Source organism: Brachyhypopomus gauderio, chromosome 21 (genome assembly GCF_052324685.1).
Source record: "Brachyhypopomus gauderio isolate BG-103 chromosome 21, BGAUD_0.2, whole genome shotgun sequence".
Taxonomy (NCBI): Eukaryota; Metazoa; Chordata; class Actinopteri; order Gymnotiformes; family Hypopomidae; genus Brachyhypopomus; species Brachyhypopomus gauderio.
This window is the reverse complement of record NC_135231.1, coordinates 10,050,754-10,194,932: the sequence shown is the minus strand read 5'-3', so window position 1 is coordinate 10,194,932 and position 144,179 is coordinate 10,050,754. Positions and strand designations below refer to the sequence as shown.

Below are 144,179 nucleotides of genomic sequence, written 5' to 3'. Positions count from 1 at the left end.
TCAGCGGTGCCCCCGGAGTCTTAATGTGGTGAGGAGCTCAACAGCTAAGACAAACGTGAGGCCTGAAAGGCAGCGTGAAGCAGGCTGAACCCCAGGCAGAAGACCCCCGCAGTCACCAGCTCACAGGCAGTCCAGTCCTGCCCATGGATGCAAGTCATGTCTGCACAAGTCATATCGCTGTCGTGCCACAGATGCACAAGCGTTTGCAAAGACACGCGATGGAGCAGCACCCAGGATTTATGGCCAGAAAGCACTCGCGAGCAAAACAAAATGAGGCCATTCACTTGAGGTTCTGTAAAGGAGAAATAATTGAATTTCCACTTGAAACACTTTGCAGTATGCATGGCTCCCTGTGGAGTGCTTCTGCCTATTAACAGTAAGGGGCAAAAACCAAAATAACAAAAAATAAATAAATAAACACACACGCGCTCGCGCGCACACACACAAAAAACACGCCATAAGAGGAGAAGGAACTTCTAGTCTTCATAATAAACTGCAGTGCCTTGAGGAAAAAACAAAGATCATCTCTATACTGCAAACAGGAATATAAATGAACAGTGGTGTGGTTTCAGCTCCATCCGTGGTTTCAGTCATGGTCCGACATTAAATATATATTAGGAACGGCCTAGACATGGTCTAGACAACTTGGGAAAAAAAATAATACATCGATTCATATTTCTTAAACAAAATGAATGTGTCACCAGTGGCTGCAGCAGCTGTGAGAACACGACCATCGAGCAGAAAATGGTGTCAGGGCTCCAAGCAGAATGTGGCGATGAATAAGAAGGCAGGAAGACTTTAGACCGGTCTGATCTTAACTAGAGAGGAAATAACACAAGGGCGGTGAAGGTGAAACTGACTCCGTAATTAATCAAATAGATCAATCGATTGTTTCAGCCTTGTTTTATGGTTAAACACTAATGTGCATAACACAGCATGAGGTAAAATCCGTGTACGCGTGTGCTTTTAGTCCTATTGTTCAGTGGACAGGTATTCCTGACCAAATCCTGACCAGCCAATGTTTGGTTAATAATGAATTTAATCTTGATAGATGTGCACAATATATTCAGACATCTTCCAGGAAATTGATATCTGCAATAATTAAATTTATAGCCGGTGTGCTAACAATAGCTTACTGGTGCTCTCAAAGCAATTAAGAGAAAGTGTAGCGTGGAAGCCTTGAGCCTATGTATTATTCAACCAAGACCTGACATAAAGCAGCAACACCACAACTCAAACTAGTGAGTGAAAACACCACGTAGGTGTGCCGTGCAGGATGAATGTAAAACAGCCCCTAATGCAGCCTCGTGCTTTTTAACCTTTCAAGCAGTTTAAAACATAATATTGGTACAGGACCATATCGGCCAATAAACGCAATTAAGAGATGACCGCCTGGAAGACAACAGGCTAGCAATAAAAGGAAAGCCGTAAACTGAAAGAGCAGAGAGATCCTGCCCCTTGATCAAAGCCCTCGGCAGGAATTCGCCGTAAAACGGCTAAATAAGTCCACCTTCCTGAATGAGGTAATACCAGTTTAGTTTCCTGACTTGGGGGCATGAGCACATGAATGCATGCCAGGTGGGTGTGGCGAACGATTCTCACCGTCCCAGAGAGATAAGAAGAACCTTTGGCGTGTTACCATCCCAGAGGTCAATAATTGTCCGGAAGGGGTTTCTCAGGCTGAAGGGGAGTTGTGTCCAGTCTTTAAGGGCGTACTCACACTAGGCACGGTTTGCTGGTTCCGTGCTGGGGCCCGGTTATCCCCCCTCCCCACTCCCCCTCTGGCCTGCACTCACACTGGCTTCAGCAACCCGGCCCGAGCACGCTTACGTCATCACAACGCCGCTTTATTTGGAAAAAAAGCGCGCTCGCACAACACTATGGAGTTCACGATTCTCTTTTTATTGTATTTTTGGAGTCGTTTTGGGAGTGCAGAAACACGGTGCAAGCACAGATTTATCGATCATTTAACACGATTGTCTGCTAATCGCTTTGCCGCTATGACTGTTTAACGTGAGCGTCGCATCACTGACGTCATGTTTGAGTTCCAGCGAAATGAACCAATCACACGAGGCACCAAGCGGGCCCGGGCACGGATAGCGCTCACACTAGAAGCGAACCGTGCACGAGTCCACATGAATCGTGCCCTGGCCCACCTCTTCAAGCGGGCCCGAGCACGGTTAACTGATCCGGGCCCGGGCACGGTTGGAGCGCTCACACTAGCCAAACGAACCGTGCTTCGGCAGGCAACCGTGCCCGGATCACAGAGCCTAGTGTGAGTACGCCCTTAAAGCTGTAGGGCTATGAGTGTGTTAATTTCATTGAAAGTTCATCCACCCCCACCTCCACTGACCACATGTGCCTCGACACATCACATCTAAATTAGGACATCACGCCAAACAAATATTTTTAAAACGAACGGGTGAAAGGTCTTTTAGATACAGGCAGTGCTGCAGTACTTTGGGATTACTTCAGAATTTGGTTAGAATATGACTTGCAAGTTCATTCTTCCATAGGCTTGTGGTTAGGACTCGAAACACATCAGATACATGAAAGATTACGCCGTTCAAGACTTGATGAGCTAATCGAAATTCCAAATGCTTCCTGCGGTGAATTTTGATACTACACAGATGCCGTCACATTTCTGAAATGCAGAAATGTTCTGTTTTGTTAGTCTACATTTTACATTCATTTCAACCAAACACGGTGTGTTCAGACAACAATCACATACTCCAGTGATGGAGGTCAAAAATCCCACAATGATCACACATCCGGGAATACGAAAACTTACTGCAACATTACATACATGTGTATTAGCCTATGAAAATTTTATGAGGGGTCACAAAGGCAAGTCCATAAGGTTTAACTGTTCGCAAGATATTGGTTTCAAACAGCTCTCTCCCCCTCAGGAACGGCCCGCATTTGGAACTGATCCGGCACTTTGGCACGTACGGCTCTGACCCGAGGCAAGGAGACCTGACTAGAGGACTGTTTTTGCTCAATGTTTGGCCCACATTGCTCAACGCTGCATCAGATAAGCCTGCAGCGGGCAGGGCGGTGAGCGGGACAGGACGGTGGGCGGGGCAGGACGGTGGGCGGGGCATGGCGCCATGGATACGACATAGGAACAAAATATAAAAATCTATGTGATGGTTCAGCAAGGTGCTGCTGGTGTCCATGAGCGGAGAACATCACCTTCAACAGGTGTTCTCAGCCTGCAGGGAGGCGAGGCTTCTAATCCCTGCTATTTGCCGGAGGCGATGGTGGTGACACCATCTCCATGACAACCAAGGTCATTTCTGCCCATACACCCGTGCTCCTCACGTTCTGGTCCAGAGCCTGACGCAAACGTGCTCCAGTTGGAGGCAGCGAGGTAGATGATTACCAAGGGTACGGCGATCCAGCAAGCGTCCAACACGAAGCAGACCTGGAGGTGGCACGGCAACCACGAGAACAATATGGGAGGGGCTTGTGGAACCATCTCAGCAATGCCACGGCAACGCTGGAGGTGTGAACGTGTGCAGAGCGCCGCAGTAAGTCGAGAACCCCCGAGCACGTGCGAGGTGTGACTGACGATGCGGCAACACTACACCAGCGGTCACGGTCACTACGGCTCAGGAGGGGTCTCAGGAGAGCTGGACACGGACATGGACGTCCGCTCGTCCCCGGGGGGACGCAGCGGTGGAGGACATCCCGGAGAAAGCCCAACAGGATGTTCGGTTTGGAAGCAGCGTTAATGGTGTGTTGACTGGCGCGTTCGAGAGCGCGTTAGCAAATAACCGCTTGGCATCTTAAGGAAATCTGATTGCTAGAAGGTAAAACACACGTGTCTTGTTGGGTGTAGAACGTTAGCAGCATGGTAGCCTTTTATCTGAACACTTAATGCTTTCACACAACACCGCTCAAGTCAGTATCGAGTAGCTAAAGCGCATGTTTATGGTTTATTAGGTGACATGCCTGTCAACTGCTGGAGGGCTTTTCATGGACGATATTTATGTGAAATAATAGAGCCTTGAAGTGTGCTATAACAGTGGACAATTTACAGCCACTAATTTACAGCACAGGTTTCAAGTGCGGTGCGACTAAAACTTCACGAGATGAATCATTTATTCGGTCCTAGGCTGAGACTTGCCAGCAGGCACGATAGCGGAGTCAGCGTGGAGAACAGGGATACCGCCAGCCGGATTGAGGCTTGAATTACTTTCAAGTGCCTTTGCTATACATTATCAACATCATCATAAAATATTTAACATTGTGACCGGTACAAAGCTGCACACAGACAATGAAAAGAAAAGAAATCCCATTACCTGTAATGCGGAGATCCGGGAGGGGGCGGGGCCACATGAAAGAGAAGAGAAAAAAAAAGTCTCCATTAGTGAGACGCCCTTTTAAGTGCAATTATATATGGGTCATTTACATCATATTAGCCCTGCTATTCACCGGCCATTGTCTGTTTTATGATGCAACACACTGCAGAATGCTGCTCAGGAATACTTTTGTACTCTTCAAAGCCTGTGCCAATCACTGTGCTTAATTCAAAGGCTGAATGGGTTGCACCGAGGAGGCGTCCGTATCTGCGAGCCGCAAGGTCGTTTCTTTTAGCTCGGGAAAAGCTCCCAGGCAGGCGAGGTTAAATGTTTCCTCGCTCGGGCCCCGAAGGTGGACGACTCGTCCCGGACGAGTTCAGCACACAAATACCGATCGTTCCCAAACAGTGAGCGGAAAGCTAACAGGATGCAGATCATTCATAACCGTGTGCAGAAAGCTAACGGGACGCGGCGCGCTACGCTAAAATTGAGCGGCGCATCCCAGAGTGTGTAAAACACGGGCTAAATGCTGTAATTATAAAACACTATCATGAACACTACTCGGATACTCGGTGTCCATCACCAGTACTACTACATTACCATGGTTGTGTATTACACTGCATTTATATTACTGATGCCAAACGGGGCAAAGCAAAGGTTAACCAGTCTGGAAGCTCACACAAATGATCCATTTACCGCACGGAGTCACTGAAGAAAGGTAGGCGCATGCTAACAGATACTAAAGTTTTCTCTTTCAGGTGGCCTGTGAGCGTTATCGCCGCTCCGGAGACGTTCCTACTTCTGAAAATGGATGACACGCTTGGGATATCGGCAAGGCGCTGGAGATAAGGGTGACTGAGAGATGCACCTTCTCCGCCCGTCTTGTCCAGCTGCACAAACTCTGGCTGCTTCCAGTGAAGGATGAAGAAGCTTCTAATTTACTTCCTTCTAGGTGGATTACGCCAGCGCTTTGAAGGGGTGACGTTTGATGAGGACGTGAGAGGGCCCAGGGCCGTCGATGAGACACGCTACTCTAAATCCCACAGTGCTCTGTGATAAGGTCACTGCTTGTGGTGGGCTATGTCGAGCTTCACATTTATAAGATTGGTGATGTGAGCAACAAGACACCATAACCTTTGTTAGAACCTTTTTTTTGTTGTTTGTTTTGGACAACCAGATATTCATATTTACCCAATATGCACCAAAACATAAAATAATCTTGGGGCCAGTGTATTAAAAATAATAATTTCTGACCTTGTTACATTTAATGGCAGGTAGGTACTAGAACAGCCACAAAGACTTTCACCAGCTGCCCACGATCCTGCCATTACTGCTGGAGCAAGTGCTAATTATCCCAGAGGGAGTGCAAGGCGTCTTCTCCTGGAGCAGTCGTACACTCAGAGGAGGAGCAACCAGCCCAGCCTGCTGCTGTTTCGTTATCCGTACCTAAGACCAGGCCCCTGGGGCTAGTCAGCATGAGCTGATCTGAGTGTGAGAGAGCGAGAAAGTGCACGAGAGAGAGAGAGAGAGAATGAGATCAGGAGAGAGAGCAGGAGTGAGACGTGCGAGATGCACATCAGCGATCTGTGTTAAAATCTCCTTTAACAGAGGGATTAATACCAAAGCCCCTTATGATATTTATAGTAAGGGCATGCGACAGTCCCACTCGGGTGTTCTCATCAAGGGCACTACGTAGCTGCTGGCTGGGAGAAACTGGACACAGCCGCGCTTCAAGGTGCAGCGCCCGCCAGCTGGAGCCAGTTACCCGAGCATTCATTTCCTGCTGCACCCGAGCGGCGACTGAAGGAGCGTCCTCGTTTCTTGTCCCGGTGTTTCTGGCCCCTGGCGCGTCCTGTTAGGAGCACGCAGAGGAGGGCCCGGGCGGCTCGGAGCCCTGGGCCCCTGGGGGATCTCTGATGGGCGCGGCCGCTGGCCGTCTGTCCACCGCTCATTACCGTCGTCCCGGAGTGGCGGGAGCCGAGAGGGGAATGTGGCGATGGATCGGCGCCGCGTCTCAGAGATGCACCTTCCCATTCATCTGCCTGCCAGCACTCATCTCTCTCTCTCACACACACACACACACACACACACACACACACACACACACACAGGTGGGCTTGCCGCACTGCGGGACAAGACCCAAATGGATTGGTGGTGACAAGCCGAGTGCATGTGGCTGGCAGCGTTGGAAGAGTGAGAGAGGCTCGCTAACGTTCGTTCCGGTGCGTGCGCATTCCTGCACACGCACGCGCGTTCCTGCGTGTGCGCTTATCTGCCGCTTGATTTAATTGGCCGTCCATCTTTGTGTTTGCATGCACGAGCGCCGTCCTGCCGTGTGCGTTACACGCCACTTAACTCACGACTTAACCAACCAAACATCCTGTTTGCGTGTATCCCTCTCGTCAGCTAGCTGGGCCTCCAGTAGTCTGCTCTCCCTGACCATGATGGAAGCCTCACCTACAAGACCAGAGGGATGACTGCAAACAGAAGCTCCAGATGAAATCTGATACGCTGTAATGGTGAATATGGTTACTAAAAGGTGAAACAGGCGGAACTGTCCCGCAAAGAGTGTCTCACCGCTTTCACACAACACCACTCAGGTCGGTATCGAACAGCTAAAACATGTTTATGGTTTATTAAGTGCTACGCCTGTCGTTTAGGTTGCTGGAGCTCTTCTGTTGGGTCTGATAATTAATGTGGGAGAAATTTTATGTGGAACAGTGGATAATTTACAGCCACTAATTTACAGTTGAGGTTTTAAGAGCAGAGTGACTACAAGCAGGGAGACCAGCTGGCATGATGGAGGCAGTCAGGCGTTGACCTGCTCACACCAGCCTCTTCTCCTGGCTGGCTCTTCCCAGGGAACTTACTAGACATTATCAACATCATAACACTCTACCACTGTGACCAGTACGCAGCTGTGATTTACCTGTGTTACCTGCAGTGTGAACGGGGTTTGTACGAGTGGTGAAGGAGCATGGAGCTTTGGCAGGTCCGACAGCGCACAAGCACAAGCCTGCTTCGGCCCCGGCGCCGAGCCCATGCCGCTGCCGGTGTCTCAGGGTCAGCGTCCATGACCAGGAACCCAGTTGGCAGGCGGGTCACGCATGGCTGACATTTGACTTGGAGGAAGTCACGCCCAGGAGGGAGTTAGCACACTACGCCATCTCCCGCGCCACTCGCTGGTTCTGCACCGGAGCCCGGGTAAGAGGCCCATTTCACAGCCCACAAAGCCGCACTCTCCTAATCGCCCCCCCCAGGGGCCGACGTCCTCCCAGGATACGGCAATGTCACCTCATCTGGCTCCCAACCCGGTCCCACACAGCTCCCACTTCACCCACCTGCTGTGCGGGCTCATTCTCCACTAATGACACGCCATTCTTTTTCCCTTTTTTATGACCTCTTGCCAATTTGTTAAAACAAAGATCTCCTCCTTTTGGTGTTTTAACAGGCTGCAGGCTTGCCTTGCCCAGCCTCCAGAGGATTACGTCACACTGTTATTACAGAAGATCCCTCACACTAATCCTAGCCATCTGAAACAATGGAGAAGTATGAGGACCAAGCCCAAACAGAGGGAGTCACAAATCAGCCTCCCATCAAGAGAGCTCTTCAAGTCCAAAGCCATTGGCTTCACAGATAAAACTAGCAAAGCCTCAACGCTTAGCGAAAGTAACTCATTGTAACTCCTTGAACAGTTTCACCAAATTTGTGGCCATTATATTAACGGAACAAATCTGCACAGATAAACACAGGAATCAAGACCAGGAATCAGTAGGATCAGTAAAATATTACTACAGTCACTTTAACATCAACTGCTGTTACAGGCATCCAAAGATCCTCATTAAATGTGTTTACAGCCATTCAGATGCAGCAATTAGTGGAGGTCTACATGTGTAAGCAATCAAATCCTCCGCTTGCAACCAAACTGAGGCCTCTTTGTTAAATTCCCTGTGTGTGTGGACCAAGGAGAACGAACTGTCCACTAAATTTCCATCAGTTGTTCTGCTGGATTGCCACTTTTCGCAATGTTCGCAATAAGCATTACCCCAAGAAGCACACTTAAGACTCAAGCCACTGGGGGCAATGTGAACTGAGTCTTTCTCAGGGCAAAATGGCTCGTCAGACAGCCAAACTACCTCTCTTCGCCACAATAAGATCACAGTGCGGCAATCAGCACTTCTAATCTCAAGGCATTAAAAGTAAACTTTTTAGTCTTTCCAACAAAGTCCAAGTACCATCTATGTAGTTGTTGCTGGTACTTGATGGCTACGGTGATACCAGAATACATGCGGACACGGGGATGGGAGTGAGTGGTGTGGAATGAGACCTTGTTCTGAACATTTGAACATTTTTGGTGGATCTTTGGCCCATAGACCTAGATGGGGTCATCCACATGGTTTAGTTCTTCCAGTGATGCTCGATTCATTACTATACAGACATATACAGATCATGGTTTTCACGATTGCTCCAGTTTTTTCTCTAGTAGCTTCCTGCTATGTATATTCTCCCCATAAGCCATGAGAGAGAGCTGTATCTCCTTAAGGGCACAGCCTTGTTGATTACTGCTGACCGTGCTCCATTCTTCTGCTTAACTAGCTTGTGATTGATGATGGGCCGTGTACGTATACCGCTCACCTGCGCCCGCAAATCGCCTGGGGCAAGACACACTAGCAATTACGCACGTGCGAGAAGCGCCGTGTCCCGCGCAGGAAAAGCTGGTGGTGGGAGCAGCTGTCCAGAGAGGCCCGACTGCACTCGACTTACACCCGACCGAGAAAGCCAATGGACCGGTTCCTCAGGTTCCTCAGAAGCATGTGCTGGAATCCAAGGGACTGATGGGGGGGGGGGGGGGGACTGCACCGAAGTGTCTGCGTCTGTGGAACACCTGGTGCTCTGACCCAGTTTGAAGCAGGATGATGATTCCGCAGACTTCAGTAGGACTTAATTAAATTGGTGATGAGATGTCACTGTAGATGCTGAAGGAAAAAAGTTCTGCGCATAATATGGATCACTTCATCCGTAGCTGTGATGGATATTCCACATCTGCTCTCTGTCTACAGGGCGGAGGGTGAAATTGAAGGGTGTCGGGCGACAGGATGATCTAGCACATTCCTGGGTTAAAGCATTACTTGTTGGCCTTATCCGCCTTGCAGCAGAACACGGCCACAAAAACAAAAAATCAGTACATACACAGAACACTTTTGATGGACGCCCTTTTCCAGAGCAACTTACAATTTCAAGCGTTCTGGGAGTCTTGCCCAAGGACTCTTATTAGTGTAGCATAGAGCACTGACCCAGATGGGGTTTGAACCCAGCACATAAGAGGCAGAGTTGGTACCCACTTCACTATACCAGTACACACCTAGCCCCACTCCAGGCTGTCATCACACCGTCCTATTTACCAGATCCCACAGGCAGCCAGAGGAGCCTGCCAACACTGCCATGGTCACCCTCGGTCTGATCTAGCAGTTATTCGGCCATATGGAAGGAACGTCTGCGCCTCCTAACCTCCACGCCACAGGACGCCCAGTTATTCGTTTACTTGTGTCTTTAATAAGCTGTAGCTAGCCATTCCAGGGCATACGAGGCACTGGTTTTATTGGGATCTACAACTAATTATCATCAAGATGCTATTCTGCAGGGGAATAGCTCAGAATTACATGCGCCATTACACGGTGGTTGCCTCCGTTTGGTGGGAGAGTGTGTGGTGGTGGCAGACAGCAGTACGCTGAAGATACAGGCAGAGACGTTCCATGTCGGACAAAGTGCAGACACTTAAGGTTTCCTCCCCAACACACGAACACGCTGTGCTCGACTTCCTGAGGTCTTTGCCTAACGTTTCAAGTTAAAACACAGCACACAAAACTGCTGCGGACAAGATATTCAAAACATCTGGGTTATTGTCAGACGGATTTGTTGAAAAAGCAAAAATTCTGGGATTTGGGCAAGTGGCATTCTTAGCAAGTCATTCAAAGTGGGTGAATCTAAATCCAGAATAGATGTCTTTTTTGTGCCCCAGTAGGCCCGAGTACTTGTAGCATGGCTCCGTGATTAGAGTTCAACACCAGGCATCTTGAGCTTGTGCTGTCACTCTAGTCTCTGCTAACAGAAAGAGATCCGGTCATGGAGAAAAGGGACGAGGCAAACGGTTGATTAATCCCACATCATGTTAAGCCTCTCAACTCAAAACACTTTAAAACTGATTCCCATTTCCCTCAGATTTCTCCTTTTGTGTTTTGCTGCCATGTCCCAATTAATTACCCCAGCTGGAGTCTGGGTCACGCCACAGACAGCTCCTCAGAACACTGTTATTCTCTCTCCAACAGGATATGAAATACCTTCATATTTTTCACTAGACAGCCAACAAACCCCCCCCCCCCCCCTCCATCTCCCCCTGGGACAGAGTGAGCTTGGAAGCCTTATTGAATCCGTTCGTCTCCCGCTGTTCCCATCCTGATCTCATCCAGAATCTCGTTGAGCCCTCACTGCCTATGCCCAGGGGTGTGGGAGGGGCCTGGGAGGCAGGATAGGCCATGATATGAAGAAACGTCCAGTTCCTCTACCACTGTAAGGACAGTGCGCGGACACGGGCCGGCTTTATGGGGACGGGGGTGAAATGAGTGCAAAACAATCTTAGCTTGGAGGAGGCCCAGCCGATCAGGGCCTCGGGATAAAACCACTCACTCAGCTCACTTGCAGAGTTCAGATCAGTGCCAGCTTGCTTTAAAAACAACTAAATGCATTTATGTTTGGGCCCTTTTCAAAATAAGGTTATGTATTTGAAGTTAAAGGCCTGGTTTACCTTGGAGTGAAAGGAGGGATATCTGAGACACCACTTTACTACAGACATTTTATGAAACATATAATCTACCAAGGGCTCAGGAGCTCAGCCATACCCACAACTGTTTTTGTAGGCAGACCCCCCCCCCCTCCCCACTCACTCCCTCCCCCCCCCCACCACCCCATTGCTTTGCTGTCATTTTGCCATGGTCTTTGGGGAAAGGAAAATTCCATAAATGTCTACTCACAGCAGTACAGGAGGTCACATTGAGACACACTGATCCTCCACAGCTCTCATAATGGGAAGTGCCCACAACACACACACACACACACACACACACACACACACACACACACAAACATCATTCCAGGCCCGTGAGTCAGCAGAGTGAATATGCATCAAGGTACTGCGCTTGCGTAGAGGTGGGCATGGCGGACGGGTACTGAGAGCAGCGTGACCCCTAATGCGATTCCCTGACCTCCCCGACCACATCACACATGATCGGGGAGGGGTGCGGTTAACCTGCTCCGACAGCACAACACAGTAGGGCCCGTGACCCTGCTGAAGGAGAAGTCCTTTTGGGCCGTGTTTACAAGGCCCTCCAGGCTACGTCTCCTCCGTGCCTGTGGCACCAATCAGCAGGGGGCTGCAGACGGCTAACGTAGTGGAACAGACGGAAGAGCCGTTGCACGCAGCTGCGCTAATCTGACCTTAAGCGCCTCTAAGCGTTTTCTCACTGTTTCTCTGAACTAGAGGGTGATATCCAGTACCTGATTATGGTAAAAAAAAAATTCAGTTCAAATTCAGTACACTAGTACTAGCAATGAATACTTGTGTTAGCAGTGAATACTAGTACTGGCAATAAATACTTGTGCTAGCAATGAACAGGAGCAGGTTGGCACTCATCTCCTATGAACAGCGTGATGGGATCCAAGCAGAATTTACTGCCTGCAGCCGTAGCTTTTCTGAGGGAGCGACAGCACCATTTCCCAACATCTGAGATGGCTTCAGAGGGCCACAGCGGGAGAGGAGAGGGGAAACTGCCAGGGAGGTGAAGCCCCTGCACAGGTAGAGAAGTCTCCAAGGTAACCGACTACACCCACACAACACACCTTCCGATCGCCATGGCCACAGAGAGCGGCGGTTCCAATAACGGCGAATGTTCCCATTACCGCCAAAACGCACTGTGTATTCTGAGAAACGCGCACAATGAAGAGAGATCTCGGAGGATCCGTTGTTTGTGCTTGTGTTTAGTGACGGGAGTTTGTAATTGCTTTGATGCAGTCTGTCAGCTGCAGTCATTAGCAGACGGGGTGGAGCACACTTACTAAAACACGAGATCGGAACACCTAGCACGCTTGAAATCTCGACTGTACCATTTTACTTACTTAGCAGTATGCAACAATGTTCCTCTCCAGGTGGGGTCACCTTCAACATGTCTGTGTTTGTGGGCGAGCTGTACATAGCTAGCAGCTCAAAGGGGCGTTTAAAACAGATCACACGCTCATTCTTCCAGTTTCACTCAAGCCATGATTGGGGTTTGCTGTTTGGATTCATATCAAAGGAGACCCCAAATTTTCATGAACAGACACATTTATGCACCGTTCCCGAGCAGGGCAACAAAAAATTAAAATAAATAAAATAAGCAAACATATTGAATAAAGGCTAATGGAAATGCGTAGGCCTATAAAGCAATTCATAATGAGCTTTCAGCTTTGTTTAGTCTTTTTGATAGAGTGGTTCAGTGCAGTAAACCCCAGGGACTGCGGTGTTGAAACAATGCTTGGTTTAAAAACGGAGAAGCATGCATTGAAGCAGCCGGCGTCATTCATGCTAGCTGTGTGAGCCCCCCATGTTCCTGTCTGGTTGGGCCCTCCACTGAACGTCTGCAGGGGGGTTTGTTTTGACTGGATGCGGCCTACAAACGCTCGAGACTACGGGCCTGCCCCGTGCACGCACTTTATGCTACGTGCACACGTCGGATTCTGCTCGACAAAACAAGCCATCGGCGGTGGAGGGTAAGGCCAAGGCTCTCGCGTCGGAGACACGTACGCCATGCGGAGCGCATTTTTATGAGCGCCGCTTAGTAGCAGCGTTCCGTGATCCGCGGGGCCGCGCGGCGTCTCACACCAAATACACACACTTTCACGCTGATTACAGGTCAGGTCGTCGGGAAAGAAAGCAGCTTATGCAAGATTTGTGAGCCTGATCACGGAGCGAGTGATTGGGGAAAAGAGCAAAGATGGGAGACTCTGGAGGGAAGGGGGGGGGGGGGGGGGGGCAAGGTTGTGCACAGAGCAGGCAGCACAGTCCCTGAAATGGCAGCACACTGCATTGTGGGTAAAAAGACTCTCTTCTGTGTGTCCATACATATCGATAAAGTTCAGTGCCTTATGTACAGAGGGGTCAGGCCACTTCCTGTCTCACGGGCCCAGGTTGAACACTGCTGAACGTTTACAAAAGCCCAGAGCAAACAACAGTGAAGCTTGGGAGGCCCAGAAACAAAGCTGCCATTGTTTTCAAGGAGCAGGCGGATTTGAGTCACACACACACACACACACACACACACACACACACACACACACACACACACACACACACACACACACACACACACACACACACACACACACACACACACACACACACACACACACACACACACACCCACCCAGTAGCTCCAGTACTAAAGAGACAGATGTAAATTACAGGAGAGATCAGCAGGACCATTTTGAGTCTCACACACACACACACACACACACACACACACACACACACACACACACACACACGGTGTAGCATGTGAATCAGATACATGAGCATGTCCAGGGTAGTTCCCCCACACTAATAATGTGAGGATTATTGGCAAAACAGCATTCAAGACTTACAGTGAGGCCATGACTAATGCAGAGGACTGAAACTGCATGAGGGTGAGTTGTGTGTCAGACATCAGCGCCGACGAGGGCCCGGCGACAGCAGCAAGATCACCCGCTCTTCACAAAGTACATTTCATTTCCGTAACATTTTTTGTTCCAATATTGCTTTTGGCTTTGCTGCTGACAAAACGATGATCTGCACAAGTGCATGAGCAGGAGGGACGCGCTACCTCCGTCGTCCAATTACCCGGAGCGAAGGTCCCATTTAATCATGCATCAGTGTCCCCCTGTGCAAGGTTGGCTCCTTCATACCCTGACAACTCTACATGACTACAATTCCCACCAGTCCCTGGTCCTAAATGGCCTGTCAGAATTGCCTCCAGGATTTGTCTTTTAAAGCTCTCTCAAAAGGGTCTGTATTCTGTAGAACATGGCTGTCCAAACCGATAGCAGAGGAATAACACGGTTTTTCGATGGGGGTCATTTCTCAGGAGTACATATAGATCAGGGGTACTCAACTGGCGGACCGCGGTCCGGATCCGGACCCGAACGCAGTCCTGTCCGGACCCAATCTCATTCCTGATTAACTGGATACGGACCAAAACAAAACCGTAGCATTTATTTCAGGGCTATTGAAAAAACACTCCGTCACGAGTGTTACGTTTGCCACCCCCGCTCAACAACTTACGTTCGCCACCCCCCGCTCAACAACAAGCCTGCCTGGTTGACGCTTCGCAAGCGGCGCGAGGGTCCGCGCGGCAAAAATTACGTAATCGCTGTGGCTCCGCGTGTGCGCGAGTGCCTCGCGCGCTGTCAGTTCGAGAGGTCGTGCACCTCCCGAATTTTGTAACTTCATGCCGCGCTTCAGCGCAATGAACAAAGTCACGTTTTCAGGGTTCATACACCTTTATAAGGTGGAATTAAAGCACTTGTACGTCACTTTCAAGGTCCATTTCAATATTTCCCAGCATGTTAAACATAATTACGTTAAATATTTATACATATACTCGAAATAATTCGCTTTTTATCACATTATTTAATGGTTGTTTATTTAAAAAACGCCCAATCTTCACGTCTTCACGTTCTCTCATGTTTCGTCCTGGAATTACAAGAGGCTCGTATTTGTTAACCTAATACAAGAGAACTATTCAGTCAGACAGCTATTTGTTGTGAAACCAAGTAGTTACAATTTCAAGCGCTTTAACCTAAATTCCAGCACTTTTCAAATCTGAAACATATAGCAACATTAAAATTGGTCAGGTAAATGTTCATTCCCCTGTTTTGAGGGGTGTTTCTACCACATATCGTTTCGGACAAAACGCCTATCGTTTCGGAGAACACTGCAGTAACGCTCGCGAAAGTATAAACGCCTCCACCGTTCGCACCCCCCCCCCCCCCCCCTCAACAACTTACGTTCGCCACCCCCGCCGCACCGGACCTCAGGTCACAGGTATCTGCCAAAATTGGACCGCGGACAAATTTAGTTGAGTACGCCTGATATAGATCATCAGAATGGCACAGGACTCGTCTGGCCAGGGAGGTCAAAGCGGCGTGTTTAGAGCCACTTTGCTCTGCTGGACTGTTTTCCATCAGGGTGAACGCTTTGATCAGTTCCAAGTCTTCTGCGCTCTCCGTCAGGGGCCGTGTTAAATCACCTTATCCCCCCACATCTGGCCCCTGTTGCTGTGGGTGAGCATTGTGGATTTTGCCCCTCGGAAAAGGCACGCCATCACAGGCTCGCCGACAGCTGGGAACAGATTCTTGGGGAAGTTTGGGGGGGGGGTTCAGATTCTCATGGCCGTCCTCCTGCAGAGACTTAAAACGCTGGGGGGGGGGAAAGGAAAACTCTGGTGATGTGAAAACAGAACGAGGTCGATCGAAGAGCGTGTACAGTGGGGGAGAGGGGGCGGGGCCAGACGGATACGCGTGCCCGCTGGAGACGGAGGGGACGCGGCTCCCGCACCTGCCGTCAGCATCATTAATCCGCGTTTCACGCTCAAGGTCTCTGCATTGCTTTCCCATAACCAGCCGTCTGGCACCAGCGCTCCGGTCCCACACTCCGAGCTGCACGGAGCCTTTTCTTGTGTGCCTGAACGCACGCAGAGTGACAAAGTGATGAACCAGTGAATAAATCTAGAAGCAATGCTGAGAAACATGGTGAACGTGAACGTGGGCTGGCAAAAGTGATCCGTCTTAGACAAAAATTACATTCGGGATCTTGTTGGGGAGGTTCTGTGATCTATGAGTGCAATACGTTGAGCAGCTGGGTTTTACACCAGAATGACATTGCGCTTTCTTGAGATATGAACTTGCACTTTGTACGTGCCGTTCGACCTCAGACAGAGCAGAGCGGTGGACTTTTGCCAGCGAGGATCCAGCACACTTCTGCTATCTGTAAATATTGAAAGAAGCAAGCGGAAGGTTTGAAACAGTGTCGTTTGTGCTGCTTCGACACACAGGCACACCACGCTCACCCGTGCCATGTGTGTGCAGACCCTATCCATCATGAAGATGCATTCTGGGAATTATTCAAGGCCAACATCCCACAGCATTGAATGACATGAATGAGGGCACACCGACCCGTCCCGAGAGGGCTTGCTCTATCTTTGCTGGGAGCATTGTGAGATAAAGGTCCAGGAACAGGACGAGAGCTGCTAGCTGGTCCCAGTGGCCACATCAGCTGCAGCGTAGAGGTGTGCAAATAAACCATGTGGCTGCTGGGAGCTGAAATAACCAGAGAGAAAGACATGCTCACACTGCATCTGTGTTGGTAGCGCTCAGAAAGGAGGCGCCCTTATGAATCAAGCACCGGTCCGGTCCCGGGAGGAGGAAGTAGCAGTCCCGGGTGTAGGAAGCTCAGGTCCCTCGGCAAATCAGCACCGGTCCAGGCTGCACTGGCCTTAGTCGAAACATAGACCAGATCAGCACTACCTCTCTGAGCGCATGGTTTATTCCGGGCAGAAACAGCCTCGGGTTACGGAGGCACACCTGGGTGCGACAAGGGTGGGAAGTGAAGGGGTGGGGGGGGGGGGTATTCTGTGTGAATCCTCCTGTGTCTCTTGGGATTGTGGTAAATAACAGCCAGCGTGTCAGGGCCCGTGCTGCTCCAGACAGACGCCTGGGATGCTCGACCAACCGCAGATCAGGGAGAAGGGCGACTGAATCCCAGAGACCATTCTGATCATGGCCTGCTACCTGAAGACCCAGAGGGACATCATTCTGAAGTATCCGTCGAAGAATTATTAGCCATTTATAGGCCTGATGATAAGAGTGTAAGCCATTAAGGCCACAGAGAAGATATTAAGTGTCAAAACCACTATCTTAATAGCCTGAAGTGAAGAGGTGGGTGTGGATAAAATAGTTTTTGACTGTAAACGCAACAATTCTGGACTGGATATCCAAAGCCCTGTTAGAAGCAGGCCTGGGTAATCATGTACATATAAATCATCTTCAGAATTGTAGTGATGAATGATATTAACATGATACATGACTTTACTGCGTTATTACAGTGTACTGTGTTATTACCACTGTTGGGAACGTTACTTTAAAAAAGTAATTAGTTATAGTTACTCACTACTTGTTCAAAAAAGTAACTGAGTTAGTAACTGAATGACTCTATAATAAAAGTAACTCATTACCAGGGAAAGTAACTATTTGCATTACAGTTAAAAAAATAGTTATATGCCAATGAATAAGGATTTTTTTGAAAAAGCAGTTTTCACAGTCAGTTGAAATGAGAAGATCAGAAAGCTGTTTAACTTAAGTTAAACAGGTGTTACACCGAGAACTGTGACCTATCGAGATCTGTTACTCCTCACTAGCCTGGGCAGGGGTCCGCTCGCATTACTGTTAGTATATCAATATATAGTAACGCACCGCATTTAATGACCAGTAACATCAACGCCGTTGTAACGACAGGAAAAGTAATTAATTATATTATCCCGTTACTGACAAAATTACGTCGTTACCTAACGCCGTTATTTTTAATGCCGTTATTCGCAACACTGGTTATTACTGTGTACTGTGTTACTATGTACTAACCCTAGTCAATGAAGAAGTATCTCGTGTGAGTGTTACAGGGCTGTTCATGGCTAAAGTCCTGCAACACTTTTCTTCTAAATGATCTGCTGCATCTCAGGGAGAGTGTGAAGGAGATGCTGGAAAAATACAACGCTATATTAAAGATTACGCTAGTTCTGATTCACGTATAATTTCCCAGTACTTTGACAATTTTTTTTTATACATGCAGACATAAGCTGCTATAATTATCATCCGTTTAACTTCTCAGACGTTCATGCCAAAGAGCATTCACTTGAACTCATGACAGCAATTTAAATACATCAGAGTACTAGTGTTGAAATTTGATGTCTATTTTATGTGAGGCTGTTAATATCTAAACACGTTCTCCGCATTTGTTTGGTCTGAAACTAAAATCCTGCAAAACCGACCTTTTGACCTTTCTTCTGCCAAACCGACCTTTTGACCTTTTTCCTGGACAAGCGCATTTTCATCTGCATGTTTTTTTTTTACCAGATTATTAGGTTTTCAAAAGGAATTCTGAAAAAAAGCTAGCATGTGCTAGTATGACCAAATATTAAATGCAGTACCTTATACACTGTATAATTTTTTTTATCTAAACACAGACTAGTTTATATAAAGTGAATGGTTAAATAAAGGCGGGCCTTTTTTATGTGACGAGGTAATGGTATATTCTGACAAAGCAGCAGAACATTCTGCATCACTGATTTAAATGATCGGATCCTGTTCATCGACTCAAGGTTACGTCGAGACAGATATGGCATGAATTTCTCTCTGTACAAAGCCGCTGTAGAGTGGTTCACAAAGGACATGCCACTTCTATTTAGGATCTAGACTACACTTCAAAAGAAGAGGAGATCAATAGAGCTTCCGCAAAGGACATCTGAAGGTGTCTGACGGATCAGGGGTTTTATGTAAATTTGGAGTATGACGATAACTTTGCCATGAGGGCAAGATTCCCGATATTGTAATGGCGAAATGTTTTTCGAGGGTATGCACATTCATTAGTGATTGTCAATGCCGTCTCCAGGGGTCAGGGCCCAAAGCTGATCAAGCCCACTTCAAAAGCAGCCACTCGTTAGCGGTTCATTTCCACAAGTGAAGCTGAAAGCAAACAGTCCTTTCATTTAATCTTCAGAGAAACACCAACAAAGAAAACAAGAAGTGTACACTCCTTCACAACAAGAGGAGACCCTGAGGAGAAGGGGCTATTTTTCTGAAAGAGAACCTACAGGGGCCGACCAACAATGCCAGGAAGGAAAAGGTTTCAGAAGAATACGGAACGCTCCATCTTAAACAATAATCGCACAATAGCTGTGCAACGCCTAGAAATGAAATGAAGTCTTCCAACGGCTGGTTTGTCAGAGTCAAACTGAATGCAAGGTTCAAGTGTTGTTATCAAGCTATCGACAGCAGCTTTTCTTTCTAGTCAGCACAGTAGCGAACCATTTTGAAATCACACAGAACTTTATAGTAATCGCTGAAGCCGAGAGCGGAGCTCGTCTGGCAGGCTTTAAAACACAACGTGTCAGCATTTCCCAGGTTTCCTTTCATGCGCAGGGAGTAGCGGTTGCACAGAGCGATTGATTAGAGCCAAATCTACTAATTGAAGAAATGCAGTTGCTGGCAGACACTCATGCCAGCGCGGGACGGGACGACGGTGGTCTAAACCTCTCACTCACAGGGCCCAACACACAAACACCAGACCCAGGTCGATGAACACACACATACCCACGCAGAAATCGCGGTGATAGAGACGCGCAGAAATATAAACACACTGAGAAACACAGATACGAACCCCAATCCGATTTCAAATTAACGAGGGTGGTCCAGAGACACATCTGCTAATGAGACTATTAACGCCCTCTGAATTTTACCCTCTGAAATGTTTTGAAAGCAACAGACCACAGCAGACCACAAAGCTTGCAGGGAAAAAGCAACAGGCCTCGTCAAAATCTTCCCACAACACACCCACCCACGGCGCTTCACCTCAGACCTAGAAGCAGCTTGAAGGTAAACAGCTCAGGTTCAGAGGTGTTGGCCGGTGGTGAGGAGATGGAGGAGAGAGACGTGAGCGGCGCAGTCTTATTAGAAACATCAGGAGATTAGGAAACTCAATATCGTTCCCTTATAACTCACTATAACTCTCTTAAAACGTATTATTGTTAAATACTGACTGGGACGGACGGCATTTAACAAAGAAATGTTCGTTTTCGATGATTATTCTTTTGCTCTCTTCATTGTGGTTAATATTTCGAATGAATGCTGTTTCTGACACGTGTGTCACTGGAGTTCATAAAAGTTTCCTCGCTGAAGTGTTTAAAGTGACTCTGCCCGTCCCCCGTGCAGTAACCCAGTCACAGCCATTACAGATGTGTCAGAATAATCACGGCGTGTAACGGGATTAAAGACGGGGTAGATCTGCCCCTTTCGAAAATGTATCGGCGAATGGAAAAAGGTTAACACTATTATAGGAATAACAGTATATAATCATGTCTGCATTCATGTACCATCGATCAGAAGCCCTAGGCTTTCCTAGTAGCAGAGAGAAAAATCAATGTACCTGTCCCAGGCTGCAATGTGATTGAGTTTGCATGAATGTGTGTCAAGGGTATGGAAAGAGAAGTGCTTTGCGGACACTGGTAAGTGAAAAAACTCTGGCAGAGGAGATGCAGGTGGAGATGTGGGGGGTTTAGGGAAGGGTCTGACCAATATGGTGGCCGGGGTACCGATCTGCTGGGTGGGCAGGAGAGATTAGTGTGGTGAGTCACGTTCACAAAGCTGATGGAAAACAGACAGCAGCCAGCTTACCGGGCACAGCGATCAAACGGGTGTCAGACACGAAGGTTGTAAGGGAAGCAAATCAATTGGAGGTTTTGGCTAACTGCATGAGCTGTTGGCTGGACACTGCCAAATTGAAATGAAGACGAGGCAGCAGGTTGGAGACAGTGGTGGCTCTATTAATACTGGCTCAGTCTGAATGTGAACGCCGTCGGTGGGCCGAGTTGGACTAAAGTTAAACCTCTTATCTAGAGCCCTCACCGTGGCGATGAGCCAAAAGATTACGGCCTCGGTTTTAACGGACAGCGGCAGGAGCAGAAAACCAACTGGCCCAACCAACAGTTCCCAGAAACCTGAGGAGAAGCTGATTTTGTTCAGATGCAGGAAAGTGCTCGTATCTCCGAAGCATCATGTGCTGCCACCTCTGAACTTCCCTGGTTTTCCTTGGGCTTAAAACTGTGTTGTGTGGGATTAGGGAAATCCTGTTGAAAATTGGCCTAATCCCAAACAAATCCTGTGCAACTTCGCGCAACTCATTGCTTGTGAGCAACGAAGCCAGCGTCGCTACGCTAGGGCTTGAAAGGGTGAGGCTCTGCTACACGCTAATCCTACACGTGCGATAATAGCCTAATGAGCCGCGCGAGAAGGCTACGGGGTTCAGAGATACCACGGTTGCTTTCCCAGCAACCCCCTCTCCAAAGCCCCTTCAATCAGCAGTTTGGGGCATGTGCCGCGGCCTTCCCGATGCCGGGTTACTAGGTGGCGGGTAGGGAAACAAGGGGGTGGAGGAAGGGGAGGAAGCACGGGGGCGTTCGTCCAATCGGGTTCCTCGCCCTGCACACGACTGGCGGGTCACCCACAGGACTGCTCATTTTCCCAGCAGAAATAAAACCTACGAAATGAATTCTTTTCCATGGCCTCCATTTTCCTCAATTACACTTCAGAGCCTCGGCTAAACAAGCCGCCTCCCTGAAAGCGCCACGGGAAGCCTGGCACTGATCCTCCATCCTCCTGTGGGACACGGGGCCCGTGCCAGATCAATAGGTCCAATAATGGGAGAGTCAACAGGCGGGGGGAGTGGGAGGTGCGGGTGGAGGCTTGTGTCCCACTCTCCAGTCCATCAGGGCGATCAGGGCCGGCCCACTCCTCCCCACACTGACCCATACTGCGTGGGTCAGCAGCGCCAGACGGGTAGAGCTCTCCAGGCTCGTAAACAAGAGCAATTGAGAGATGGAGAGGTTCGGGAGTTGGAGGAGGAGAGAGAGAAAACGTGCGGGCGGGCGGTGAAGCCCCTCCTCCTGCCACACAGCCCCCCCACTTCAGCCTCTGAGCCACCACAGAGGGCCTCGGGTCGCAGAGTCAAACCGTGCCGCTGGCCACCTACGGCACGCAAGGGCAGGGACTGCTGTGAAGATACGTGGGGCCGGCAGCCTGGTCCGCAGGTTGAGGCCACACCCTGCGGACCAGGGGTTGCCATGGTAACTGAACACCTGCTGGCACAAATTCCTCCCCCGCCCCTCCCTCTCGGACAAACAGTCGCCAGCCACAGGAGGAGTCCCAATCACCGCCACATGTAATCCCGGCACCGCAGAGGGGGAGGAGCATCACCAACCGTCAGCCCACCTTGCTCCAGTCCAAACGCCGTAGCGAGACACGGGCCGTCCAGGGCCGAGCCGGTTCCGATCCATTCAGAGCCGAGCTGGACCTGATCTGCCAAGCAACGCCTCCCGGCAGCCCCGGGTTCCTTCCGCCAAATTACACGCGGACAAAGAACGCCGGAGTTACAGATGGCACCCGGGAAACAGAGCGTGGCCCGCTTGGCTTCTGAAGGTCACGAGAAGGAAACGGAGTTGGAGATTGTGGAAGACACCACCATTCTTTTATCGATTTCTGCCCCGTCTGTGAAAGGAAATTCATCTATGCTCCGTATAACACATAAGATGAATCACGCTAACGGGCTTCAGAATTCAAGAGTAGGCATTAGTTACAGCAGCTCAGGCAGAGTGCTGTGGGCTTCAGACAGCCATGACGGATGTAAACATTTTTAGCACCACCAGATGAAATGATTCATTTGTTCATTAATCCACCCACCATCCTCAGATCTAGAGTGCTGACCCTGTCAAATGTACATGAGCAACACCGATTTGGAGTTAATCGTTAAAATTTCAATTGATGATTTCAATTTCTGTTTTGGTCGAGGAATTTTGGCGTCAGCCGTCTGCCAACTGAAGAATGTTGTGCTGCACCGACTGTAATGTCGGTGAGGCTAAGAACAAATGTTAAAAAAAACTAAACGACATTCCAATTACCGTTCACACATCAGAGTACTGAGCATTGATCACCGTAGCAACTCTCAGACACAATTACTCGCAACGAATGCAATGCTATATTTGTCCAGGGTCACACAGACAGTTGGTGTCGGTATTTCAGTGTGCTCCGAGAGGTCGGGGTTAGCGTGGAAACCAACCGGCTCTGCCTGCCAGATCTCCTGGGGCCGCTCCAGGCTCTGGGAGCGGGGCGGAGGTAGAGCAAACCGTGCAGGCATACTGGGACATGGAAAAACACAGCACAACACAACCCAGCAGAGCCTCTGGAGACTCCTCATCACAGGTGAATCGCGCACGCCTGCGTTTACGGGAAGGGCTCTTAGTGAGAGCGAGAGAGAGAGAGAGAGACGCACAGAGCAGCAAGGACCCTTGTCAGATGAAAAATTGCGATGACAACTACGGCAGCTTGCAGGGGTTTATGCAAAAGCCCTTCACTAGCATTCCAACGGGGAAGATCATTACAAAGGCAGCTCTCCCACCAACATTCCATAAGCCATCATAAAAAAACCCTGCAAAAACCTGCAATATTGATCCCAAAGGGACACGTCTCTAAGACACCATTTATCACAGCTTGTTTGAGCCTAAATATAGCCCATTAAAAAAATAAAATAAACAAAACAAGCAAAAAATAAAAAACACACCTTTGCTTTTCTCCATCAAGAAAATTACACTATGGTGGGGTTTGGAGCAATATTCTTAAGTGCACTTGCAAATCTATTTACACTAGAATTTCCAAATCAATCAGAGCACTAATGGCTCAGGGGATACCTGCGACAGCCAAGCCGTGGCCTCCTCCACTGGCATGCGGCTCACGTGAGCCCGCGTGGCCGTGAACCTCGGCCAGCACTACAGATTAGTCGGAAATCCTGGGAAACGAACGTGGGATGGAGGGCAGTGGGGGGTGTAATCTCCTGTCAGCGTGCATGTGAGCGTCCATGTGAGCGTCCATGTGAGCGTCCATGTGAGCACGCCGACTGCTGCCGGGTGCAGATATTCTGCGAGCATCTGTGATGATGGACGTCGACCGTACTGGCCGCTCTCCCATGGCCTCGGACTTCCTGTTTACGCTCGCGAGGCGCCGGACTCGGCCTGTACGGACGCAAGACTTCCATTGTCCTCCAGGCCGGCCGAGGAAATGACCGCGATTCGGCTGTTGTTTCCGTGGGGACGTTGGTCACACAGGCTAATGCCCTGCTAGCATGAAGAAGTGGCAGAAAGCTGAGAAAGAAACAGAAGCTAAAGAGAAGGAGGAGAGAAGATGACAAAGACGAATAAGACGGTAAAAACATCCTGCCTGCTCCACCTCCCGCTGAACTCCACACAGATAACTGCAGTCCAGATCGTCATTATCCCCACAGGCCAAATCAACACCTCATGACAAGCCCTGACTTCAGTGCTCTCTTCACAGCCAGTTTTAATTGCAGCCTGATTTTACGAGCTCCCCTCATCCCGCCTTTGACGCAGGACGTCTCGTCAGGGCCAAACCAGCCAGGAATCTGGGGAACTTCAACCCAGCCGGAGTGTGTCTGTGCCTTTACAGGCCTTCTGGAGTGACGGGCTCCTGACAGGTTGCAATTACCGTCGTGGCGGGTCGCTTGTCAGACGGCCCACCGGGGAGTCCGGCCTGGCCGTGGTGCTGCGGCCGACGGACATGTCAGCTACCGCCCAGCACGGCAAGCGGGGATCAATACTCACAAAGGCCAGAGAGACGCACACACGTTCACACGCAGGTAGCCGTCTGTAGCATCTGTGACCACACAAGGGTGGGGTTGGTGGGGGGTGGGGGGTATGGTCTCATCAGCAGACGAACGCTTGTGCTGGCACATGAACGGGAGAGGAGTCGGGCACAGTCTACGCAGGTCAATGGGACCCAAAACACCACGCCTGTATGCCACGCAGCACCCACAGGAAAGCACACAGAGACATGAAGGCGTGGATAAAATGTCTGGAATTCAGGCTGAATTGGAATGGCCTGTTCATAGCACCTGCAGCACACTAAACCAAAGGGGTGTGGAGGAAAAAGTTTGTTTATAATGGCCAGAAATATGTGCAAACACACACACACACACTCACACACTCACACACTCACACTGCATTTCTGAGTGCCACTGTGTATGGTCCACCTGTCAGAGTCTGGCAGAGGAGACTGCAGGGGGTGTCTGCAGGAACTTCATGCCTGAACTGTGAGAGTCATTAGCGGGGAGGGTAATACGCTGGGATACACACACACACACACAAGCGGGGAGGGTAATACGCTGGGACACACACACACACACACACACACACACACACACACACACACACACACACACACACAAGCGGGGAGACTAATACGCTGGGACACACACACACACACACACACACACACACACACACACAAGCGAGGAGGGTAATACGCTGGGATGAGCAAACCAGGCGGAAAACCCAGTTTGTACTCTGTGACTTTGCATGGGCGGTTAAACAAGGCATGACATGGAATGCTGGGATGAAAAGCAGGATGTGCTTAAGAGAGGGTAAGGGGGGGTAAAAGAGGGTAAGAGGGGGGGTATGAGAGAGGGCAAGAGAGGGCAACAGAGAGTGTACCCTTCAGAGAGGGTAATGGAGAGGTCAGGTTGTCTTTAGCTCAGGCATTGTGTGAAGCACACACAACTCTGCCAAAATAAAAAATAAACCCTGTGGCTCATACAAGTCCATTTTTCAACATCTGCTGAATTATGGTAGTCCTTGAATAAAGAGAATGACTTACAGGCCAAATAGATGTGACTCCTTGTTGCTCAGCAACAGTATTGGCCATTTTATGAATCAGGCCAGCAACTTTTCAAATCGTTTTGTTTATTTAGGGTGTGCGCATGTTTTTCTGACGCCCCAGGTGACGTCCTGAGACTCTAAACACTAAACCCAAATGGCCACTCTGATGAGCAAACTAAGACTTTGCCATAAACGTGCACCCCGAATACCAGACAGGGCTTCTCCACGTGAACAGTCCTGTATACAAAATTCTGGATTCATCTTCGCTGCGCTATTCTGTGAAGGCAGCAAAAAGATCCGTTAAGCCAATATCATCACAACCGCCACTGTCTTACCCTCATGCTAATTATGTTCTGAGGTAAACTAGCAGCGCTGACCAGGAAACAGCATTTAGGTTACGTCACTTTCAGTTCCAGGGCACTCTGGGAAATCCCCCAGCTTTATAACCAATTTATTACTTTGAAAACTATTGAGTGTGAGATCAGCAGGGAATAGGCGGAAGGTAACAGGCTGGCCCTGCCATCTGTGACGTTTATGATGCTCACAGAAGCCTGGCTTCATTAAAAAGACCTCTGCTGCTTCTTCTTGGTTGGCTGCTCTGTGGGTTTTCTCAGTTATTTAGGCAGAAATTAAGTTCTGCTGCTCATGTCTGGTATTGGCACCAAACACACAACTTTGGTCCACTATTTTTTTTGCTAGTCTCACTCACACACTAACACACACACACACACACAGAATCCTTTCTTGGGGGGTGTTTTCATGTTTTGGGGTCTTAACATTCATTCATGTCATTAGAGCAGAGTGCTTGTGGTGGTCTGAGGGCTGGTCGGGTACAGGAATGGCCCATTTCTGGCCCGACTGGTGTGGTCCAGTGAAGGCTGATCTTCCATACGACTCCCCCAGTTCATCCATAGGAACTATTGTTTACTTGCCTGACCAAGGCCTTTCTTCCCGGATCACTCGGTCCGGCCGGGTGGCCCGATCCAGCAGTCCCGATGTCGCTGCCAAACATGGTTCATTTGAGAATTCTTGGGCACGTTCAGCTCAGATGAAACTTTCGTGTCCTTGCCCAGATGTGTGGGGACACCATCCGGCTTCACGGGTATGGACAGTCCTCTCATACGCTCATGTTCACAGACACAACATAAACAGTCTGAATGTTTATTCTGCTTATTCTAACTCAAAATGATGTTTGTTTTATACTAAGCTAAGCAATAAAAGGGGCAAAGTACTTTTTGAATGGAGTGCGTAATTTCAGGGCTTATCAGATTCAAGGCTTTGGTATCCACATTTTCAAGCAAGCCCTAGCCGAGGGCTACCTTTAACCTTTCTGTCAGATGAACAAAGAACAATAAGACGTGTAGAGCACAGAGAAACAACTCTCTCTCTTCACCCAAACACACACACACACACACACACCATAAATCTCAGTGTGTACCCAAATATTACAACAGAATGTAGTTAGGCAAAGTCTCCAAACACTTGTTGGCTATATCGAGAGGCTCTTTGATTGCCAGTACAATGACGTGAATGTATAAAGTAAATCTGGTGTAGGTAACACAGATAATGTACCTACAATACAGATGCACAGAATCTATACAAGTAATTAAAAAAATCTAAATTATCACTTCGCCATGAAACATTCTCTCTCGCCATCTCATTCATGGATAGGCATGTGCATGTACGTACACACACACACACAAACATCTTGTGGGCCTAATAAGAATCTCAACAGCATGAATGTGAGGAGAAATACTTCCTGCCAACTGAAAACACTGCACTTGCAGACCAACACAGAAGCCCTGATGTTGCTTCGTTCCCACTGGGATTAAATCAAAACCAACACGATCCCCTCTCGCTACACACCACCATTTGTTCCTTCATCCTCGGTCCTCTTTAATTCGCTCAGTTTAAAGCTGTGCCGTACACAGATCTTACAACCTTCAGAGAGCTAACAACTGTGTAGGGAGGTGTAGCGCTGAGGTGCACGGGACACACACTCGAGTTTTCCTGCATGTGTGCACTCAAGCAGAACCCAACCTGGGCCCTCCCTGTCAGTAAACAGCCCCTGGTGGCGTTGCTCAGAGACGCAGGGCTAGAACGTCAGTCCCCCTCCACCCACACCCGCCCCTCAGGGCTCCGCCCGGTGCGCTGGGCGCCGGCACTCGCGGTCTGAAAGGTTCAAGAACCAGGACGATTCCACAATGCTTTCAGAAGAGGTAAATATAGACATGGCAGCCGTCCCTGATGGCTCCTTCTGCCGCTGGGTGCACCTGGTGGAGGTGGTGGTGGTGGAGAGGGGGGGGGATCCAGACGAGATAAGGCAGGAGCGCTGCTTCTTGGTGCCTCTCTAGGGACAAAGGGAGCGGCCAATAAACAGGCAGGCCCATTCAGTCAGGGCCTCTTCTCATTGGCCTGATCCGCATGGGCGGGACAGAAAGCCGATACGTATGTGGGGCCCCGAAACGAGAGGCCAGCCGGACGTCTCCGTATGGAATGAGACACAACGAGGTGTTCCGGTTACACACACGACAGGTACAGTAGGCCAGGTGGAGAAATATCCACCTAGCAAAAAAACGCTGAATACCGGGATTGAAGCGGACCGTGACCGGGTTTCTATGTGCTGATTAGTAGGAAATATTCACGTTTGGCAGGTGTTAAAAGGAGTACACTTCAGCACTGACTCATCAGACGGGCAGGACGACGTCTCGTCAGGGAGCAAAGACCCATAGATTCTCATGTTGTTATCTCTCTCTCTGACTCACTATCTTTTGTGCCAAATGAGGCAAATGACGGTCTGTCTCTGCAAAGGTGTTCGGTACGATGACCTACCGTGTCCCCAGCTGAGCACGGGGGTCTCTCATCGCACACTCTCTGATCCTGCCTGGGCTTTCACCCCGAGACCAAATAAAGGTTTGTGCTGACCGGACCACTACAGCAGAAAAAGACTATGGCCATGTGTCTACCCCTTCACTAACACGAGCACCTCTTGAGACAGAGGCTCGAAGTGGGTTGGGAGAGGAGAGGTCTATTTGAGAGGACAGTACAAACAGAAGTGTTCTGATCAAACAGAGCAAACTAAGACTTTCATAAACACGGTAAATAAGCCAGGCTGTTGGCACTGGCCTAGTTCATACTTCCGTTCTGAAGTTTGGAGAAGAGTCAGGGAATAATGAATTCTAGATGCCAAGAATGAAAACAAAGGGCTTTCAGATATCATTATCTCCTTGTTCGTCAGATGGTAGCATGGCAGTCTGAGAAAGGCCAGAGAGGGAGAGAGAGAGAGAGAGGGAGAGAGAGAGAGAGAGAGAGAGAGAGGGAGATAGAGAGAGAGAGATTGTTCTGGAAAGACCGGCTTGGTCTAGCAACACAATACAAGCAGTAACTCCCCGAAACCTGCAAACTAGCAAAGCTTGTTTGTCGATTGCGGGCACTTCTAAACCCCCCCCCCCCCCCCCCCCCCCCCCCCCCAGGGAGGACTGGCACCTCTTGTCTACTGGCCACGGACTACGTGAGGCCACCGGGGTGGAAAAAGACAGAGTACGGTAGAGGGCAGCCATGATGTGAGGAGTTCACGGAGCAGGGGGCCTGGGGCAGGGTGTGTGGGATGTGTGGGGTGCGTGGGGTGTGTGGGGTGTGTGTGTGGCGGAGGGGTGCTTCCCTCTCCAGCCACAGTGAGACTCCGCTGGCATGGTTCTTGTCAGACCCCCCAAATTCCCACCCCTCCTCTACTCCGCTGACCAGGCAGAGACAATAGGTGAGTTCATCAGACGCACCGGCGCTCCTGCCTTTACGTTTCACAGCCCAATAATCAAGGGACAGAGAGAAAGAAGGGAAGAAAGAGTAAGAGAGAGAGAGAGAGACAGGCATACAGAGGACAGACAGCTGGGGCCACTTACATGCTCCGTCACCCCACATATGGAAGCAGTAGATGACGAGGCAGGGGGAGAATACCCCAGTAACAGAAGAGCGGGCTGGGCCACGGCAGTGGGGGGTGGAGGAGGTGGTGGAGGTGGTGGTGGTGGTGGTGGTGGTGGTGGAGGAGGTGGTGGTGGAGGTGGTGGTGGTGGTGGTGGTGGTGGTGGTGGTGATGGAGCACGGACACTGCGCCCTGACAGCCTCGTGCTCTCTGTGACCTCATTTAAGCCCGCCACGGCCGCACGATTTCCACCACGACGGTCGGTGTGACCGTTCGGAGAAATATTTGCCAGTGTAATTATTAACTGCAAAAGATGATGTGTGAAGCCTTCTTGGAGAATTTTCAGCCAGTGGAGACAGCTGTGATTAGTCAGTGGGAACACAACAGGAAGTGGTCAGTGCACTCTTACACAAAACCGCCAAACCAATCACCCCGTGAATCAACAATTTGAAGCTATTTATAACCGGATACATATAACGCTGCAGTGCACACGCTGCTAACCAAACAGCACGAAGTTCCATAAAAACGCTGGAGACCGCGAGCATTCAGCCGAACGTGGAGGTAATGAAATAAGCCCAAACGATGATGTGAATTAATATGTGATCAGCTGTGCGCCTCTGCAAACGTGCAAGCACTGTGCAATCGTCTGTGGTGGCAGAAATTCATTAGCGCCAGAAGCTCCACTCTAGATAAGGCGACCGGCGGAGACGCGGGGGGAGGGGAGGGGGGCGGGGCGCGGATCATCATAACCAATCACGGCGGTAAACTCCCGACGCCCAAATGAACTGCGCGGTGCGCGGAGGCGAGCCGGAGAGGGAGCGAGGGGTTCATTAGTTCAGGCAAGCGCTCCTCCCCGGCTGCCAACTCCGAACGCAATAACGCCGGCCGTGTATTTGCATTTCACACAGCTGGCTGGAGCCGAGCGATAGCAGAGCAGAGCAAAGAGAGAAACAGCAAAGGAAAAAGAAATAAATAAAAATGGCCACGACCTGGATAAACAATCAGAGGGCTGGCATGACCGGGCACGGGCCAGAGGGCTCGAGCAGGTTTGTGAGGCTGAAAGGGCCCCGTGGCCCAGTGCACTCGTCTATGGGCCCAAAGGAGCGGTCAGCAGGGCGAACACTGTGGCACTGCCAACATGCCGCGGTGAGCCACCATCTCATGTAGACCGTGGATGAGCTGCTTGATTTGCAAAAGTCTCAGGTTGGTACCATTTGCCTTGATGTGTGTAGGGCGCAAACTGAATCTGCTTGTGGAGCAAAGAGTGGGTTACTGTTATGGCGCCCATCAGCGGCCCTTCTGCAGAAATGCACCATGGGAGAAGAGGAGCAACAGACGCCCTGTCCGACCAGGCTGTGTCAACCGTTTAAAGTCGCACCGTCTGGAGTTTCTCCGAGTCACAATCAGGAAACGTGAGCCACACGTGTTCATTTACACCCCTGACCTACAAACGCAGTGATGCTCTAGTTCTTCAGCTCACAGACCCTAAATGTTCCTACAGACAGACGCTCTATACGCGCAGCAGGTGCACCACAGGCAGAGAAGGCAAACGACCCGAGGAAACGTTGGGAACACCTCCCACAGACAGCAGGCAACCAATCAGAGCTAGCAAAGGCGGGGTGCAGTCAGGGTGGGAGGTGCCTACAGGCGAGTGACGGGTTCTGGGCTCGGGGCACCTTTTAAACGGGCCACGCGGCCATCGGCCAGCCCTCCCGGACGTGTCCGTCAATCTCTCACACCTTGTTGGCATGGGCAGGGGCTCGGCAAGAGGGTGGGATGGGGTCACGTCTTCGGGTCACGCGGATGGCGCGTGGCTGTCGAGGAGAATCTCGACTTGATCCATCACGCGTGGCTGGTCGCGGCGCGGCGCTGAGCCTGTCAGTGGCGGGTCTGGATCAGACCGAGAGCCCCAATGGATCTCATTTGTAGTCCTGGCAGAGAGCCCCGCTCCCCTGATACTGCCTGCCCGAGCGCGACAGCTCCGAGAGTCCTGCTTATTCTGAGGTGTTCGTGGTTGGGATCGGCGAGATGGCTAACCCAACCCACACTGGGTCTGTGCCCCCTCCTTCCTTTCCCCCAGTCCAGGAGGTTCGGAACCGAGCTCCAGGTCCGGTGTAGAGGGGGCTGCCGGGACTCGGGGAGATGGAGCTGAAATGTGGCCAGAGGTTTTACTGAGTTTAGGTAAACAGACAGACAACTTGGACATCAATGTCCCGATCAAAGGACTATGACCCGCAGGGCTACAGCCCTTACACGCCAGCGGTCCGGGACACGGAGAGGGGCTCCCTGGGGCTGCCCCATACCAATGCTAGCACATGGGTCGTCTCCAGGAGCTGTGGGACTGGGCGGTGGAGACGGGCGGTGCGGGTGGAGAGCTGTTGTTTCTGCAGTGCTCTTTCAACCTAGCGAGGTCTAAAGAACGGATTTTTCAAGGTTCGTCACAAACCTTGTCCAATATGACACAACCAATTCAGACATGTGATCTCAACATTTCAGCTACAAAAGCCTCGGTTTCCTAAAGATTAAGAGCGCTGGTGAGATCAGAAACCCATTTCTCAGCAAAAGAAATTTCTAAGCCTATTCCTTCCGCCTAATCCCCAAACAAAAGGAGTGACTTGCAACAGATTAACACCTGTTAACAATACCCAGTAGTGACCGCGACCTCTCACCAGAACACCACGCACTGAACGGACATTCCACGAATTCCTGCGTTATCTCAAGTTCTGTGCTCACACAAACACAGGGCAGGGACTCAAGGGCTTATTCAGTTTTCATTTGTCCATGAAATACCTTGATTCATTTACTCCTGTATTACAGAGAGCACTGAACAGAGCGGTCAGCCCGCTACACTGTGGATACTCACTACCCTGTGACCTATGGCCACGGCCTTTCAATTCCACAATAAGATACACACAGATACATTTATTAACACTTTTTGCAGTAAAAAAAAAAAAATCATGAATCTTAAAAAGTAAAAACATAAAAAATAGACTTTAAATCTACTTTGCTTGATTTGATACATCTTGCTGTCCTCTTTAGCATATGCCAGTGTGTAAACACCACAGGTCAGAGGGCAGCCAGACAGCCTTATGTGACTAAATATTTCAGACTCCTCTGCATATGTCAGTGTTGACACACACACACACACGTCCTTAGCGCAACAATAGCGTGATGTGGCAGACCCTATCCTCAGAGTTAACTCTGAAGATGGCGAGAAACCGTCTCTGTTCTGATCCGTTCCGCCCCCGTATCACTGTCCAAGTCCCAGTGACGTCCGCGGTGTCTCCAGCGAGAGAGAAACGCCGAAGCTTTTGAGCCACTGTACACGAGATCGTTCTTAAGTGGGCGTCAAAAAAATAAATAAAAACGACCTCCGAGTGCAAAGCCTCGGGTGTAGAGGCACCATGTTGTCAGAACTCCGTAACTGCTGCGTGAACGCGTGTAACGCGCTTGAGGCTTTAGAACCGCCGCTCGAGTCGGCCATCGTGGCGGCTGCGTGCCATGACCTGCGTGACACGCTCCGTTCAGCGCTACACGCAACCAGTGGCCTTCACCGCACACGGCTAAGAGCAGAGAGCACCAATAATGCACATGGACACAGTATTGGGAGGCTGAGACTTTGTTCTCACACACACACACACACACACACACACACACACACACACATACTAAGAACAACTGAGCTAAAAAAGGGATACAATCAATCGTTCAGAGCAGGGAGAACGCTAGGTACCTTCTTGTGGAAAATCACTATGAGCGGATCTGCGGACAGTAGTGGCACGCCCCCCCCCCCCCCCCCCCGAGCTGCTTCTTACAGGCCAGGGCCGCCTAAAGCCCGCGGGCCAGCCGGCCCGGACCCAGATGGCTACGGGATAAAAACGCACACGGCTGCATGCCTAATCCCGAGGAGCGGGAGTCATTGTTTAAAATGGGAGGAGATGACAGGTGGCGTGACCCACGGAGGCTGCTCAACGCCGTCGCAGCAAACAGTCTAATTCTAGAAGCCGCTCGGGCCTGCTGAATAAGTAACCTTGGTCGCTACTAAAGGCGTCATGTATCAAGTCACCCACTACAATAGGCCAGAAATGATCGGGTCACATGTGGTGTGCACACAGCACCGGGCATGTCTTCCCAACCCAAACCTCCTCGGTTCCTACGCGACAAACACAACAGCATGTCTGGGGCCGGGTAGGAGGCGGTCCCTCAGGGGGGGGCGGTCCCTCAGGGAGGGCGGAGCCAACACCTCTGGGGCACGGCTGCCGTGTTAGTAAATCGATCGCGGTCGGTCAAAGCCTGCGGCTCCCGAGCTGGGAACGAACCGTTAGCTGTGGGGGAAGCCGGCTTGACGCACCATGAGAAAGTGGTGTGCGCATCTTTAATGGTTAACCGAATATCCTCGTGGGAACGGGGGGGGTTTTGGGCTCTGCTGGTGACGAATGGCGTTGGTTGATTCAGAGATCAGCCAGGAGCGACAGCCTGAACACAGATATCGCAGACCGGAGACAATTCAATTAAACGCAATATGAAGTATCACATATGTAATTAATGAAATAGGAGTCACGAGCATGTCCTTGCCTGCTTTAATACAAACAAACCCAAGAGGGAACACGAGGGAGAAAAAACAGAGCATGTGTGTGTGTGCGAGAGAGAGACAGAGCGCGAGAGAGAGAGAGAGCAAGCATCAGAGGAACTCAGCAGTTGCTTAAAATAACAGAGGAAAGGCAAGATGAGAAAGACATTCCAACAAAACTATGCCAAGCACCTGTGATCCAGCACTAAAGACTAGCACAGAACATCTGTGGACACGTGAATAATTACAGAGGGGGGGAGACATGGATAAATAGAGTGAGGGGCAGAGAGGGAGATCAGGGGGGGGGGGACAGCCCTCGGGAACATACGAATCCCATTCTCGTGATTACATCTCATCTCAAAAGGGCACTAGAGGAGGAGAACAATCCATATTCCTGTCCTAATTTCTCATTCTTATGCATGCGCACGAACACATGCATGCATGCACACAGACACACACACACACACACACAAGCATGCGTACGCATACATGCAGCATGTGCTTATGCGCACGCACACACACATACACACACACACACACACAGTTGGAAAGGAGGGCAGAGGGAGCAGCTACAAATCAGAGAGACGGGCTCTGCTCAGCACAGCGAGGTGGCAGATGAATAGCAGCTCCTCTGAGGAGCATCAGAACCTCAGCACCTCACAGACAGAAGGTCAAGAAGCTTGACCAGAACCAAGCCGGCCAAAGAGGTTCTCCCATTATGCTACACATCAACGTCCATTTCTGGTGGAAATGGGCAGCAATGCAGGAGCTGATACATCTGATCTGAATCAGAAGGATGAATCAGTCCCAGCCATCCTGTAAAACCAAGTATATACGCAAAGGGACTGGCAACAGGCTGCCACCATCTTCATCAGAACACGGTTCCTCTACCTCTCCTCCGCCAGCACGTCAGAACTGCCATTCCGAAGTCCTCTTCACATCCAGCTGAAATCCGCAGGGTGGAAAACGCCGCGTGCCGTCGGGCCGGGCAGACACGCGTGGCGCCGTGGGGCTGAACTCAGACGTGCCGGTCTAAAACTCCAGCGTGCGGAGTGAAAGCAGGCGAGCCAAACAGAACCGCTCCTCTCCAGGGTGGGAGCACCTCACCACGCTCCACCACTCCGGCCTGACTTTAGGCAATTAGACCGCTTATCAGGTGGTAAATACCTTTCTGGAGACAACAGATTGTGTGTGTGTGTGTGTGTGGGTGGGTCACTGATGGGGTGCTGGGCCAGCCCATTGGCTGTCAACACTTCCCACCTGCTTGGCTTGAATGGATCAGCCCAGTGACAGTTTACATTTCAGCAGGGAACTAATGGGAGCTGAACACGGTTCCGGGCTATGTACTGACCCGTGACCTGCTTTGTTAATTCGGGCCAATCTCCGCTTATCTGCATGCTCATAAATGCCATGAACGTCGGCTGAGTTCTGCGCTTCGCAAACAGGAGCGGCGACAGGCTGGTTCTCGGGAGGGGAGCGCTCTGAACGCACGGCTGATGCCTTCTGGGAGAACAGCGAGGGGTTTTATCTGCGGCGGGGAGCCGTGATCTGGTGAAATGAGCTGCGTGTGCAGTAGGGCGGCGATGGTGGAGCATCTGTGGGTGTGCTGGAGCAAGAACCCAGTCGGGTTGGGGGGGCTGGATCTGGGGGAACCATCACGGGCTCATGGCCGCACCTCACCCCTCAATGTGGGCCCTGTCGCCGGGGGGGGCGTGCTGTGGTTGGCACATCACCACCAGTCACCCCCAGCGTTCTGGCGCACCGGAACCGGCACGGTGTCCGTTCGTCCAGCTCTCTGTGGCGAGCGACGAGTGTTAGCTCAGCAGAGGAACCCTCTGTCTCCTCCTCATGCCAGGAGAAGACTGGGAAAGGGGGAGGGGGGAGAAGAGAGAAAAGAAGAACAGATGAAGACAAGAAAAATAGAACAAAAGTGAAAGAAAGAGAGGCCAGGAGGAGGCAGACGTGGTCTCCGTGTGGAGGGGGCGTTGAGGGGTTGTGGACTGGTTCGAGGTGCTCGAGCGCTCAGTTCAGCCGGGTCTGGTGCCCGGCCCAGTGGCAGGCTGCAGGCGTGAAGTGGGGGGAGGACGGCTGTGCTCAGCGGGACTCCCCAAAGGCCTGCCCGTGCCTCCGGGCACAGAGAGAGAGGGAGAGAGAGAGAGAGAAAGAGAGAGAGAGAGAGAGAGAGAGAGAGAGAGAGAGAGAGAGAGAGAGAGAGAGAGAGAGAGAGGGAACCAGTCATTGCTCATCTCCAAAAAATGTTCAGGAGGAAGGCCCAATGGCCAGCACAACATGGCAAGAAGCTATGGCTGAACAGAAAGTGTTCTTCAGGGGAAACTGAGGAGGAAGGGGCGGAGCAGGGGGCGGAGCATGTGGTGGGGTTGCGTTTAAAGCTCAGCTCCTGCACCTTCGCTCACCCCCACGCTTCCACGGGACGACGGCTTGACAGCCTTGGACAACCATGACGTGGGGAGCCAATGAAAACACAGGGGGGTGTGGCTACAATAGAATGATGGGCATGTGGCCGCTCGAATTATACAGTCACCGGCCCAGACCCGGATCGGGGCTTCAGCAGTGTGAGACATGACCCATTAGCCCAGGCTGTTCATAGTCCAGCCCAGCAAACGTAAGCGTGACAGGAGCTTCAACAGGTGAAGGAGCTCCAACAGGTGAAGGAGCTCCTACAGGTGAAGCAGAATCAGCCCCCGTCCTAGAGGAACTAAAGCCTGGCCGCTGTCTGAACCACTTAACACAACTCAACCAAAACAGGCAAAACCGGTTTTAAACGATCCGTAGCCTAAAACCTGCTGGAAAACAGGACTGCAGTCAGACACACAGTCCTTCATCGCCTCTCTCATGAATCAGACCCACCTGATTTAAGTCCACAGCTCATCATTACGGCCTTTCTGACCATGAACAGCACAGATATTGGACCTCGCAGGACTGTGAATAGAGTCGCTGTGCAAAACAACATGAGACCCAAACACCAAGGTTGTTCAGGTAAAGTGGTTTTGTACGTTTGGAGCGTTTGCTTCCACAGAAGGGCCGTTTGTGCGGGAGTGGACCGTAGAGAGTGGCAGGTGTTCGAGGATCTCGATTCTTCAGCTGAAGAACAGAACTGCTGCTCCCGAGAGATAAGCCCAACAGAAGGTGTCGCCATGGTGACGGCACAACAAAAACGACCTCGACGCGAGAGTCGCCGTGGCGTCACCCGGGCTCCCCGACGAATCGCTGTACCAACCGCAGCTCGACACCATCCCCCTACCACGCCCCTAGCCCCGCCTCCAGCCTCGAGCCCCCATAGGAAGCACCGATGCTGACGGAACACGTCGGCCCGATGCCCAGTCCTCCCTCGTGCGCCGTTCTGACTCCGCCCCCCTGTTTACCGCGGACAGAAGCTGATGGTGAGTGACGGAGGATCAGACAGGATGGTGCGACGGTGTTGGTAGGGTGACGATACCAACCTACAGCTGTGTCACGCGTTGTCCAGACTGGCCCGAAGAGGGCAGTAATGAGCCAGGACGTTCATTTACGGATTGTAATTTTTTCCATTTGTGGTTATTTCATTTACATACCCAAACGGTATATCTGCAACGATCTAACAGGAAACATTCATTTACAATGTGTGTCTTTTGGCTCATGTGAGTCTTTGTTAGCTCAAAGCACCAACTCCAATGATATCTCTACACAAGCATACTTATCTGCAATAGCCTAACTTGCAGAAAAAACAAATGTCAATTTCCCATATAAAAAGAAAGCACTCAAAAGGTGGATCTGAAACGTGTTTCTACGCTAATTAACATTTTAACCAGCCTGATAACGTTGAGCGTTCCACTGCACAATGGAATTATTATTAAAGGCAATCGTTCAGTTCTGTGCGTGCTGAGTGTCGGCCGCTTGGCTGGGCCCCGAGGAGACGGGGTTCTCCGTTCACTCGGGAACACCGTGCCCGTGTCCTGAATGCTTCCATGTAAAGGAATTTCAGAAGCAGCCTTCCGCCCTGCCCACAAGGTCATCCTACCCGGCGCGGACAGGGAAGACTCCAGCGGACGGAGCAGATTCAGCAGATTTACACAGCACGCCCGTACGCCCCGCTTCTCCAAACTACACCACGCCAGGATCCAAGTTAGGAACCGTCAGCAACTAAACCACCGCCATCTTCATTAGAGTGACCGTCTGCTGATGAGTGTTTGATCTGAGCATTCAAAGACTTCCAAAACTCCCTTTTGCCCATGAGTTAATCACTAGACCGCATTCATACATCATCGAGTGGTCTTACAGTTACACAGCAAAAATGACGTTTTGAACACTTTGCGATAACAAAAAAAAACTTTAAAGCACAATTGTTATTTTATGTTTGTTACCAAGATCAGCAAGTTTCCCTATGACAAAGTGCCCAGATAAAAGTCTGACTCGGCTATATCTGACTGGCGCACATATGTAGCAGTACCTCGTACAGACACAAAAACAAGCAAAACTACAACAGTAAAAACACCACAACCGTTTGACCATTATGACCATTACGCACTGCAAGTAATTATTTTGGTTGTTAATTAAAACCAATGTTAGATGCTTAAGCAAATGATTTCTCCAGTAAACACAGCGACTGAGCTCATTCCAAACCCCCCCCCGGATAAGTGTGATTTCTGGTGAAGTTAATCCAGCAGGCTCCAGTAACCTCCAGGTCCTGCGAGTTATACCACTTCTAAGAAATGTAGAAGACTCATCAATGATTGAGGCAGCGTGAATTAAACATGGGACTGTGCAACAGGAAGGAGTCGGTGGGCGTATCCCAGCGTGGCCAACCCGGAGGCGGGGAGCGGCACATGGAGCGACTGCAGCTCGTTCCGACCTCCGCAACAAACGGACCGGACCAAGCGGCAGTGGCGGACTGGACCGGGCCATGCTGGAAACGCAAACACCTCTTATGATGACAAGGGTGGTCTAGAGACTTCCAAGAGATTCGGTTTGGAAAGGGCTTTGGAAACACCAAACCTTCCTCCGACACCAGCGAGCACAGCCCAGCGACCCAGGCATTTAGGTGTGCGAGTGAGTCGATAAGATCATTTTTAAACTGCAGGTCTGCCTGCTTTCATAGTAACACACTCTCTTAAAATGACCACAGAACCATCTGACGGGCTCGTTTCCTGGTATGTAGTGAAAATGTGGGCCACTGAATACATATGTAGCATAGGCAAATGCATTTCAAATGCATTCAGTTAATTTATCCCCATCATCGGGAGACTGGAGCCTGAAACATTACTAGGTGAGAAAACTCCATGACTGCACACATGGATAGACAAAGTCATGTTAGGTGAGAGACATTTCAACTGTGCTGAGTGAGGGGGAGAGAGAGAGAGAGAGAGAGAGAGAGAGAGAGAGAGAGAGAGAGAGAGAGAGAGGGGAGAGAAGATTTCAACTGTGCCGAGTGAGGGAGAGAGGGAGGGAGGGAGGGAGGGAGGGAGAGAGAGATTTCAACTGTGCCAAGTGGGGGAGAGAGGGAGAGAGAGAGAGAGAGAGAGAGAGAGAGAGAGAGAGAGAGACACTCTCCAACTGTGCTGAGTGAGAGACAGACAGACATTCCAACTGTGCTGTGTGCATGTGAGAGAGAGAGAGAGAGAGAGAGAGAGAAAGAAAGAGAGGGGGAGACATTCCAAGTGTGCTGAGTGAGAGAGAGATAGACATTTCAACTATGCTGAGTGAGACAGAGACAGAGAGAGAGAGAGAGAGAGAGAGAGAGAGAGAGAGAGAGAGAGAGAGAGAGAGACATTGCAACTGTGCTGAGTGACACACCCCAATACACCAGTTCAATTGCCAATATATGTGTTCTTGGCGTACACTCGAACCACTCTGGGTCAACACCACAAAGTGCCCTTGGAGTGCACAAGTATGCAGAATAAGGGCCAGTGGCTCTGCTACTACAGGAGGAGTAATGCCTTAAGAGGGGTGGAGAACGGAGAGGGGGGAAAGATGGAGGATATAAACAACATCTGTCCTTGTGATCAAATACAGCGAGGGAGGAGCTTAAGGACTTCAGCACATTCCCCAGATGAATGGGTGAGCTCCTTCTGAGCAAGACGGAAGGAAAAACGACGACACGACTAACCTCATACAATCCGAGTCTCACACACACACACACACACACACACACACACACACACACACACACACACACAAACACACACACACAGAGAAAAGCTGGGGCCTCTCATATCCCATGTCAATCAACACGCAAAAAAATCTTGGGGCCATTTCTGACCCAGATATAAAGCTTGTAAAACAAGTAAACGCAGCTGTTATGAACAGCTTTTTCAGCTCAGAGGAGCCAGAATTAAACAATTTCTTAGTCCAGAAGATCTGGAAGTGGTAATTCATGCTTTTATGGCATCCTATCCGCATTACTGTAATACTCAGAAGTTTGGGATCGGCCAGTCATATCTTGTTTGCCTGCAGCACGTTCAAAATACTACACCTCGACTATCGGTGGGTGTCGACGGCTCACGTTACCTCAGTGTTGGCATGCGTGTTTGGTTTTATGTTCAGATTAGTGTCCAATAGCAGATTTTGTTTGTTTTGTGAGCTCTGTACGGACTGGACCCCACACACACACACACACACACACACACACACACACACACACACACACACACACACACACACACACACACACACACACACACACACACACACACACACACACACACACACACACACTGCTGCACGTTCCTCTCCTTGAGCTCCAAGGTCCACCTCTCAGTCACTCCAGAGAGGCCCTGGAGTCTCTCGCCCGTCTGAAGATGAAACGTGACGGTGCCTCTCCATCACAGTACCGCTGCTTCCGAACCGCCTCCCAGCTGAGTTTAGGCAAATCCAGAGCTTTGCTCAAATTCAAACCGAAAATAATTTTATTCAGTAGCCCTTTTTTTTTGGAAATAGCAGGATGTAATGTGAAAGAATGAATGTAAACCGTGTTGGAGCGTTTGACAGTGTGGAGAGACGTATGACAGGAGCATTTGCACAGCACTCTGTCGACACTCATCATTTTAAATGAGCTTTATAAATAAAATTCAATTACTTACACTGACACACACACTCTTTCTATTTCACACACATCTATGACCAGTCCAGACAGTCCCATAATATACACATATACATGTGTACATATACATGTGTACATACAATTCTGCTCAGACACATGTGTACACCACCCCTCCCTACACACACACACACACGCACACACACCTTTAAATGTCCTAAAAGGGACTTCCCTATTACTCACAGAGCATATTTGCATCCTCATTAACTCTATCTGGCAACATAAGCTTTTGTCATAAAAGCGCGAGCACACACACACACACACACACACGTGACGCTCCCTTTGACAGCCAGGCTAGTGACCCAAGTGTTGGCAGCACAGCCAGTGCACAAGACGGACAAAAGCAGGCAGCCATCAGCGTGTAAACTGACTTTGTGCGTAACACGGCGGTCCAGCTACAACGTAAACACAAAAATCCCACAGCAAGTCCCAACATGATGTTTCCTCAACCACGAGGGCTGATCAGACACCATCTAACCTTCTAGTAACAGTCCAGCAGTGAAGTGCCCTTGAGCTCAGTCCCATTTGTACTGGCCATTTAGGGCTGTCAAAACAGACAATGAATGGTTTTGGGTTTCTTTTTCACCCATGAACCATAACTGACACTGATTTAAAAAAAATAATCCAGACAGAGTGGCACAATGAAACATAAGGACATTAAACATTACATGAAGATGTCAGTCTGTAGGTAAGTCACAGTACCGACCTGGTTTCACCGTCTTCAGTCGTAAGGGCGCCCGAAAGTGGCGGATGACGGCGAGGGTGTCTCGGTTCGTCAGGCCGCTCACAGGTGTCCCGTTCACTTCCAGGAGTACGTCCCCGGAACCGGGCAGCCGGCCCACATGACACACCATGGCCTCGGGCAGAACCGGTCCCAGGTAGGGGAACTCCCCCAGCTCCGCTCCCCCTCGGACCTCCAGCACGGAGCTCAGCTCCCCGGTGCCGCCCCAAGAGACGGAACACTCCTGGACCTTACTGGACCAGTGTTTCTTCTTCTTCAGGGTCTTGGACATGGTTATTCGGGCTTTAAACCAGTCTCACAACACTTGGTCCTGTTATGGTTCCTTCTACAGTTTCTCTCTGAGATGTTCCGAGCTCAAACGGGTCGTAGCGCAGCTGCCGAAGCTTTGACCATTTCTCCTAATGGTTTCAAAACTTTGAGGGCGACATTACCTTCTCAAACCCCTGTGTGATACCGGGTATCCGGTTCGGTCCGGCTGCGGTGGCCCGGGTGGGAAGACGGTCCAGCACCGACACCACTCACCGGAGGAGCTTGTGCGGGCGCAGGAAGGCGGTTCTTCAGAGATAAACCTGAAGTCCAAACGTCTCAGCACAAACTGCGCACCACAGAATTATTAATTCCGTCTTAAGTTCGGAAATGGGAGATTTGATGGAGAAAAACTAAACGAACAGGTCCAAATGAGAGAGAAATGTCAAACACACTGCTCCGGGTCCAACCAGCCTGATGTGTAAAAGGAGAAGAAATAAAAGCACACGGCGTAAATCCGGCACATTGATCACACCCCGGCTGGACCTGTCCGTGTTCCGACCGTGATGTGTATTCGGGTCCTCACTCCTGCTCCACCGACACCAGCACCAGTCCCCGTACTGGGACCAACATACCTGGCTCCGCCGCCTCGCCACAACACCGTCCGCTACCGGCCACCTTCCCGTCCGAGTCCGGCACCGAAACGCCCTCTGGTGTCGGTTCGTGCGCGTTCGGGTTCGTCACAGCCGCGGCTGCGTCGTGTGCGCGATATTAACAATGCAACAACTTTGTAGCCCGCCACGCCTCGTCACTTGTAACAGCGCGAGTAAACTATGATTGGCGTCTTCGCCGACCAATAGCGAGAGAGGACTTGGACGGTGGGCGGGTCTTTAGCCACGCCCCTCACAACCACCGGCGCCACAGCGACGTTAACTCGTTGATTGCGGGTCGTGCGCAGGTCAAAAGTACCGTGTGGACGTTTTCTCATTTTTTCCCCATTTTCTCACTTGTTCCACTCCGGTGGCTGCAGGCATATATGAATTTTAACCTGTTTGCTAGAATAAATAGTTTTCACAAGTAAATAACTTTTGTCACCAGAGTAAGCCCAGTCAGTGTGAGTTCTGTTATAGCAGCAGTAACTACACAATATGAAACAAGCTGATATCCATCCTCCTAACGCCGTTTGAAAGAGTCAACAGTGCCCGAGCCGAAAGAACCAATCAGAGCTCGGGGGCGTGTCCGACGGAGTGCCAATCACTGGAAGTGCGCGCGCGTCAGTGAGGAACATCAGCTATGCAGAACAAATGTTGGACAAACACCCCCCCCCCTTTCAAAAACAGCTTAGACAAGTAAACAGAAAATGACAAATGAAGAGAAACAAGCTACAAAGGAAACAATTAGACAGTGTCAAAATTAAACAAAGATAAACAATGCAAGAGAGAGGTAGAGAGCGACCTGCAGGACATAAAACATTCAGAACCTGTGCGAGATAGCCACATTTCTGCTTGACAGGTAGCTAATTACACACCCTGGATTTATAAAAAACCCTCCATAGCGCATTTTGCTGTAATGTTTCAAGTAACAATAGCTGGTTTCAGTGTTTTTGTTTGGATGTGGCACAGTATCTATGTGAAGTGCCCAGTCAGTCGATGCGGTTTGGGTGTTTCTCCTCATATTTATGTGTGCCTGTGTTTTCAAAGCTCAGTATTCTCAGAAGTGGTTTACTGCTTATTTAGTTCTATTCATAACTGGGTTATTTTTCCAAACAAGCACATAACCAGTGAAATACGTGTGTGCTTTTACTGTAGATTACTTCTCATGTCTGAAAGATAATCTGCTTGTTTGTTGACCAGCAACGTTGACGTATCACAACGTGCACGTCAGCCTCCTCTGCGGGGAGGGCTTTGGAGGCGGGGCTACAGCGCGAGGGAGGGGGAGGGGCTTTGGAGGCGGGGCTACAGCGCGGCGGAGAGGGAGGGGGAGGGGTCCGGGAGTTGCACTCAAATTTTCCAAGCTGTACAGTCTCGTTTCAATCTTACCGACAGCAGCTTTAGAAATGACTTTGAATGTTCTCAGATGACAATAAGAAATTAATAATTAGGCTTTTCAAAATTATGTAATTGTCCCATTTATCATATTTGATATAGATGTAAAACTCCTTACCGGAGCACCAGGTGTTTGGACGTAAGAGACCACATACAGAAAAATATGATATATAATAATAGTAATAATAATAATAATAATTACTATTATTATTATTATTATTATTATTATTATTATTATTATTATTATTGATAATAATAACAATAATAATAATAATAATAATAATAATTATTATTATTATTATTATAATTATTATTATAATTATTATTATTATTATTATTATTATTATTATTATTATTATTATTATTTATTATGATAATAATAATAATAATAATAATAATAATAATTTAAAAGCTGTAACACATTTCTGTGTTTAATATTTGCAGCCATCTTTGAGAAAAATTATAAAATGACAGAGCGCTATTTGTAAATGTATGGCGAGCCTCTGCATAACCAAGTACATAAACTGCATTTTACAAGTAAGCTAGTACAACGTAAGTTCTGCCGAGTGCGGGCCATGCTGAATATGGTGAATGGGATTATAACAAGGTGATGTACAATACCGCCATCTACTGGACACATCCTGAATTCCTATACGCCTCTACCATAAGCCTATCCAATTACTGCAGGGAGAAATTAAAAGCAGTCTTCTGGATAATCTTCTCGTTTTCAGTTTCATAAACGGTTCACAACCTGGTATCTGCATGTTTCTGAGAAGCATAAACTTTACAACAGAAATAAATGTAAAGTGCAAGTTGCTGTACAGTGTGTCACTTGGCGTGTGTGTTAACACACACACACCTCTGCTCCTGACCCCTGAGGCCCGGCGAGTGCTTTAGGTAATCATTAACAAAGATAATCTGCCAAACCACCTTTACGGTCGTTGCCTTCAATGTCAGAAGCTCTCCTAGCTCTCCCACCGTTCTCTGCTGTTATTGTTGTTAGACATTCAGCTCCAGGAAACAGCAGAGAACGTCTCTCCACGCAGGTTGAGTGAGGTTGTCCGTGTGGAGGTGCACACCATCCATTTAGATGCAGTGATCCAGCCCGGAGCGTCATATGACAGACACGATCGTGATTAATGTTTGCACCTATTTCTTGCCTTAAACAGGTTTGTATTTTTCATTGCAGAAGGCCTGAGAGATGATTAAGATGTAAGACTCATGGAGCAGGTGGCACACAACACCTCCGGTCTCCACTGTGGTAAGAAAGAAGCACTGTTTGATCTGGGCTGCTGTTGGTGGTCACCACCTACATTAATCACAATAACCACAACCAGAGAGTTTCATGATGAGATCAGCACCATCGTGCATTCGGTGTCTTGTGATTATTGCTGGTGTGCAGGACAGACAGTAAAATGTGAAGCGTTTGGTCGTTGTAGGTTAACTGTTCATGAGTTTTAGGACAAGCATTATATATTTAAACAATCAAAATTTAAAATAGGCAATATTATTCTGACTCATTTAACCTTGAACAAGGAGATAACGAAAACAGGCTAACGCAGTATTAAATACAACTTTAATACAGTAGTTTTTGACTTTATACCCTATGTAGACTTTTTGCTGAATAAAATTGTAGTGAAAATAATAGTGTCTTTAATTGTCTAATATAAATATACAAATAAAGATAAAGTAATATTTTTTAAATTGTTATACACAAGACTGTGATTGTGTTTCTTTACTGTGTGTGTACAGTTGAAGGATCGGGACTGTTGGCCCTCATCATAATCCCTAGCGTCTTGGTTCTGGCCACAGTGACTATCGTCTCTGTGATAATATGGAGGTTCTTAACAAAGACGTGAGCATCTCTGAGGATCGTGACGTGAGGAGACGAGATGTCGCCATTGACGTGGTGCTCGTGACTCTGATAACTGTGGGCAGCGTTGCAAGAACGTACAAGAACGTCTTTGGAGAAGTCCACATTAACAGTCCCCATTAAAAGTGACGGAGTAGAAACTTGGAGGTTTACTGCCCCCTCTGGTCAAATGGGAGTATGTACACAATCATATTTAATCACAGTGTGATCGTTTTTTAAGCACCGAAGAAGACTGTTTGAACTCAATGTTTGAACTCAAGAGGCAGCATTATTAGTGTTATGATGTCATGCATCTGTTATCATTTGAGTGTATAATGTATAGTTTCACAATAAAACAAAGCAAATTTATCAAACTGCTCTCAATTTTAAATTTAAGTAATATCTTAAAATCTTGTCAGATTTGGGACCCTATGATAAAATCAAATCAAATCAAAAATATTTATATAGCGCTTTTCACAACACATGTTGTCACAAAGCGCTTTTTTATGATAAAACACCCCTATGAATTGAAGTTCATGGCTAAATATTGTTGTGGTTTTTATATATTTATTTATAAATATTAAAATATGTTCAGTATTAATTCTGTCAAATATTATCTCTGTATGCATATGCATTACAAATATGTTTTCCAATTGTGGCCTCTTCCTACATTACCCATCTACTCTGGCACAGTTGACGGTGTTGAGTTATCATTCACAAGTGTTAATGGCCCTGCTCCACATGACAGCTGACATACATGACATCACACACTTTTCCCACACTTCACCACGCTCTCCCACGCTCACCCATGCTCCCCCACGCTCCTCCACGCTCTCTCACGCTCCTCCACATACTCCAGGATCCCTGCTGCGCTTCAAGAGTCGTTCCAACTGGCAGATGAACGGATAGATTATTCACAGGACGTATATTGTGGAAGAGACGCTGGGTGTAGTGGCAGGTCGGGTTGGCTGTAGTAGGTCTTCAGCTGCAGTCGTTCTCAGAGAGGTCTGTACATCTAGTGGCCAATCAGGTTCATGTCTGACGAGTCTCTGTCTTACCCAGAATGCACTGCAAGCTCCAGCGCAGAAGTGAGCTCGGCATGGCCTTTCCTGTCTCAGGACTACATGTTGTCAGACAGCAGGCTGGTGCACAGTGGTGGTCACAGGCCGCCGCAAGCTGATTGGCTCGCCGCTCTTTGCGAAGGTGTCGGGATTGGCCGTAACCTTGGGGACGCCGCAGGTGAGGACGGTGGGAAAGGTAGATGAATCTCAAGTGCCTGGGAAAATCACAGGAGTCAAATGGAATCGTGAGGCTTGAACTTTGTCGGGAAATAATGTCTGAGGACATCTAGCTAATGTGCTGAAGAACTTTAGGGCTTTTCAAGAGGGATTTCTTCTGGAATTTCTCTATTTTATTTACGCTATTACTGAAATGTATAAAGAATGACCTTCATTCCAGCCCATTCCACCTCATTCACACTTCCAAAGGTCAACTACGTGGGATATATCTCTTCTGGAGCTGTTCCTCACACTGAACCCATCAGATGCGGCATGTGCAACTTTAAGGAGCGTCGTCGTGCAGCCAGCCGACAGCCACACCTTCCACAGGGGGGCGCCTGTCAGACAGCTTCTCAGCCACAGCCACTCACGATCCAAGGGAGCAAAAGTGGGAGGGACGGAATGTCTGCAGTAGCCAATCGTGAGTGTATACAAATACAAGCTTGCCAAACCCTCCATGACTGCTAGTTGTCATGTATTCTGAGACCAAGAGATTCAAGAGACAAATGAAGCAAAAAAAAACATTTAAAAAACATCTTTATATTTGTCAGTATATTAAAAATGCAACAGATTATGCTCAAATCAGAAGTGGTAAAAATGTTATGTTCAATACACCACTCAGTTTGAAACAAAGGTAAATGCTATCATTCTTTGGGACAGTTCATGGGGGCTCTGGAAAACGAAACCCCTGTACACAGAGTTACTTCACTTAGTAAGCAGAAACCCCTTAAAACAGAGGCCAGAATGCATAACTGCTCCAGCGAGCCTCTTGGCCAAGTGTAATTAGGATAAAAGGTGAACTGAGAAAAAGAAACGTGTACCTTCTGTAGTGACTTTTCCTATGTAGTAACAGATCAGCAGGAACTGGCAGGGCAAACAGGATGCATCCAGTCCCAGTTTGGTCCTCTCTAAATCACACTTAGATCTCACTAAGGACGCCAGGCCTGGAGCATGTGAATTTAGGGCTGTTGATTTCTCTATGTATCTGAATAATATCAATATTACTGAATATTTGCACATTTCTTCACACGTTTCATATTGACTGTTTCCATTTTGATTAAATATCTACCACTATTGGTTATTGTAAATGTTTACATGACATGTTCTACATTTCCTAATCAATAGCTGTGATTTGTACTTCAACAATAACTCAAACGGCAGCGTTAACATACTCATTACACAATATTTTCATCAACTGATTTTTGCTGCAACCTGTTATCAACTGAGCCATCAGCACGCACTCCAGAGACACCAGAATGTTTTCGCCAACATCTGTGAGCATAACCTTCAGTTTCACTGGTGCTCTGATCACTTAGCCGCAAACGTAACAAGACCAATTTTCATCATCATCAGAGAAACGACAGTTATTTCAACAACTGTCCATCGGTGGTCTGGATCAGCCAGACTTCTTCCTGACCTGAAGTCATCACCTCAAAACTAATACAATAAAAAAACAGCAATGTCCAGATGTTCCAAGATGGAGTGAAGTCTTATTCTCCATGGTAAGAAGCAGTAGATGGATCCACCGAGCCAGACAGATCTTCTTTAAACTGGAAGTGCTGAGAGTTTGGGCAAAACTGTGAAGGTCGCTAGACTTTGCAGCTCCACAGGGTTGTTGGAAACAAGATATAGGAGATGGACCAAAGCAAATAGTACACACAGGCAGGAGGAAACGAGGAGTAGAACACCATCACAACACCTGCACAGAGACAAACACATTCAGAACGTGAGCCTGACTGTCACGGCACAGGCCCGGCCACTCCCATCGGGGGCGTGTCTGTGGGGTCTGTGTACGTATATTGGGCGTGGTTTTGTGTACGCGAGTTCATTCGTCACACCCGTCTCGTTATCGTGATGTGTTGCACTTGGTTTTCATTTATTTGTAGGTATTTCATGTATGCAGACGTTGTGCTTGTCACTCGTCCGTTCGAGTCTGCTCCCATGTGTTTGCGTACTTAAATGTTCCTTGTCGATGAAGCACTACCACGCTATCACAATAAAAAATTGGGTTCAGAAAAACAGATACGTCTCTGTGTCTGCAATCTTCCCCGAACCCCTTGTTACACAAAGCTAAGCTAAACAGGATAATGATAAGGTGCAGCTTGAACAGAAGCACTGGTTCATAATTAGTTTAATGACAGGATTTCTTTAGGGCATTAAGGTAGAAATGTGCTATAACAAATGCCATATTAGCTGAACAAATGATTAAACATCAGTATGAAATTGAGATTTTAACACTTAAATTAGTTTAGCTTCTCCAAAAAAGGGGGAAATGTAGAATTTGAGCATGTGTACCTCTAGCAGTGGTCGACTGATTTATCAGTAGTTATTTAATCAATATGGTATAGGTTTTGGCGTTGTTTTGGTATGGGTTTTGGTGTTTTTGTTGGTGGTCTTTACAAAGTTATTTGAAGGACTTGTGGACATTTGATCATTTTTTTATTTAAAACAAAAGTGCAGTTCTACGTAAGCAGTGATAACGCAGACGCTAACAGTGTTGAATATTAATTTGTGTTCAGACTCTCTGGGTCTCATTTGTTATTATTATTTAATTATTGTGTTTTACCCCTAAAGATCATAGCGGCCACTGAGAGACCCGTATGGGCCGTCTACTCACCTCCAGCGTAGACTACCTTCTTCCAGGCTTGTGATTCCAGCACCCGGTCATGAGGGTAGATGGTCTGGCTCACCATGAACAGGATCATGGCCACAGCAGTGATGCGTAGCATGGCCATGTTCCCGCCGGTCAGGAGGGAGGCACAGGACAGGATGGCTGAGGAGTAGATGCAGGGCAGGCCGCGGTACATGAAGGGCATGCCTGCAGACCAGGGAGGGGTCTTTACAGTGGGTCTGAGGTCTGGGGATAGTGGTGGACTCAGAAGTTTTTAATTGAAGCTTATTGTCTTTGGAGCAGTTCGGTAGGGTTCAGGGTCCAGGGTTCAGGGTGTAGGGTTCAGGGTGTAGGGTTGGGGTGCAGGGTTCGGGGTACAGGATTCAGGGTACAGGGTTCTGGGTACAGTGTTCAGTGTGCAGGGTTCGGGGTGCAGGGTTAAGGGTATTGGGTTCGGGGTACAGGGTACATGGTTCAGGGTAGAGTTCAGGGTTTGGGGTACATAGTTCAGGGTACAGGGTTTGGGGTGCAGGGTTTGGGGTACAGGGTTCAGGATTCAGGGTACAGGGTACAGGGGTGCAGGGTTTGGGGTGCAGGGTTCAGGGTATTGGGTTCGGGGTACAGGGTTCGGGTTGCTCACCGCTGGAGAAGAAGCAGAGGCGAACGAACACCGACAGCACGTAGCACACGCAGAGGAGGCTGTCCAGGATGCCAGAGGTCCTTAAGAGCAGCGACGTGGCTATTCCGAACGTTGTGAAGTCAGCAAAGTCGTCCAGCTTGGCGCCTGAAATATGCAACAAGAGCTGAGAACCTGGAGCTGAGAACCTGGAGCTGAGAACCTGGAGCAGAGAACCTGGAGCTGAGAACCTGGAGTCTCGCCTCGCGCCTTTACTCAGTCGCCCGCCATGATAATTCATGGTTGTTTCCATTCTTGTGACAAGCAGCATAAACAGGTGTGTCAGCGATGCTGACCTCTATATGATCTCTACAGAACTGCTCACACCTTTCTATTACAGTCCGTCTGGCCCTACAGAATAGATCTGGCTGCAAAAATAGCTGTAGATTTCACAGCCTTAAAATAACTCACTGCATCCTCCAGCATGTAAAGAGCCCAATGTGGTTCTCTCTCCCCCCTCCCACTGTTTCATGGGGGATTGTGGGTAGGCGTGGGGGATTGTGGGTAGGCATGATTTTGACTGCATGTGTACATGTACAGACTGGGCCACGTGTGCACACTGGAATATCCATCCCAAAGTCAAGCATCCGGGGTATGTCCGATATGCCGGGCACGCGAAGTGCCAGGATAAAGCGGACAATTAGAGCCTGATCCCTCTGCCTAACTGGAGGTTGATCACTGGATTGATAAAGAGAGAGAGCTGTGGGACATTGTTGCGCCGACGCCAAGCTATTCCAGGCGTCCGGGGAGACGTGACTGTGAGCACGTAGTTTCCTGCTCAGAGCTGGGCGCTATTTAGGGCGACAAAGTAAGACAATGAAACGAACATGACAACTCCAACAAAGCATCACATATTGCTGTAGGATCGTGTTTTTCTAAAGGTCCATCTGCTCGAAATTCTGTTTATCGGTGCAAAGCGGGACCGCACACAAAGAGTCCTGTGCTACGGGATTAACGCGGCATGCGTGGGAACGCAGAGTAAAACAACCGAGGTGAGGAGGTGCCAAAGGAGGGAGGAGAGCTCGGTGCCGTTCGGGTTGACATCCCTACGCGTCCAGAACAGGGCCCGAGACCACGGTCCACTCACCAAGAGCCGAGCAGGCGTTCAGCTGCCTAGCAACCGCACCGTCTGCCAAGTCCAGCAAGTAACCAATCAGCACCAGCCAGCAAGCCGCATAATGGTGGCTGTGGGAGAGAAGTGTTTATGGGACCAGTTCAAACTGGTCATAACATTTCATCAGCGTTACTAACCTCTGAATGACAAATACAGACATCACACCACTACGTAGCAGGAAAGATTTACAGCAAAACAGAAAAAAACTCCATTTGAGCTGCGTAGTTTGCGTGAGCGTCGGCCTGTGAGCTACGAGTGCAGCGCTGACCTGTTGAGGCTACTCAGGATGGAGGCCATCCCCACCACCATGTTGGCAACCGACAGAGCGTTGGCCGCATTTTTACGAGCGAACTCCTTGAGCTGGGCGGCCCGCTCCCTCAGGACGAGTTTGTTGGTGTGCTGGACGAAGCCTGCGAGGAAGCAGGCAGAATGGTGTGATGAGACGGGGGCAGGTGCATGGACCACGCCCAGCTGTGGGAGGAGCCTACGGGCCCATCCCAGGCCATCACCGTCAGACACGTTTAAATCTAGAACTGATGAGCAACGTGCACTTACAAACGTCAGGAGAGACGTCTACATTTACCACTATATAGCTATATTTCTCTAAACGTTTGCGGGTCGCTACAGAAGATTCTGCAAAGGTTTCAGAGTCCCATTTAGAGTTCCAAAAAAAGTCTGGCTTATTTATAAAACAAAAGTGCCAGATCTGATTGTTTTTTTCTTCTGAGGTGGATCTGTCATACATACAGCAAAGGGAAAGCAACAAGACTGATGACAACATTCAAAAGGACCAAAAAGCATGACAACGAGCCAGTGCAGACCACGTAGTGCTGCGTAACCTCACCGTACATACAGCCCCCACACCTTATCGCCAACATGCAGGAAGCATAATAACATCACCACATTTAGGACATAGTTGTTACTCAGTAGCTTGTTTCATATTCAAATCATGCTGTAGCAACCTGTCTACAGTGTAAGGTATCAGTAACACAACATTTAAACATTAAAAAGTTTAAAAAGTAGAATAAGAACCAAGAGCAGTTTGACTAAAGTCAATTTGTGAACATACTGCATCCCAAATGGAGTTCTGCATTCACAGATCTGCATTAGATGTGTACAAGTATCATATGACGTCAGTTAGAGCCTTAAAATGCTGAAGTCTTGACATACATGACATATGACATACATGACATATGTGAGCTGTCAGGTTTCTCTGCACAGATATGTAACCTGCTTTTCAATAAATGATTGTAACCAGTGTAATACCGTACATTCAAACTAAAAGTGATTCTTTGATCATGCACTAAAAATGAAAAACAGTATATCAGGTTTCAAGCAATAGGGACTTTTCAAATTTCAGTTTAGCAAGATTTGCAAACACTATTAAATGTCTAACCACAAAGAAAAAGTCAGAATGACAGTACGGCATCGCATAGATATTAACAAATGTAAAGACATTGCTTTGGTGACACAGTTTTCTGTTACTTGGGAGATGTTACAGTTTTCATTATTATTAGAACAACACAATAAGTCTTGTGCATTTATCTAATAAAAGATGGCTACGGTTCTATCTCTGCAAAAAACCCACACAGGGTCCTATTTAGACTGTAGTTGGGCTTCGGTCATCTGGACAAAGATAAAAACTGGTACCCTCAACAGCATGTATCTTCTGATGTGCTTTCTAACAAGATTCCTATCAGTGTTGCTTACTTTACTTTACTTTTATGCAGAGATGATGCATTTTACTCACACATACCATACTGAAGATGATGCAATAGTTATTACATATTCCCTGTTGCTAAAGGAAATAATTTGTGGGGCAAAGTGATTTGTGTGCTCTATTTGCTTTTCACATTCATAAACCTCAGCAGTGGGGATCGTTTAGGTCAGTGGTTCTCATACTTTTTCTATCATTCATTCCCCACCTCAGAAGAAGGGTAAATTCCACGCCCTACGAACGGGTGGCGAACATAATTTGTTGACGGGGGGGGGGGGGGGGGGGGGGGGGGGGGGTTTGGGAGTGCCTGGCGGCGAAAGTAATTTGTTGACCGGGGGGGCCAGTACAAATTCATTAAAGGGCTGAATCTAGCCCTGGTTCACACTGTTCCACAGACATTTTAAACATCCGGGGCTTATGAAAACGGACAGGCTTAAAAAGGTTCATTTCTTCCAATTGCTTGCGCCCCACCTGCAATACCCATGCGCCCCACGCTTTGAGAAACGCTGGTTTAGGTGAAGAAGAGTCCATCTTGCATTGATGTATATAACAGTAACCCTAGTGGCAGCCATGTTTCCTGCACAGCACTCAGGGTACTTGAGGACAGCAGGGGGAGGGGTGTCCTGGCCAGCAGCGCAGTGTGTCAACACTGGACTGTGGACTCACTGCAGTGAAAATAAAGTGGAGTTTGACCTGTAAGTGGCTGGGTAGAGGATGGGGTAGGGTGGGGCGAGGTGGGTGGGGGGGGGGGGGGGGGGTGTCTGGCGGGACTTCTGGAGGGTCTGGGGTTTTTGGAGGGTGAAAAAAAAGTGAGAACACAGAGAAACAAATGGGACTAATCTTGGCGTCCTGTGACTTTGACGAAGGCTGTTGTGCCACTGAAACACTGCAGAGATTTTTAATGAAGATAAACAAAGAGTTCTTTGTCCTGAAGTAAATGAGTGAGCATAAAATGTAAATCGGTTTCTCCTTGGGCTGGACCATAGTGTTTTTGATGTTGTTGCTAAAGGAACACGCGGTGTTATTCAAGTGGCAGGATACGAGGAATCCATGACAGGACGAAGCACAAATATCCATGACAAGACGAAGCACAAATATCCATGCTCATCGTCTGCTCACTTACCATACAACCTAGAACACAGTCAGCTTTATTTAGCATCACATTACCTGAACTCATATGCAGTAGACTTGTCATTGTCCTTTATAACAGTGATAACTAAAGTAAGCACACCTTCATTCCCTGGAGAACTGTCATTTTCAGGTCAGGGGACATGCGATACATACATGCACAATGGGTTTCTTTCAGCAAACCATTTATGTGTGAATATAACAATGTAAGAGTTGTGTATCTAAAAATGTAAGCTATGCGACTTCCATGTATAATTTTATCCTTAAAAGCCTTAAAACTATACAGAGATCAGAAAAGTTTAATGCAAGGTTCCTACTATTGCGTTTTGCAACCTGAACTTGATGTGATTCCAAAGCCAGTCGATTGCAAGCGACTCTTCATCTGAAAGAAAACAGGGAATAAGACACAAGCCAACAGTACAGAGCTGCATGCCTTCATTTACTCTGATCCCACATCACTGGGCACAAGAAAAGGCAACTGGGAGTTATTTGTTATAGGTAATCATTTCAAAGTACTGATAAACATGTTTTCTTTGTGTGGGACTTGGGAATTCTAAATTCACAATGAAAAAATAAGAAAGGTAGGAGTGTGAACGTATCTTATCCTGGTAATTATTGCAACAATATTTGGCTGGTGTGTTCAGTTGCTGAATTCAAATCAGTATTTTAAAATATTCATAATTTTTTATTAATTTTTTTTATAAGTTTTAAAATAATCAGTGAGATTGTGATATACTTAGCTAGTCTTTTTTATATGTACCATTAGGAAAATAGGAAAGTTAACAGTAAAAACTATTGGGTGTGTTGTACTGGTAAATAAAGCAGCAATTTTTTAGTGTTGCCACATTAAAGAAACACTGAAACACACAGCCAAATGATGTATGTATGTAAATGTTTAGTGGCTCACCGATCAAAAAGGATGACAGAGTAAGTGGGATGCTGGTGTTGCTTTAAGATGCCTTATGACTTCTTTGAGTGTGTAAAAGGTGTCAGAGAGGACTGTAAAATCAAGTTTATCATATGGAAATAGCTGCTTCATAAATCTGACATTTCAGAAATATTCAAACCCCAATCAGGATATTCGTCAAGAGCACCCCAGCACTTCAGGACTCTTACTATGCAAGATCTACTGACATAGACCACTGGCTGCAGTGGGACTACGTTCTGCTAAATGTGGACATCATCTATATGTACACTAAGTTCAACAACCAGCCATGTCCTGATTGGGGTTTCAAAAAAAGGGACTGTGGTAGCTGATCAATCAGTCACAGTCAGAAAGGGCAGCATAGAGACATGGGACAGGGCAGAAATGACAGGCTACTCGCAGACAAAAGAACCAACATGTCTGTTTACCATGTTCAACACATACTGACGGCGGAGGCTGGAGTTCCTTGGGTGGTGCCTCGTCTCCATTTCTGGAGATCTACCTGATAAAGTCTAAATCTCCAGTGCTCGAGTTCTCTAACTGCACTAATTAGAGTTACCTGGTGATGACCACTGACGAAGAACAAGCTCATTAACTGATAAGCAACGATTAAATGCAATGATCTGAGATATAAACTGTTACTGACTTATTCTAGAGAAAAAAAATTAGAACAAATCTCTAGCAATCATATTTGCATGCCTTGTGTCCACATCATACATTAACTGCAGTGCCACTTCACAACTTGTGTAATTAATGGATGGATGAATTGATAGATAGACAAAGAGAGAGAGAGAGAGAGAGAGAAATACTAACAAGCAGCATGAAAATAATATGCACGTCCCATGGTGGAAACCCGGCATGCAAACCCCAGCACAACTGTTACTGATACACTATTTTAAGCAAACACTAATTCATTATCCAGTATGTAGGCAAACCTTACCGGAGGAAGGACTTAACAGGATCATGCTGGCCTTGTGAGTCGCTACACACAGCACAGCAGCTAAAAGTAAATGAGAACAGTGTGGCACGATTATCAGATAAATATTTGAATAATTTCCACATTTATAAAAACCATCAAAGGTCAATCTTCAGAATTAACATACAACAGGTGGTAATATAACATGAAAGGGTTGAATGAAATGGAGTTAAGTTAAACCAGAGTGTGTTCTCCTGTCTGCGTGATATGAGGATCACTCTCAGAAGGGTTTGGGTTCACCAGCTGGAGTTACACACCTTAGATAACGTTATCCCACCTGTGAACACTAGATATCTCCTATAGGCACTGCAGCGTGTCTAGTGTTATAAACTAGAATATATAAACTCCATTAAATGGAGATATTCATAAGATTAACATATCTTGCTAATTCCACATAAAACCAAAGAAAAGTCGAATAAGTGGGTACAACAAATGATCGTATAGGATCTGCTCGAGATGTCAGGTTTGAATTGAAGCTGCAGGTTCTGTCCTGCTGGTACCGATGACTGCTGCCACATTATAATATCCCTTCCGTTATTTCACTAGTTACATGGATACTTAGATACATTTGTATACTCTTGGCTACTATTGTACACTTTAAAAATAACATTATTGTAATGGCATGCGATTACATATTTCTTAAAACTCTCAGAGTTCGTATACTGCGATTTAATCCTGACCAAAATGCGTCATTAACGGTAATGAAATCCAGTTCATAAAGTTTTCTAAGTACACGTTTACGTTAAGGAGGCGCATCATGATGTGTGGTGATGGGATGCGGGCAGCGGATCTCTTACCTGGACACACACGCAAGGATGAGACTCCAGAGGGATTATCACTGATGATGGACGGCTACTGCGGTGGGCTTAATATCTTTGTAAAAAATCCTGTTTTTTATATTATTCACGTTTAAAAACACACAAAAATACACAATAATAACAATTCGCTATGGTGTGCACCTGTCAGAAACAGCATTAGTAATTTCTGCGCGACTCTTTTTAAAGCCCTAGGACAGACTGGAATATTCCACCGGAAATGACGCTGTCTTTTTTCTGGTTTTTCTAACGGCCCCTTTTCTAACTGTAGATGTGATGTATATCAGTTTGTTCGATATTCATTGATATGTATATCGCAACAAATCAATAAAAATGGAAAAGAAATTAAAGAACACATTCAGTGTTTGCCTGTTGTTATTTACTCTAAACTACTGGGTCTCAGATAAAAGCAAAAAAAGAAATACCCTGGACAGCATGAATAAGATATTTTTGTCAGTTAACACACTGTTTAACATTCTCTGTACTTCTTAATATCTGAATATGTGATTTGATGGTGACAAGTGTCAAATATTTGTGTCAAATAGATATGCCTTAAATAATCTGAAGTGTTGATCTGAAATTTTAGTTTAGTTCTCTTCCTCTACTGTGCTGCTAAAAGTTACGTTCATGGTCATCACTGCCGTGGCTAAATGAGCTAGCCACGCATTGCAATTGCATTCACCCACTAATCTCAGTAGATTGGGTATATGAGCCCAAATTCGCCGCTCTGCGTTTCTGATGGTTGACAAAGAGCACAGCTGCATAGCAGGATGATCTAATAATCCTCATAATAATCCTGTAAATAAAAAAAGAAAACAAAAAACATTAAAGCATCTAAAGCAGACTTTGTAATCCTGTCAGATTTTGCTGACACACACAAAAAAACATGACAAAATCATATTTGCATAATAGCCCACAAAACCACATCAACACGTCAAGTTCATTTAATGCATGTTACATGTGATAAAGTCAGCAACAAATTGCCCTCTCAGAAGGATAAATAAGGAATGCAGAATGAACCCTAAAAGATTGTTAGTTCGTCAGCTGAAGGACATTGTGTTTTAGGCCAAACACCGCAGTATGTCTGCAGTGGCCTCCGTTCAGAGTAGAGTCACATTGCAAGAGTGTATGCAGAGTTGCATTATGATTACAGTGAGGTCATGACTATAGAGGGACTATTACTACAGAGGAAAAACTCTCAGTCCACTTTATGCAGCTATGCAGGTTAATCCAGCAGACTGATAAACTGGATAGCCTAAGTGATGTCAATAAATAGTAACTCAAGGATAATGTTAACCATGACAGTGAAAGGGTGTAATGGGACACCTTGCCTTTGTGGACAAAATAATTTCATTAGTTAACCCAGCTGTTGACTGATTTGGAAGAGAAATTGTGTTAACCTGCATGGTATCAAGTGGCATGGCTTTACCCCTATAAGCAAAACAGACTGAGAAACAGACTGAGATTTTAGATTGGCTTCGACTATAACCTAATTAAAAAAACATTTGGCTCTGATGACAACTTGTACTGATGAAAGGGGACTTCAACTGAAGCAATGAAGCTGCACTGAGCAACTTTGTAGGTAAGGAACCATAATGCAGTATCCTATGGGTTGTCAGATGGTGGTGATGATCTCTGTCCCCACAAAACATCTGAGGCATGTGGTTTATACTCCTGGAAGACCACTCGTTTAGGTTAGGACACAATGCAGGGGTGGAGAGGGAATTCAGGCAGTGAGCTTTCAAGAACAAGAAGAGATTGAACTGTGGTTGTCACCACACTGCTATACTCAGTAACTATTTAACAGTGTGTTACCCTAAGCTCCAGGTACCTCACTGGAAAATACGTTATAAGATGGAGAATTACATAGAGATTTCTCTAGGGAAAAGACGGTGAATTTCTCCTTTATTGCTTCCTGCTTACTTACCAACAGCCATGTCCTGTTTTATGCTGCGGTTCAGGTGTATAAATTCAGGTGTAATTGCTAACCATCTAAAACAAAATGTAATATGAAGAGGATATTATGGTTTTATCTCTTCTTTCTCTCACAAATGAAGATCTGGCACTGCCCTCTGGGAGTTGTAGTGTGTCAGATAATTTTGGAAATGAACACCTCTGAAACTGTGGGCTCCTCCAGACAATACCTTGTACATCATTTATGGACAGCATGTTGGAAATGTCCACAGGCGTAAGTAGATGTGGACACCATTCTGGACACTGAAAATGTGACGCTGACAACCTGCATAAATCGAAACGTATAAAACATTGCACAAAAATCTATTTGTCCTCAGGTACAAAAAATGTTCTCTGCCTTATTGATCAACATCACTAACAGTGACTGCAAGGTAGTAATTCTAAACCTTAGTGCAGGGAATGAAACTATCTGCCTCTTGTTTTCATCTGTTCCACATTTGGTGTTTGTGTGTCCATTTTAATATAGTGTGACAAGCTCAGCAACAAATTACCCTCTCAGAGAGATGAATATGAAGTTTTTTTATAGCTGAACTGAATTCAGTCAGGCTCTCCCAGTGCAGGTTCTGTGTACAGTTGTGTGTGAGGTCTGTAACTGAAACAGATCATCCATCTCATTGATGCGTTACCTGGTACTCTGTATTCACAGAGTGCATCACAGTGGTACTGCTGAGAAGTGTCTTCACACTCTCAGTTTGGCAGGACTGTACACTACTACACATCTCGCATTGCTATTATAAGTGTGAAACAACACAAGTCTTTTGACCTCGTGACCAGTATTTAAGCAACTCAAAGGAGTTTTCCACCACTAAGTGGAATATAAAACATCATAAGGTGAACCTGGTTATATTGTTTTCCCAGAGCTCCTTTAATATAAATGACATACAAAAAATTGTCCCTTATATTTAACTAAGAAGAGCTATTTTTGAAATACCTCTCAGCAGTATCAGAAGAGCCCTCTTGATGTTCATACTGACATAACGTGCTCAAATATTTTGTCTGTATCTAAAATGCTCTGTGCAGCGCCCCCTAGAGGACATATATAACAGTACAGTGGGAGAGGAAGGAACTACTATTACTGCTTTTACACTTGCGGTGTTACGGCAGACAGCCTTGTCAAGAGTTCTATCAAATACATATCCATACATGAGAATGGATATGTGAGAACAGAATATGTGAGAATATATAAACAATGAATATGTTAAGAATACCATCCATCTAAACTCCTGGCTAGATTTGAAAAGAAGACTATGAAGTTTTTGCTGTTGCGTTTTAATGCATATTTAAGTGCTTAGTTACTCAGAGGTGTCGCGTGAATACATACACTGTCCCCACTGTACGGACAGTTGCGAAAGAAAATGTCCCTAAATGCTAGAAAATCAGCAACGCGATGCCCAAGGTACAGTATGTCTTGGTTTTGATTCTCCCTGTGAAGATAAATGCTCTTGTAGGGGGAGCAGGTGGGTTGTTAGCCAGTGCGCTAATGCGTGCTGTACACTCCAGTGCACAGAACAGTCTGAGCTGCCTTCAGACGAGGTTCCAATTAGTTAGTGGGCTGGGACTGTGCACTGTGTAATTCAACTTTACAAAGCAATGACCATCTGCCTAACTGGGTCAAATGGGGAGGAGCTTAGGATAAATGGATATAAGTGATGTGGTTCTGGGCTCTTGGTGACGAATGAACTCCTCCTCAAGGTGGTGCCTTTGAAGCCGAGACCCCAGTAGAGTATATAACCTCCACATCTCCAGTTTGGCTCTATCCTGTTCTATGTGGCTTTCACTGACCTTCTCCCTGGTCTGGAGAGGACGGGGGCATCATAAGGAACCACAGAGTGATGTTCAATCACTACCAGCCTACATAACACACAACACCAATCTCTCACGAGAGTGATGGTGCAAATCAGACAAAAATAACACATCTGGAGATGTTAGTGACTGATCCATATGACATGTTAAGGTACCATGGTAACAAACTGTGAGTCTCTCACTCGTACTGCAGAAATCCGGTACACGTCAAAGTCAGTGAATGGAGACAAGCAGACTCATGGGTGGACATTAGAACAATTTTACTCATTTTTCCAAAAAAAGGGGGAGTAAATCCTCGACTGGCATCAAGGTGAATTTAACACAAACAGTTTACAGCCGCATTCAAGCCGTCAGAATCCCAGCCCACAACCACTGACCCAATAAAACACACCTTTCCTCACGAGCCCTATAGAGGAGCCCTACAGAGGCACCCTACAGATGAGCCCTATAGAGGTGCACTATAGAGGAACCCTATAGAGGAGCCCTATAGAGGAGCCCTATAGAGGAACCCTATAGAGGAGCCCTATAGAGGAACCCTATAGAGGAACCCTATAGAGGAGCCCTATAGAGGAGCCCTATAGAGGAACCCTATAGAGGAGGGGGCCAACAAGCCCTATGGTAGTAGAACGAATTTGTTTGCAGTCTTGCAGAAACAATGTATATATAAAAAACACACACAGGCAACTGCAGTACAGTTACAGAGGTGTTACCACACAGTACGACAACACACACAAATGCACGTCATCTGGGGATGTGGTCGTGCTGATTGTTTCGAAGAAAGTAACACACAAGGATTTCAGATTTTTAAAAAGTAAGAGGTTAAAACAAATGTAAAAAAATTGAAAGAAATGGCCCGTGGGCGAGCATGTTTGAGAGCCTGTGGTGGTGACGGTAACGGGAGAGGTCGTCACTACTGAACCGCGCACCGCTGTATCGTAAACCCACCTGCGGTACCTGCCTTCAGCTTCACCTCTCGCCATTCACCATCGACCGGACCTGTGGCCACCGAGCGCCGCAGCGGGCCACACCACAGACGGATCGCTGAGGCTTCTGAGGGCACGCGTGATGACACCCGCAAAGACACGAGGCGTTTGCTCACGCACACGGGATGACAAACCGTTTAGGCATGAGCACATACGCAGACAGAAAGGACAGACATGAGACCAGGCTGACACAGGCACACAGACGTATGGACAGACGCAGACATTTTTATTCTCAGGTGGATAACGAGTTTAAGTCTCTTGAATAAAAAAAAAAGACAGCAGACACACAAATAAACAACTATTGGCACAAACAACATAGAGACACACAACCCTTTGGTGTGACTGCTGGAAAAAAAACATACAAATCTTTAAGACCTAATGAAACATAAGCAAGCTACTCTAAAATGTTTCTGAAAAAAAGTTCTTTCATAGCATGTTCTCTGAATAAATCTACGGTCAACACATTTGAGATCCACTCAATGAATTTCGGTTCTAGAAGTGACAGTATTTGTTTACACGTAAACGTTCCAGTCCGTCCTCAGAAATTAAACTCCCTTACCATCTACACATCTAAAGAAAAGATTCAGTATGTTACCTGTGGGCTGGCACTGAGCCAAACCTCTCTTACTGCCTTGACGTACATCACACATGAGACACACCTCGGCCAGCGGCGGCTTAACATCAGAATCCATGTGAATTAAGCACCATTTTCTTACACACCAGACAAAAGAGGTTACCATACATGGAAAGTTGATGCTTCTCGTTTTTAATATAAACGGCATGTAAAAAAAAAAAAAAAAAGAAAATTTCTCCCAAAGTTTCCTCATGTCAGTCTACGATGCTTTTATTAACTTTTTGCCACCAACTTCACCTGAGATGTGCCGTGAAGCCACCTAAGACCGACGGTCTTCCCAGTGTACACAACCCCCCCTCCTCCCCCAGGTCCCAGTGCCCCAACACTCTTGGCATGCTCACCCACTGGCCTCATGGTGCAGACAGGGATTGAAGGCTATGGAGGCTTCAAGTATTAACACAGCATGGCCAAAGCTTCAGACACACATTAGGACCCAGGAGCACCCCGAAGAAGAACAGACAAGCAGGTTACGGTTAATAAGCCCCCCCCCCACAAATATATAATATAGATTTATATATCCATATGTATATAAATAAAAAGTCAGTGCTGTAAAAACATCTCCATAGGATCTGACCCATAGCTGAAGGGTTTTCTTCCTTAGAATTTTTTTCTTTTATTTTCATGACTAAAAACATCAACACTACTATGTAAACTGAACGGAAAATCTCACGTTAAATCGTCCTTCATTGAGCATACAACACTGAGAACGTGAACACTGGTTAATAGCGCTTAGATGGTTTTTCTCTTGTCTTTATAGGTTTTTTTTTTTTTTTGGTTTAATGCAACACAAAAGTAAATGATCCATTTTGTGGTTTATGGGGGTGTTTTTGGCAGCAGTAAGGCACCAAGGAAATATGTCAGTGTGTGTGTGTGTGTGTGTGTGTGTGTGTTTATAGCCTGTAATACAATGAAAACCATTTACTGTCCAGTAGATGTCTGAGAACAGTGTCTCTTTCGCTGTATTTGTGAGTGTGTTTAGTTTTGCTCAGTCTCTGGGTGGTGTTGTCGCGGAGACGGTCTACGACAGGCAGCGCTGCACGTTGACGCCCTCCTCCGCGTGCACCTGCAGATCAATGGGCGTGGCCGGCTGCTGGCCCGGGTGGGCGTTCAGCAGAGACAGGTTCTTCACACAGCCCGCGATGCCCGAGCTGAACTTGCCTCCGGTCAGCACGGCTATGTCCGGAGCACCGCCTGTCCCCACGGCCACCCCCACAGACACTAATCAGAACTCATTTGCTCATTGAAATAACACAGAACACTGGCCTAGACTTTAAAATGAATAATAACTATCGCTCATGCGGTCTAGGAACAGAAGTGTGTACTTGGATGAAGGTAAGATGTATAAAAGGTTAAAAGGCTGTGATTCGGTGAGGGAGGACGCTCTTCCAGAAGAGTCTCCTCTCCGTGCTGCAGGCCATCAGGTAAAGCCGTGCTTACCCACGTATATGCTGCCTTTGGTGTTGACCATGACGCTCTTGCCCTGCGACTGTCCACGTCGGAGCGTCCCGCCATCCACCTGGACGTAGCCCTGCTTACCTGTCCTGTTCACGACAGCAAACACAACCCTGAGTTTCTCTGCAGGACAAATAGTCTCCGTCATCTTCAGGAAAATGCACAAACTTGTAGGGACCTGCTGAGAAACGTCACTTCTGGAGACAGAGGGTTTAACTGGCATAGGCACACTGCGTGAACCAGAGTGGAGGGGAGTTGAGAGAGAGGGAGAGTGTGTGGGAGGGGCTTGTGTGAGAACGGGCTTGTGTGGGAAGGGAGAGTGTGTGGGAGGGGCTTGTGTGGGAAGGGGAGTGTGTGGGAGGGGCTTGTGTGGGAAGGGAGAGTGTGTGGGAGGGGCTTGTGTGGGAAGGGAGAGTGTGTGGGAGGGGCTTGTGTGGGAAGGGGAGTGTGTGGGAGGGGCTTGTGTGGGAAGGGAGAGTGTGTGGGAGGGGCTTGTGTGGGAAGGGAGAGTGTGTGGGAGGGGCTTGTGTGGGAAGGGGAGTGTGTGGGAATGGGCTTGTGTGGGTGGGGCTTGTGTGGGAACGGGCTTGTGTGGAAAGGGGCTTGTGTGGGTGGGACTTTTGTGGGTGGGGCTTGTGTGGGTGGGGGAGTGTGTAGGAGGGGCTTGTGTGGGAGGAGTACCTGACTGCGATGATCTTGTGCCAGTGTCTGTCATCGATGCGTTCTCTGGATACGACCTCTGCCTCTCCACTGCCCAGCTGGTAACTATGGGCAAAGGACGACGGCAACGAAATGACAGCAATGACACAGAAACAAGCGACAAAAGGAGAGCTCTAAAAGACAAACTAGTAAACGGCGTCTCACCTGAAAACCAGGTGTCCATTTTGTATCCCAAGACTTATGAAGTCCTGGCCTTTCCCCTGTTCTCCCAGTTCCTGCAAAGCAAGTTGTGAAGGAGAAACACTGATGTCTCAGGGACTCCCCGTGAGAACAGGCTGAGAGTCTGATGTCTCAGGGACTCCCCGTGAAAACAGGCTGAGAGTCTGATGTCTCAGGGACTCCCCGTGAGAACAGGCTGAGAGTCTGATGTCTCAGGGACTCCCCATGAGAACAGGCTGAGAGTCTGATGTCTCAGGGACTCCCCATGAGAACAGGCTGAGAGTCTGATGTCTCAGGGACTCCCAGTGAGAACAGGCTGAGAGTCTGATGTCTCAGGGACTCCCCGTGAGAACAGGCTGAGAGTCTGATGTCTCAGGGACTCCCCGTGAGAACAGGCTGAGAGTCTGATGTCTCAGGGACTCCCCGTGAGAACAGGCTGAAAGTCTGATGTCTCAGGGACTCCCCATGAGAACAGGCTGAGAGTCTGATGTCTCAGGGACTCCCCGTGAGAACAGGCTGAGAGTCTGATGTCTCAGGGACTCCCCATGAGAACAGGCTGAGAGTCTGATGTCTCAGGGACTCCCCGTGAGAACAGGCTGAGAGTCTGATGTCTCAGGGACTCCCCGTGAGAACAGGCTGAGAGTCTGATGTCTCAGGGACTCCCCGTGATAACAGGCTGAGAGTCTGATGTTTCAGGGACTCCCCATGAGAACAGGCTGATGGGGCACCTGTAGAATGGTCTAGGGTCTAGGCTGAAGTCAAGTGTGTATGCAAATGCTGTTGCTCAGAGCAACAGAGGAGCAACTGCTGCTCTGACCACATCCCTGACGATCATTTTGGGCATGCATGAATAATTCATTAGAGACTCATTAAAATGCAGGGTGGGAGTGTTTTTGTTCCTTAAACACTTCATATAACTGGCCTTTTGATGATAGATGGGACTCGTTAAAAACGTATACCATAATATATTATGGCATTCGCATCACATTTCTTGCAGTTGTGATAATGAAGAGGTAATGTTGCACGGATGCATCGTTACCTGCCCCCGTTTATGGGGCGGGGTGTACGTGAGTGTGGCTGCCCGCTGAGAGAGAGGGCGTATATGTTTGTATGCTGCTGGTGGATGCCCGGGGTGGGTGTGGCCTCCTGGGGGGAGTGGGGGGGGGGGGGGGGGGGGGGGGGGGGGGGGTGTAGCTGTATGTTAGTGCGGCAGGTCAAATCAGGCCATATGCACATGCACCCCCCCCCCCCCCCCCCCCCCCCCCCCCCCCCCCCCGATAACTAAAAATATCATCACCTGTGCACAAGTTGTGTCTAATCTAAGAGGTGCAGAGGTCATAAGGCAGAGGTCAGAAGTTAGCTGAGGTAATGGAGCCTTTGGCCAACGACCCTTTACATTTTTTAAGACGCAAAAGTGTGAAACGCATGTGCACATGCAGGGGGCGGGGGGGGGGGACGGGACAGTACGGGTCAGGACGGGTCCGCTCGAGAACCTACCACTCCCTGCCACAGAATAAGGCCGTCTGGAGATGCCGTGTTTATCTCCAGCTCGATGGTCTCCGGGGAGTCAGGACCACTGAAACCACCCACAGAGAATTTCAGAGGTCAGTAGCTTCAGGACTGAGGTACAGTACACTACACCGTGTGGAGCATCATGGCCAGGACGGGACATGAGGCTGCGGGACCCACCTGCGCGGGAACATTGGTTTTGGAAGAGCGAGGTAGCTGTCGTCATGGAAGTACGCAGCATACTGTACTGGGGAATCTGTCAGAGAAGCACAGGTTTGAGTTTACACAGCGCGGGATGCAGTCAGACTTCTGCTATAGTGCCCCCTGGTGGAGTAACCCAGGAAAGAAAGAAAGAGAAATGGAATGGAATGCCCCATAAAGCATAACATTTCCTGTTTGCATTATTTGACCAAAAAAAGTACATTTAAATGGAATAAAATAAAAAGGAAAAAAAATCGAATAGATTTCAAGCAAACTGATAACACCAAACATTCAGAACGACATTCAGGTTGAAATTAACGATGACATTCAGGACGAAATTCAGGACGACATTCAGGTAAGTGAGAATAATATACAGTTGCCGATCTTATTGGTGCCAAGCCAAAGCGTTCAGATTCATTCTCCGGATACTCCAAACAAGCTCTTCAAAAGAACGCAAAGATCCAGGCACCAAAAAAGAAAACCAAAACCCCTCAAGCCCCTCCCCCTTCACCACACGTTTGGCCCTGCCCTCTCCTGCTGGGCGGCGACAGACATGTATTTGTTAGTAATGGGTCACGTGCGGCGACAGCTTCTCCCCTCGTTCTCCAGGGGGTTCTGGTGGTGGGGGAGACACGGGTGGCACAGACAGGCGGGTCGGTGGAGGGCGGCGGCAGCAGGGAGGGGAGTTGCGGGGTGAAAGGTCGAGGCGAAGGGCAAGGGGTGAAAGGTCGAGGTACAGACGAAACGAGACGCTCCTGGAGATGCTAAAGGGGAATGCTAACGCCCACAGAGGCTCCCAGCTCAGCCGTCCCTACTCCCACTGCTAAAGGACACGTGGTCCTCAGTGTCTCAGGCTCAGCTATATGTGAACTAAACTTCTCAAGACAATGAAAAGCAGGTGTAAGTGTTGACTGAAGGCACAGAATTCCCCTTGCTCAACCGCACGGTTGACGTTTCTCGGGAGGACTCGGTGTAGTGCAGGCGTGTCTTCCATTCATTACTATTTATTTCTTTCAGAGCTCCGTTTACATAAGCCTAAGAACACAAGACTGGAAACAGACGATTCTTTTGCTGAAAGACACTCAATTTGCTGAAGTATAACACCTTAAACGTGTGTTTGCTCATTTTAAAATTTCCTGTTACTCATTTGTTTGTTTGTTTGTGTTTGAAGGGTTTGGTGCGCGGGGTTAGAGGGTCTGATCCCATGAAAAAATCACATGGTCCTGGTTAGTGGGCGTGGTCAGGCAGGTGAGCCGCGTACTGTACCGTTAACCGTGCCACCATCCGAACTCCACGGCGTCTCCACGACGACGGCCTCCTGCCCTGTGTGTGCGGGATACAGCCACGAGAGTGCACGCGTGAGACAACACGGACCGCCACGTGAGCATGGCGCGAGTGCCGGCAATCACAGGGAGCCAATCACAGCTCTCCAAACAGTCCCGCTCACGCTAGCTTACCATGTCGAAGTTGCATATGTGCGAAACCCCCTTTAGTCAGGGGGCAAAGGTCAACCCTCCACCATCATGTGAGGAAAACTACATTCAGGGGCATTAATACACCTGATAAAGACATCTCTATTATTACATTCATTATCTACCGGCTAACATGAGAGAACAGGCAGCATGTGGTCTCTGCGTTTCCCTGTGTTAATCCACTAAACAGCAGTGGAAACGCAATAAGTCTACACACACAGCATGTACTGTGGTCTGAGGTTCTACCTGTAGGGGGCGCACAGCTGTGAGGTTTGACGTTTCTCCTCCCCACGCACCAATACAGCCTGCACTGTCAGGCACAAAGACCAAGACCAACAGCCCAGGACCTGAGCTACAGCAGGTCTGTTAGAGCAGGGAGTGTGTGGAACTACAGGTGGAGGTGTACAGGTGGGGGTGTACAGGTGGAGGTGTACAGGTGAGGGTGTACAGGTGGGGGTGTACAGGTGGAGGTGTACAGGTGGAGGTGTACAGGTGGAGGTGTACGGGTGGAGGTGTACAGGTGGAGGTGTACAGGTGGAGGTGTACAGGTGGAGGTGTACGGGTGGAGGTGTACGGGTGGAGGTGTACAGGTGGACATCGCGGGACTAACCTTCCTCGCAGAAAATGCCTGTGTAGCCCAGGGGACACACACAGAGGCCACCAATACAGTCTCCACCATTCTGGCAGTGAGAGGAGTCGTGACAGGAGTCTCTCATCACCTCACAGCGCTCTCCTACACACACACACACACACACACACACACACACACACACACACACACACACACGAACGCACACACACATGAACGCACACACACACACACACACACACACACACACACACACACACACACACACACACACACACACACACACACACAGCAAGTCGTCATGACCTTACATTTAAAAACCACTGTTCTTAACAGCACTGTCATACAAGCAGTGGAAGATAAATGAATAAAGTACACGTGAGTGTGAAACACATGATTCGAATCGTTTGCACTCATGATTACGCCTCTGTTTACATTTGAGGTGACACGGGCAGGTATAGGAGCGCACGATACGCCTCGGCCAATCACAGCCTCCGTTACTGCGTAGTGTCCAGGTGTGAGTGGTGCTGTCTCACCCTCGTATCCGTCCCTGCAGAGGCACTGGAACTCGTACTCGGCCGTCGACAGGCAACTGCCACCATGTAGGCAGGGCCTGCGGTCACAGAGACTCTCCTCCTCACACTGGCGGACGGAGCGGCTCTCCACGAAGCTGTAGGACAGATCCACCTTCTTCCCGTTGATGGACACCTGCAGTCACAATGGCCAGAACACTCAGAACCCGGACTAGAACCCAGACCAAACCCAGCACGTCCCACCAGTAAGGGATTTAACGTAAATAAAGACACGTCTCTTGGTCTCCGGGAGGTCTGCTGCTTTCCAGCTTAGGTGATCAGTCCATCTTTAGCTTCAGTGCTGGAGCAGCTCATGTATCTTCTCTGAACATTATGTGTACCTCTCCGACGCAGCCTGCGAACATCTCGCTGACGTTGGCGGCCTTGGGCAGGACGTCCATGCGGGGCACGCCTCCCAGGAACATGGGGGTGTGGATGTTGAGGCCCTGGGCCTTGCCCGGTGAAGACCTCCTGATCTCGCGGGCGTGGTCCACCTTCAGAGAGCCGTCCTTGCCCTGGCGCTCGGCGGCCACGCGGTGCCACTGGTGCAGCGAGACGGGTTCCTGGCTGCGGAGGACGGCTTGGCCTGCACACACACACACACACACACACACACGCACACACGCACACACGCACACACGCACACACGCACACACGCACACACGCACACACGCACACACACATACACACATACACACATACACACACAAACACACACACATACACAAACATACACACGCACGCACGCACGCACACACACACACACAAACGCACGCACGCACACACACACACACACACACACACACACACACACACACACACACACACACACACACACACACACACACGCAGCTGTTTCAACTCCCACAGCAAATCACCAAGCACTTTAAGAACTGGGCCAGCTGTGTTAGAGTCAACACCACCTGACTCCAGAACCCGACTCTAGAACCTGAGATGGATCTTTTTGGCTCTGGCAAAGTCAAACTGGCTCATGCTTTATACTGTAAGAGGCCAATTAATGTAAAACGTCAGCTCCGTCAACATCAGAGCTGCGGTCCAACCTGTCCCGAGCTCGAAGCGGAACTCCACGTGTCCGTCCACCATGGAGAGAGCCACAAAGTCCTCCACCTTCATCTTCTTTCCTCCGCTGAAGAACATGAGGCCGTCGGCTTCCACGGGCTTGAACTCCATCTCCACGCGCAGGTCGTTGTGGATGTTGGTGAGGGGCGGATAGGCGATGTACGACTCCACGCCGTCGAACGAGGGGGTGGTGACCAATGTGCCTGTGGGGCAGGGGGGGAGGAGGCGGGGTTAAGGAGGCGGGGTTAAGGAGGCAGGGTCAAGGAGGCGGGGTCAAGGAGGCGGGTGCGCTTACCCTGCATGCACTTGGTGCCGTACTTCCCGAGATGGCAGCGGCAGTCGTAGCCCACGCCCTCTGGACGGCTGATGCAGGTGGCGTCCGGGCCGCAGGCCTCTGCAGACGGGCAGAACCGATCAGATTAATGAATCAACAGCATCCTTGCTGCTATACGTTATGGCAATATATGATACAGGATACAACTGTATGTTCCTGCAGTGTTGTGGGTGGCACTTTGCCCGTTTGCCCCACCTGGGTGGCAGTGCAGAGCAGACTGGTGCTGACAGTTGCTCCCAGTGAAGCCCCTCTGGCAGTGGCACTTGTACAGGCTGGCCTTCGAGTCATGACACATCCCGCCGTTCTGTCCCAAGACACAGAGTCATGAATCACGGACATTCAACCACTTAAGCACAAATGCCACAAGGGGGCGCCAAACCCCAAACTGGGGCACGTCGGTAAGGTTTTGTTTAGTTTTTGACATTGCTGTTGCTGTGGTGTTCTGTATGTTTGCGGGCCAGGTGATCAAACAGGGTCTCTCGTACCTCAGAGCTGTTTGTACAGGAGTGGATCGGGTTTGGGTTCTGACCTGACACGGGTCATCCTTGCAGGTAGGGCAGTTCGTAACGCCGGTCGAAGTTTTGTCAAGGTCCTTGAATATGACTTCCTCTCCCTGGATGATGAGCTGACTAATGCAGCCTGGTGGGGGTCAAAGGGCAGCCAAGGGAGTCAGTGACATGCACAGAGTTACAAGTTTCATGGAGGTCAGAGTTCACCACACAGAGGTCAGCTTGGTTCAGGTTCTCACAGTTCCAACTGTGACAGATATGGCAAGCACGGCACTGGAGCATTGATACAAACGCTGATACTGGCAACGTTATAGGGGTGATGAGGAACAAGGCCAAACTACACATGTGAAATGAGACGTGGCTGTCTGACGTGTCTAATGTGTGTCTGATGTGTTAACTGTGTGTCTGATGGACTGATGTGTTAACTGTGTGTCTGATGGACTGATGTGTTAACTGTGTGTCTGATAGACTGATGTGTCTAATGTGTGTCTGATGTGTTAACTGTGTGTCTGATGGTCTGATGTGTTGAATGTCTAACCGTAGTGGGGGTGGGAGGTTCATTTACACAACAACAATAGTGAAAGAAACAGGCACATTCAAGATTTTTATTAAGAAACAAAATTAGGTTCAATTTCTTACCAACAAAGCCGGTTTTGAGCTCAGCGGTCTTGGCAATCCTGCTATAGTTTGGATAACCACCCACGAACAGCTCCTCATTCAGATCCAGGCCTTGGAATCTGCCCTGGACGGCAAATTGTCCACATTTAAGATAGTATCACTTGATTTGGCCATTTCCCACTCTCAGGACAGAACCAGGATGTGAGGGAGGTGTGGCCAGTGTGAGCATGGCCAGCGTGGGCGTGGCCAGCGTGGGCGTACCTGCGAGCTGCCGTTGATCGGTGCCTCCCCGTCCACGACCAGCGAGCCCTGCGTGCCGTTTCGCCACAGCTGCACGGTGTGGAACTCGCCCAGTTTGATGGCGTTGGGGTATCGGATGGTGGCCATGCCAGAGCCCACATCAAACCTTCGCCAGGGGCAAAACGGGCACATCAGGTTTGGAAACTTTGAGATTTTTGAGACTCTAGCTTGTGAATAAGTCCTGCTTTAAAATGTTTACAACCACATTCTCGTTTCACATACCTGAACTCAGGACGGCCGCCTACCAGCCCGAAGGACATGAAATCGGCCCCCATGGCCCCCTTCTGTCCGTTATAGAGGACCATCCCTGGGGGAGACACACAAGCGTTAGCGGCATGCTGAGGTCTCCTTGCTAAGCCCCGCCCTACGCCAGGGTCGGGACCAATGAGGATGAGGTTTTCTTCCAGCTGGGTGGAGCAGCGGCATGCAGAGGAGTGAGGGAGGGGGCATCTGGCCAATCAGAGCGTCTTATACTGCCAGGAGCCGCCCACATGTGCAGCATGCCAGGACACATACCAGGCCTCGGGCACGGGGGTGGGGTCGACCTGTACACTGGACCAGTGCGCAGTGCACTTGAACCTGACCTGACCTGTTGATTTCTTCCTTTTTTAATTTTAATTTATTCATCTGTCGCCCTCAGTAACGTCTCAAAAGAAGCAAAGGTAACCACGTGTACTGTGGTTGCTTAGAAGAGCCGCTTTGCGTAAAACACATTTGCCATGACGTTCTCAATAAGTGCCGGTCAGCACAGCAAGCCTCAAACAGACCTAACTAATCCACCCCAGATAAGTCACTGTGCACTTCGATGGGTGTCGGCATGACGCATGCGTTAACCTACATGTCGATGCACTGAAGCACGCAACACAGGGTCACACAGGCACACACTGACTCCATGCCTGTACAGCTCATCAGAGTCATCCTCAAAGCCCATGCTGTAGCCCCCACCCCAAGGGGAGGGGCACGCACACCGGACCTGTCCCAATCTCGCCGTCCACATGCTCCAGGCATGCGGCACTGGGATTGGGACGTGGCCGCTGATCCTAAGGGCCCCTAAGAGGGGCGGAGAGGGGAAGCCATGCATGGCCGCGAGGTGGCACACAGCACGACAACGGCATCGCGCGGCACGAGGACGTCTCTCGCCCTCCCGCTCAACGCGCTGACTCACCGGCGTACAAAATGAGACCTTCGTTGAGAAGGTGAGGGTTTTGAGGTGGATCGCAAGAATGGACGAGAGAAAAAAACAGCCGTTATCACCACACACTGTCACAAAAACACAACAATGGCCACTGCGTTTTTTAAACAAACTGAATCGTAAATGGCGTTTCTGCTGACGGACGCTTACCGTCCACGTTGTCCGGCCTGAAGGTGATCTTGATGTTGAAGGTCTTGTAGGAGTTCTTGATTGTAGACATGGTGAGGAAGGAGAGAGGCTCCTGGCTGAAATAAGGCATCACGCGCTCTGCAGGACACCGAAGACGCAGCAGGATTACAGAGCGGCACTGGGCCGGAAGCCGTCAATGAAACACGACTTCGCCACAAAGCGTTAGCGGTGGTTGCAGCCGTGGCGGAACCAGGAGACCCGGGCGTGAGGCCCGACTCACCGTGCACGACGAGCTTGGTGAAGGCCTGAACTTTGCCCTGCTTGTTAGCCGCCGTGCACACGTACGTGCCCGAGTCCTCGTGGCCGACGTCCGGCACGGTGAGCACGTGCCCCTCCTGCGTGAACTTCGGAGGAAGCTCTCCGTCCAGCTGAAACAAGAGGCTTCTTTAGTTAGTGAAAAAACGACTCCTACAGTGGGTGATGAGGATGATACATTAGTTTGATTTGAAAAGTAGAGGGATTGAGGTGAACACATGCGAGATGGGTGGTGTGGGACGGAGGTCCGGGTGGTGCAGGTGGAGGGTCACCTTTGACCATGTGATGTTGGGGACCGGGTACCCTGACGCGATGCAGGGGAAGATGGCAGTAGAGCCGACGGTCACTTCCTTCGTCTCGGGCTGAGCGACGATCTGGGGTAAAGCTTTAAAACACACCCAAGTGTCACAGAGTGAATCCCAAGAGCCGGACCAGCCGAACTGGCCCGTCCAATCACATTAAGAGCATGTGTACTGCTGTGTTGGGGCGTGTAACCTGCCGCATACACTGGACATTGAGCACTACTTGGGACTGCACCGAGCCCACGTCGTTGGTGGCCGTGCAGCGGTATTGGCCGGCGTCGGCCTCCGTCACGCCTTCGATGCGTAGCATGCCGCCCTTTACACGCACGTGATTGGGCAGCGGGCCACCCGCCTTGCTCCAGCGTACGGAGGGTTCTGGTTCGCCCACGGCGTGGCACTCGAACTCTACCGTCCCGCCCACCATGACCGTCTGCACCGACGCACGCACGTTGATAGTCACCTTGGGCAGGGCTGCGGAGCGTACGCACACACACACACACACACACACACACACACACACACACACACACACACACACACACACACACACACAGGGGCACATGCTAGTCAGAACAGGTAGGCCAAACTCTCAGGGTTGTGCGCTGGTGCTGTTCCGGTCGGGTCCGTGGTCCGGGGGTGTGCTGGACTGACCCTGGATGGTGAGCTTGGCGCTGTCCTGGGCCTGTCCGAACACGCTGCTCGCACGGCAGATGTATACACCCTCGTTACTCTTCTCAAGGTTCTCGATCCTGTAAGAAACGTCCCAGAATGTCAGTGAAATCCTGACCAATCACCAGAGGCCGGGAGGGCGGGATGCTGGATCAGCCCACCTCAGTACGCCGTCTTTGATGTGGTGATTGGGCGGAAGGGCCCCTCCCTCCCTCAGCCACTCCAGCGTGACCTCGGCGCCCCCGCTGGCCGAGCATGTGAACTCCACCGCGCTGCCCACGGCCCTCACCTCCACCTGGGGGGCCACGCGCACCGACAGAGGTGCTGCACAAGAAACACAGGCACCTTTACTGTGGGTCCTCCACCGCATTACACCACCACCCCCATCCTCACACCCCACCCTTCCTGAGATGATCAGAGTCCTCAGATACAGAGTGCACACTACAGCCAATCGAGCGGCCCGGTCCACTCACATCTGACGTTCACTTTGACCCGCGCCTCACTGCGTCCCACTTTGTTGCTGGCCACGCACACGTAGGTGCCGGCGTCATGGGGCGTGGCCAGGTTGATCTGCAGGTCCGCCCCCTGCTGCTCAGCCGTGGCGGGCAGGGCTCCGCCCTCCTTACTCCACTGGAAGCGTAACGGGGGGGTTCCGTGTGCCAGGCACTGCAGGCGGACCACCTCGCCCTCGCGTACGGCCACGTCGTCGGGCAGCACCGTGGTGTACGGCGGCGCTGAAACACACGGCAGGTTACGGATATGACGGCGGAGGCCTGCCAGGTGTCCACGTGGACCTAGAACGCTCATTTCCCCTATGAAACGGCGCCCAACCTGTGAACTACGTGTGAAGTGCACAGAGATGGGACAGCTGTGCTGGACTCACTCTCCACGTCGAGCATGATGGTGACCTCGCTGGTGCCCAGGGGGTTGGTGGCGTTGCAGATGTACTGACCCGAGTCCTGTCTGCCCACGCTGGTAAGCACCAGGTTGTTGTTGACTATCTTGTGCCTCCAGGGTAGAGGAGCTCGGAGCTTCGACCAGGTAATGGTGGGCTTTGGGAACCCTAGTAACAAGAGGAGGTGCAAAGCACATTCCCTTCAGTCTTATAAGCTTGCCACGTTTTTGTATTACCATAGAGACTGTTGCTATTGATACGATGAATATACGGTGGATTAGCCAGCGAAATCACGCAATTCGGAATCAGATTCCGAATCCGTACCATGGGCGTCGCAGTGCAGGGTGGTGGTGGCCCCTTCTACCACCACCATCATGGGCTCCTGTACGGAGGCGAGGGGCACGGTGGGCAGCTGTGGGCCTCCCTCCACCACCACCTCCACCCGCGTCTCCGTTTTGCCCTGGCTGTTCAGCGCCGTGCAAACGTACGTGCCGCCGTCCTCGGGCCTCGCCACCAGGATCTGACGGAGGGGTGTTAGGAAGAGCGGCGTTAAAAGTGCAAACCGCCACACGCGTCGGTGGGCCCGGCGGACAGCTACAGACCTGCAGGACGGCGTTGGAGTCAGCAGGCACCGGGCTGGTCAGCATGGTCTTGCGGGTGTTGTCCAGTCTGTGCCAGGTGACGGAGGGCCGCGGTTCACCACCCGCCTGGCACTCCAGGTTGATGGGGTCGCCCACTTTCACGTGCACTGGACCTGCAGGGGTCACCGTGGCCCTGGGGGACTCTAAGGGGGAACAGACCACAGAGGGTGACGTGAGCCTTCGTCCTGGTGCCGAGAAAAAGCCGAGCTCACGGTGTCCTGCTGGAAGGGATGATCTCACACCTCTGACGATCAGAGACACGATGCTGTGGGTGATTCCAAACGGGTTGCTGGCCACACAGCGGTACGTGCCCTGGTTCCTCGCCTGTGCGTTGACGATGGTGATCACAGAGGCATCTGGACCAATCTTCACGTTATCTAACGACACATTATGACATCTCAAATTATTCAAAGCGTTCAGAATACAACAAACAAACCGTAACTCACGACCGCATCTGAAAGGCTGCATGCGTTGGGAGCGTTCTGGGCTCCGGGGCGGGGCGAACCTGGCAGGGCTTGGCCGGTGGAGAGCTTCCACTCCAGACGAACGGGCTGAGCTCCGCTGTGGACACGGCAGCGGAAGCTGGCGGTCTCGCCCTGCCTCACGGCCGCACTGTGGGGCTCGATGGAGATGATGGGGCTCTGGAGACCTTCTCCAGGGGGCCAGAGCACATCGATCAGCACAGGGCTCATCACAACACGTGAGAACTACAACACTCATCACACTGGCCAATCAGTGGCATCGGATTTTGAGGTAAAAGGGATGGGGTATAAGCTTGAACACAGTTGCCTCTCACTAAAACCTGGGTTCTCAGTGCATTTGGGTAACTGCTTTCCTCCGACAGACGCATACACACTTTGTTGCTGGAGTCGTGGAGCTCCGGTACGGAGGAGGAAACTTACGGGAGGACTCGGAGGTGACGGAGACGGACACGGAGGCCTGCCGGACATGAGGACCTCCAACCACCCTGCAGACGTATTCTCCAGAATCATCCTGGGACGCTCGCAGAATACGCAGCTGTGTTCCGAAAACCTACACACACACACACACACACACACACAGATAATCTTTAACCTCCAGTGTGACTTAAATTAGGATGCAGCACAACAGAGCGAAGCAAATAGTGGCGCGGGTGGAGAACGGGCCTGGTGGTTGGAGGAGAGGTAGCCATTGGCTCTGCTCCACGTGACAGAAGGCGGAGGATCTCCCGGGACGACGCAGTTCAGGTCCAACGTCTCTCCCTCCACCACCGAAGCGATAGAAGGCTGGATGGTGACTGCACTGGAGACCGTCTCTCCTAAGTACGACATTTCACATTAATCAGTAATACATTTCCCAGAACACCGCAGTTGTACAGCTGTAAGATCTGAAACTACACGTTTGCAGTCTTGTTATGGCATTCCTAACTGTCCTGCAGCATTGCAGAGCGTATACATTATAACAAGAAAGCCAGCAGTCTCAACAAAATTTAATGTATAAACCAATTAGACTGCCCAGAGTGCTTAGGTATGCTGACTAATATGTTTTTACTGCCGAAGACCAAAGCTTTTCTTTTGCTCTGAATTCCACAGAGCTCACGCCAAAGGCAATCTCGGTGTAACTGCCAACAGACGTAGTACAATTCTAGTTAAGGACCTTTCAGCTGGACATGCTCGTCGTAATCTTGACCATGTGTGCTATAATTATGTTGCCGAGTACGTGTGTGGAGACTTTATCTACAGCCTACATATGTTTCCTGGTGTTTTTCATTTTCCCATTACTTGCCCTGTAACAAGAGGAGGAATCAACTTTCAAAATAATAAACATAACAATACATCAATACATCTGTGACACATTCATGACAGACATGAAGCAGGATTCAGGCACAGGGTTACTCTAATGAGGAGCACGATGGAGACCCAGGCTACAGAGGGCAGTAATACACATACATCCTGAGGGACTAGGCCATACTCAGAGTGGATAAAGAACGAGACTAATATGATATACTTATGATGAGCACAAGAGGAATAATGGCTTCTTAAGCTAACGGAGTTCATTGGCAATACTTGGCACTGGTGCAGGTTTCCTGAGTGCATGTAGTGTGTGAGTGATGAGAAACAGGTGAGGTCCAGTGGACAATCAGTATTCTGGTGAGAGCGACCTCTAGTGGTTGAGTATGCATGCAGCAGTGTTCACGCTGATAACATTCATAAGAGTCAATACCCACAGGTCAAAGTCGACGTGTAGCTCCTAATCTGAATATCACTCTCATAACAACCAAAAAAAAAAAAGCTACTTGGACCTGTGTAACTCTGTTATCTAAAATATTTCAAATATATTTCAGCATGACATGCATTAATAATGTAGTTATTTTTGAGTTAATACACTCCATTCCATCCATCCATTTACATCGGCTTATCCGGATCGGGTTCACGGGGCAGTAACCTAAGCAAAGAGGCCCAGGTTTCCCTCCCCAGCCACCTCTTCTAGCTCTTCTGGGGGGATACCACGGCACTCCCAGGACAGCCGAGAGATATAATCTCTCCAACGTGTCCTGGGTCTTGCCCGGGGTCTCCTCCCAGTTGGACATGCCACTACCTCACCAGGGAGGCACCCAGGGGGCATCTGGACCAGATGCCCGAACCACCTCAACTGGGTCCTCCCAACATGAATGAGCAGTAGATCTACTCCAAGTCCCCCCCCCCCCCCCCGGATGACCGGGTCAACGTAGACTGACCAGTAAATCAAAAACTTTCCCATTTAGTCCTATTTAGATATTCTACTCATAAAAGTATCTTCGCAAGTCATATGCAGTAGCGTTTTTAATGTTCACCTGTGTTTGAGCTCTGGCTAAACACTGTGGGGTGTGTGGGCGTGGCACACGGTTTACCTTTGTTCACTACGACCTCGATGCGTGCCTCTGAGGAGCCCACCGCGTTGGTGCCCACACACAGGTACGTACCCGCGTCCGACGCCCGGATGTTGGGGATGAGCAGCGTGCCAAAATCCGTGCGTTCCACGCGTGCCTGAGCGGGGAAACCGGCAGAAGGTTAAGCGTTTCAGACCTGGCGCTGACCGCATCTGTCCACGCAGAACGAATGACATCACGTCAGAGGGTCAGCTGGCGTGTCGGGTCTTACCTCGCTTCACCTGGGGATACGTGCACTCACACGAGAGCTTGTGATCATGGTGCACTGATTAGCGTGGCTGTGAAATTTTGCTGTGGTTTTGCAGATTTTTTTTTATTTGCGCTGTGCTGCTAAGCTCCCATGTACCATTTAGGACATGAATGATTAACACCGCCGACTGCTGTTAACAGTAGCACCAGGCTGATTAGGTCATTATAAAGAAATGTTATAGCGTGATGTGGTTAGAGCCATTCTGACTACCCTGCCTCTCACTACACTACATACTTCTTATAAAGACATCCCATGTTCATCTGGTATTTGACTTTTCAGTGTCTGAATTTGAATACTGGGTTTACTGCTACAGCAACCAGAGGAGGTACTACACCAAATGTCACAACCACTCTCATTATAAGTGACAGTAAATAGCAGAAAACAGCTAAAAGAACGATACTGAGATATCATTGAACTAGAGGATGAAGGGGGCTGATCCTGTCTTCGAAAGCGGGGTGGAGTAAAGGGGCGGAGTCTGTCTGTGTAGGCAGGTGAAGTAAAGGGGGCGGAGTCTGTCTGTGTAGGCAGGTGAAGTAAAGGGGGCGGAGTCTGTCTGTGTAGGCAGGTGGAGTAAAGGGGGCGGAGTCTGTCTGTGTAGGCAGGTGAAGTAAAGGGGGCGGAGTCTGTCTGTGTAGGCAGGTGAAGTAAAGGGGGCGGAGTCTGTCTGTGTAGGCAGGTGAAGTAAAGGGGGCGGAGTCTGTCTGTGTAGGCAGGTGAAGTAAAGGAGGCGGAGTCTGTCTGTGTAGGCAGGTGAAGTAAAGGGGGCGGAGTCTGTGTGTAGGCAGGTGAAGTAAAGGAGTCTGTCTGCAGACTGCAAATTCACTCTCCACAAGATGCTGTCCTGGTGCGAGGGTGGAGTTGGGGGGTGGAGGTGGGGGGGGGGGGGGGTTGGATAGGGGTGCAGATTGGAATCCAGGGGACAAAGCTGCTTAGCCAGACGCGCTGGAGTGTGATTTGAGCTCGTCTGGGCCGCAACGTGGAGCGGGTCCGGCTGAATGAGTGTCTGAGCCCACTCTCGCGCCTCTGACACCACTCGATCGCTACAGCACACAGAATTTCTGCGTGGCCGCACACCAGAGCAGCGTGCACCCTGGGAAAAGCCCTGCGGCAGGGTTGGGGCCGGATAAATGAACCCACAAAGAAACAAAGCTAAGCGCTCCTGCAGGACGGAGGGGAGTGAGACTAGCAGTTCCACCGTACGCACCAGTAACCCTCCATATCTGCTACAGTACAGTTAGCATGAGCTCTAACCCCCGCTAGAACTGTTTCCATAAATCCCTCTGGAATGATCAGAACCCAAATTCACCTGTGCATTAATGATTAATTGGTGGCGAATTAAAATAGACATGTTGTTTTTTTTTTTTTTTTTTTAAACATGCACTTAGTTGACAGCGTGTTGGGTGAGCGATGTGAGACACATGGAATAGGGGGTGTGTGGGAAGGGCTAGAGACAGACACCAGACAGACAGACAGACCTGCAACTCTTCAATGCGCCTCTGTAGCACATCGAGACTGTTCGACTTATACTGATGGAAACCGTGAGAGGGAATGGCCTGAACAAAACGTCAAAAGACACAAGGTGGACCAAAAAAAAAAAAAAAAATCCCAAACAAACAAAGAAAACACAAACAGAACAAAGAAGGAAAGAGATGAAACGGTCAAAACAGAACAGCTCCAATGGATCAATCCGCCAAACCAACACGATGCATACGTGAGAAGAGGAAAATGCCTCAAGTAGTTCCGTTTCTCACCTGTGGGGGCAGTGTCCCGCCTCTCTTCTTCCAGGTGAGTCCTGGACTGGGCGTACCTCCAGCCCTGCAGTACAACCTCAGCGTCTCGCCCTCGTGGGTCTCCACCCGCTGGGGACTCACTTGGACGTGGGGAAGACTGGCGCCTGCAACATCACGGCCAGTCACAGGTGACGCTGGAAGCCCCTCTGGGTAATTTTACGTTACAGCACCCCTCTCTTGTTGTGCACCATTACGCGTTTCTTATCTTGTAAGAAAAATCTCTTATATAAGAATATTTGTAAACGTTTTACAGTTACCCAGCATGCTACACAGTAGTTACGCTGTAACAGTACCGCTGTACCACTGTGTTGTTGGGTGTGTGTGTGTGTGTGTGTGTGTGTGTGGACGTACTGTGCACATAGAGGACAGCCTGAACTGTGTGTTCGCCGTGTGTGTTTAAGGCCCGGCACATGTACTGGCCCTCGTCGGCGCGGTCCACCACGGGGAAGGTGAGAACGCCACCCCGAACGACGGCACTGCTACTGATGCGCCTCCCCGGGCCTACTGGGAGATTGAGTTCAACTCACGTTAACCCTTTACTCCGTGACCTCAACATAAATCAAAAAGATATCCAACACAACTGTCAAGGGGTTTTCTTATCAATTTACCCACGTCTCAGTCTCATTTAGAGATCATTCCCAGTGTAGTAGGCAGCTCTGTGATTAACAGCTTGACCAGTAGTGAAAATTACGTGCTTTTAAGCGCACCCTACGCACCTTCATGGGTACTGAACTCACAGAACCTGAATGGTGGCTAAAGAAGTTGGACTGGTCTTAGCCCGAGCCCATGAGCATGCTAATAGCTAATAGTGTAGAATTGTGATGTGGTTTTGTTATAGCAAGTTGAATGAATAATACTATATAGAGAGCTATATTTTAAAAATAATACTATATAGAGAGCTATATTTTAAAAGCAAAAACAGAGAATTGTGGGTTAAATGTGAGGTTGTAGTGTAGTGTCTTGTGCAGCAGGTTCCCGTGCGAACCTCACCTGTCCACTCCACGGCAGGTGCAGGGTTGCCAGTGGCTGTGCAGCGGAACTCGGCGCGCTGACCCTGCTGGACGGTCAGCACCGGCGGCTGGACGGTTGCCACGGGCTGAGCACCCTGGGCAGCTGTGTTGGGGGCACAGAGCGGTTAATCACACCCCTCCGCTCGCCCCAACTACCCCCCACCACCCCCCCAGCCTGCCCCCGACACCCTCTTCCTGTTTAGTTCTGAATGGGTCACTTACCTGCAGGTCAACTTCAGGAGTAGTAAACTGATTTCGGTTGGAGGAGGGGCTTAAAAATCAGGGTGTCAAAACAGGGCAAACTCGGGCCATATAGTTTGACTCCCCAGGACGGGCCTGTTCTGTTCACATTGGCCCCATTTCGTAGCATAATCCCAGACGGCGGGTGTGGCTGTTGCCACCGTGTGGGCACCCAGTGGGCCAAGGGAACACGACCCTGATAGGAAGTGACATTCGGGAGCTTGTGAGGGCACAAGCCGTCCATGCCAGCTTGGCTGGGCATAAAGGCTCTGGGCGCCATCTGCTGGCAATCTGATGAACGGGCAGTATGAAACAATGGGCCTTTTCAGTGGGCGGGGAGGGGGCGGGGCCACACACACAGTGCCCTATGACAATGTAGGACCGGTGAAAGACACAGTGACACACACAGCGGCTACAGGCCTCTCGCTGTTTAGACACACAGTAACGATTGTGGCATCGCTCTGATCTACACAGGTCATTTCATCTTACCCTTACAGTGTGGATTCCAGCGGTGACAATATGTGATTACGACGATTTTACTACACACTACCCAGGGTGATACAGCCAGGCGTGCTGGGAACATGCTCATAAAGTCTCAGATCGGGATCATTTCAACACAGCATGATGTTTGAAGCCCAGCGGTCTCCACTGATGGTTTTTGTACAGTCCTGCATGCCTGTAGCAGAGCAGGTGTGCGGCCCATGAGGTACTCCTCTCTGTTCTCGCCGACGGACACAGAGTGCAGGTGTGCTGAACAAGCCACACAGAGCCTGCTGTCACCTGTTGTTCGTCTACCATGTTTCACTGTATGTGCACAGCTGCTGGGTGAGAGTGTGTTCTCCCAGCACAGAGGCTGTGTTCAAAAACACGAGCTGCTGGGTTGTGCGATTGTGTTGTGGAGCCTTAGCCCATAATGCAGTGGGGCACATTAAAGCACGCTGTGCGCAGCTTTGATGCCTTTCAAAGTCCTGAACGACTTTGGGAATTTTTGGTACCTAGGAAACTGTTTATGTATTATGTCTTCCAAAGTGTGAAAATATTGACTATTAACAGAAGGCAAAAGTGATGGATTATTGAATTCCGTCTCATGGCATGAAATGTTGGTTTAAGTCAGAACACTCTGTGGCATCAACAGAGAGGAGTTTCTCATGTGTGCAAGCACACGTATGTCCTGCACCAATGGAGCGATTATAAGCTTAGTCAGGTCAAGTAATAATCACGTGTGCAAGTCAACAACTCTCCTTCTATTAGCTCTCTGATGGAGGTGATCAGAAAAGCTTAGACACCTATGTTGGGAAATGATCAAAGTAGCCCAAATCAGCTTTACGTGCTGTAGTATTCTGAAATAATGCAGTTGAAATGAAACTTTAGTGCTGAATGGATCATTGTCGGTTTTGACTTTCCAGGAACATTACTCGAGCTGACATATACATGCTGAGGATGATAACATGCGGAACAGTGAGCGCTAAAGGGAGAGAGAGTGTAAGAGAGAGAGAGTGAGAGAGAGAGAAAGAGAGAGTGAGAGAGAGAAAGAGAGATAGAGAGAGATCCTGCCACTTGGCAGGAGAGAAATCGCTATGTGGACTTACGCGGTCTATGTCCTTCAAACATTTCATAGGCTGTGTAAAACATCTCAGGCTTAGATCCCTCTGTGAACGAGGGACAGGTAAACACGGACAGGTGAGTCTCATGAGCAGGTAAACACGGACAGGTGAGTCTCATGAGCAGGTAAACACGGACAGGTGAGTCTCATGAGCAGGTAAACACGGACAGGTGAGTCTCATGAGCAGGTAAACACGGACAGGTGATTCTCATGAGCAGGTAAACACAGACAGGTGATTCTCATGAGCAGGTAAACACGGACAGGTGAGGCTCATGAGCAGGTAAACACGGACAGGTGAGTCTCATGAGCAGGTAAACACGGACAGGTGAATCTCATGAGCAGGTAAACACAGACAGGTGAGTCTCATGAGCAGGTAAACACAGACAGGTGAGTCTCATGAGCAGGTAAACACAGACAGGTGAGTCTCATGAGCAGGTAAACACGGACAGGTGAATCTCATGAGCAGGTAAACACAGACAGGTGAGGCTCATGAGCAGGTAAACACAGACAGGTGAGTCTCATGAGCAGGTAAACATGGACAGTTGAGTCTCATGAGCAGGTAAACACGGACAGGTGAATCTCATGAGCAGGTAAACACAGACAGTTGAGTCTCATGAGCAGGTAAACACAGACAGTTGAGTCTCATGAGCAGGTAAACACAGACAGTTGAGTCTCATGAGCAGGTAAACACGGACAGGTGAGTCTCATGAGCAGGTAAACACGGACAGGTGAATCTCATGAGCAGGTAAACACAGACAGGTGAGTCTCATGAGCAGGTAAACACAGACAGGTGATTCTCATGAGCAGGTAAACACGGACAGGTGAATCTCATGAGCAGGTAAACACAGACAGGTGAGTCTCATGAGCAGGTAAACACAGACAGGTGTCCCTTTGGTGTTCCTTTGGTGTTCCTGTGAAGCTGTCAGATGCCCCCACACACTGCACACCACCTCCCAGGGTCTGCAGGCCGGGCGGGGCAGTTCACCAGCACACGCCTCTCGTGCGTTACATTTTCATTTTTCAAATTATTTGGAAGTTTGTAAATCAAGTCATTTTGCTTTCAGTCATTATTAAACCGATCAGGAAATGATGCTGATAACTACAACAGTAACAATGATCGCTTAACGGCATTTGAGGCTGGTGATCGGGATACAGCAGGCAGCACCTGAGGAGATTACTGAATTATACGAGCTAAGTCCACTTGGACATGCTGATGCTGGTACAACATAAGATGCACCATGGTTTCCCCTGGGTCCTGTGAGCAAGAGAACCGTCCTGTTCACACTAAAACAGTCCAAAATGCACAGTGAGAGAACACGTACTAGACACGCAAGGGAAACAAAGAAGTAGAACACACCAGAGTCGTCATGGGAACATGCGTGTTAGTACCAAAGGCATGATAATGAGGGCGTCTGGACACACACCGTTCCGATTGTGTGTGTCTTAATACAGCTTGTGATTGATCCTGGTCCATTAGGCACAAATCCATTACGCAAAGGGTTCAGTCTAGTATTTGTTTAATCAAGCCTGCCCACGTGGTTTTTAGGAATATTTTACATTCATTTCACAGTTTAGATAAATAAAAGGCACATGAACACTAGTCAACATTTTTTACCCCCAAGATACAGTAGTGCCATGGTAACATTTTCATACAAAATTAAATAACATTTATTCCAGGTTAATGCTCATTAGACGATAATTGCTTGGCAGAAAACGAAGCACCATTTGCTGAATTAGAGTAAAACATCAACCAAACAGGTAAAAACTCAAGTAAAATGTGGTTTAAGAAACTGTGTTTTCATTGCTGAATAAAAATTTAATAAAAAAAGAACACATTTCAAATCAAAGTATGAAACATAAATATGGCATGAACTCCAGACTATGACTGAATGGTTTTCAATGACATTACAGACAGTGGCAAAAAAGAACAATCGATATAAAAGATTCACCTCACGAATGCACAAGTACACAACATTCATGTGAGAAATACTAGATGTTCAATTCTCCTCCACGTCAATAACTGGCCAGAGTTAAATAATTATCATAAAAGAAGTGATTTACTAAAGTCAACTCACAAAAAATAAGTCTGAAGTCAAAAGAAAGTTCTTAAAAAGAAAAGTTACTGTATAAACATTTTTTCACTGCTCAAATAACATTTGGTTAAATACTGGAACTCCCCCAGTATGAGATGACAGTCTTTTTATGTAAAAGACTAATTAACAACACTCTACTGCATGAGACGTAGCACCATTTAAATGAAAACAAAACAACTGTCATTTGTACAAAACATGAGTAGCAATCACACAGCTCTGATGGCGTGGAGTGAGAAACACAGTCTTCCTGGCCAACGAGTTCCAGTAGTGTTACTACTGCATCATGTGACCTCATCAACCCCTGACCTCATCAACCCCTGACCTCATCAGTCTCCTCAAGACACTGGAGCTCAGTCCCCTCAGAAAATCCCATTAGAAACATAAGCCAGTGGGAATATCACCACAACATATACATGAAACACCACCAGCACCACCACCACCATCACCACTACAGAACCATAGAAGTAGCAGCAGCAAGGAACCCAACACCAAGTGTTACAGCACCAGCGATCGTCAAATGTATAAGGGAATCCTGTGTTCCTAAATACTTACAGACCACATAAAGACACCCCAAGATTGGACTCTAATAACAATAATAATAACAGTAACCATACTTGTGAAAAGCACATTTCAAACTATGAAACATCTATTGCTCACTTTTCCTTAAATGTTCGAATACAGGTATTTATCACAGACCCTACAGTAACTGCCTGTCAGTTCTTGGCCAGCATATGGAGAGATAACATTTGATTTAAACAGCGAACACGAAAAATCTGTTTATAAAACACTGGAATCTTTGCGATAAAATCCACAGTGCCAGGTCTGTGATTCTGTTATTCATCAAAAAGGGGGGGAATTCAAAAGAGGGATTTCTACAGATCTGATTGTCTGGCTTTTAAAAAACATGGCAAGCTGCTATGATTTCATATTCCTTCATTATTTAAAAGCCTGCCAAGGTCTCCATAGTTAACATGACAGACAAAATGATACAAATGATTGCTCTAATTCATTGCTTTAATTGATCTTAGGAGTTAAGTTGACAACTCATATAGTTGAAATGTTTAATTAAACTCATTTCCTAAATTATTGCTTAACTGGTTTGTTTCTTCATAAATGACCCCCATTTAAGTAAATCATTCACAAGCTGTATATTTCAGTTAGAGTAAAGCACTGACACAGGTCGTGTTAGAAAGCTGAACTGGACAGACTAGTAAGAGAAAACACAGAAGAGCTCATAACAAGAGAGCAAAGACCATCAGGAACATGCATCATTATGATGGCATCTCAAAAGCGTTAATTTGTGCTAAAGAGCAAACCATCAACCCAGGACCCGGGAGAGGACAGCAAAGGACATGCGTTGGTCAAGGAGAATGGGATTAGAGGACAAGAAATGGACAGATCGCACTTGAGGGCTCTCAGAGGATGATGGGTAAAAGAGGCGTGGCCAGTCACCAACCTGGGACATAGAGTATGGCGGTGCCCTCGTCCATGGCGAGCATGTTGGAGCCGGTGCAGACGTAGACACCGGCGTCTTCAGGCTGGACGTTCTGGATGGTCAGGATGCCGTTGAAGTCCATGGCGCGGTTGGGCAGCTTCCCGTTGCCTTGACGAGTCCACACCAGGGTGTACGCGGGCAGCTGCGTGACGACCGTAACAGTCATCAGTACAATCAACGACACGTCCAGCTTCGTTGGTGTCTTATATGAGGCACAACTACTCTGGGTGCAGCCATAAATGACCACAAAGAAAAGTCCCTATAAATGCATGCCGAGAATCGCCAGACAGCCGGTTTTCGACATAGGTGGGGTTCAACGCCGTTCTTACTTGGCTCTTGGCGGTGCAGATGAAGTTCACTGTAGCTCCAACGTTAACACTGCGGGCCTTGGGCTCCTCTATGAACACCTCAATGGGCTTGGAGGGTGAGGCTGGGGAGTGTGAGGGGTGGAGGCGTAAGGGTGGAGGAGGGGGGGGGGGGGTGTGCCACGGAGAGCAAGACATTTAATTATTAATTTACAATGATACTGCAATGATACTGTACCATATGACATAATCCACTAAGAACTAGAATTTGGGATTACATAAATTGAATCAAATTTTTTTTTTTTCATTTTTGCTCGAATACTTTAAAGTGGTTTAAACAGGCAAGATGTTTTACCTATAATAATAGCCTAGTAACTTATAAATTGAAAGAAACTAAAGAAACAAAAACTAGTTTAAAGGATGGACAAATCACACATTTTTATTCTGGATTTTAAAATATTTTAAGGCTTTGCAGTCAATGAGTAATGTTAAAATAAGCCAATGTAAATTGAATAAGCCTGGAGTAATATGCTCTGATATTTTGCCCCTGATAATGACGTAGGCCATGTTTTGAGCTACCTGAACTTAAAGAGACAGTGGTTATGAAATGCATGCACAGGCTTTTCAGCATTATGCAGGATGAGCATCATTAGTCCAATTTGCCTTAAAGTCCTCAGATAAGAACATGCTCTTTCAGAGTTACTTGTGTGGCTTAAATGAATAAATAAGCAGGTCAAAGGTTATAACCTTAACTGTAAATTTTGGTTGCACCAAAGATGCTTAATGAAAAACCATTAAGGTTAAAGAGAAAACAACGGTCGGCCCCATGTCGGCCCCCTCACGTGTTATGATGATTTCAGCTCGGCTCCGGTTGGTGTGCAGGTGGTTCCGGCAGGTGCAGGTGTAGACGCCAGCATCGTTCAGATGCACGCTGGGGAAGTGGAGCTCCTCCCCTGTAGGCAGGACAGGGGTTTTAGCGGGGTGAATCCCAGCAGCCCCGGCACACAGAGCCACGGCAATATGACCATCAGACCAGCCAGATACCCACCACGCACTGAAGAGAGAACGGGAACGCTCTAATGTGCATAGGTGCACTATGGAAATTATCTCGAATTATCTGTATTATGAAAATCTCACGCTCTGGCTGTACAAGAGCCACTGATCTAGTCTTCATAAGGGAGAACTCACTGATATGTTAAAACTGACCTTCATCACTCTAATGCAAGGCACGAAAGGCTGACAGACTCTGACAGAAGCAGCACCCACCAATGTAAATGAATCGCATGTCTTTGTGGTCAGTTGGTTAAGTATTCTTTCTCTGTTGCCCGAATGGCGACAGCCCTCGTGTCAAGACCCTTAAAATTTCATGTCTGAAGTTCCTTATTGGAGATGATTAATGCTGAATAAATGCATTCTCCCTAGTTGTGAGCACTAAAACTTTGCTAAGACTTTGCGTGTTTCTTGATCAAGACGTAAGGAGAAAAGTAATGATTACTATCTATGTACAAAATCCGCTCCATAGGTCTTGTATGTGTGTATTGTGCTTTTTGTGAAAAATGTTTTAGGTGAGTTTTACACCCTGAATAAACTAAATAAACTATTTCCTCATCATATCTGTCTCACTTCTATAACAATACTACTGCCATACTAGTCCTGCAAAGTGCATAGTGAACCAACACTACAAGTATATACACTAGCAATAATTCATTATTATTAATTTCTAAATCATTTCACCATGCCGTACCGTGTCTGCGTTTTTCAGCCAAGCTGGAGACGGGTCGCCCGTCGTCTCGTGTCCAGAAGAAGTAGTGAGGTGTCATTCCCGACACTTGGCAACGGAGAGTGACTGGACTGCCCGGGGACGCCAGCACTCTCTCGGGGTGAACCTTCACCACCAGAGAGGCAGCAGCTGGTACCAAACACCCAACACACCACCCCGTTACACACACACACACACGCTTACCGCACACACACTCATGGGACATGATAAAGTTACCGCCCGAGCTACCTGCTAGCAAACAAGGACCTGAACTTAATGTCCACATCCATCTTTAAATCTTACTCAGCAATTTAGGACCTTTCATACCTAAAGAGAAGCGTTTTGGTCTCACCATTGTACGGTTGGCATTTGATCCTCTGTTGTGGATTTCCAACATATCCAGGTGCACATCTGTTAAAAGAGCAACACAATCTGGTTGGGCGGCCTGTTCTGACCCAAACAAGAAGACAGTAGCTGCTCAGAGGAGACTGTGAGGACAAACTCACCGCTCGCAGTACTTGCCGCTATAGCCCGGCTGACAGGCCGTGCACTGGTAGTCCCCATTGCCCAGACTCTCACACGTGGGGGAGAACCTAGCACACACACTCCAGTGAGACTGCATGTTGCATGGACATTCAGCACAGCACTGGGATTTATTAAATAGGATCTACAGGTCTGAAGCTCTAATTATGAAACGCATGAGTAGTGCTACTCTGGGTGTAGTACTCCACCACAACCTCACCATGACCCCACCCCTTAACCTTCGCCTGTGTAGGCCTATGTGCCTGTGTGTGTGTGCATATGTACGTGTGTCTATTTCTGAGACTAACTGGTTCTCCGGGTCCGTGTGGGGGCAGGCACAGGGCTGGCAGTCCTCTGGGGTTCCCGCTGTGGCGTCTCCGAAGAAGCCGGAGGTGCACTGTTCACACTGCTCCCCCATGGTGTTGTGTCTGCAACTCTGTCAGTGACGGGACAGAACAGACCTCAGTAGAGCTTTAGCTAACGTAGCCTGTCGTTAGCACCTTATTAACCCACTGCTATATGCTCTGAACTGCCGCATTCATAGTCCTCATTCCTGAAATAACAATTCCAGTCAGGCCACTCACACAACGCTCCTCGGAGCAGTTCCTAAAGATAATTAGAAAACGACTGTGAGGCGTGGGTGCAGCGTACCAGACAGATGCCCGTCTCTGCATGGCAGGAGTCCGAGTGGCCGTTACACTCGCACAGCTCACAGTGACCGAGGTACAGACCTCCACCTGTACGGGTGTAACCTGGAGCGCAGTCCTGAAACACCAAGCAGAGGGACGCACAGCCCCGACTTTTACAAGATCACAATCGCTGGTTTCGTCCTAACTCGCCTCCACCTCGGTAATGCACGAATGCCATCACCACCTTTACTGTTGTCCAATGTCATGTCTGCTTAGGCGAGCGAGCGCAAACTTTAAGTCTGGCTCCCAAGAGCCCGTCCGTACCTGGCAGGAGAGGCCATGGTACCCGGGTGGACAACGACACTGTTCCACCTCCAGTGCCCGGGCCAGGCCCGTGTGGTGGGGCACGGCGATCTCCATGCTGACGCTCGAGATGCTGGAGGATTGCATCTCCGTGTGGTAGGACGCTCGGATCAGGATGTCGTCCAGGTGGGCCAGCACCATCATCAGGTGTTCCCGGGTCGCCGGCATGCCGTCGGGACGCTGCCAATGCTCCTAGCGAGGACCAAAGCGCAGACAGCACGGTCAGTCACTTCCAGTGTGCACATGTCGTAATGGCCAAGAAAACATGCCACGAATATTTATGCTTTTGCTGTGTTGCCTTTTACTGTCAGCATTGCTTGTAGTTTACAGTTTACTACAATGTGCAAGCTCATGAAAGGGAAAGCTTAAAAAGTCAGAAGGGACAAAGTTTCTCACCTCTCTGAAGATAATCTCAAAGTTACGGGACTCTTTTGTCCCGTGTCCTCTTCGCCAATCCTGTCGGGCCACTAGGGTGATGTCATTACCCTGGAAACATGACCAAATATTATAAGGTAGTTTATTATCAGCAAGCATCACTTTGGGTATCATCCGACATGTTACCTACAATGATCTGAACGTCAATATCCTCTATGGGAGCTCCTCTGTGTCCAGGAACGTAGGAGATACTGTACTTCAGTTTGCCTCCGTAAGACCCAACCTGTTGAAGTACACAATAGAGAAACGCTCACACCAGGACTTTTGGTGATAAGGAAGTAGGATGAAATAAGAAATATTGATCTGAACACTGGTATATTTTCCAGAAAATGCATAACAGTATATCTGTCGGAAAAGTAATGCCTTTTTACACTGGCATATTTCTCTTCGAATGAAAGGGGAATAAAAGAATGAAATCAGCTTTACAAATCAAAGTTTCTGGTGTGGAACATGTAAGAATTCACTGACGTCTGACTCGTCCTCTCAGTGCAACTGTCTCGGTGGGAGTGATTTAACCATAAACACACAGGCCATGTCTGAAGAACCTCACCCGCCCAGTGGGCTCGATAACATGTCCTGTTTTGCACGAGTAGGGGCCACACCACAACCTGTTACCTTGTCTCCTCTGAAGCTGTCCGGCAGCTGCCAGAAGAGAACCTCCTCCGGGTGCAAGCTGAAACCTTTGTAGACCAGAGCATACTGGAGCACAGAGGGGACAGGAATGCAGCAACAGCATGAGCAGCAGTGAGAAGAAAGCAGACAAGCACAGCAGTGGACAAAGCAGAGAAGACCACGAGAAGAAGAACCCAACGGCCCCTAACGGCAAACCCTAACACTCGGTTCCCTCAAAAACCGCTCAGTGCTGCATGAGCACACACGATGAACAGTGGAATAACTAGGAGTGACAGGTAAGTCCCCTTAGAAGGTGGGTTTCACCCTGCGGCAGCCTCCAATTGCAAAGGCCCAAAAGTTTAGTGTGCACTCCAAGTAGAACCTCTCTTAGGTCAAGGTCTGGTTAACATTCACATTTCTCACTGACTTCTTTACACCATAATTAATGACTTATTTTCGTCAAACATTAAACCCTGGCTAAAAGATCATCTACACGACTGACTCCGTAAATTTGCTAAGCTGGACACCCCCCCCCCAACCACACAGAAGAGGGTAATATTTTTCCAGGATTCCAGTGACATGACTACCTTGCTTGAGGAGTTAGGCTGAGCGGGATTGGGTAGCTTCACAGTGTTCTTTCTCAGCTTATCCTGTCAGCAAGACCAATATCCAAAACATCAAAACAGGGAAGACAAACTCTGAATCAAATCATATTAAAACAGGTTCCACAGTTAGCCTAAATGTAACACTAGATGAAGATTCAACAGGCAAACGGTACCTTCACCAGTGTAAAGTGGGAGGTGTTCTCTGGGGAATCTGGGACACCAGACGCCCTTTTGTGGGACATCAGGGCGGAAGGGGATGATGGGGGGTTGGGGATGCGTGATACCGAAAGACCTGTGGAACCTGAGGCTCCGAACGAAGAGAAGGAAGACACACGGGACAGTGAAGAAGAGGGGGGGGCAGCAGGCCGGCCATTGGAGAGGTTGCCGAGGAGCGCCCATATCTCGTCGTCGAGCTTACGGACTTCGGAGGAGGACGGCTGGTGGAGAAGTGGAGAGAAGAAGGGGAGACCACATTGACCCAGTGGTGTGATGGTGGGGACGCTGAGAGTCGGGATCCCAGGGTTACTTCAGGTAGAGGTGTGTTCACAGGAGTTATGGTGAATGCTTAGATCCAGATTAAGCTTTAAGAATCCACTCTACTCTCTCAGGTTACCAAATACCCAACCAAATACCCAACCAAGAAATACTGAATCCCCACAGGTTCATACTTGTCTATGCTATTCTCTTACTCCCAGTAGTTTTATCCAGGCTATTGTTAGTTGCTCGTCCAGAATGTACAACATGTCATGCTCCTACAAGCCAAGTGAGCCCCAAGGAGAAGAATCAGCCTGCCGTACATTTCAAATTATGGCATCGCAAGGATGTCGCTGTAGGCTTGTCTGAAATCACTCCTCCTAGTCAAAGATCACAAATAACAGCACAGCAAACTCTTTGGCAACATGCTTCTCCTGCTCATTACAGGCACAGAACCTTCACGTTGTGGCCGAGAACCTGCCGGGCACCAGGGCATTAATCTACATGCACAAGTACCCCGAGGGGCAGCTTCATTATATTAGAACTATTTGTTGTTATTTAGGTTAAAACATAGCTATGTTAGGGTAAGAATCTCATGGCCATCATTTTGATGAAATTCTGCCTTGAGATCAATTACATTATTTTATGGACTAGTCAAGCAATTCATCAGCAATGCATTCACAAGCAGTGCTTGAACGTTCTCAAAATGTCAAACTTAAAGCAGTAAGTTTATGGCTTCAAAAGTCACAGTACAAGGACCAATAAAACAATGCTGATGAATCTTGCGGTGTACCGCGCACCATGAGAACCCTGTACCACTAAGACAGCTGAGGTGATGGGACACACGCCAACAGCAGCAACAGACACACACTCAGGCGTTTACCTGGACCGCACGCCTCTTTCGAGCAAAATGATCCTCCTTCTACAAAAGTACAACAGAGGACAGCAAAATAAACGCATTTGGCTTGAACTGAAAGCACCCTAGTGGATAAACTAGGGCTCCCCCACACACAGAGCTTCCATTTAAATAATGTTGGGCACCGACACCATTTTAAAAAACAACCCTCTCTCACCCATGAAGGACCTGGACGTTAAAACATTCAGAGATAGAAAGGAAAGCAATCGGTAGCATTTAGCATCGGGAAAGAAGAGATGGCTGAGCACAGAAACGCAGCAGGAGAGAAGCAAAGGCCGTGTGCCGTGAGAGAGTGACAGAGTTCTCAAGTCACAAGTCTGCCACGTGTGACGTCAAAAACACGTGCGCGGCCAGCTGTACCTTGTCTCCCTGGTAACTGGGAGGCAGCTGCCAATAGTGGGGCTCCTGGCCGAGGTGGTGGAAGCCCGTGTGGGAGAGCTGCGTCCCGGTTGTGGACACCTCCACCGAGAAGCCGCTGTCGATGCGACTGGAGCGCTGGCGGTTCACCAGAGCGAAGCCTTGGGTGCTGCCGGGGCTGAACGTGGTGGAGATCTGACGGAGAGAGAGGGGAGAAGGGTGGAGGAGGCATCGGAACGAAAAACGTTTCTCCACAAGTCCACCCGTGAAGTAACGTGAAGATGTTGGAGTCGCCCGGGCCGAACGTCGGAGAGCCACGGCTGACCCGTCTCTCACCACGTCTCTGTAGAAGCTGGAGCTTGAACACTGCTGGGTCACCCCCATGCAGAAGCAGCCCACGCAGCCATCTTTGTTGGCAGGGCTGAGGTGGAAGGTGCCGGGCTTGCAGGTGGAGCAGGACGGGCCCTCCACGTTCATCTAAAGGTCAGCGCACGTGCGTTAGGACAGCAGAACCACGTTCTCTGTTACGCCTCGGTCCGAGTCCTAGATTAGCGTCGACGTACGCTGGGCGCCTTACCTTGCAACGACAGGTTCCACTCACGCTACAGCCCTCACTGCCTCCCTCATCACAGTGGTAGCAGTTTCCTGCAAACAGGAGTATGTTGTTCAGTCTGGGCCACCAAACAAACCAGGAGGATATTAAAACACAAAGGGCCTTGTTTAACACCACCCACAAAGAAAACTGCAAAAGATCACATCTTAATATGGTCCAGTAGAAAGGCTTCTGGATGGCAAGATTTTCTTAGCAGACATGTGTTCTCCCGCCAAAATTTACCCCAAGCAGCACATACCATCAAATCCCGTTGTGCATCTCTGCCCAAGTAGAGGATTGCCTGTGTATCCAGGGGCACATCTAAAAGAAGATGAGACCAGTTGAGACCAGTTTCTAAACAGATGTTTTAAATTTCAAAACAGATAAAAAAAAATCAATCACAGAGAACCATGCAAAGTCAAAACCCCATCCAATATTATTTTGACAGATTAACTTTTTTCTTTCTCCACAGTGCTTGTGAGCAGCACCTGATCAACATGGTGACCATCCTTATTTGCACTGGACGGTTTCAAAATGAGTCTTGCATAATTTGCTTTAGACATTTAGACTCCTGCTGGCAATGCCTAACTGAAGACCAATAATTGGTCAAAGATTCAGTTTCACGAAAAAGCAAAAGAAACACACACATGTGAAGAGTTTCCCCATGTGTGTTCCCTCAACACCATACAACACAGCAGACACAAAGCAAAGGCAGTGTAAGGAACCGTGGTTCTCATCCTCCCATGGGTCACCACAAAAGAAAAAGCAGTTCAGGAGATACGAGATGTCCCACAGCACGACAGTGGTTTCCAGTCTCGGTGAAGTGACAGCTGCAGCCAGGAACACTCACTTATCATGTCTAAGATCTCAAGCCCTCTCAGAAACTCCCCCGTTAAACAGAGGAGAGACTCCTTCACTGAGAGAAGAAGGTCAAAATAAAATAAAATAAAAACAGAAAAATGCAAAAACAACTGAAGGTGAAGAAGAAAGCAAAGGAGACAAACCCCTCCAAGCACTGCACAGCCTACATATAGAACACCAGCAAGTGCCAACGCTCAAGAAAGCTGAGGAACTTCTAAGAAAGCTGAGTAACTTCTAAGAAGCTCTTACCTGGTAGGTGCAGGCTCCACAGTAGTCCAAACATCTATTTTCCCATTCATGTTTCCCTCATTAATCTGACACTATCAGAAAAGCTTTTTCGTTTTCACATTCTTACATTTTCTTCTACTTAATATTCTGAAGGAGAGGTCCCAGACCCAGGGCTCATTATCCATTAGCAAAGTGGTGATTCAGATAATGGACATCATGCTACTCTAATTACTGACTGTAAAACAGCTGTTGACCATTTTCTGTAATCAGCCACCTCTTGAAAGTGGGTTTCAAGAACAGCAAGGCCAACGAAGTTTACATCTGGTTAATCAAAGTGATGAAGGAACAGAAACCCATCAACTCCTGACACTCATGATTCATCTCTCAAAATGATTTCAAATGATTGAGGTGATCCAACTAAAAAACGACATTGAAATAATAAAAAAGGTTTGAGTATTAATACAGATTATAAATGTTATAAATACAATGTGATTGTATTATCACTGTATTTCTTGTTGGTATACATAAACTCAGTAAAATGCAATCATGACATACCAGCATGAACAGAAAAACTGGCTGATTTAGCAAATTTCAGCAACACATGATTCCTTAAATTTTAGAATATGTATCAATGAATCGATTTCCTCATAGAGAACTTTAAACAAAGTCTATAAGACAAGGTTATGGTCTAAATGAGCATCCATTCCTCTGTGCAGATGACCTGCGTCATTCCAGAGGTTATGATACACATTCATGTCTATTAGTCTTCATATCACTAGATAACGAAAGGGCTGGCGAATGATGGAGCATTATTACAGACCCAGATTTAGAGTTCTTTAAAAATCTGGGATGATTTTTATTGGGATAGCCAGTTTCCCAAGGGTAATAAGGAGCTCCCCGTTCTGTATCTCTCCATTTCCTGTGTTTTGACCCACTTGACCTTTCAGTCCAAGAATATCCAAAATACTAAGCCGTGATTGGACATTGTTTTTCTGCTTCTGTCTTTTTGAGTTGGGTTTTACATTTTGACTGGAGTGTTCAGGTTTTTTGGAGGGAGTGGGATTAGCAGATGCATGTGTCCTTTCAAATCCTCTTCTGGGTTTGCTCTCATGGTCTAATGCTCCGTTACGAGATTGAGGATCTAAGTGATATCTTCTGCTTGGCCCGTTCTTATGCTTTGTTTTTCTGTTCATCTGCAGTGTGTGAGGTTTCCCAATAACCAATTCTGTGGTGGCTTTTTTGGCTGGTGCTAAATTTAAATCCTTTGTTGATGATTTAGGCTTGACAGTGTATCTCACGGGAGGTGCTTTCTTGTCTTTGATAGGCGGAGCGGCAGATGGCCGTTTTGGCGTTTGTTCTTTGGTTGGACCCGATTTTACATGTGAAGGAGGTTCAACCTGAAATTGGGGCTTTATTGTTCTACTATTTATGGTTTTGTGGGCAGGACCGTTTTTCTTTTGAGCACGTCCCTGAGACATGAGGGTTCTGGTCCGTTCCCCTGATGGTTTCTTTTTCAAATGTTGTTGGATTTGTTCAGTTGTAAGTTTTGATTTAGGTGTTTTGCTGTGTGTGACTGTTGACTTACGTCGTTTGTTCTGATATGGAATGGGTTTAGTAGATAACTGTGAGCTGGGAGTAGTCTTGGGATATGTAGTTCTTGTAGTGTTTTGTTGTTTATATGGAATGGGTTTAGTAGATAAATGTGAGCTGGGAGTCTTGGGATATGTAGTTCTTATAATGTTTTGTTGTTTATTGCCCTTCTTGAAAGTAAGATTGGTTTTGGTATAGTTTGATGTCTTGCGCCTGTTTGAATGTTCGAATTTTCTTACTGTGGATTTTGACAGTCCTTTGGCTGAGGTAACAATGACTTTATGTTGTCCATTCTGCTGAGAGGTATGAGTGGTACGGGTGGTGTGTGAAAGAGGAATACTTTTGGGCACTGCTGTTCTGTGAGCTCTAGTGGAAACAGTTGCCCTTGTAGCCGTTTTTGTCATGGTATCAACTTTTACCATGGCTGCAGTAACCTCAGAAGCTCTACCACCCTTTGGACGGCGTGCAACGTGGCGGGCACGTTTGATTTTGTACAGCTCTTGAGCGAGTGTCGTGAAACCATCGATGAGGATCTCCAGTCTGCTCTCCAATCGGTGCAGCTTGCCCTCCACGTCCGTGTAGGTCTTCTCCAGCTCCTTGATCTGCTCGCTCTTGTCGGTCCGAGACGCTCTTCCGATCAGCTCCTCCAGCTGCAAGCTAAAGTTGTTTTGCTGGTCCTTCAGACCTTGGAGGCTCTCCTTGACATCCAGAACGTTGGCCTCCAGCATGCTCAGACGCTGGTTGAAACGGTTCATGTGCACCCCCAGCTGGACCCGAAAGTCCCACCATAGCACCTCTGGTCTGAGGGTGTGCGGTGTAGGCAGGGGGGTCCCGCCACTGTCATGAACCACACCAGCTGGAGGAGTGCTTCTCTGAGAGAGTGGGGGTCCGGAGAGCACTGCCAGTAACGTCGTAACCTTCTGCGCAGTAGTCACTGGCCATAAACGTGCATCTTCTCTTTCGTCAAAACTGCTTCCATGGCCACTCCCATCCAAAACTTGCCTTTTCTCAGTACCAACATAAACCACTGGACCACAATCCTCAGGTAGGGATCCATCCAGCTGTTCTTCTAGATAGAAGTCTCCACAATCGTCAGTAGTCTCATTTCTTGATTTGAAATGTTGAAAGCCATGATCAGAGAAGGACATCCGTCACCAGATTTCACATACAAGAAACCTTCTCCCCAGACACCGAACAAGCTTTTGCATTCTAGGTGCCAAAGAGTCACAAAGAAGACGTTCAAAATGCCAGCACATCGTTTATGCCACGGCGACCGCATACTCAAACATAAACGGCATAAACAATAATCCCCACAAGCCCGTGAACGTCTAAGCCTTTGACCAGAGAGAACTTTAGAACAGACTGCATGGTTTAGCATGATGCAATTTCTAAAAGGTCTCTAAGCAGCGCTGAAGCAAGACAGCAAAGCATTATAGGACAAATAGTATCCCATAGCAATAAAAAGCATGGATTTGAGAACCGTACTGTCCGGAGTGATGGCGTTTGCTTTATGTATGATTTTGCAGTATTGAGGAGCTAAAAAAAAAAAATAAGCGATTTACATAAACGTAGTTAGAGTTGGAGATGACTTCAGATCTAAAGCCGTTTTTATGAAGTGACAGAGGAGGTTCGATCAGTGAAAGCTGTGAAACAAATATAGATTTCAACTCTTATGGTGCAAAGCTATAACCATAAGATCTCACCATTATCATTTCATACCCCCAAACAAGCAGGAGAGTCGCACGTCGTTGCTCTGCTGACAAAAACGCACCAGTATGGGCGGCACGCGATTCGACCTTGGCTCCGCCCATACGGCCCTGCCCAGCCTACTCAATCATGATTGGTGGAAGAAGACGGAGGGACAGGCCAACATGCAGTGGCGCTCGTGAGGGGCGGGGCACGGTGGGACCGGGGGCGGGGCATCTGCAGCCTGAGCGAGCCAGCATCCCAGGACCACTCAAACCAAAACAACAGCCCTCTTTAGTAGATCACGGAGACTATGGACAGCTTACCTTTCACAACGTCTTCCGGTGTGTCCCGGAGGACAGTTGTTACAGGTGGGGTGTCCATCCGTGTCCAAATAGCAAGACTTTGCACCGCTGAATGAAGAATATTCACATGAATGACACTACACACACTAAACGGCCATGTAAACAATCAGTTGTCTTGATTAAACTGATAAACAGCATTATGAGTAGTTGGGCGGGGTCTGGTGTGACCATATGACCAGGCTGAACTCACTTGTGCCCAGGGGCAGGACCCATACAAGGGCAAGGCCTACAGGCATGGGGACCTCCTGTCACCGGGTTGCCATAGAAACCAGGGAGACAGCTTTCGCACCGAGGTCCAACTGTGTTGTGTAGGCATTGCTGTAATGACAACATGTGAGTATCAGGAAAGTCGCAGGAGAGAATTATAAAACAGTATTATATATTAATATATTATATATTACCAAATTAAATTGTATGCATAATGAAATGTTTGCACAGGCATCCGTGTTTGCATGTGTGTGTGTGCATGTGTTTGTGGGTGTGTGTGTGTGCATGGGTGCGTGTGTGTGAGTGTATGCATGGGTACGTGTGTGTGTGTGTGCACTGCATTTACACACCTGGCACGCTCCTGTCTCTGGGTCACAGCTGCTGGCGTGTCCGTGGCATTCACACCTCTCACAGGTGCCGAGGTAGAGGCCGGAGCCCGTGCGTGTGTATCCCTCCTCACACTCCTGAGAACACAGCCCCACACACCGGCGAACCCAACATAGGTGAGCGCCTGGCTTTTGAACAGCGAGATATACCACAAACCCCATCCGTGACTACAGAAGACGGAGAGACACGTGTGTCCACAGCAACCTCGAGACCCGGTTAAGCACGGTTGTGGCTGAGCTCAGTTTAATTATTCAGGTAAACACACATTTGCTTAGCGGCGGGTTGGTGGGTTAGGCTGGCGGAGGTGGTGCGGTGTACCTGGCATGAGGGGCCCCTGTAGCCGGCCGGGCAGGCACACTCTTCCACCTCTAGCGCCCTCTGGCTGCCAGTGGCGTGGGGCACAGCGACGTCCATCTGGATATCAGAAATGCTGCACGGGACAAAAAGAAGCAGTGATGAACAGCGACGGCCACAACATGGACGCCTGGCCTCCACAGAGACGCCAGAAACACTTCGCTGGAGAACGGGCAGCTGACGGGCAGAGGAGGGACCTGCTCTCGGCCATGCCGCTGGAGTAGGTCGCCCTGATCGTGAAGACAGAGATGTCGGCCAGGACCATCAGCAGGTGTTCGCGAGTACACGGCTGCCCGTCTGGTCTCCTCCACGCAGACTACGGACGATGAGAAGAACGGAGGGTCACGTGTGTGAAGGTCCACTACCAATTCCATGAATATATTCCAGAGTGAATATCTGACCCTGCTTTCATCCACAATTCCTTGTGGTAGCCATTCCAAGATGGAGCGAATTTTTATTTACGCTCAAAACATACATAATGACATGTGAAAGGTTTTCTTCTACCAGAATCACTCGCATCAAATAAACGCATCGCCTCAGTGACAAGTCAACAAAATGTAGGTCAAACAGCGAGACGCCACAGTCCAGGGGTAACGCACCTCCCTGAAGGGCACCAGGATGGTGACCGGCACACGGGGCAGGGGCTTCGTCTGCGAGTAGTGCTCCAAGAAGATCCCGTTGCCCTGGAGCAGCACGTCTGGGTGGCCCTCGCTAACCGACGAGTGTGCGCGAGGCTCGTAGCGCACACGGTAGCGCAACTCTCCCCCGTACGCCGTCACCTTGGGGCGTGGGAGGGAAAGGGAGGTTTATTTGCATGTGTAAAATGTTTCTGGAGACATTTAGGGTCAAGCCTTCCTCTAATGCAGAGGTTGTTTAAAGGACTTTTCAGATAAGGAGCAGCAGTCGAGTTGTGATTAGAGGTTGTTTAAGTGAACCATTATCTTGCTGTTGTGTTAGATTAGGTTTGTGTCATTTATTCTACTGTTAAATTCAAGTGATCTCCAGGAGCATCAGTATCTGTGCCTCAAAAGCAGCGGTCACTCGCGATGGCCGGATCTCACGTGCACCCTCACCTTGTCTCCGCGGAAGCTCTCGGGCAGGACCCAGTAGTAGACGTCGCTGGGGACGTTGGCGAAGGAGCGGAAGACCACCTCTGCTCCGCCTCTCTGGGTGATGCCCTCCGTGATGCTGCGTGTGCCGGCCCCAGTGGAGAGAGAGAAGAGTTGTCCGTTGACACCACCTCGAACCTTCAGACACAGTTACACAGTTGTCAGAAAACGTGGTCCGGGCTGTATTTATAAATATCTTTATTCACAGCACATAAAAAAATATGATTAATTACAGAGGGTCAAATGACCTTTGAACTGTATGATCTTTTAACTCGCAGATAAATTACATATACATGTTACATATGCATGTTGTCAGGCCACGATCTGGTGAGTACTTCAAAACCAGTTTTGTGGGATGACTGTTCAGTCCAACTTAAGCACTGATTTAAACCTGACCAATTTTCAACCAAACGTTGTATGTCCCACACATCCTGGTATGTGATACCCCTCCTCAGTGTGAGACGGTGGTCTGTAGGTGTTGAGCAGCACACCTGCTCTCTGGTCCAGGTGGAGCTGACGCACTGCTTGGTCACCCCCATACAGAAGCAGGACAGGCAGCCATCTTGGTTCTCGGAGGCCAGGTGGAAGGAGCCGGACTTGCACTTGTCACACAGAGCTCCGCCCACATTGGCCTGCACAGCGAAGAGCGGCGGGAAACGACACGGCCCGTTAGAACCACCATGAGATCCCCAGCCTGTCGCGGATCTCCGCCGGCCAAAACAGTGCAGCTAACGAGGAGTTACCTTGCAGCTGCACGGTCTGCTGCTGGAGCTGATTGTTCCACGATTGTCGCAGCTCGAGGTCTCTGAAAACGGGACATAAAAGCACATAGTGCAGAAACCAAAAAAGAGATCAACAAAGACAAAACATCAACATGCAGCCTCTGGTAATCGACCCCTTTGCCACACTTATAAACAATACTAAAGTCACTAAATAATACTAAAGACGCTACATAATACTACCAACAGGTACTCACCAGCTGGAGTACACCTTCCGTTAGGCTGCAGAGGGTTACCCACATACCCAGGTGCACACCTAAGGACCAAAGATGTTCAGAAGTGGTTCAGAAGTTCAGAAGTATTCCCACATGTATGATATCACTGAACACAGAAAGCTAGTGATGTGAAGGACTCACTTCTCACAGCGGCGGCCGGTGTAACCTGGTCTGCACATGTCACACGTGGCCTGGCCATCCACGTCCAGGAAGCAGGTGTCTGAAAATCTACACACACAGTACGTGTCCATATATATTTAAGTTCAGTATAAGCTCAGTCCGACTACAGTTTGAGTTATCAAAAACCCCACACACACCCGGGTCTTTGCAAGCGCGAATGTGGAGGGGTGTGTGTGTTGACTCTCACCTGCGAGACGTCTCGGTGTAGGGACAGGGGCAGGGCTTGCAGTCGTCGGGCCGCCCTCTGCTGGGGTCACCGAAATATCCGGGACGACACTTGTCGCAGCTCGGCCCCTCTGTGTTGTGCTGACAGCTCTGTGAGCGAATGAGGACACACGCGTGAGTGTGTACGTATGCACTGCCGTCACACGGGGTGACCGTGGTGTGCTTCAGGACTCTTACCAGGCAGTGACCACTGATCGGGTCGCAGGCGCTGGCGTGACCATGGCAGTTACAGCCGGCACACGTGCCCAGGTAGGCGCCGCCCGGCACACGCTCAAAACCAGACGAGCACCTCTCACAGGACAGGCCGGAGTAACCGGGGGGACACCTGCCGGAGATATTACATGAAGACCTTCATGATCGTACGTATTTAAGGGGTTGACGTTGTGCATTTTGAGTGTGTGTGTGTGTGTGTGTGTGCGCGTGTGTGTCTGTGTGTGTCTGTGTGAGTGTGTGTGTGTGTATGTGTGTAAGTGTGTGTGTGTGTGCATGTGTGTGTGAGCATGTGTGAGTGTGTGCATGTGTGTGTGTGTGTGTGTGTGTGTGTGTGTGTGTGTGTGTGTGTGTTGATGATAGACCTGCACTCCTCCACATCCTTCGGCTGGCCCTGCAGACTGAACTCGACGGTGGTGGTATCCATCACAATGTCACTCAGGCCCACGCTGACCATGCGGTTGTCGTAGATGGTTCTGAGGCTGATGCTCTCCAGGTTGGCCAGGACCATGAGAAGGTCCTCACGCCGCACAGGCTGCCCAGATACGTGCTGCCAGTTTTCCTGCAATGCCACAGGCTTCCAGCGTGAGACGTTTTGGTATTTCATGCGATTCCCTAGCTCCAAAACGACATCTGGGAATGCCTGTGCCAAACCCTGACCTAGGATCAGTCCAGTAACCAGGTTGTGGAAGACATGGTGCACGCTCACTGACCTCAGTCAACCTGATGTCCCTCTGGTTCTTGATGTTGGGTACAGCAGGCGAGCTGTGGCGGTAGTGAATCCTGAGGCCGTTCCCCCTGAGCACCACGTCGGGTTTGTCCACTGGCTCCGAGCTGTCCCTTTGGAGCAAGTAGCTCACCTTATATCGCAGGTACCCTCCATAAGAGTCCACCTGGGTGACGCACACACATTCATACAGGGATATACTAAAGAATCTCAGAGGTAGCCAGTGCTTTCATGGAGACATCAGTTATAAACATTGTTGGGAACGTTATTTTAGTAATTAGTTATAGTTACTCACTACTTGTTCAAAAAAGTAACTGAGTTAGTAACTGAATTACTCTATAATAAAAGTAATTCGTTACCACTGAAAGTAACTATTTGCATTACAGTTAAAAAAGGTTATATGCCAATGAATAAGGATTTTTTGAAAAACCAGCTTTGTTTGTTGATCACAGTCAGTTGAAATGAGTAGATCAGAAAGGTGTTTAACTTTTGATATTTATTGCACATCAACAGACCAATGCAGGATAAAATCCTGCTTTTAATGACCAGTAACGTCAACGGCGTTGTAACGACAGGAAAAGTAATTAATTATATTATCCCGTTACTTACAAAATGACGCCGTTACCTAACGCCGTTATTTTTAACGGCATTATTCGCAACACTGGTTATAAAGGCTGGAGAAGTTCACCTTGTTGCCCAGGAACTGGCGTGGCAGAGTCCAGAAGGAGTCCAGGTCTAGGAAGCGGCGAGATAGGTCCACTAGCTGGAACTCCTCCTCTTCTGGGTTGATCAGCATCTGGGTGGAAGAGAGGGGAGGGGGGAATCCCAGCCGGATCGGGAAAGACACGTTCGCTCCTAAAAGAGAGGAAGAGGAAGAATCACTTGGTCGCACCACTTTCCCACTGCAGTCATCTGCGTAACGACCGGTACGTCTCCGTTACTTGGGTGCGGGCGGCACCTTTGAAGTCGTCCTCCTCTGTGAAGCGCAGGGAGATCTGGTTGCGGTATCGGCCGGTGCTCTGGCAGTTCCTGGTGATGCCGAAGCAGAAACAGGGCATGCAGCGGCCCCCGACGTTAAAGTGTCCCTCGGCGCAGTCACCTGACAACACCACAGGACGAAAAACGTCGCAACAGCACAACGGATCACAGGGTCCCACCGATTAAAACAAGTCCTTGGCGTAGTATTGTTTCTTTACACAACACGTTGCGCCACACACTAGACAGCTAGGCATGTAAAGTTTCTAGGAGTGTAAAGTCACAGTGTAAAGTGTAAAAGTTAGCTCGGGCTCTGCCGGCCTACTTGGGATGCGAGATAAGGTGAGCACTCCATCGGGAATGGCGAACACCAGGCCTTTGGCGTTGATGGCCTCGCAGGTGTAGGCCCCCTGGTCCCCCTCCTTCACATCGCGGATCGTCAACGTGCCCCGCCCGTTCTTGGTGGTCATGGAGATCCTAAGAGAACACAGAGGCAGCACCAACAGGTTGGCTTCAGCTACATCACAGGCACAGAAGAGCTGCTTCTGGGCTTAAAGCGCAGGAGTCCGTTTCCCCCCGTGTAGGAGAATTTCTTCTGTTCTCGTGCTTTCTGACGAGCAGTGCTGGAAATGTGCGGAAAAACCACAAGAGCTGCAAGGATTGCCACAACACGAAGGAGACGACCACGAGGCTTGCGCATGGCGGAGAATGATTCAGCCAGGAGCGTTAATTAATATCCAGGACCGCCTGCTTTTCCTATTGTGCAATGAAACTGTCAGAGCAAAGCAACTCTGTCAAAGAGACTCTGAAGCACTTGTGGCAAAAACAAAACAAAACAAAATAGCTGTCTGGTTCCAATGAAACATATTAAACATATGACTCAGAGAAACTATCAAGGCCCTGAACATTATCTCTGTGGTTTTGGGACATTTTGGACATACTTTAATTTGTGCATACGCGTCAATGGAAGGTTTTCATAGCATGGTAATATCTGGCTCTAACCTCCATTCCAATGTGTCAGTGTGTCAACATTTGGCTAAACTATTGCCAAATAAGAGGGTAGATTACAGTGGAATGTCAAACAGGGAGCAGTTCTTTTTTAGAGCTGGTGTTCTCGTGAGTCACATTTCTGGATCAAATAAAAGATGAGGTCAGCCTACCTGTTAGTGGCTGGAATATGGCCCCAGTTAAGTCTCCAAGTGATGATGGGGGTGGGCACACCAATGGCAGCACAGGTGAAGGTCACCGTCTGCCCCCGCACTGCAGTAATGGACTCTTCCGGAGGACTGGTCACAGTGGGAGGGGCTTAAAGATAATGGGGGGAGGTGGGAATAAACAATAATTATCCTTCCACGTGCAGCTTCGCATCACACTCACAACCTACACTACCTCTCAATGTCCCGCCCACGTTCACATGCAAACTCGAGAGATGTTACAGGTTCAGGACGAATTCTTTTGACACGGACATGGCGCGTGACGCCGTGTGATTTGGCTGGGTTGTTCAGTGAGGCCAGCCAAGCAGAGGCAGAGGCAGCTAACAGAAACGAAAGCCTGCCACGCTAAATAAGTGAGAACGACAGCGGGATGACAGGCTCGGTATAAAAGACACGCTCGGCGCTGAACTCGCGCAGGCGCTGGGCGAATCAGATTACGTGGGATGTTGGATTCTACTGAGGAAACAACAAACACTTTGACACCCAAAACATCCGCTGTTTGGAAATGGCAGATGGTACAGTCCTGACCTCCCGTCTCTCTCGCTCACCCCCTGGCCTCCCCGCGGCGGGGGCCTTACCGCAGCCGTACTCATCCGAGCGGTCGGCGCAGTCGGGTTCCTCGTCGCACTGGTAGCTGGCGGGAATGCAGGCGTGGTCGCTCAGGCAGACGAACTGCTCCGGAGCACACACGTCCCCGGGCCTCTTAGCAGCTGTGCACAGCAGGGCCAGGGAGAGTGTGTTAAAGTTAAACCTGAATCTGAATCAAACTTCAGAGAAGTCCTTTATTGGGAAAACCGAAGGAATAAATAACCTCTGGGCCACCTGCTTGTGAGATGAAAGCAGCAGCTTGTATTTTAGTTTAAGGAGGAACTTTAAAGCGTTAGGATTGGCCGGCCGGCCGAGGGAGACTCACGGCAGTCGATTTCGTCCGAGTTGTCTTGACAGTCGTTGTCTCCGTCGCAACGCCACAGCTTCAGAGCACATCGGCCGTTCTGGCACTTGAATTCATTGGGTTCGCAAGGGAACGGGGGTCCTGGTGGGGATCACACACACACACACACCCATGAGGACTGTACGCTGCCCCGCCCCCCTCTCATGGGCATGGTCAGGGTCGGTCTGCTCCTCTTACCGCACTTGAGCTCGTCACTACCATCGCTGCAGTCTCTCTCGCCGTCGCAGAGGTAGTCGCGGGAGACGCACTCTCCGTTCTGGCACGTGGCCTGGTCGGACCGGCAGGGCCCGGGGCCCGGAGACGGCCGCTTGTCCCCCGGGGTGGTGGAGCCGTGGGTGGATTTGTTGAACACGGGGGTAAATGGTGTCACTGGCACTGTGGGTTAATGAAGTCCAAATTTATGCAGGGTCCACGTGATTCCAGGGTCCATTATTTTATTAGGGAGTTTTACTGTGGACTTTGCAACTGTACATCTGTGTTACAGGTCCTACTGTGAATGGCTTCACAGACATATGCAATGCAGTCGAGAAGGTCTGGACTCGGCTAACCACGACAATGCACGTGGTACTGCACGCCCACCTGCCACGCCCACTCACCACAGCCCTGCTCGTCACTCAGGTCTTCACAGTCAGGTCTCTTGTCACATCTGTATTCCAGAGGGACACAGGCACCGCTGGTGCAGGTGAACTCGTCCTCCGTGCAGGGACGAGGTTCTGGTCTCACTGTCGGGGACAGAGGGCATGGGTACGGACACTCGAACGCATCTCTCTGCGCTCGCCAGGCAAACACACACCCGTGCTCACACGCAGGTACACACGTGCACGCACACACACATGCTCACATAGGCCTACATACGCACACTCCACAAACTCCGCAGCTTTGAAAAAGCGAAACCAAGCTCATAATCACACTAACAGGACCTCGTTGGGAACATGCAGGACTCTCTTTCTAGCAGTATAGCGGGGGGAGAGAACAAACCCCATACAGTCAACGCAGCACTGCATTCTCTTGCTATTCTTCTAGACTTATTTACAATGAAGGCCATCTTTTTCTCGACATTTCAACAAGCAAGCCATACATGAGAAACAATGCGGAACCGCTCAGCTACGTGACCCACTGGGGGAAAGGCCGTGCTCCGCGCCCTCCTGACGGCTCCGGATCGAGCCGGTCACCCACCGACAAACTCGCTCGCACTGTGAGACCCAGCGGTACCGGCCACAGAGCCGAGCATGCGGGCGTGCACGAGCAGGGGGCCGTGCACGAGCGGGGAGCGTGCACACGTGGCATCGCCCCCTCCCCCGTGGCGACCAGGCCCGCCTTATTGGTCAACGGCTCGCACACACGTGCCGGCACACTACAGACGCCATGCGGTAGGCCCGGCACAAACCTGGAGAGGCTAGAGGCTCCACGTGGGGAGGGCCGTCCGCTATAAAACACACACACACATGTGGTCCATAACACACTCCGCTGGTTTTCTGCAGGGGGACTCACAGAGGTGCGGAGAAGGTGAGAAGGTGAATGATGGTCTAGAGGAATACGCTGCTGTGGGGTGTCGTGCCTTCCCCTGCGCCAACCAATGTGACCTTACGTGACCCAGACCACCGGCTTGTTATCAGGTGAGGAGGCAGGTGTGTTGGTGCACAACAGACGAGATGTGTGGCGACACCGCTTGGACTGTTGGGATTGACCTGGAAATCTGTGTGTGGAGAGTGTCTAAAGGCATAAATTGTGTGTGTGTGTGTGTGTGTGTGTGTGTGTGTGTGTGTGTGTGTGTGTGTGTGTGTGTGTGTGTGTGGGGAAGGTGTGGAGAGTGTCTGATGGTATAAATGTGTGTGTGTGTGTGTGTGTGTGTGTGTGTGTGTGTGTGTGTGTGTGTGGAAGGTGTGGAGAGTGTCTGATGGTATAAATGTGTGTGTGTGTGTGTGTGTGTGTGTGTGTGTGTGTGTGTGTGTGGAAGGTGTCTGATGGTATAAATGTGTGTGTGTGGAAGGTGTGGAGAGTGTCTGATGGTATAAATGTGTGTGTGTGTCTGTGTGTGTGTGTGTGTGGAAGGTGTGGAGAGTGTTTGATGGTATAAATGGGGTCTCCTTACGTTCTCCCAGACGTCTGAACTCGAACCCCTGGACGGAGGTCATGTAGGAGGCGATGGTTCCTTCACTAACCACGGAGTAAAGCACCTCACGGATCTGTGCCTCGTTGGGATTGTAGTCCGAGCCCACGTCCAGTTCCACAAACACATCCCTGCCAATTTTCCTTCACAGGAACAAAGAAGCATTTAGAGATAAAACAGAATATGTTTTCTGCATACACGAAAAGACAAAATAAGAACTCTGGTTTGAGTTACAAAACAAAATATCACTGGAAGCCATAACGGTAACAATAGTGGTTAAATGCGCCTTGTTAAAGTTGCGTTTTTAGGTGTTTAAGTTTTTGAATAGAAGTCATTACTTGACAAGAACCACGTTGACGGTCTGGCTGCCAGGTATCCGGTTGTATTCTGATTCCAACTGTGGAAGGAACAGACAGCATCATTTACACCATGTCCCACGGTCATCACCGTGACAACAGCAGAGCGGGGCTCGCAACACTGCACAGTGGTGTGTCGCTCGACACTTTAGTTCTGATGTTAAATAATATCCCACTTCTGACTGTGGCATTTCAACATGCCGAGACAGAAATAGAACGACGTGGTTGAGAATGAATGAAGTTCCCACAACCTTGACCAGCAGGTCTGGTAATACGCACCGTGTCCACGACGGCGGACGAGATTTCTTGGAAGGCGTCGGAGTTGATGTCATCGAGCTCCGGGCTGTACTGGAAGGAGTCGGTGAAGTTCACGAGTGCCCGGTAGTAGACTGCAGGCCAGAGAGAAAACGGTGTCACGAGGTGAGGGTGAGGGAAACCAGACGTACTCCAACACGAGCGCTCTTCACAGCCAACCGCAAAGCTGCCATCAACAATAATGGAATCTCCCAGTAGGTAGGGAGGTGAGTCTCTTTAGGAAAGATTGGCCAACCACACAAGGAGCTTATTACAGCCCAACTGCGATATACAGCTGGGCTTTAATAACAATATCAAAAAGAAGTACAACGGCTTTAAACAGGATAAAGAGAATAAACAATGGTGAATAAATGGAGGAGAGAAAGCTGTGAATGAACAATGATGCTCAAACACACCATCAGAAGGATGCTTCTAGATCTGTGCGGGTGCATTTCTCCTGGTCACTTCTCATTTCACCATACAAACCCAGTGTGCACACATGTAACATCTGGGATAACAAATCTACAATAATAAACTGAAGTTCCAGGACAAATGTGTGTGGAGATAAAGTACTTGGATGGCGGACAGGTCAGGCTGAAGAGAGCAGATGTTTCTCCCTGGTCTGTTATCGTGAATTATCTCTGCAGGCTTTGCGGGTAAGTGACCCTTAAATAGCTGCAGGTCCTGGGGTTTCCCATCCTGTTCCCAGCACCTCCTACAGCTACTTGTGCTTTTAGTTTGTCACTCCAGGTTAGGCAAGGAAATAAGTGTTTGTGCTCCTCTCACACACACACACACACACACACACACACCCAAATCACTTTTTCCACTGCTCTCATTTCCACCGTTTCTTCACTGAAGATCAGACCAGGTCACCAGGACCTGCTGATGGTGAGGGGCTGATGTCCTCAGAGGGTCGAAGGCCTTCACCCTGCACACAAGACCAGCACAAGACCCGGCTGCCTCTCGGACTGGAGAGAGTCTGTAAACATGACTCACGTGTGTGTAATTACACCCCACCCACACACACACACACACACAGACCTGGCTGATGCACCCTCACAGTGGGGGCAGGTGTGAGCGTAGGTGAGACGTGTGAGGCAGGCCTGAGCCACGCCCACCAGGGCTCACCACAGAGAACCAGCAGAGCAATGGGCAGACGCAAAGGCCTGGCTCCCTGGGGTTCATCTAATCTAGTCTAATCTAGTCTAATCTCCTGTACCAGCACGCTGCCTGTTGGCCCCTAGTTGCTGCAGTGGCTTTAGCTCCGCCCACTAGTGGCTCACGCATTAGTTTCTCCGTGTGGGAAATCCCCCGGCAAATACGAAGAAAAAAAAATAAAAGAAAAGAAAGCACTCAAGCTTCTTGATTCCCAAATGTGTTTGAGTGCACAACTGTGGGGGCTTTATTGGCTGAGTCACCCCCCACCCCCCAGAACTCCTCCCCCCCCAGGCCCGGTGGAAACACACGGAGGACTGTGAGGGGACAAAGGCCACATTGAGGCCGGCGAGCCACTCCAGCCACCCTGCAGCCGCTTACAACCTCCACAGCCTTCTCAGCCTCTTACCCAGAATCCTTCACACAGCAAAGCGTGATGGAAAGAGGGCCAGTGAGGGAGAGAGAGAGAGAGAGAGAGAGAGAGAGAGAGGGATTGGGGAGAGAGAAAGAGAGACAGAGAGGGATGGGGAGGGAGAGAGAGAGAGAAAGAGAGAGAAATATGACCAAGTCGATTACTTTCTTGTTCCCACTCAGTGTGGAGAATCAGGCGGGGTGGGGGGATTTCACTTTAAAGAGGAACACCCCACATCCTGCAGACGGCCAGCCAAAATGCCAGGAACGGCTTTTCCGTGTCATTCCCAGAGTCGCTGGAATGGTTTGTGTGAATCCTTGCTGGCTCGTTATTCGGCCTCTTCTCAAGCACTAATAAGGCAAACGTGGAAATGCACGTTAGGGACAAGCCTGTTGCCACAGTGCCATATGTTGCACTCCCGTCTGCTAACAGAATTTCACACTGACAGTCCACAGCAACGACAGCCACGGACGCTTTAAACCATGTGCCATCTGTTCTGAGATGTCATGACAGGACTCTGAGAATGGAAAACCGTTGACGGGGATACCGCAGGATCAGGAAATACCATCTTACAAATACGAAACTCGACGCAAACACGATTTATCGCCGATATCAGGTGACAATAAATAAATGAGTCTAATCACATTGTGGAACTGTTTGCTATCGCACAGACAAGCCATGCCATGCCAGAGTTCGGTTACATCAGTATTCACGAAGATGCACATTTAGTAAATGACTGTTAGACTGTCAGCTAGTCCTGAAGGAGGCCATAGGGCCAGCTCTGTAAACATGAGCAAAGCGCCCGCCCAGCACAAAGACAATTTGTGGTTTGAAAATAAATAAATAAATAAATAAATAAATAAATAAAAGACCTTAGAGATATGAAACTACAAAGAGTTTGTGCTCGGCTGGAGCAGGGAGCGTGTGAGGACACGTTGAGGACACGCTGAGGACACGGCTCTCTGGTTCGTAGTCTTCAGGCTTCGGCCTGCGCCAGAGGCTGCACAGGGACGGGGGGGATAGGAGTACAGGGGTCAGCGTGCATGGCCGGCGCCCTGAAGGTCAGGGGTCAAGGTGCGAAGGTGAGGACGGGTGATGGAAGCGTATGCCTAGGCACAGGGGCCAGGCTAGGGCCAGCGTGTGTACAATGGGAGGACGAGCAAAACAAACCAAACCGTAAGACCAAAACAGGGAAGGGGCACGTCTCAAACAGACGGTCCTCGGCAGGGACAGGAGGACACGGATGGACTCCTCCTCGTTCCTGGATACGCTTTGCAATTCAGGGACGTGGAGAAGGCCAATTCACGCATCACATCTGGAGCAGGTGCGGCGTTTGGGAGCGTGCTGACAGTCCCTGGCAGACCCGGACAGATCAGTCTACATCCTCACTACTCATCTAACGCGGCAGTGCGGTTGGCAATGGGCCCGCACCACATCTGACTTCACATGTGCCTGAAAGTGTCTGAGACGCTCATGGGGCCCGAGATCCACGGTGACATGACAGCTCATTGGAAGGGGGGGGGACATATCTGTCTAGCGTGTCTGTCTAGCTGTCTAGCGTGTCTGTCTAGCTGTCTAGCGTGTCTGTCCTTGCCATCAGATGCTCTGCCCTTCAGAAGATCCTTCTGGTTCAGCCGGACTTCCACACTCTGCCTCTCATCTTCTCTCCCCAACATCCCACCATTGAACGCAGTGGTCTGGAGGAGTCAGGGGGACTTCCTGTTTGCTCATGGGGTGGGAAAAACTCAGCAGATAATTGGCCGCCCTGTTGCCGGGGGAGTTAAAAGGCTCCCTGTCTCACTAAGGAATAAAATCTGTTCCACTTTATCTGGCATTAAGTTTACCAGCGTCACGGTTACAGTGTGAGGAAAACAGCATTTTTCAAAGCCAGTTGTGATGTGATGAAACGATGGCTCACCAATGTGAGTAAGATCATAATGAACGACTCCAGCTTTCTTCACAGTGACACCCTCCTTCCCACGAGCCAAGCTGTTCTGGCATAACTCTTGATATGTAAGCACACATGTGACTCCTAACTAGTTCACAGATGTGCATACACACACACACACACACACACACACAAAGACAGAAAGAACTCCACAATACCAACTGTGGCACCAACTGTTTACTGAATTTGCATATTGTATTCAGATCAAAGCAACAAAGGACAAAATTCTCAAGTTTAAATGATTCCTTTTGATACCTCGTTAACGATCCTTAATTACTCTGAATACATTCTCCAGTGTGCCCCACACTAACTGGAGTTAATTAACTTTTTAACATGGTGCTCCACATTGCGATGACCAAATAAGACTACAGGAGTTTCATAAGGGCTCGTTTGTGTGCTGGCCTGCCAATGACAATCCCACTCAACAAAGCCCTCATTATGCCAACACACAGACAAAGCCAGCTCTCTGCTTTGCTTTAAAGATAAAGAGAAAACAAAGTAGACTTTAATCTTCTCTCCCTCTCCCTCCCTCCCTCCCTCTCTCTCTCTATCTTTTTCTATCTCTCTCAAGCCTTTTTTATCACTTCAGCAAAGAGTGCCTTTTTTTTCATTTAGCTACAGGAACCAAAGTTGTGAATTGTTTCCAAAATCCCTAGAGGTGGATTATTACTTTCTTCAGAACCGCTCCTAGGCGTCCTATGGGAAGCCAGCGGGGCTAGATGAAAACGTTCCGCTCGGACGAAACGCCGCGACTCTCGTACGCCCAGGGCAACGCCACCCTGCCGTGACACGTCGACCGTCACAATTTCACTCCGCATCACAGAAACTCCACAGTCAAAAGAGGATCGGGCTCGGCACATGCTCCGCAGAGCAGCAGTTGTTCTGTGAGAAGGGGACGGCCCTGAGAGACTGCACCTTCCGTCTGGGAGACCGGCCCTTCCGTCTGCGAGACCGGCCCTTCCGTCTGCGAGACCGGCCCTTCCGTCTGCGAGACCGGTCCTTCCGTCTGGGAAACCGGCCCTTCCGTCTGCGAGACCGGCCCTTCCGTCTGCGAGACCGGCCCTTCCGTCTGTGAGACCGGCCCTTCCGTCTGCGAGACCGGCCCTTCCGTCTGCGAGACGAAGACTGTGTGGCTGCAAATGTGCTGTTTGCAGGGAGGCAATTTCCTACACAGCGGTAAGGAAATTCTCCACGGCAACAGTGTCGCAGCGGTCATAACAGTGAGCGGTAATATCTGAGGCTGATGTTTTTGAGGACTGCTGTTTAGACATCTGAGGGTGACCACTGAAATCTGCCCCTTGTGTTTTTGCGGAAGAGTGGGGGACAAGCCTACTACAGTAAACCCCTGGACTAAAAGCATCTATTCAGGCTAATCTCTCTCCGCGAGTTTGCTTTGCTAACCCATATCATCTTCTGCCCTCAGGCCCCAAAAACGAGAGTTCCCACGACACAGCCACAGTGATGTGCATCACCGCGTTACCTTTGACATAATGCATATGGCCGCCGTAGAGCATAAGAGCACCAGACCATAACAACAAAGAGGACGCTAAAACAACATCAGCTGCTAGCCGTGCTGTTCTACTCTCAGAGGGGCTTCCCCAGGGTCCGCGCTCACGCAGTACGCCGACCGGTCCCTCGGAGTTGGAGCTAATGGTGGCCCACTGCTCATCTTTAAGTTTACTGACTCCAACGTACGTCTCACAAGCACTCTGACATCTGCTCAGCGCCCAGAGATCACCCTAGGAGGTGCGGGAAACAGAAAGAATGCAGGATCTTCTGAAGCCTAATTTTTTTATTTTGTGCGTAAATCATGTTTAGAGCCACATGGGGTCTTGTAACAAGAATGTTAGAAAGAACTTCCACTTATATATAGTTAGTAGTACCACGTCATCTCAGTCAGTGGGAAAGTTATACCAGAGACCTATTTTAGAGAGCTTGAGTAAATAAAATCCTTATTTCCGTTCTTAGCAACAGGGACAGTGAAGGCTTCAAGAGGGATGCGAAGACAAATAAAGACACCAGACGTGCACCTCTTGGTTGTGAAAAAACAGAATCAAGATGCATCTTTTGATCTTTGTTCAAAACAAATATCTAAACACAAACACTGTCGAGACATGGCTTCTCGGGGTCTTTGACCAGATTTAGTACTGAGCTCCATGATCTAACGTCATGTATCTTTTCTCTTTGGGAGTAGCGACCTTTGTCCCTCTGGTCATAATCGGCAGGAGTGAGACCCCATAGTTGTGGGATATAAAGGAGCCTGTGAAACCATGAATTACATGAGACGAAGGAGACAGGCTGAGCGATGTCTACCGTACCACTGAGACAAGGACCTGGTGCCAGATTTACATCTGCATGCTGGATCAGACACTAAGCAAGACCTCCATCATATCAGCTCTTCTAAACCTTAGCAGAGGAGTCGTGTAAACTACCTCCAATACGGCCTTTGATTTCTGACAGACCTCTTGCACTATGAGAACCAGCTACACCATAATGTATGTCCTGCATGTCAGTTATGTTTAATCTAAATCCACACTATGCTTGGAAGAAGAATCTTTAACAAGCACAGCTAAAAAAAACTAACCCTGAAAATAATTATAGCAGCATTTATTATATCTGTTATAGACTCCTAAAAATGTGTTTTTGACCAATATCAGAAACAAACAAAAAGACTTGGTTTCCTTTCTTGTAGCCTAAAGACTCGGAAATATAATGACAAATCACCCTTTAACAAGAGAGATTCCTGTTCAGTGTGTGTGAAGGTGTGGCTCTTTAAAAGAGAGCACATGTGATTGAACAAACACAGGAAGGTCAGCACCATGGGTAGCAGTTATATTCTGACATTACCCCACAGGAAAGGACGTGGCTCACAGGACGCCCCTGGCAAAGACAGACAAGGCAGCTGAAAACTTCACCAAGAAAGCAGCTGATTCCTCTACATGTTCTGCCAAGCAGGAATCTATAAAACACTTTAAGAGTAAACTTCCTCTTCACCAGAACATGGCAAGCAGAATAGTTCTGTCTGTAACTGGCAAGTCTTAAACTCACAAAAAAAAAAAACAATGTACAACTAATAGACCCTTGATATGTCATACAACTATCTTAAAAGTTACGAGGCTTATGAGAAGAGGTTGTGAGATGTGTTAGGACAATTTAATCGCTGAATATATTACTCAATAAATTATTCGCCTCGCAACAGAAACATTTTAAGCGATTCAAGATGTTTAATGACATCAAACTGTATAACGCTCCATAAGCATTTGTGTCTCTGCCACGTCAAACGTGATCAGAAAGTGTCTGCTACAAACCTCAGCAGGATACTACACCAGAATGACTCAGATCATCAGATTTCAGACTCTAAACACGTCATGCAAACACGTTCATGCGCACTCAATAATCACCAAACACTGCATCTCCTCCAGTCACTCACGCACCGTTGGTGGATATTTTTATGGTCAAAGGTATCTAGCATGTATACTGTGTCATTAGTCATAAGCAGTGATGGCTAAGTTACCTTGAGAAAGTAATCCGATTACTGATTACTCCTTTTAAAAGTAACTTAGTTACGTTACTGATTACTTGATTTTAAAAGTAACTACGTTAGATTACAAGTTACTTTAGTAGTTACATTCAGCAGCAAAATTAATTTTTCCAATACTCACTTTATTGGAAGTGCATTTTTAACAGTAACAATGTATTGAAGCAGGTTCAGAAACTGCTTAATCCAAAAGTTTGCGTTATCAAACTTTATTGGTAACGCAACTCTGGCACGCGCAGGCAACTCCCCACCCCCCCCCCCCCCCCCCCCCCAACGTTTACCCCCAACGTTTACTAAGTAACGCGTTACTGACATCAATGGTCATAAGAGTATACAATGTGGTCACACACGGGTCACCTGATATCTACGTCCTTGATAGCAAGGACACATTTTAGGTTCTTTGTAGGTCTCCTGTTTAAATAGATGATTTGTTGTCTCTAGAGCAGGTGCTTTGACCCAGGATTTGTGGTTACTAGAAAATGTCATTTTGGATCTGAATATAATGGCATTTGATTGGTCGCAATGGCTTCAATCACTTGTCTGTCAGGAGAAAGTCTCATCTGACCTTTGCCAGAAACCTTCATGACCCTGTCAGTCTGTCCTTCAACAACACCCATGCGTTGTTGCCATGGTGCAACGCTACTTACGTCTTCTTCAGTCACACTGCAGTGAAGATGGCTACGCTAACACGTTTACTAATGATCTACATGTTGAAGGTTGAGTTCGAGTTAGTTAAGCTACTCAATCAAAAAGGCTCAGAGCTTTTGACTAAAGCTGCTGTCAAATGTCACGTCTCCTCATAGGTTACGCTAAAGACCTGATCAGTCACGGTTTATGTTGGGATGAAGTCAGTGAGCAGTGAGAGCTGCAGTGAGTAGCCATCTGCCCACATGAATCCTTGTGGGAACGTTGTTGTGTTTTTTACGGTTATTTTGTGTAATTCACTATAGATAATGATCGTCATCATCAGTTTATTCCACTTCAGCTGATTCTATGAATTTGGACAACACTGTACCCCCAGAAACCGAAGTTTACTCCCAACGCAACGCTGCAAATATTAACATTCCACATTCCAAATGTGAGCTGATGAAAAACACCATGACTAAACCACACACACACACACACACACACACACACACACACACACACACACACACACACACACACATTAGTGCCCTCCAATTCACCTCAGGAGCAAGAGAGTGACAGAAAATGAGAGAGAGAAACTACGTTCGGGTCTTTTCCGTGTCAGGAAAGGGGCGAGGTAAAACACGGGCCGTGCAGGAATGCACAACAAGCCTCAGCGTCGTCTGCCCACGGATTTGTTGTTTACGCTCCCACTGCTTTCATGTGGCCCCACTTCGTTTTCAGCTTGGCCTCTGATCTTATGAAAGGATGGGTGAGGATGGTCTGGACCTCCGACACCAGTCTGGAGTGCTCTGTTATGGCGAAGCTGCCGTGAGGGGCGGTGAGTTGCAGGATTTGGCCCAGACGGCATTCAGATACGGTCTGCGGTGAGCACTTCTCTCAGATGTAGAGGAGATTAGCTTACACTCGTTTGCGAGGTACAACCACCAAAAAAACATCTGAAACTTCTTGAGAGCGTCTGCAAGGCACCAGTTGAACAAAGCTGTTGTGAGGCGGCTGAAAGCATTTTTTATCAGGAGTTCTATGTGATATGAAAGTGAAAAAAATCTGGTATATAAATCGGGAGAATTATTTAAGACGCCAAATACAACGGAGAACAATTTCTTGTGTATTTATGTTAATAATTCAGTTTTTAACAGGATGTCAACTAGAACCTGTTTTTGTAGAACCGTACGGTTAGAACAGTTCTAGGGTCTTGATCTGGGAATGATCTCAGAATCAAACCACAAACCCTGTGGACTGAAGATCAGAGAAGAGACAGGACAAAAGAAGACAGTACATGGAAAAGAATAAAGAGCGCTCACCGGTCCCAGGAAGTGGTGGCTCGGGCGTGCTTCCATCTTCTTCTCCACTGATCACATCTGCAGAAGATGTAAATTAGACGCACACCAAGTCATAAGTGCTTTTGTAGGTTCCAGGCCTCATGACCTCATTTCAAGCAGTTTCAAGCGCTACTCTAGCAACGTTGCCTGTTGCAATCTCATCCTGATTTAAAAGACACAAGGTGTTCATCTGAAAGCATGGCAGCATCTAGAAACACTCATCCTACTCCAAACTCTACAGGGCACGTCAGAGTTGAGGAGTCCACTCGAGGGAGCACACACCTCCTGAGGCTTCATCTCCGGCGAAGTCTTCATCATCGTCAAAGTAACGCTGGGGTCGCACCTGCTTGGCGGCCTCCAGGTCCTCGGGGAAGGGCACCTCCCCCCACACCTTTGAGCTCCGGGCCACCTAGAACCCAAAACAACACAAGCTTCACTTTATTGGGGATAAAGTCTGCGTCTTCACACACATTCCCTGAGGCTCCAGCAGGCCAGGTGAGAAGATACCACTGTTGGCTCTTCATACGGAAAAGTGATAAACCAGGACCATGTGTTTGCTGTATTTATCTCCATCGGCCGGCCCTGCACCGACATAAAAGGCATGTACAACCCATTAACGTCTCGCAGTTCCTCAGTCACGCAGTACGGCTGAAGGGGCCGGGTGCGATTGCTTCTCCGACAACCCAGCGTGGCTTGTGCAAACAATCACTCGCACTGTCTTCAGCTCCATGATGTAATTCAAACTGCTGGCACATTCTTCCTCTGCTAAATGTCAGACAGCTTGAGGTCCATAAGGAAATACTTAATCAGGGAACACTTATGACACCCCACCCAGAGCGGCCGTAAAAACACAGCTCTGACAGCAGTCTCGAATGTTGCAAAATCGAGAGGAGTTCAAAATTCAGACCTAGAGGCCCTTTCAGCCTTGTGAAAATCTGCAAATGCTGAATGCATGACTGCGTGGACGTCTAAGCAAATCTGTTTAGCTGAGTATGAAGATAAAAAATTTTTGCATTGCTGTTTCCAGCCACAGTTTATATTCCAGATTTAGTCGACAGCGAGTGGTCTGAATCTCAAACCGATGTCTGAACTGAAACTTCACTAAAAAGCTGCTGTGTGTGGTTCTTCTTACAAACCAAATATTTTTTATCATTCTTTTATTGCTCCTTCACCTTCTCTCACGTTGTCATGACAATGGTTCATGGCACTCGGATCACGTGGTAATGGAGCGCGTGTTGTTGCAGTCCCACGGTGTCTACCTGTGCACCGCGGCACCACAACATATCCAAACCTCACGTTTCGTTTTCACGCTTGCGCACACACCCAGCACTATGACGCCGATGACACACCACATCCCATTTCCCAGGTCCTCCATCATGGCTGCTGTTCTCTTTTAAATGGTTCCAGCTAATAACCCACTTGATCCCACACCCAGATCCCTTCTCCCTCAACCGAACACCCTAAGCCAACAATCCGGGCTACTATTCAAAAGGAAAATGCTGACTGACAAAATTCTTTTGAGACAGTCAGTGGGCCATTGGCACTCTGGGCCCAAGACTAAAGGACTTTAACATCCAGCTCCATGACTACAAACTATACTTTATGGTTTATGCCGTGGTAAAATATGGTTTAAACCATAGTTTATATGTGATGGCCAAGGTAAACTCAATACTAAGGACACTACACCAGGTTTGGATATGAATTAAGATTTCTTTACCTTGGATATGACTGACCAGTGCTGTTATAACTGCATGACGTTTGAAGTTTTTAAGTCTGTCAGTATAAGACTGAATTAATGAACCAATTACTCTAGGCGTATATTTTTATTTTTCAGTTTTGCTCTGTTCTATAGACAGAATGGAAAAGGAAACGTTTCCAAGTTAAAGACAGGTCATTTAGCCTGGGCAGCTCTAGGGTGCAACACCCGCTGTATTTAAACACATACACAGACTCACTATACCTACCTCCATCTCATGGGCTAATTATGTGATGTCACAGAGGAAATTACTCGAGGAAATGTCATGTGCAAAAACACACAAACATACACACACGTACACTCGCATGCACCATTCATCTCCACAGGAATACTACTGTTTACCTTCTGACTGCACCTTTAACAACACCCAACTGTTTGCTCTGTAGGAAAAACCAAGGAGGACCAGACAAAGAGCAAAATAGAGAGCAAGTCCTTGTGAGGGACATATGAAGCCAGCATAAACCTTCCGGACCGTTCCGTGGTTTGTCCAGCTGTTGTTTACTGCGCTGCAACCTGATCTCCATGTTCAAGTGAAACCGTGGACAATCAATGTGCCTGGACAACCGACCATACCGAGGTGGTCCAGGACGTCTCCTCCAGCCGCTAGCATTCCTGGTCCAGACCGATCAACCCCCCCCCCCACATCCGTCCCCGAAGAGCTGTGATGACTGGACAGATGTATCACAGGGCTCCCACACATACCCTTCTGTGGAGGTTCTAGCTTCATGGCCAGCTGGACAGCTCTGTCAGGAACACTGTGAGAAAAGTAGCTCGTATGATTTCTCTCTTCTTTTTTTTTTTTGGTCTTTCAGTTCCATCACAGCTGCAGACTGATGTACCACAGGAGCGGCTCAAGTAATCTGACGATATCAAGATGAACTGGCTTAAGCTCTTATCTTCTCACGCCTGTTCTCAAAGTGTCCACCTTTATTTGACCGGAAGGCTCTGGTGCCTCAAACTCATGTAGTCTGGTGACTAAAAGGTACACCTGCTTTATTTGGGGTTTTTTCTTACGCCATCATGAGGGAATGTGAACCTTTAAGTTTTGTATTTTAGAAGATAACGGGATGAAAGGGACTGAATCTTTGATCTGGGAATAGTTTCAAAGTCTCAACCCACAAATGAACGCTCACATAGATGAAAATCTCAGAAGCTTCTTAAGGTTTAAATGCTGCAAAGTGCTTTCAGGCACCAACAAAGAGCTCTGGCTTTCATAAGCCTGTCACACCTTTATTGCGTAAGGGTAGCTACCATATGGTGGTCAAATGGTTCTGTAATATGTAGCAGTGGAGAGCATTTCTTAGGTCACACCCAAAGTGTGTGAGCTTTCGTGTTGTTTTCTGCACTGTGCCTCACAGCTCATCCAAGGCCACACCTCCAATCCATTCAAGGCCACACCTCCAATCCATTCAAGGCCACACCTCCAGGACTCTGCGAGATCCCAGAAGCACCGAGTGGCCTGCTCCTCCTCACGTCGTCCTGGGCCCACAGCCTTCGCCAGCGTGGCCACCTGGACAGGTGAGGAGCACGAGGACCGATGCCTTTGAGAACAGGTGGTTTTCTTGAGCATCCTCAGCTGACAGAGACAGGACGACCGGAGGGGACTGTAAACATGCCTGCACGACAAACCAGCCTGCAGCATGGAAATAAATCTCCCACAATCATGAGGAACAACTCGGAGAGGCCAGCTATAGGAAATATGTCTCTTCTGACACTAAAATCTTGACACAGAGTCCCTGTGGGCCCAGAGAAGCATGCTGGGAAAGAACCGTGCCATCTTTCAACACACACACACACACACACACACACACACACACACACACACACACACACACACACACACACAAATACACTCACTCACTGCAAGCAGATCAAACTACAGATGCTGGCCTTGACACGCTTCAACAAGTTGTTAGAGGCCATGAGGGGCCAGAGGGGCGACTGAAGCACAGGAGAGTGGAGCGGGAGTGGGGCAAGAGTGGGTGTGGTAGTGGGTGTGGGAGTGGGGTGGGAGTGGAGCGAGTGTGGGGCGGGGGTGGGGCGGGAGTGGGTGTGGGAGTGGGTGTGGTAGTGGGGCAAGAGTGGGTGTGGGAGTGGGGCGGGAGTGGAGCGAGTGTGGGGCGGGGGTGGGGTGGTAGTGGGGTGTGGTAGTGGGGTGGGAGTGGTGTGGTGTGTGGGATGGTAGTGGGGTGGTAGTGGGGTGTGGTAGTGGGGTGGGGTGGGGTGTGGTAGTGGGGTGGGGTGTGGGGTGGTAGTGGGGTGGTAGTGGGCTGGTAGTGGGCTGGTAGTGGGGTGGGGTGGGGTGTGGTAGTGGGGTGGGGTGTGGGATGGTAGTGGGGTGGGGTGTGGTAGTGGGGTGGGGTGTGGGATGGTAGTGGGGTGGGGTGGGGTGGGGTGGGGTGTGGGATGGTGGGACTGCATAACTCCAACAATTGTGAATGTTCCCCTAGTTCATTCAGTCACTCCCACACGGGGGTCATGCCCAACATCGCACAGGAAGCCACGACTCCCACCAGCATTCCACTGTGTGCTGGCAACATTCGCCACACATGGTTTCATTTGTGCAGCACAGCTGTTTCCCCAGTGCTGAAGAGTAATGCTGCAAGGACCCAGTGCAAGGTGGAAGATTAACAACCCGCTCTGCTCAGTGCTGAAACCTGGTCCTCTCAAACACCTGAAACCTCGTTCTCTCAAACACCTGAAACCTGGTCCTCTCAAACACCTGAAACCTGGTCCTCTCAAACACCTGAAACCTCGTTCTCTCAAACACCTGAAACCTGGTCCTCTCAAACACCTGAAACCTCGTTCTCTCAAACACCTGAAACCTGGTCCTCCCAAACACCTAAAACCTGGTCCTAGCAAACACCTGAAACCTGGTCCTCCCAAACACCTAAAACCTGGTCCTCCAAAACACCTGAAACCTGGTCCTCCCAAACACCTGAAACCTGGTCCTCCCAAACACCTGAAACCTGGTCCTCCCAAACACCTGAAACCTGGTCCTCCCAAACACCTGAAACCTGGTCCACCCAAACACCTGAAACCTGGTCCTAGCAAATGCCTGAAACCTGGTCCTAGCAAACGCCTGAAACCTGGTCCTCCTAAACACCTGAAACCTGGTCCTAGCAAACACCTGAAACCTGGTCCTCTCAAACACATGAAACCTGGTCCTCCCAAACACCTGAAACCTGGTCCTCTCAAACACATGAAACCTGGTCCTCCCAAACACCTGAAACCTGGTCCTAGCAAACACATGAAACCTGATCCTTGCAAACACCTGAAACCTGGTCCTAGCAAACACCTGAAACCTGGTCCTCCCAAACACCTAAAACCTGGTCCTAGCAAACACCTGAAACCTGGTCCTTCCAAACACCTGAAACCTGGTCCTAGCAAACGCCTGAAACCTTGTCCTCTCAAACACCTGAAACCTGGTCCTCCCAAACACCTTCAGATACGCACCTTACTACAAAAATTACCCATGAAAATTTAGACCGTAAAAGTTTGTAATGTGAATATGTGCTGTAAAAAGATATTAGGTGCAAATTCCAAACAGAGGTGGTCCAGAGCACTCCTCCACAGGCCGTCCCATGAGGTTAAGCTTTAAACCACATCTAACGCAACCACGGCGAGCTGAAGTATTCTGCGCACTTTACTTAGCTGGGTGAGGTCTGGTAAATCATACTTGGAAGTAAACTCAGAAAAAGATTTGATCATTGTCCCTTTTAGTGCAGAACCTCGAGAGGGCCAGGGAGCGGCCTCAGTCCTCAGAGGGCCAGCCTCCATCAGCCGCCGCTCCGTATCCGCAGACATCACCGCAGACGAGCCCTGTGTCAGGGCCCAGCCTTTGCGGGCTTGCACAGGCTCAACACCTCCCCCCAGCTTAGGAGGAGGGGACGGTCAATCCACCAATAGGTAGACAGGTGCCAGCTGTCATGTTTACTGTCTCTGGTGTTAGTTCCCTAATTAAGAGTCATACTCATGTCCTCATAATGATGAAGTGTGATGAAGTACTGATGAAGTAAAGCTTTTCCATTCCATCCAGTCCCACACACACACACACACACACACACACACACACACACACACACACAGTAGTTCCGGTAACTAGTAGTTTGAGGGAGCTTGACATGGTTAAGGAGATGCTCCGAGAACCTGAGTGGGAGTCTCTGCTCCACGTGGAGCTCCAACACCCTGTGGTTAAGGCATCTGAGCTCGGTGGTAATGCGAAGCAGAGGTTCTAAATCACTCCTGCTTATGGACTCTCTCAGCAGTGTGACTCACTCGGGCACTAACCCACACTTGGGTTCCAGCCCAAGGCTTCCAGAGAGAAACAAATGTGCAATGCCCTGAAGATGTTTCAAGGTTTTAAAAATACCCTAGAGGCTTTATTCTCCAATCATCTACCACAAGGTGCTACACAACATTACGTTTGATTTGTAGAAGTGGAAAATGTGATTTTTATAAGGCATGCTAGGCCTGTTCCTCTGGGAATGATGTTAATGCCCACGCACCATTATGACAATATCATAAGCGTCTCGGTGTATTTTTAAGTGTGGCGTCGCAACATTCCAGCAAGGCGACACTGGAACCAGACAGAAGTGTTTGACGCAGCCGTGAAACCCAAACTGGGGTGACGGATATGACATCTCCTACTGGGGTGTGGAGTCAGAGGCCCAAACCAGCCCTGGTGTTCGTGGGCCACCACTTCGGAGCAATAGATACACGGCTAGATGAGACAACCTTTCGGTTAACTTCACGACATTGCATGACGGAGCGTAAAAGAAAAAGTAAAAAAGACCGCACAAAATGTGCAGCGGTCTAATCATGGCCAGCTGACACATGCGCTCCTAACGAGGGTGGGTGGACGCAGCGGATGAGACCTTCACTAGTTATGGGCCAGGCTGGCGCCTACAGAGAAATCCTTCACCTTAATTATCCTCCCACCTGTAAGTCCGGCAGAGGCCCACTTAGGAACCCGTTTGTGAAACGCGAACATCTCCCACTCACACACACCACCAGAAGTGTGTAGCGTTAGCACACTCCTTTTGCTGCTACAGACCAAGGCACAGCGCCTCTCTTAGGTCGTGGTCCCTTACAATTACTCTGTGAAAGTTTAGACTGAGAGCACTTGCAGTACACTGTTACTATAAAAAATTAAAGGGCAGAATCAATCTCAGGTGAAAGCTTAAATAAATCTGACAATACTAACGGACTCCTAAGTAGCAGAACTAAATAGCTGTGTGTGTTTTTTCCGCTGTAAAGGAAACAGAAAACTTTACGGACCGGCTGAAGCAAACCTGGCAGAACATTTTTTTTAAAGAAAATGCCCTTAATCAGAATCTATTACCCGTTTACCTGGAATATCAGTGCAGTGAGTGTGAAGGGAGGTGTGGCGTGAGTCCAGTCGGTTATGCTGGCGGGCTCACGCACTCTGAACAAGTCAATGCGGCTAATTTCCCTCTGACTTTTATGACACCTTATATAGCAATATCACAAGACTAGAGGCGGTGGGAGGAATTCCACTGCTGTGATGCGGGTTTTCATGCTTCTCCACCACCTCACTAGTAAGACATTTGATTAACAGGCCCAGTGGTAGGGCCAGAGGACACACTCTGAGACACAGTCACATGTTAAATTAAAGTCCTTTCAACTTGTTTGTTGTGAACCCACTGCTGCAAGGGTCCTCCGCTTTTTTGCGGGTGATAATGAGTAAACAGTGTCAGAGTCCTTTCTTGAAGGGGCTAAAAATACAGGCCTATTTCCGGTAATCTGCGCCACACGGTGACCTGTGACAAGCCCGGTCAGCTCCTGTTCCCCCAGACGACAGCTGAGGGTCCGGGGAGTCGGGGCCCGGTTGGAAGGAGAAAGGGCCTCTGGCGTTTATTTATATCGGGCCGGTCGCTGAAGCACGATGTGGCTCTCAAACGTCACCCATCCCTTCATCTGGGGGCCCGTTGACCCCTGCCAAAGGATCCCCGGCTTCGAGACATCACAGGCACTTCAAGCACCGGCGCCACAAGATTCTGGAGCACCGAGTCACAGCGTAGAGTCAGCGACAGATTAAACGTCTGGAGGAGATGCGGGAATTATGCAGTAGGGAGTCGGCAAGGTGTCGGCTGAGAACACAAATATTTTGAGAGCAGTGCTGTCAAGGAGCTCACTACACAGTGTGGCTTGCGTGCTAGGCGCGGTACGGCAGAGCCCGTAACCAGGGCTATGTAAACAAAAGCATCCCAGAAGTACAGTTACTCCGTAAACGAATATCCAGGACAAAAACGCTCGCGGCATGCAGGCCAGCTGCTTTTGAAGGAAGTAGCAGAACATGTTTGATTGGTGAGACGCAGCTTCGGTGTCTGGTGGCAGTGGTGTTGTTGGGCTAAACTCTGAACTTCTTACTCGGACACTCGCAGTGCGAGCGGCTAATCTGACACCACCTGTCGCCCTGGCCTGAGGCCCACTGTTCAATGTCATATCAGGTCAAATGCAGTTGAATGCATTTGAACAAGTTTATCTTAGTCATGTTTATTGGGTGGAAAGTAAGATGAGTCAATTAATTATTCCAGCCCGAGATCTGTAGACACAATCAGACGTATTCAGGGCTTGGGGGATGTTCTTTGCTGCATTTCGTGATGAACCATCTAAGTATACCTGTAGTGTTCTATTCATAAAGCAAGGCTGAGGTGTGCCATTTCTAAGTGTTGTAATAGGTGGGAGAGGGGAAAGGCTGATTGCTTTTGAGTTTAATTACTGGTTAACCTGCCCAGAACAGAATGCCCTGTGATTTATTTGAGTTTGCGAATGTGGATATCTGAATTTGATATTTGAAATCTGAATTTGGTTGCATGTACATTCAATTTGTGATAACATCCTAGTATACAGTATATTGACTTTATGCTTTGCTAAAGCTGATTACATTTTGGGGTGATAGTTTGGGATACAGGACTGTGCTGTCCAATGTGTGCACTTCCTCCACAGAGTCACACAGAGGCTCCCAGGATCCATCTAGGATGCCTATATTATAATTAACTGGTGGATAATTGGCTGGGTGGAGCCTTCTGGAATGGCCACCAATCACAATTCCCAGAGTTTCCCAGAAATAGCGTTTAGCGTAAATAGCGTAAATGACATGGTCAGAGATACTGTTTAGAAACCTGATAGGTTGCTGGGACCCATTTCCCTCTCAGAGGGTTGACCATGCATTTAGATTTCTATGACAGAACAGGGAAAAGATTCAAAATAGCTCAGAGTTGGCAGACTCAGACCTCTAGATAAGCTTCCTTAAATTTGTCAATTTGACAAATCTGGAAAAATCAAGACATATTTATGAAGACAAATCTTTCAATCCTTAATACATGCCAAAAATATCCACATATCTACCTTGAATGCATTAGAACTGACACTTTGTACATTGCAATTCCACATTCAAGAATTTATTTAAACAAAAATCATCTCAAAATCATCTAGACCAAAGAGTTAGTTCAGTGTATTATGACTAACACATAGTTTGTTATCTTTGATTCTGCGTCAAAATTGGATCCAGTTTACAGAACCCAAGCTGCCAAACGGAAGTGCCCTATCTGATCAGAAGGAGCTATTATTAGCTACACAGTAAGCAGTGAGAGCTTTGAGGACTTCAGCGCTGGTTCCTGTTCTGCAGACAAAGGCCAGGGTTTGGCGAAGAGCAGGAAAGGCACGCCTGCCAGGTGTTTCACGAGAACCTGAAGATGTTCCAGTTCTCCTGACCCCATTCTCGCCCGGCGTGGGGCATGCCCAGAATGGACTATGGTGAAATTCCTCTGGGAGGTAAAAATACCAGGAGACACACGTAGCTGCAGGTGAAATTTCACCCTGACGCCCACCCATCACCCAGGGATCCTCGTCCCAAAGGGGGGGTGGAACAGAACAAACACAAGATGGACGCCACGACTGAATGTTTACATATTTATTGTGAATTGCAGCTTTTCACACAGGTGTCATTAATGTATTGGCAACACAAAATTTTTTTTTTTTGTACGTTTCATATAATGAGGAAATATAATGCTGCACTGTGATAACAAGGTTATGATGCTTTATAATGATTTTATCACCCTGAAATACAAAAGCAGACTTAAATAACATATTTTAGAGAGCTGTTTAAGCTTGCAGAATATTACTTGAATCACCAGAACCAAAAACAACTGACAACCACAGGTGAAATACATTCGGACAGCAATTCCACAAAGAGACAGCCCACCCCTGGTGTAACAAGCACTGTCCCATCTCAGGTTTCAAAATATAGCCTTTTCATGAAAAATATACCATCCTTTCTCAAGCTGAATTTTACGCTGAAGCAGTTGAAAGCTCCCCAAGAGGCCCCAGCAGCTGTCAGCACCATTTCCTAAAGTTACATTTTAAATTGGCAGTTAAAGTAAAACTTTACTGCGCGACGCAGCCCAAAGAGGAGACGTGGGACGGCTGAGCACGTCTGGCTCGCCGAACACGCAGGTCCCTTGAACGGCAGCGGACGAAACCTTGGCTTGGTTTTGTTTGGTTTGGTGTGTTGCGAAGCACGCGGGCAATTCGTCTTGCCTTCAGCAAAGCTTACCGCGTGCAGGAAAGCACCTATTCAACATTTTATTTGAGGACGGGGCGGGGGTGGCGGGTGGGCACTCGAGCGCTGCCTAAGCCTGTGAATGTATTCAAAGCTTCTTTTGTTAAACCATGCACCCAGTCTTTCAGGCCATGGGGACCAATAACCCATGGCCATTGACATCTTTGCATAGTAACTGCACCCCAAAGAACTACGCGCGAGCTTTAGCACCTTCCCTGCAGGAGTAGCTGCTGGCCAAAAGTTAAAAAAACAGCAAAGGAAGACAGGCTTCGGCAAGGACTTCTGAGGAAAATGTCTCCTTCTGAGGTAAATGGCTCCTTCTGAGGTAAACGGCTCCTTCTGAGGAAGACATCTCCTTCTGAGGTAAACGGCTCCCTCTGATGTAAACCTCTCCTTCTGATGTAAACGGCTCCTTCTGAGGTAAACGGCTGCTTCTGAGGTAAACCTCTCCCTCTGAGGTAAACGGCTCCTTCTGAGGTAAACGTCTGCTGGGAACAGCCACGTACAATTCTGTTCATTTAGGTGAGATCTGAGGAGCTCACAAGTAGGTTAGTGCCTTAGCTGCTTCATTTCACTGCTTCAAAGAGCAGCTGTGAAGGGATAGAAACTTTTGCTTCAGATGGGTCACATGGTATGTCTACTTATTGTTACATAAGCATGCACTAATTCAGTTCATAATAAAACCACATGGTATAACTTTCTTGATGCAAATATATGGCCAACATAGGTAAACATCTAAGACAGCTGGACGTAAATGGTAAGGAGCTCTGCTAAGCCGATATCCAATCAGGAAAATTAGCAGATTATTCCTTCTCAAGACATTTCCCAGGCTTTTAGGGTAACCTGATCCTGGCTGCAATATGTCACCAAAACACAAGCCAGCCTGTCGAAGGCAAGGAGAGGCAGTTAAGTGGGAAAATTCCTTTGGCCAGCGTTACTGGATCAGCATGTGAGAGGAGATCAGGTGGTCACTTTGTTTACATGAATCCTCGCTCTTCTATTGGTTCATCCTGAGCATGAAACCCAGTGTTTAAGCTCTCCTGTTGCCCACTGACGAAGGATCAAGGAGTCGGCCGCTCGTGATCTACAGGATTATCTCGAGGGACGAGTGAACGAGGAGACATCCTGAGGTGACAAAGGTAGACTTTCTCCAGGTGCGAGGCTCCGTAATGGGGTTACGTCAAATGTCTTCCGAGTCCTGGGCGAAGAAGTCCCTCACACATTCCCCAGGACTCAGAACCACATACTGCATTTCAGTCCCACTGACATGAGGACAGGGGCCCGAGGAGACGGCGCCAGGGCCTTCGCTCTGTGATCTTTGGCTGCCGTTGTCATAACAGTCGCGCATTTAACATGAAGGATAAACATCTTCATCCCCCGAACAATTCCCGTGAACACGGGCCGTCTGTTAAGTGGCGTTGGTAGGACGTGTATTTTGAAGTGGGCCCTGTGTGTGTTGGATCAGAGGTCAGGGCACGAATGAAAAGCGGGAAAAAGCTGCGCTTCCAGAGATAAACACTGACTCAGTCTCGCCACTTGTCCAAGGTCAACAGGGGGAATTTTCTAGAGGATGTTTCTACATTGTACATCATTTTGAATGTCTGCAATTCATAGGTAATCTACTCCAAAGTCACAGTGAACAGTTACATGTGAAAACACTTTTTAAACAATCCTTTCAAACATGCTTGCCTGTGAAAATCACGCTGCATTTTAGTAGCTTGGGCATTTCAGTAGCTTTAGTAGTAGTTTTATACATAGCAGGTGCAGCACATTTTGAATGTCATCATAGACAGGAGGTCAAATCAAATGTGCTTATATGTGGTTCATTAAGCTGCTATCCCAAACAATTATGTAATATCTAAAGATGGTTTTAAACATCTGGGTAAACCATACTAGGTCCGGTTCTATTAGCAGCACTATTGAGTCATACAGATCTCTATTTAAAACCTTTACCTGCATGGTAGGGGGAACTATATGAAACTCTATATAAATACAGCAGGTTGACAGAAAATATTTAATATCTGGCTGACGTCCAGCCAGATTTAATTAAGTCCTAGTCTGAGAACTAACAGCTGTGTCAAGTTGGCATGTGTATACCACTGAATCTAACCAGAGATGAAAGATTCATGTTCTTGTATTCTGCCTTGTTGTACATGGTACATGTAAAGAAAACAGCACATATCTTTATGAATAATAATAATAAGAATAATAATCATAATAATTAATTCTTATTTATTTATTTATTTATTTATTTATTTATTATTGTTTACTTATTTTATTTTTGGAAGGGGGGGTCTGTTTTCTGTTTGTATTTGTACAAGATTGTCAAAACCCTAATAAACAAATTGATAAAACTAAAAATATATATTTTTATTAAAAATAATAATTGTTCTTTTTATGACTACATTATTTCATTAGAAGTCATCATCCTTGTGTTCTGTACTATGCAAAATAATGTTTATATGTTTATATCTGTGTTTTAATCACCCCATCACCACAATTGTAATGTATCATAAATGTACCATTAATTATAATGTACCATATTATACCCCGTTCTACAGTTCCCTTGTTCCTGGTTTAGGACGGAATTCCTCCAGACTGTACCACACCTTCTAGATCCAGCCAGACAAAAAACCTCGCAAACACAGACTAAAATTAAACACTCACTTACCACTTACTGCCTTTCACTTCCGAGTCTAAAACAAACAACTCCTTAAGAATGTAGCAGGGAACAATAACGTCAACAATAAGTGAAATAACTGTTTGTAATAAATCAACATTGGGAGGAGACCTAAGGAAGTACAGTCAGGCAGGTATTTATGGCCCAAGAGTTATATCTTCAGACATCTGAACGAAGGCATATTTCTGTTGAAAGTAAAACAGTGGACCCCGCGGTCACTGAACTCAGTTGTCAAATAATTCACCACAGTGATATCTTACAGTCACCTGCCTTTAGAGTATTCTGTAAGGTATAATTTGAAGGCGTGTCTGTAAAGAGCCACGCCCCCACTTTGACGTCTTTGCACCAGAGGATTGGAACAAATGAGACAGAAACTCCACCCCTTCCCAGGAAGCAGACGTGAAGCATCTAATTTCTTTACATGTGTAATTACAGGTGCGTACAGGTTCCAGCACAGCCGTGTGAGATCACAAAGAACAGATCGCCTGGTCCAAGACAGGAGGTCTGGCCCCAGCTGGGCCAGGTGTGCGGGGTGGGGCCAGTATGTGGAACACACCTGTAACCGTCCTCTGTCTGTCAGGACTACTCCTGTAGACCGATGGATCAGCTGAGCCAACACGTCAACCAATTAGCATGTGCAATTAGTGCGAGTTGGGTTTTACAACTGACCTAGGAAAGTGTTCTAAGTGCTGTCAAACCGAGAGCAGGACCCGTGTCGCCCTAATGCTTGTTCTGCTACTGCGTGCTGACTCCTCCTTCTCCATGGGAGCACCAATAAGAGGAGTGCACGTCACTTTGACACTATCCCGGGAATTCCACAGAGTGAGAAGAAACACAAGCCAAGGGGACTGCCAAGACCAGCGAACAAACACGGGCAAACAAAGCCCTCACCCCATTAGTCCTCTAAGCCTCCACTCTGCAGGTTCCCGAGATCTAGGGAACCCCCACAATACACCAGGCCAGGGTTTAGTTGTGTGTCCAGGGGCGGGTTCCGCGCCCTCGCCAAGGAATTTGTCTGTGCCCGGCATCTCGGTCCCAGCCCTCGACCCTGGTGCACTCTTGACCATAGCAGCATCTCAGCAGGACACGAGATCCTTCTTCTTCTCCGGGTCTTCCAGCCATGCCCTAAATCAGCCTTCAAAAGATTGTTTAACTAGCCGTTTCAAAAGGATAACAGCTCTAGCTGGCCAAGTTTTAGATGGGTACAAAGCGAACGCCAAGGTGATTAGTGAGCTCTGGTTCAGTTCTATGTTGGGTACGGTTGCCTTTTAAAATCAGATAAAATAATGATGCTAATATTTCACATGGAACCATAATGAAGATACTATCCTGACGTTACCATCACATCAGGTTCTGGAAGGTGCAGTCAGGGTTCCCCGAGTTCCCAAAAACCGGGGCCTACACATGAAAAGGCGTTCAGCCGAGACTACCCAGAGATGTCCACGTGTCCGTCTCATCGTGTCCGATGCGGAGGAACTGCTCAGCCGTGCAGGGATGGAACCAGACAAGCGAAAGCGCTACTCCGCTCGGCCCAGGCAGGATGGGGTGTGGGTGGGGACAAAATTGCACACAGACACTTTTAGTCTGGAAGCCACAAAAATTTCAGCTCTTTCACAAGCCGGAGAAACTCCAAGCGGACTTCTATACGCCAGGCAGCCGTTAAACGCAACTCCCACATTTTTATCAGTGTTCTCGTTAACATTTTAATGATCCATTTTTGCAAGCATCATTTTTAGGTTCCAGTATAATCATGGCATGTATTATAGACATGGCAAAAAATCTCCTTCATAATCGTGCCCTCGAGAAACAGACAGCAATACCAATTATATCACAAACATGCACACACACACACACGTGCTCGCACACACGCACACACACACACACACACACACACACACACACACACACACACAGGATTCACATTCCTTTTTTATCATGGACGTGAACCCAGCTATCTCATGCCAACACCTCACACACACACACACACACACACACACACACACACACACACACACACACGTGTTAAAGAAATATTTACTTTAGGCTGGTTTTGGCAAATTGCATCTTCATTGCGGTATTCAGTTTATTAACTTAGTCATCAGTGTTAGTTTTTTTTGGGGGGGGAGAGAGAATGAGAGAGACAGCAAAACCCACTTCCACTGAAGTCCACAACAAGTTCCAGGTTATTGAACGTGGTAGTGGTGAACTACAGATAGTGGTGAATCTCAGGGTCCAGTCTAGCCTTGCCTTAGTAATGCAGTCTTCCAGAAAACCACAAGGCTTTCCTCTATCGACTCTAGTCAAGCTGCCTTTCAACTAGCGAAAGTTCAGGCATACCAGTGGAAAATGGGCAAAGGCTTATTTGTGGGCTAAGGCCAAAACACAGCTTGGTTCAGCAGGGTCCGCTCTCATCAGAACGGACGTTAACTCAGTGGCTGTTGATCTAAGGCTTCAGGTGAGGGCTTTTTTCCATGAGACAACTTGGTTTGAACAGAGAGACTTGCACTTTGTAGCAGGGGGGGAAAAAAAGATCCTACACGGAAAATATTGCAGCTGTCCATAGATGAATTCATTTTTTTTTTTTTTGTCATGGAAATCTAAATAAGCCGTGTGAGCTCAGCGAAGCTTGTGGTGTGGGATACAGTGTTGGCAGTTTCAAGAGCAGGTGGTTCCTCAACAAATGAATCCTTTCCAGTCTGAACATGTCTTGCGTCAGCGCGTAGAGCTGGGTGCATGCTTGCCACCGCACAGAGTGCAGGACACTACAAAAGTCTCTTCAGTCCTTTTTATCCACTGCCCTCGCTTCATTACTTACTCCAGTTGAGTTCATTCATAGTTTACTTTAAACTGGCCAACTGAATCACCAATCATTGCCTCATCCAGACCGACTGCTAAACAGAATTGGAGTGGATGTTGAGGTTAGTGTGTAAGATATGGACTGATTGGAATCTCAGAGTCAACACAAGAGCTAGAAGAGGAGAAGTAAAACCTTCCAGCTTGACCCGCACTGTCCAGTCCCGAAGGTCCACAGGAAGCCTGTGGAAATAGCACGGAAACAAGCTCCCCTCCCCCACGTAGATGGTTTCAACCTTCATTTTCCCAACAGGATGATGAATCAGCAGACCTCCTGCAGAGCCCCCCCCCCACCCCCCCCACCCTCCTGCTCGGCCTGGACCCGCCGAGCAAGCGTGCGGAGCGGGTCACTCGGCCGGCCGACCTGCCTCGTCGCTCCCGGGCCGGATGGAGCAGACGCGTGGGCTGACCGGGGTGGACCGCCATAACAGTGCAGTGAGACCCGCCACGTGACGACCCAGACCTCCCGTCAGGTTCACGCGCCCCCAGGTCTCCGCCACCATCCAGGGTCACGTACAGGCCCTCCAGCCTCGCCGCCGTCTACATAGGTACACATAACGTTCACTGTAGCAACAAATTACTCACTAACATACTCAACAAAAAAAAATCTAGGCGTGTGCACTCAGACAAGCTGGGACACACCTCACTGTGGACAGGGACACCTTCCCCCACCAGCACCAAGGCAGGACCCACTGCCGGAGTCCTACAATTTGCTCCTTTTGCATGTGAAAACACCGCCTCCCCTCGCCTTCAGCCTAAAGCAGGAAGCACCATCTCACACCTTCAAAGGACAAGCAGAGGTTGCCGGCGGCAACAGAGGGCCGCGGTGCCCGGCACCAAGCGCACGAGTCCGTTGATATGCTAATGCACCCCAGACTCTCAGCTGACTCCGCCCCCTTCTCCAGACTCACTTGAGTGGTTCCCAGCAGGGAGAACACCGAGGAATGCAGGAGGGATTTAGGGCAAACCATGACCGGTCCTGGAAACAACCACCTCAAAGGAAAACAATATCGGAATGTAATCCAGCAAAGATTGAATATTTTGGGGGGGTTTTTTTTACCACTCCGGGTTTAAAGGTGAGGCTTGACGATAGCTGTGGAAAAAAGATGCAACAAAACCTCGCGTGCCAGACAGACACATTGAGAGAACAAGAGAGAAAACCTGTCCACGAGCTCTTTTTTTTAATAGCGATGCTATCTCCTTTCCCCCGTGAAACACTACGACCTGGAGGCACAGAAATTCCTTTATACTGGCTCTGTGGGCTGTGATCGGCGGAGTGTTAATGGTTTAATAGCGCTCTGGGAGAACGAGCAGGCGAGGCGGCTGCAGGCTGCATATCGGGCCTTTCATACGGGGCAGGAACAGACTCGCCTTAGATTAGAACAAGAGCGCGCGCGCACGGGGCTTTTCTACGCCCGCCCCCGCGGCCGAGGAGGCAGATATACACGCTGATCCTAAAAGCGCCCAGAAAGAGCCGCCGTCGTCTTCCTCTCGCCGAAGAGCCGTTATCCAGACCTGCGCTGTGCTGCACACGGCCTTCGCAGCATCTGAAAGCGACGCAGATAATCCAACAGCACGGGTGATCTCTGCACCGCGCCGCCTTTGAAAAGGCGGCGGAATTTCAAAAGCGCCGTTCTCCAGATTACAGAAGCCAAACTTTGCCGCCGCGTTACGGAATTCGGAGATTCTTTAACGGCGCCAGAGCACCGGGGCAACGTGAGTCACGATGAGAACAATGCGTTTGTGATGAGCGCAGAAGATCTCGCCGGTCCCCGCCGCAGGGTTTGAAACAGCCTCACTCAGTAACGCGCTCCGTGCAGTCACGATCAGACCGCGTGAACGTACCACACTTCCACAGACTGAAAACAAGGGCAGCAAAGACCAAAGGTCACCAAATACACAGGCAACTACAAAACAACTGAAAAGCTTTGAAGTATTTTCTGGGGGAAAAACGCATCCCTAGACTAATCAGCCAATTTCGGTATCAAACATACGATATTTTATATTTAATAGTAAAAATTTGCCTACAATTTTCCATTGCTACTTTGGTAAATACCAGAACTCCTGATGGAGCCCCTCTTTGGCTGTGATGAACTGATGGACCTGAACCTCTCTGTCGTGGGAGCGTTTCTGACATGATGAGTGTTGACAGTGTGTGTTCCTAAGAGGTGGCTCATAGTTTTGGGAAGGGGTTGCTGCAGCTGGTGTGTGTGTGTGTCTGTGTGTGTGTGTGTGTGTGTGTGTGTGTGTCCTTTTGCATCAGGAAGCACCACCACTCAGCTAGCTTGTGCATGTACGTGCAGGCACTACAATAGCATCAGAGAGACAGATGTGTTTGGACTCTAACCCTCTCCGACAATCAGGCACATGAGTCACGCAGACTGGGCCCAAGTGTGTGTACATATGTGGAGATTCGATCGAGATTCGGACATGTGGAGATTCGTCAGGAAGGACTATAAGGAGCTCATCGTGGGCAAAGGAAATGAGCACTGATCACGCATGTCCTAGTGTAACTTCTACACACGCAGGTCACTTCACTTACACTGAACCAAACGGCTTTGTATGAACCCCAGCGAACACACACAAAGATCTGTGCCAAACACGTTTCTCACACAGACTGCGGAATCCACGTGCGGCCGCAGCCCAGAACAAGTCTGAAGCCGTTAACCTCCGTGACCTCAATCTAATCCGAGGTCACACCTCACTGCAGTGCAAACAAACGCAGAGCTGACTGCCTTCCATGTGTGCCAGCATGTCTGTGCTGGGCAGCGTCTGCTAAGCATACATCTCTCCTCCACTCAACACCTCCCTTTCCTTTGAAGGAACCACCCACAGCCCAAAGCCCCCCTCAGCCCCTCCCTCCTATCCACCACACGGGCTTGGTACGCACCCAAAGCCCCAGGCACCACTGGTGCTCAAAACCAAAGCTCAAATACAATCAAGCAAACAAAGAGATAAAAATCAAGAAACCAGCAAATCATTGGAGCTCACGATGGCCAACCATTCAAGCTGCAACTCAAACCGCACAACTCAAACTGCACAAAGCAAACGAGCAGCTCAAACAGCACATATAAACCGAGCGAAGTCTGAAAGCACTGCTAATCTTCCAGCCTTTAAAAGACACGGAGTGCGAGCCCATATTTGGCAGGCTCCACACTCCAGCACTTAAAAGACCACGCAGCTAACTGAAAAGACCAGACCGGCTCCCTCTCCACACCCCAAAGAAGCCATGGCAATGGATGAGAAAATAGAAACTCGCCTGTCACTACACCCTGACGCTAAGCTGCATATGACCGCGGGAAGCCAAGCCACCGGGGCCCCTCGCCGTGTGCCGCCGATGAAGTCAGAGCACGTTTGCAGCACGCTATCCTGGGAAAGTCACCGAAATAGCATCCGATGGTACTGTGGTGATGCCAGACAGCAGCAGACCAACTGCGTGCGCTTCAAACGGCCCATCGCGGCAAATACTAGCAAGGCTTGAAACAGCAACCCCTCGTGTGATGGATTACTCCAGGCAGGGAAAGGTCTGGTAACACATATTTCACAAGCCACTCATCACCACCCGCAAGGGTGCTCCCAGTAAAACCCCAGTAAAACCCCAGTAAAACCACTCCACAGTAGTGCGGGGTCAGCGTATCTGCTGTGGGTGGAGTCACACCTCTCATTCTCTTGCTGGAAGGGCTGATGAATCCCTCTTGCCCGGGACACTCTGCCTAGTCAGGCATCTGTATGTCCAAGAGGCATAAACCAGACATTAAGACATTTAGTTGACACATTAGCATAATGTAATCACATCAGAAGAGTAGAACAAACACATTTTTCCCTCAGGCATCTACCAGCACCCCACCACAACAACCAAGCCACATTACACAGGCTGTTTGGTGAAGCTGTATCCTCTTAAAGATAGACACTCTTCTCTGCTACCGTGAGGCTGAGATACTTACTCCTTTAATGTCAGCATGCCAGTGGACAGAGCACACGCGCACACACACACACACACACACACACCTCACAGCCCTGAACCATGAAGAGCTGCCCACATTCCAAAAATGAACAGCGTTCAGAGGATCCTGCCCACCATAGCTCGTGGTCCACTAGTGCATGAGCGTAAACTAAAAAGGTGGAGCTTGTGAAGGACCACAGCCCCGGTCTGGAGCTGCATTACTACAGCAAACACCCGCTTACATGATCAAATCCTACCACCGCAACGTCCCAGGACAAGTGAAAACCACCATTTAATGACTCGACTTTCAACTAACTCATGCCTGTAAACTGAAGGAACATAACGGTTTCTCAGTTAGCATTTCACACATCTGAGGCGATGTCAAAATATTGTACAGCCTTTTCCCCTTCCTATTAAAAGTACAGTTGGCACCATACATTAAACAATTTTCCTTATACATACATTTTTAATTACTTTTATTATCAACATGACATTTAAATTCACCACTGGCCCATCAGTTGTGTTCAGTCAAGGATAGCGAAGATTAAATTAGGCTACTGACTGTTAACAGGAGGAGGGGCACTTGATTATGGTGCCAGTAAACTAAAAGGCAATAAACTACTTTTACTGGTGCTTTGTTGGGGCTGATTGATACCTGTGACCCTGAAATTCCGATTGGATATCCCCGATGTCAGTAGCAACTGGGCCCCTAGAGCTCAATTGAATCAGATGAGCTGCCTTGTAAGCAGTAAAACAGTCTTATAATGTGAAAAACAGATGCCTGCGCTTCCGTATAATCCAATTAAGAGGCCATTGTCTCAGTGTTGGTGGTCCCTGAAACAACAGTAAAACTAAACAAGGCGCCTCACGTTACCCGAACAAAAACCCAGGAGGTCAGAGCCGCCCGGACACCAGGAAGATATTGTTCTTTATTTCTGTCTTTTCGGTGATTACACAGAGGAGATTCACACTGCGGGCCTGTCGGAACCTACAATAACGACACCATTATCACTAAATAGGTGTAGTTGAAATTGGAGGTTACAAGTAAGAGTTAGCCACAAAAAACAACAAAACAGAATGGATCCAGAACCTTGACTACGAAAAAGATCAAAAGTTCTGATTTGTAATTTGTAATTTCATGCCAGAGTTGTTCCGTTATGTGCACTGTGCACCAGGAAAGAAGTTTGAGCCTGTGATAAAAAATACGATTCATGTTTTGTGTATTAAAAACGCAAGTTCTTCAAATCACTGAAAAGCAGTAGGCCTACGACTGGACTCAACTGCACGACCGCGACTGCAGATAATCCAACGCATTTGTTTTCTGGTCCAGTAACAGTACACTGGGTTTTTATTAGACCAGAGCAAAACCGGGTGACAGGGAGGGGGTGTGTGTGTGTGTGTGTGTGTGTGTGTGTGTGCGTGTGTGAGGGGGGTAAAACGAGACCAGCCGAGGGGCAGAGAACCATCATCAGTGATAAATGAGTTCCCATCTAGTGTCATCGTTGATTTCTCTCCATTACTAATCAGAACAAGATGGACTATTCTGTGATAAATGTTAATACACGTTAAAGTAACGGGCTTAGGTAACGTTACGTTTGTTACATTTCAAGGTTTCTGATGACACTTCGGTGGTCTGTGAATACTCTGAGATGCGTTACGTGTTCATAACAAACATGCAGCCTCCAGATTTCTTTTGCGGAACTAAAGAACTAAAAGTCTCTGAGGTTTACAGGCATGCCAACGCCAGTCGGACCTCCTATGAATAGCTCGTTTCTGTGGGCGAATTTAGATCAGGCCAGGAACACTTTGCAACACTCCTGCTGAAGTCAAGATGCATCTCGGGCAAAGTTGTCCGCAGACCAAACTTTCAGTGACCGAATGTCTCAGTGTCGCACTGCCCTAAAGAGTGCGCGCAGTGCAGGACACCCCCTTACCCCCTACCCCCTACTCCCTACCCCCTTACCCCTACCCCCTACTCTCTGCCCCCTTACCCCCCAGTGTCCACCAGATTACAGGGGCTGTGGGGCTATTATGCACCAGTAATCTGTCCATACATGACCTGAAGAAGCTGCATTAATCGCCCCCCATGCACACTAGACACAGATAATGGTAATAAATGGCGAGATGTCAACGCTTCACAAAACACAGTCATAAAGACAACCGTTCACTTACATTCGTGAGATGCGAAATAAGTATCAAAGAGATGGTAAGTCCAAAGACTTTTGGGATACAAATCCGCCTCCCCATTTTCCTGGCAGCCCAGCGAGAGTCCTGCACGCCGAGGTGAAGCGACTCAAGGTCCCCGACTTACAGACTTAAAGTTTTAGGAGTTTCTCCTACAGCAAGCGCGCCGTGTGTCTCCGTCCCACAGCTGTGGGACTTCATCTACTAAAGGATCCTTATGTGCGCTGCCGAGTCCTGCTGCAATGAAAGGAAACGAGAAGTGTACGGTGGTCTGTGATAGCCGTGTCGCTCTTGTGAATCCACTTTGCTCTGAGCACCAGAGGAAGTTCCTCACGCGCTGGTCTGGAGAACCAGGAGGACACTGGTGGGATGGGGACTCACTGCCTGCAGTAAAACGCGGAGTGGAGTTCTGACGGTGCTGCTGGACCTCGGATCTCACGGTGAGGAAACGTCACCTACATCTAGAAAAGAACCGCAAACTTGTCCTCTAAATAAGACATGTGGTAGGCGTGTCGATTCACGTATATACAAAAGGCACATATATGCGTGAAAGTTTTATCACTGTCACTGACTGCTTTATAAGACTTTATTTCCTGGGTACTTATTTATTTGATAGATAAAAGTACAAAACTATACAAATATACAAAACTGCAAAACTATATAAATCTAAATCTTATTTACTATTCACTATTTATAAATTCAATATCATGTAACAGTGAGTTCTACAAGTAGAGCTATGGCTTAGATTTATTCCAAGCTGTAACAGCGCCCTCTAGCGGCTATTAATCAGAAAACAGCTATTTACTATTGCGACTGCAATGTTTGCACACACAGATCAAAATACTACAGTGATCGTCTTAGCTTCTTCACAGACCTAAATTAGATTTTACAGATCACACGGTGTGACACGAATCAGGGCACACCACAGCTGTTTCTTCTAGTTAATACTAAACTAGAAGAATTTAGAATTAATTAATTCTAAACATCTCATTGCAGGCATCAGATCAGGCTGCACTGATATTAACTATATGAAAACTTATAGGTGTTCAGTAGCAAGTTATTTTACAATAAAGTCTATGCAATTTTTCACCCAATTTTTCACTATATAACTCCGGTTTAATAGCAGACAAACATTTTAGTATTTTAAAATATGCCCTCTGGACATGGAAGGGTTGACTGACGAAAGGGTTAAAAGCAGGGTTGCCAACACGCATTTGACCGTCTTCACACGCTCTCACGCCACACTTCCGATTTCTCACGCCGAAAAAAAATCTAGTTTATTTACCTCTGATCCATATCTATGATTCAACCCCCCCCCCCCCCCCCCCCCCGTCAAAAATTTACACTCGCCACCTCCTCCAGGTTCAAATCTCACTCCAAGCGATCTTGAAAAGTTGGCAACCCTGGTTAAAAGGTAATCACTATGCAAATATGAATAAACATTTTTCATCACGTCATGTTTCGTCACTACGCTACATCTACACAGTGTTTCCCAAAATCTTTCCGTGTATTGGAAATGTAATAACAGGCAATTAACAGCTTGTGCACCGTGCCAATAAAATGCTGTTTTTTTCATTTGGATTTGAAAGAATAAGCACGTGAAGAACTAATGAGAGGTCACCAAGTTGATGACGTATGTCTGACGCCTTTTATCGCCCTCGTAAATGGATGAAGATCTTCTATTTATTTATGCTAATTGTTGTGGGTGAAGTCCGTTGGTCTTGGCCCGTTTTAATTTTAGTTGCAAGATAGCAACGTGTAATCTTAAATTGCTTACAGCATTTTAACAGAATACACAATTTTGATGTTCTGTACTGGGAAGTACAAATAAGGGAGAATTGTGTTGGAAATGATGAAATTATTAAGGGTGGGTCAGTGCCTGGTCGTGGATTAAATTTAACATCCTAAAGGGAAGTTTTTAGGCCACCCTGTGGTCGAACAATCAAGAATGTGGTAGGTGTGACGGTGGCTAACGGGGCGATAAGTCAAAAGTGGACAAGGAGGGGTGATGGAGACCTTCTCTCTTAGAACATTTTTGGGGAAGTGAATCATGCATAATATTGTATCTGCAATTTTCAAATGTCATATGTTCCTCACTCATGATATCCGACACTTAACGTATAAAAAAGAGCTGAGAAATATGAATAAAGTAGAGTGATTAGTGACTACACAGAAACTGCTCGTGTTTCTTTCACTGACACTCACTCTCGTAAAACTATCCTTACAGAGACCCTGGTGGTTGTGACCGAGAACTTCCACGACAAAATAAACCAAAAACTAAGATATTGGTGTGGAGCAGCCATACACATTTAAATTGAATGTCAATTCAGAATTACACTTGGAAGTGTAATTTAGTCTAAACAAACTCATTAGCCACTGTCAAAATAACAAGCGCTCAATTTTAAAAAGAAACGTGTGACAATACTACCCTCATGTGGTGAAATGTAGTATTGCAGTCAACCACCAATCTTACAGGAAGAGGGATTGGTAAATCTGAAGTTAGAAATATCCACCCACCATTTCAGAGTTCTCCAATGTGACTTAAAAATTAT

The 144,179-nt window shown here is 48.4% G+C and overlaps 3 protein-coding genes across 22 annotated transcripts in view; all 3 read right to left on the bottom strand.

Annotated features, from left to right (window-relative positions):
* The window catches only part of magi3a (membrane associated guanylate kinase, WW and PDZ domain containing 3a), a 95,684-nt gene extending 52,212 nt beyond the window's left edge, over positions 1-43,472 (bottom strand). The window contains exon 1 of one of the 3 annotated variants that reach the window (XM_076984022.1): positions 42,147-43,472. In XM_076984022.1, coding sequence (XP_076840137.1) covers positions 42,147-42,453 — 307 coding nt within the window. In that variant the 5' untranslated portion in view covers positions 42,454-43,472. The remainder of the gene's footprint in view (positions 1-42,146) is intronic. The other 2 variants (XM_076984021.1, XM_076984020.1) reach the window with 2 other exon arrangements.
* Positions 43,473-48,122: 4,650 nt separating this feature from the next.
* On the bottom strand, positions 48,123-57,771 carry tmem269 (transmembrane protein 269). Of its 6 annotated transcripts, none has more exons than XM_076984071.1 (8): positions 57,547-57,763; positions 55,756-56,773; positions 55,166-55,230; positions 52,272-52,413; positions 51,977-52,074; positions 50,854-50,997; positions 50,220-50,420; positions 48,123-49,301 (listed from the first exon to the last, which is right to left on the bottom strand). In XM_076984071.1, the coding sequence occupies exons 4-8, from the start codon at positions 52,310-52,312 to the stop codon at positions 49,192-49,194; spliced, it is 594 nt and encodes a 197-aa protein (XP_076840186.1). In that variant the 5' UTR covers positions 52,313-52,413; positions 55,166-55,230; positions 55,756-56,773; positions 57,547-57,763; the 3' UTR covers positions 48,123-49,191. The 6 variants fall into 6 exon arrangements, with proteins under 6 accessions (XP_076840186.1, XP_076840187.1, XP_076840185.1 ...); XM_076984072.1 differs by having other exon boundaries at positions 56,714-56,773; XM_076984070.1 differs by lacking the exon at positions 55,166-55,230 and having other exon boundaries at positions 50,220-50,375; positions 56,714-56,773; positions 57,547-57,771.
* Positions 57,772-63,674: 5,903 nt separating this feature from the next.
* On the bottom strand, positions 63,675-142,067 carry hspg2 (heparan sulfate proteoglycan 2). Of its 13 annotated transcripts, none has more exons than XM_076983853.1 (87): positions 141,616-142,067; positions 119,907-120,033; positions 119,607-119,663; positions 110,584-110,693; positions 110,287-110,345; positions 109,931-110,091; positions 109,226-109,264; positions 108,435-108,560; positions 108,016-108,213; positions 107,800-107,919; positions 107,465-107,596; positions 106,833-106,977; positions 105,998-106,149; positions 105,656-105,796; positions 105,386-105,552; positions 104,684-104,863; positions 104,336-104,532; positions 103,938-104,085; positions 103,723-103,850; positions 103,497-103,583; positions 103,338-103,396; positions 103,105-103,166; positions 102,853-102,993; positions 102,326-102,499; positions 101,852-102,031; positions 101,450-101,568; positions 101,217-101,328; positions 100,862-100,975; positions 100,495-100,622; positions 100,266-100,352; positions 95,834-95,895; positions 95,560-95,627; positions 95,319-95,459; positions 94,986-95,177; positions 94,593-94,631; positions 93,409-93,672; positions 93,218-93,280; positions 92,634-92,717; positions 92,149-92,241; positions 91,980-92,069; positions 91,545-91,775; positions 91,243-91,356; positions 90,900-91,027; positions 90,576-90,662; positions 90,422-90,480; positions 90,055-90,219; positions 89,153-89,263; positions 88,335-88,435; positions 87,967-88,147; positions 84,404-84,463; positions 82,555-82,677; positions 81,916-82,068; positions 81,526-81,668; positions 81,250-81,327; positions 79,486-79,621; positions 77,762-77,913; positions 77,519-77,648; positions 77,122-77,268; positions 76,859-76,993; positions 76,578-76,759; positions 76,300-76,495; positions 75,964-76,143; positions 75,554-75,814; positions 75,242-75,404; positions 75,063-75,160; positions 74,616-74,882; positions 74,382-74,494; positions 74,075-74,222; positions 73,816-73,932; positions 73,639-73,656; positions 72,696-72,780; positions 72,435-72,579; positions 72,195-72,297; positions 71,576-71,685; positions 71,242-71,350; positions 71,008-71,106; positions 70,694-70,915; positions 69,974-70,218; positions 69,597-69,768; positions 69,082-69,204; positions 68,266-68,322; positions 66,979-67,054; positions 66,787-66,865; positions 65,275-65,345; positions 65,092-65,175; positions 64,396-64,499; positions 63,675-64,149 (listed from the first exon to the last, which is right to left on the bottom strand). In XM_076983853.1, exons 1-87 carry the CDS (start codon positions 141,688-141,690, stop codon positions 63,977-63,979), a joined length of 11,055 nt encoding a protein of 3,684 aa, XP_076839968.1. In that variant the 5' UTR covers positions 141,691-142,067; the 3' UTR covers positions 63,675-63,976. The 13 variants fall into 13 exon arrangements, with proteins under 13 accessions (XP_076839968.1, XP_076839970.1, XP_076839969.1 ...); XM_076983855.1 differs by having other exon boundaries at positions 81,916-82,065; XM_076983854.1 differs by having other exon boundaries at positions 77,122-77,265; positions 141,616-142,066.
* Between the last annotated feature and the right edge of the window lie 2,112 nt (positions 142,068-144,179).

Coding starts and splice junctions, on each gene's coding strand:
- tmem269 (XM_076984067.1), bottom strand. CDS start 56,738: ATGATCCTGTTAAGTCCTTCCTCCG. Junction 50,998..51,976: donor GAACGCCTGCTCGGCTCTTG/GTGAGTGGACCG, acceptor TGCATATTTCAG/GCGCCAAGCTGGACGACTTT. Junction 50,421..50,853: donor CCTCTGCTTCTTCTCCAGCG/GTGAGCAACCCG, acceptor CCTGGTCTGCAG/GCATGCCCTTCATGTACCGC.
- hspg2 (XM_076983853.1), bottom strand. CDS start 141,690: ATGGGGAGGCGGATTTGTATCCCAAAAGTCTTTGGACTTACCATCTCT. Junction 108,214..108,434: donor GAGTGACGAGCAGGGCTGTG/GTGAGTGGGCGT, acceptor ATTAACCCACAG/TGCCAGTGACACCATTTACC. Junction 100,623..100,861: donor CAGAGACAGGAGCGTGCCAG/GTGTGTAAATGC, acceptor TTGTCATTACAG/CAATGCCTACACAACACAGT.